Source organism: Pyrgilauda ruficollis, unplaced genomic scaffold (assembly GCF_017590135.1).
Source record: "Pyrgilauda ruficollis isolate IOZ18807 unplaced genomic scaffold, ASM1759013v1 scaffold14, whole genome shotgun sequence".
Lineage (NCBI taxonomy): Eukaryota > Metazoa > Chordata > Aves > Passeriformes > Passeridae > Pyrgilauda > Pyrgilauda ruficollis.
Genome location: NW_024512543.1, coordinates 11,282,584 through 11,426,762, shown reverse-complemented (window position 1 = coordinate 11,426,762; position 144,179 = coordinate 11,282,584). Strand labels below are relative to the sequence as shown.

Here is a 144,179-nt window from a genome sequence, read left to right as displayed (position 1 = left end):
AGGAGTATGGAGAAGAATTGCATACTGCAGGACATTTATCCCATCATTGTAAGCCTCTTCTGCTGTACCAGGTACACACAGTTCTCTCCTCTCTAGGGCTGAGCTTTGCTTTCTCTTGTAGCTGATAGGATCAAGGAGTGCAGAGCAAGAGCATCCCATTTATCTTGTGCCAGTACATGATGCCTTCGGTGCTGCAGTGTGATGGCTCCTGTCTTGCTTCAAACATTTCCTGGAGCCATCGTGGCAGTAACGAATGAAGTGCTGCTTCTGGCCTGCAGACCAGGGCAAGTTTTGAAGATTCTGCATTGGCTTTCCATCTTCCTAAAGCAGACACCTTTGGAGGCATTTGCAGTACAGCTGATGTCACTGCTGCTATTTAGCCTGGCTACACGGGGACAGGAGGTGGCTAACCTAAGGCTGGGCAGGCAATATTTTCATAAAGGTAAACCTGCAGCCCTCTTTCATAAATGGAAACCTGCTTGGCTGCAGGCATGGGAAAGGGGTGGAGGTGACATGTGAGAGGGCAAAGGGACCAGAGACTGGGGGCAGTGACTCTTGCAGTGACAGACCTTGCCCCGGCTGCACACTCTGCCTGCTGCTACAAACCCTTTCCTCTGGCTCCCGGGGCACCTGTTTGAGGAGTGCACACTCAGCCTGCTCTGGGAAGGTGCAGAACAGAGTGTTCTGTGGCCATCTCTGCTGCTGCTGTTGTGTGCTCGGGTCCCCTGTGACAAAGCCATCCCTCAGGGACAGTTTGCTTTGCAGGGCTCTGGGTCCCGAAGGGCTCCCACGCTCCCTGGCTTTGCCATGCCATTGCAAGTCCCGGTGCAGCTGCTGAGCAGGGGCAGCTGTCTGAGCGTACGTGCTGCAGCCCAGGACGAGCAGATCAACTTACTGTCTGTCATCACAGGCTAAGCTGAATTTCATTTGCCTTGCAATAGTCCTGGCTCATCCTGTGTGCGTGGCTGGTTACTCATGGTAACTCATGTCACCCTAACCCAGCTCTGAGTCCCAGCTCTGGCAATTTGACTGTAAATCTTATGCTAGTTCAGGATTTTTTCTCACTGTCTTGGCTTCTGGAAGCCTCTGGTCTGGCAAATATCTCTCCTTTTGCTTCTATAACACTTTCCACACTTCCTGTTATGGAAAGAAAGAGCATTAAAAAGGGATTCCAGTATTCTTGGTAGGCTGGGAAGAGAGAGGGGAAATGCATCAGCTGTTAAAAAATAATCATGACTTTCCAGCAGTTTCATAGCAGAGGGAGACAAAGAGGTTTAGAAACAACCTGTTCTGTTTATTCCTTTTATGAACCATGGCTCTTTGTAAATTTATTCCTGTTAATTAAAAGGCAACAGAAAACTAATGTAATTTTACCTTTCTTAGTCTTTATACAGGGGTTAATGTGGGATTTCTAAGCAGGAAGACTGGAAGAATCCTAGTAGATCAGTCAGTGGAGCAGAGTGTTGTGAACCCCAGTGCAAAGACCCACAAGCTGCAAATCTATACCAAAAGGAAGACTGTGCACAGAATCATGTCAGCAAATAAGTGGAGGAGGAAGGTAAGGATTGTGAAGATGTGTGAAACAGACAGCTAAGTTCTTACATGTTCCTTACAGTTACCCATGATGCTTTTAAGGGAAAATACATTAATTTATGATTCATTATATAAACAGGATTAATTTTCTATTTTCTTATTTGTAATTAACTAATAAATATGTAAAGCACAAGTATTTCAATGCAAAAATACATTCACATGGAGGCAGGAGGCTATTGTTATTAAGCAGCAGTAAGCTTGGCACCTTGGGTGGAATATTCAGCTATAACTGAATTTTTTTTCATGGCTTGATGAATACCAAAATATCAACTAGGAGAAGAAAAGGCTGGTAATGTAGGCTTACTACAGACTCCTGCAGCCTAGGAAGAGTCTGGAGCCTGTGGAAAATGGGGAAAGACAGCAAAGCCGTTGAGTCATAGTGTACCTTAAAGAAGACTTGCCATTGAGTGGGGTACCCTGATGTCTGGAAGGGCACAACTAGAATTTCCTGCCTGACTTCTGCATCCCTCCCAGCCCAGATCACTGAGCACTCCCTGTACACAGTGCATTCATTGCAAACTAATGCAGTGAATTCAGACTATAGCATAGAGAATGAAACCTGCAACAACTTTGAGTTGCTGCGGGAACAGGACATGAATGATTAAGAGCAAACCTGGTGTCCTAGGTCCTGGTTGTCATAGGGGTACAAAACTCTGGGATTATTCTAAGAGGCAGACTGTATCACACCTCACCATGAAGCCAAAATATGTTGCTCTGCCTGTGACCTGTGAGGTCTGATGAGGCACACTGACCCCCAGGAGGCTGGGAAGAAGAAACAAGCAGTTTGTTGACACTGAAATGAGCATCTGGTCTGCTGGCAAGGGGGGCCTCATGGTGCTGAGGAGGTGGGCATGCAGACCAACCAGCTAATCAGATGGAGATAGGATCCCCATCTTCCTCTGTTTGGTCATGTCTGGGATTTGGTAGGGTTATCCCTCCTGAGAAGTATTAATTTGGAGAGCTGAGCTGCGACAGCTAACTCTGGAAACAGCAAAAGCTCCTGAATTTGTGGTGGATATTAGGCCAAGAGACTCACTCTGCTCCCAGTGTAGTGATGGCAAAGCTCCCACCACTGTCAGCTACTGTCTTACAGCAGTGGGATGAGCTTTTGGAAATCCTGACCAGCTTGTCTTCTAAGACCAAAGGCTCAATTTCATTTTTTGCTGTGCACCAGTCTTCTCACAGCATCAGATCATCTCTTCCTCCCAGTTTGACCATTTAATTGTATATGGTTATTTAGTGATTAAAATGTAATGGGAAATTGGCACTTTCCTTCTGTTAACCCTTAAAACTTCTCCCTTCAAACTTCCGCACTTATCTCACTTCCAGATAGCCGTGAAGAGAATATTTGGATATCCACAAGATTAAAAGCAGGATCAGGCAGGCAAAAAAGATGGCCAGTGCCTAATTCCTGATGTATCACCATTTTGTAGTAAATGGAGAATTCATGCTGTGTGGTGGACACAATGGTCAAAGCTCAGATTCCCTGTGTCCATGTCATGGGGAGAGGAATGGATGAAGAAGCAGAGGAGACTGGAATTTGAATTTTGGCCATGGCCTGTTTGCTGCTCCCATCGACAGTGCCCCAAGTGCTAATTATAATTTCCTTATTCTTTATATTTGGCCAGGGCAAATGACAAAGTGGGGTGAAAGCCAAAAATAAACAGCCCTCAGAATATCCCTCTAGACATCTTCCTGCTAATGGCATCTCTGAAGAAGACTGCTTGTTCCCCTTCAGACAAGTTTTCAGAGACTATTTTAATCCATTTTTAGTTGCAAATAGCATTTATCAGAAAAAGTGTGGGCTGGTTGCCAGCTCCTTCAGATCTTTGACAGCCTGGAGGGGCAAGTCTCTGAAAAATAGACTGAGTGTGCTTCTACTGCATGTTCCCCTGCCCAGGGGATTTTGGGAACATAATAAGGAAACGTTCATCTGATGGAACAGAGCCCAGGAACCAGTGCTTTACTAAACCAGCGATTCCTCTGTCATCAACACTTGTTCCCAGGAATCAGAGCTCTTGTTCCTGTCATCAGTGGGGTTGCTTCAGATTCCATTTAGCAATCATTAGGAGGCAAAGAAGCAAGGCTGGCAAAAAGGTTAGAGAGTCACTCATTTCTGAGTCACTGCTTAGAATGTGACCCTGGCTAATTGTGTTCAAAAATCCTTGCTGACAGTCATCTCATGGCCACTCCGTGGTCTCCGGTGAGTTCACCATCTTTGCAGAGTTCATAAACTGTTCAAAGTTACATTTTAGAAAGTGCCATATTGAACATTAATTGGCATTACCAGGGAAGAAAACCTGGAGCAGGCTGAAGCTTGAATGATTAATTATTTAAAAGATTAAATGCCCCCTTTCCCTGGAGAAATTTTGATACCAGGCAGTACCTGGGCAGCTTGCCTTAGTGCTCTGTCCTGGACTCTGGGGCTGTCACCTTTCATCAATTCTAAATCAATTTTAACATGTCTTAGGAATAATGACCTACTGCCTGACTTCCCTGGGAAAGGAAAAAGCCCTGACAGAGGGCTGGGGGGTAAATGAGAGATCTTGGAGTCTGATAGAGGTGGCCATAGGAGAAATTTAGGAAAATATTGCTACATTAATGGTGCATTGCTGTCCTCCAGCATTTGTCATAGTGACTTTGAAGACCACTTGATCTGGCCTTGATCTATTTATATCTCTTATATTCAAAAGCAGGCATCTGAAATGCAGATCAGAAGGGGTTCATGAACAGTACTATGCAGAAAGCCTGTTGAGTCTGTGATACCTGAGACAGTTTTGGACGCATGATCCTGGCCCTGCGTCAGCATAATAATAATAAATTCTTTGCTGTGATGGGGGGAATTGTTGCATTTAATCAAGAATGCAATGGTACAGGTTCACTTTTCTCTCTCTCCTGACCTGAGACCCAGTTATAAGTTTTACAATGTGCAAAATATGTGTTCTTATGTTTTGACAGTCACAATAAACATTTCAGGATGATATGGGAATTTTCACAATGTTGCTAGGTTCTTGTTTCTTTATTATTTAAGAGGGTAAAGCCTGGTAGCAACAGAACCCATCAGACATGTTAATGTGTAGATGCAAACAAGCCTTCAAGGAATATTAGCCAATATTTTTCTCCCTATTTTATTTCACTGTTTGTGAGAGGAAAGAAGACTTGGCCGGCGGTGAGCAGGCAGATCATATTTCTAATTATGTCAAGTTTGAAGGCTGACTAGACAATCCTTGTGGCTACTGTTGACCCCTATCCATGCACTGTCAGGGTCTCCTGACCTGTCATTTGTTGCCTGGAAAATGCCAATAAACCTGACTTACCGGCTGTGTGTCATCCTCTCGACACCAGAGGGGCAGTTAAAATTTTCCTATTAAATACTACTCCTTTAACTTGGTTGTATAAGAGTTGCAGCAAAAACCAAATGGCAGCCCTTACCTACAAGCTCATGTCAATTCTGTTTCACTGTTTCCACAGATGCATTTGGCTGTTGAGCAGGGCAGTCTTTAAACAGTGGAAAGAGTAGGGATGACTCACTGCTGCAGCAAGCTGAGGATGCTTCTGCTTGCTGCCTCCAGACTAATTAATTTATCATGAAAGTGGAGGAGTTTTGCTGAATGTCACCATGCTTGTTTTCCCTGCCTGGGCTTCCCCCATTATTTCTAGGTAGATCTTTAATGGAAAAATTGGGTCTGCCATCTGTAAGTGCACCCATGGGAAACCCTGCAGCATTTTTGCTTGCACGACTCCAGGCCCTGCACCACGACAGCAACAGCGTGCCCAGGACATGTCAAGACCACTCTGCTGAGAGTGGGGATAGCACCTGAAGTCCCATGGAGAAGGCAGCTGCTCCTGGCTCACTGCCCCACATTCTTGGCTGCTTCCTGCCTTGGTGCCTTACTTGTTGTGCCAGCTGGAGCCTTGGGGGAGCTGCTGCTGATTTAATCGCTCAGTACATTCCCCTGTGCAAATACAGATGAAGGCATCCCCCTCTCAGGGAGGGCTGGTGCCAGGAGTGTCAGACAGCAGTCCAAATAGTTGCATGGAAAGCTGGAAAGAACATTTTATGATCTTACCAACAGGTTTGAGCCACAGATGTCCTTCCACTCATGCATGCTTGAATTCAGAGCCTGAAGTGCCAACTGCCTTGTCACAGCTATTCCTACTCATGGCAAAGATGGGTTTACCCTGATGCAGACTTTTCATGGAAGTCACCTTTGATATATGTGTTATGCAGTAAAGCTTGGGCATCCTCATGACTACTAAAAGTTCTACGATGCTTCCAACTGGGGAATAAACCCACCTTTTTCATCTTGGCTCAGCTGAATTCTCTCCCCTGCATTTTCAGGGATAAGTGCTGCTCCTCACCTAGTGAGGGGGCATTCAAGGGGGCATTGAATTTAGGTAGAGGGTTTAGCACTTAGAATGAAAAGAAAGTTTGCATCTCCTAGCATCTAAAAGTGGTAGCTGATGAAATAAAACTGAATACTTGTGGGGAAATCTTTACAGGCCAAATGAGAAGGGATGAGCTCTGACAGTCCATATTTGACTACACCATCTGCAGAAGGTTACAGTTGAGGAAATGCTGTTTGCCGTTTTGTGTTGAAGAAATGCTGAGGGTAGACTGTGAGAAGGAAAGAGGAAGCAAGCAGGGGCTTAAGGAATAAAAGAAGAGGAAAACAGAAATAACACTTGAAGGCAGGAGACTGGTGGAGAATGTCAACTCCTTACAGTCACAGTGTTGCAGAAACAAAGGAGAGATCTTACCTGAGCAATGAGGGGAGCAAGGTCTGTATATCTGGTGGTTGTATTTGCTTAGGTTTTTTTGAAAATGCACTCAATGTCTGGCTTTGTCTTTGGATAATCATATAAACACAGGGGTAGAACTTATCATAAAAGGCTTTCACTGCAGTCTGGTAAGCAAAGATTCCTCCTCAGTTCCCAGAGTTCCCTTAAAGTCAGCTCCCAGGGCAGAGGCAGTACACAGGGTAATACAGAAATGAGTAAGCAAGGGGCTGCCTCTTGCTTTGAGTTCAGAGCACTCGGACATGCTGTCCTGGTGGCAGGCACACACCAGAGACGGGGCAAAGCTTGCTCTTTTCCCGACAGGCCAGAGCTGTCTTTAGCATCTGAGATCCCGCCCTGTTCTCCACTGCCCTCTCGTAAAGGACACTTGGACAGAACACTGTTTTGGATGGGCTTCCAGAGACCTTTTAAGGCTGTGGGGTTTTTCTTTTGTAGCTGCAATTTACTGGTAAAACTTGTCTGAATTATGCAGGCTTTTTACGGTGAAACGGGTTCAAGAACCTCTATTTTTAGTCCAGCTCTAAACAAGCACAAGAATTACTGCCTGCTAGTCTTGTGTTCCTCTGTGGCCCTTTCCCTCACCAGGGCTGTCAGCTTTCTGTGCCAGGTAGCTGCAAGGTGGCAGGAACAGTCAGAGAAACTGGACTATTTGGTCTGAAAGAAATCATAAGCTGCTTTTCCAGGACCACAGAAAGCCAATCAATCCTCTTGATATGTCCCAACAAGCTGATGTGACATAACTAGCAAGTCCAGGCTGTCCTCCAAACCTGAAAAGTGTTCTGGCTTTTGGAAGATTGTTGATCAGGAGAGAGCATGAGGCAAATGTAAGCATGCAGCTCTGGAGCACTGAGCGTGCATGTGCCCTGTTGACATAGCGATGTGTCTGTGTGCGATGTGTTACAGACACTTCACACGCACATTCCTTGACGGGAAGAGCTGCACTTGAAAAGCCATTTGCAATCATAACAAGGACTCGGGTTGACCTGCAGAAATGTTAACTGTGGCAGAGTTCCTTACTCCAATATCCGTTTATATAAAGCATGTATGTGCTGTCCCCTTGTTTTATATACAAACTGACACGGAGTCCATCCCAGGCAGCTTATGATCTAGGCTTAGCACTAAAGACTGTGGCATGGATGGGAATGGCTGGAAAACACAGAGAATCCCACCCTCAGAAGAGATGCTGATTGCCACGAACCTGCTGTGTTAATCCTCCCCTCCCCCCCCCCAATATTTCTTCTCATTTGACCCCAGCTCCAGCAGGTATCAAATAACCTTGCAGCACACCTGCAGCCAGCTGCCCCAGGAAGAGCCCTGGGCTAGACCATTCTGAGGTTGCCTCTGCAGCTCACACATGTGTGTCCTGTCCCAGCATCAACCCAACCTGTTGCCTCCTCCTCAAGGCTCAGCTTGAACTAATCCACCAGTAATTCCTTATATACATCTCCTTGGAGGGAGGATTTTGTAGGCTCTGTAGCTCCAGCCTCCTGCTCCCCTTCTTGGCACAGGGGTGGTCTTTGGAAGTGCAGGAAATGTGCAGCCACCTTGCAAAGCCAATTCCCTGCCTACTGGACTCCCACTGCTGGATTTATGGCTGAAGCTGCCCAGATTGCTGCTGCTCTATCAGGTACACCCCTATGGCTGAGGATGCGGTGGTGGTGTGAGAGATGGAAAGCCCTAGGCTGGGGGCTTGACTTTGGATGGCTGGACTGTGTCCCAGGGCTCCTGTGTGTCACTTGATGCAACTTGAATCCTTGTGGTCAAACAGTTTAGCAGACCAAGCAGAGAGGCTCTCAGAGCCTGTGTGGAGCTGGTTTCAAGGGGCTTTCTCGCACAGAGTAAGGTGCACATGGAGGGACGTGAAAAGCTTCCTGAAAGGCTGTGGCGCTCAGCTCTTTTTCCTTGCATCTAAGTACTGAAAAACCATGGGGACTTCAGTAGGTAAAACCTGTAACTGGCAGATCATCTTTGCTTTCTGTTGCCAAAAGACCATTGAGAGCTCAGGACAGGCCCTGTCCTCCCTCCTGGGGACACCTGTGAAAGTCTTGCCTTGTCTGTCCCAGCTCTCTTCTTGTCCCTCCCTCCACACTTCCCCAGCTCACGAACAGTTCTGAGGATGTGAAGGGAAAGGACAGACTTTATTCCAGCTCCCAGAGCACAGCCATGTCTCGTGATGCCCCAGAGGGATGCACCTAGGGCTGGAAGAGCAACAGGAGTAGGCATTGGCAGGATGCAGCTCTCAGGCTATGGGCCAGCTTGTCATCGCACAGCCTCCTGGGTTGTAAATCCCAGGGGTGAATTCCATGCGGATAATTGCCTCTCTGCTTCCTGCAGAGCAGCACCGAGGCATCTGTTGCTGCTTTTCTGCTCAAAATCTATTCATCTGCAGACTGAAATGAGAACCAGCTGGTGGTTGTTGGGATTTATTTTAGAAAAAAAAAATCTTCCATAAAGCATTATTCTGCTTTGAGTTCCTGTTTCCTTTCCCATCTGCCCAAGGAGCTGGGTTTGTAGGTCTCCCACTGTCTGCATGTCCTCGCTCACGGCATGGCTCCTGTGTGCTGGGTCCCAGTGTGGCTCCAGTGGGAAAGGCCAGGGTTACATTTCTCCCCAGACTGTGCACAGGGGAGCTTGTGCAAACTCTGTTTGTTAGTTGGGTATGTTTTCATCTGCTTATGGTTTCCCTCCTCCCGAGTTTCCTGGATTTGAGCAAACCCAGAAATCTCAAAGCAAAACACCACTGAAACACCATCTGGTTTCACATCAAAACAGCACTTCCCAGGCAATCCTCTGCCAGAGCTTCAGTCTCCCTTGCAGCCTGCAGCTGCGCATTGTCACTGGCACCAGCACACAGTGGCTGGTTTGGTGGTATTCTGCACCCACAAAGCCTCTGCAAATATACAAAAACACAAGGCACAAGGCTAGCTTTCAAAAACTGGGCAGAGAAAGCTTGACAACATTGAGCAATCTCTGGACTGTAATTTTTACACCTTCCTTTGTTTCCTGTGTTTGATTTTATGAGAGTACAAAGCTCTGCCCTTTTTTGTTTAAAATGATAGGCCAGGTGTTGCTCTAAGTGGCACCAAAATTAATCTATATTTACATTCAGGTTTTGTAGAAAATACTTCTGTGACCTCTTTTTTGTTTTCTACAGATGTCCTTCCTCTTTCTTCGGTTGTTGGCAGCTATGTGAAGGATTTCCTCACTGGATTTTTAATATTTATTAAAGAAATTGTGGCTTTCAAAAAGATTTCATGTTCTTTTGCAACCTTTAATAGTAATTAAAATCTCTTTCATAACACAGTACAATTTGTTCAGATGTATTTCAGTGCTTTCAGAGGTATTTTTCTGTTCTTCCTGGGCACTTTTCATATTTTTAAGACCAGAGGGACCTTTAATGATTATCTGTTCTGACAATAAATCTCACCCAATAATTTCTGCTCCAACATTTCTTGAGATACAATGCATCTTTGAAAAAAGGCTGTTTTGTCTCCAGTTCAAGGTCTCAAACTGTGGAAGCTTATCCCATTCCTGCATAAATGGTTCTAATACTTAATGGCTATTATTAAGCAGTGCTCCTATAGTTCCTCTGAATTTGCTTGGCTTCTAACCACTGCATCAAATTATATTCCTGTTTTTTTCTCTACCTGATTAAAAAACCTTTTTTATTATAATTTCTTCTGGTGCTGGTAATTACAAATTATCTTTTGACCTTCTGTTGGGTAAACTTGTGTTGACCTTCTCAAGATTCTTGCTAGAAGTATGTTTTCCAGATGCTGTATCTTTCTTGAAGCTCTTCCCTGAACTCTTGACCATTCCTGTATTGTTTTTAAACTGTGAATGCTGACATAAAACTACACATTCTCTTTCGATGCAGCAGAGTGGTTTCCGCTGCTGTTTCAACAGCAATGTGTACTAAGATAATGCCACATCTCTGCTATTGCAGGACAATTTTGTGCTTTTATGTCCAAGAATCACATTTGTTCTAGCAATAGGATCGTGTTTTACTATGTACCATGACCCTTGGGTAGTCAGATTTTAGCCATCCCTTATGGACATGCTGTTTTGTGAGGGACTGTCTTCCACTGTATCCTCACCATCCTTTATTACCATATGACTGATCCAAATCTGGATGCATTAGCTACCATAATGTACAACTTAATTTGTCATGTTGCACAGGCTTTTAGGTGGGCCTGTAGATCTGAGCATGTTCCTTGTCTTTCCAAGCTCACCATTTTTGCATCATAGCTAAAGCTACCTGCTTTCCATGAGCAATGCTATAGCTGTGGATTGCTGTTTTCTTATGGCAATGTCAAGCGAGGCTGTGAAATGACTCCTGGCATAAACGTACTGATAGAGTTATCTACAGAAAATAAACTAGTGATGTCACCAAATATGGGACTGTGTTTTAAAAAGACCTGATACCATAAAAGGATAAGCACCTTTCCTGGAGAGAAAGTGGAATTTTTGACTCTGCAGATACTAAAACTGAAACAGACAAGTCCCTGAACAACCTCACCACCTAATCACCTGTTTGTGCAGAAGCTTGGATGAGGTGACTTCCAGAAGTCCCTCCTAACTTCAATTTGTCTGTAATTATATAATTGTGACTAATTAGGTCACTACTTTTAATAACTCTCACTGTTCTCTACAATCACCTTTCTGCATTTTGCCCTGTACCAAAGACAGGTTAACTGGAATAGGCCCTTCAGATTTAAGTATCTATTGTATCAAATCTACTTAAAGAACTGTGTTTATGGATGAAGTAGAGAGCATTTCATTACCAGGTAATCCTGATCATGCCAGATACAAAACAGAGGTGCTTTCCAAAGATGCATTTCTCTGCAGGCTGACAATGTTATGGTGGGTGCCTACTGTAAGTGTGCCTTGGGGGCTGATGCTGGGGTGCTGCAGAGATTTGTCAGGGGCCTCTTTCTTGCACTCCGGCCAAACAGAGGCAACCATAGCCTGTGCTGGGCTCCTGTTGTCCCTGGAGCTGGGGCTGGCAGTCTCCAGGAGAGGTCACTCCTGCCTGCCAGAACCTGTGGGCACTGCCCCTTCCTAGGGCGGATCCGTACTCTCACCTCTGCAATCTGCAAAGCACGGTGGGCAGGAATGACATCTCTTGGAGGTGGAGAAAGGTGCTTCTCCTTTTCTCTTCAGTCTGGCTTTCCCGTTCTGGATGCATCCAGCAGTATCAGGAATGTCAGGCGTATGACTGGCCTGTGATTTCAATAAAACCTATTTGATCAAGTTCATTTTAACAGAATATTTCCAAATCATTCTGCATTTGATTTGTCCCCCTGATTATAGTTCTTTTCCTAAGTACTGTGAATAGCCATTCTCAAGCTCCTGTTTTATTCCAATTCTTAACACGGTTGCTTTTGATCAAACAACATTGTTTTAATTTGGACTGGAAGAGATCTCTGAAGATTACCTGGTCCTTCCATCCACTCAAAGCAAGACCAACTGCAAAGTGACTCAGGGTCACGTTTGACTGATTGCTGAATATCTTCAATAATGGTGAATTCACAGCTTCTCCAGAAGCCTCTTGCACTGCTTGACCAGCTTCATCAGGGTTTGTTTTGTGTCTTAATACCCAAGGAAAATTCCCTTGCTCTGTCCTTTGTTGAGTCTATGTAATCCTATTGTTGTGCTCTTTAGTGAGATATTCTGAAGTATTTCCCTATCAGCTTTCCCTTCCGTTTCCCATTTTAGTCTTGCTGCCCTTCCTGAAGTATCTGAACTAACAGGGGCCAAGCATGCACTTACTGTACTTGGGGAAGTCTGGGGCACTACAGCTCTGCAAGTGTGTTTCATATTGAGAAATATGCTCTGGTGCTAGAGAAGCATGCTAGAGCAGGAGGCAGCTGGAATCCCTGGCAGCTCCAGAGGGGCCTCTGGGGTGACACGGGGCACCACATGCCCAGGGCTGTGTTTGTGCAGCCGTTTGCCCACCTCTGTGATACAGCTGCTGCTTGGCTGCTGCTGCCTGAGCCAGGCATTGTGCTCTGGCTGCCTTCCCTGTTTGTTTTCTTCCTTGTGGGTTCAGTTGTTTTGCATCTGTAAGGCTGAGTGGGTGGTATGTAGTTTCTGTACACTCTGTTCTTTTAGTGGGTTTGGTTTAGTCTGTGTTTTTAAATGCAGGTAGTGCTTCTCAGAAGGAACATTACTGTCATGGAATGGCATCATCCATCTAAATACCTGGTTTAGATTTTACACCAGAAAATCTGATGAGATACAAGCTGACATCTTCTTTTCTTCATCTGCTTACAGGAAGTCACGATGTTTTTTCAGGGAAATCTTTATTCAAAGATCTCAAAATATATAAACAAGTAGATACTTCCTCTGCTTTCTTTTGTCAGGCTGTCAGAATTTTCCCAGGCCACACTGCTTTGTGTTTTTCACTTGTTATTCCTTCTTTTAGATGGCAACAGAGAAATGAGTTGACAGGCAGTGGTATCTGAGGCAGAGACTTGCTCTGGGGAGACAAGCGCTCAGCTTCAAAGAAAATTTTGCTGTACTTTTGGCAAGGCTGGACCAGTGACCCTGCCACAGAGCAATGATGACTTTTGTCCAAGGGTATTCATATTGCTAAAATATACAAAATGCCTGAAAGAGCTGGTCCCCGGGACTGTCCTTTGTGGATGGGAAGGTGTGCATGGCTTTTTTCCAAGGGATATAGGCTAGGCTCAAACCTGAAAACATAAGCATAGGCTGACTTATAAAGCCAATCTCCTGCCAACAATACAAATAGTATGTTGCTTTCCAGACTCCTGAGTGTAGGTCCTTACCTTTCTTCTGCTCTCACTTACACTTTTATTTCAGCAATATAAAGTGCTGAACCAGTAAAAGGGCAGGCTCAATCTATAGGCTTCTCATCAGTTTTTGTTTGGACCTAGTCAGGAATTTGAAGGCTGAGTGCAGGGAAATGACTGGGACAGCTGAGGTCTCTCTGGTCTGAGACTTTCAGGATCAGACCTTAGCAAATCACAGCATCTGACTCTTGTTAGATGGGAGCAGGAAGGTATGCCTCCAGCTTGCATGGTTATACTGTGTTGGTTTGAGCTTAAAACAGCAAAGGATGGGGAGCAGTGGCTGGTAGGGATCGTGCTAGTGTGCAACATCTCTGTGTCCTGGAGACAGCAGGGAGAGGAGAGCTTTAGCCATGAGATGGAAAGGCCTTGACTCAGGTGTAATGAGTCCTGTGTTTCAGAAGCCCATGTGATGAGTTGGAAGAGTTATAGGCTGTGAAAAGAGAGAAGGGTGAGGAGTAGAATATGAGGGCAGAGAAACGGAGATGGGAAAGAAGGAAGGGAAAAGCTGGAGTGGTACAGATCCCTTGAAAAGGGAGTGGTCAGGCAGGTGAAAGATTTTCTGTGTTTGATGAAATTTGTGATGGCATCCAAGTTCTAAATATTGTGCAGCCAGACACAAGTGACATGCAAGGAAGCTCAGGTCTAAGGGTCCACTTGCCTTGTCTCTTCTACTTGTTCTTCCTTCATCTATCAGCCTCACACTATGGCTGAACAAAGCTGGAGGTTTCCAACCTTCTGCACATGAGTCTTCTGTAGAGAGCGGGGCCTGCTGCCTCCCCTCCTTGTTCCAGGGAAGGACTCATCATTGCTGTGGGGCACACTGGAGCATGTCAGGCATCTTCTGAGCCAGGCAACATCCAATCAATTATGGCCACTAGAAACTAGTGACCAACAAAGGGTGGGGGAGTTATGAGGATGAACATGAAGAGTGTGGAGAGGGAGGATGCACTGTGCGGCTTTGGTTGCTTGAGGTAGTCAGGGAAGTACCCAGCAAGGTGCTCTGTACACTGCCTTGCCAAAATCCACAACAGATGTCAGTGTTGCCTGGGGATCATAGGCATGGCCTAATCCTCTGTTAACCTTCAGCATCCCTTATGGGACTACATGTCGGAGGGAATAAAAGCCAAAGGCACACATGTTCTCCCACAGTGGGTGTGAAGCCACAGAAAAATTTTCTGCAGCCTCATACAAAGGTTACTTGGCAGCTGTCTGACAGAATTTTGTTCCTATTAGAGGTGGGTGTTGTGTTGAAAAGTCAGAGCAGAGTAATGCAACTCCCCAGAGAGCTGCCTTGCCTGTTCTGGAGGTCCTGGGTGTGTTCTGCTGAGCCCATGCTCATGGTGTGGGGAGTCAAATGTGCCATGCCTCATGTCCTCTGGAGCCTGTACTGAGGGCACAGAGCTGGACCACAGGTGTAGCAGCAGATGTCTGGCAGAGGGTCCAGGGCAGGGGCACCTCTGCTCCCTGGGGCCCACCACTGAACAGCAGTGTCTTCCTGTAATGCCCAGGTCAATCTTGCATGGGCTTTATTATTTGCAGGCATGAAGAGACACCTTCCTGATGTGGACTCACAGCCGGCTGTGGTTCATGGCATGCATCAGCCTGTTATTGTTATGACACTGATCATGTATTTCCTTCTCTCACCCACTGCCTGTCCAAGAGGAAGCTGTGATAATGACAGGTCTACTTGTTCTTTGTCACAGAAATTGGGTATAATTGCTCCATTTTGGCGGCTTTAAGATGTGCAGCAAGGGAACAGGCAGGGTTTTTTCTTAAGACATCAGTCATCTGAAGCATTTGGTAGATGGCACATCAGAGCTGGGAAATGACTCAACCATCTTTGTTAAAAGCAATCGTTCAGCTCTGGGAATAAAATTAGAGGAAGAGAGCTGAGGGAGGTGCAGGAGGGGAAAGGACACTTGACAACAAAAACAGAGATGCTGCATTCTGTGTCGCTGTCATAGCTCAAGAGTTTGTTCTTGCTAGAGCTGTATCTGAATCATCCCTTCAGTCAAGGAGCTGTTTATCAGCCAGCCTACCCAAAGCAAAAAAGGGCAAGGTGTCCCAGAGGGCAGAGGAGGTTGGTAGGTGCAGCTGGGCTCAGCACAGCCACGCTGCTTCTGTCAGCAGCATGAGGATGCGGGGCTGAAGCTCCTTCATCAGTGACTGCAATAGTGTAATTTCTGTGAGGACATTGGGGTGAGCTCAAACCTCTCTCCTAAACCTCTGGGATCCCTTAGAGAGGTGCGTGGAAGTGAGTGCTCTGATGTCTGCCTAGATCTTATATACCTCTTGTTTTCAACTTAGTGTTGAGATCTCAGCAGACGAACCCCAGCTTCCCAGCACTGTCTGAGCCAAGACGGGCTGTTATTAGTGGAAAACCTCTTTAAGGGAAATGAGGATTGCCAGGGAATTACATGGTCTGATTAAACTGGCTTCCTGTTATTGACTGACATGGTGTATTGGAATCAGGGTAGCCTCCAGGTTAGCCCTCTGCCCAGGGAGCCTCTAGCTGGTGGTGTGCTGCTGAGTACCTGCATGGGCTGCAGCTTTGCCCTCCTGTCACAACATTTGAAACATCCTAACTGGGTGCCATTCCTCCTCCTGTCTGGGCTCACAGAAGCCTAGATGGGTTGCTCTTTCCTGCCAGTGAGTCTTTGCAGATCTTGTGTGACAAACTGTTTCATGGCAAAACAAGCTGCTTCTCAGTGGGCGTAGCAGGGACTGGCTTTGTTTGTTTTTCCTGCTGCCAAGGCCTTGCTTATCTAACCTCCATTTCAGTTCTGTTCTGAGTGGAAATATTCTTATTTATGCAGCTGGGGCAGAGGTCCTTTTTGTTTTAACTCTTCTGAGTTTGAACTGGTGAAAGAGAAAATCTCTCACTGTGGCTCTGTCTTCTTCTGGATGAAATGTGGTGCCTGATACATGGGTTGTACAGATGAGCACTGGTCTGTAATGAGCCACAGTATTTTCTTCAGTGCATTTACACATCTACTTAATTGCATCTAGCAGAAATTAATTTGGGCCTTCTTGGTCCGAGTCATCCCCGTCAGTAGCATCCAGAGGCTTCAAACCCGACACAAGTTATACATAGGAAACAATCCCTGCTCCAAAGAGAACTCAGAGCTCAGAACTCAGGTAATGACACCGTAGCTGAGAGACTCCTTGAAGAGCACCCTGATGTCATTTCAGTGTGGGTTTGGAGCCCATCTCCTGGGATGTCCTTGCTTGGGCACATCTATTTAGGCTATTCTGCAGCTGGGCTGGGAGCTGCTCGTGAGGAGGCAGGTCACTGAGCACACTGTGCTTGTAGCCACCCATCCCATATGAGAAGCTGTAACCATATATCTAGGAGACCCTATCACTTTGTCCCAGTGCCTCTGTCTTTACTCTGGGTACCTGCATCCCTGACAGCCAACAGTGACTTGGCAAGGACAGTGTTGTGACAGTGGGGACCTGATGGTCTTCGCACTCTGATGGGCCTCTTTGATTGCGGGAACCGAAGTGACTGGGTTTTCTGTTATACAGAAGGAACTCTCTATTCTTTCTAATAGAGAATTCAGTAATTTGCAGAGTATCTGATGCCTCCTACATGGCCTGCTACAGTGTGAGAACTCCACAGCCCCAGTATTGGGGCTGTACCCACTACTGTGCATTCCTTGGTGATACTGTGAAAACATGCAGAAACGTGATTTCTTATATATTGCTTCCTTTTATAATCTCTCAGTGCACTACTTTGTGTTTTTGTTTAAATACTCCAAGCTCTAGGTTTGCTTTGTTCAGCACAGTCTGTTCAACACAAAGGAAAGTCAGTCATTAGTGATTAATTGGAGCATGCTTTCCTTTCTTAGCTGGGCTTTTATGGACCATGCAGGTGCCTATTTCCAAAACAAAGTTTGTATCTGTGGCTCCGCTCTGTAAAGCCCCTACCTGTGCTAGGTTATGATTCCACAGTAATTAATGAAGGGTTGCAGAGCTGGTCATTGCTGTCTATTTAGTGTGGGCCCGTGTGTTTCCAAGTACTGTGACAAATTGGTTCAGGGAGCACATGTACATGATTTGCTACAGCTGATGAATGACAGTAACAGAATTACCCTGTCCATCTGCATGCCCAAAGGATCTTGATAAGGCCCTAATGACAGCTCTCCTGTTGCTTGTATGAGAAGAAATTGTAATTTTGGGAGCAAGCAGAACTGAGTGGAGCTTGTTTCTGCAAGCTGAGTAGGAACCGAGTAGGAATGTTCCAATAAAGCTGATGCAGTTAGAAAACGTATATGTGCTGAAGTAGAAATGTTTCATGTGGTTTGACAAATTTTACTTGTCAGTCTCATGTTGGATAACTTGACTGTTGTATCACATGTTTGATCTGGGAACTGCACAGAAAAAAAGCTGCTGAGGTCTGCCCAGGAATTGCTGCCTTGTAGTCAGTCCTGCATCCTCTGGCTGGCTGAAGTGGGACTTCTTTTGCTCCTTAGAACCTGGAAATTTGATTCTTGTGTGAGGCTGATATGCCTCTTCAGTTTTGTTGTTGCTCACTCCCAAATACATTTGTCATCCTTAATCAGTGCTGAGCAGCCATGATATTGGAAAAACACCCAGATATGGTCATTTTACTCAACAGCTGCTGAAGTCCTTGCCTGCATCTAATATTTTGTATATATTAGCATTTCTGAAATAACATCTTACAGGATTTCAGCTTTATAGGAAACTTGCAAACTTTTTAATGCCTATTTGAAATTACATTTCAAGCTATTGAAAATGTCTACAGAAAGGAAACCCTATTAGTCAGCTAGCTTGAGACCTGACTTCCACCTTATTGTTGCTGAAATTTTGAGCAGATATGCCTGGAGGTGTTGTGACAACCAGTATACTCTTAGATAGCAGTTGCTTTTATTGCTGTTTAAAGTATAATTTACACTGAGGTTTACTTGCACACAGGCTCCAGAGGCTCATCCAGTGGAGATTAAGGGCAGAACAAGTTTGGCCATTTCTAAAATTCTTTGCAAGACAGAAAATTGTTTTACAGGTTCTCATAAGATATTGGTCTGTTCTGTCTCTACAGAATGAGTTTGAAACTCAACAGAATCAACAAAAAATAGTGCTATTATTTTCTGTATTCAGGAGATGCTCCTTTCTTGGCAATTTGGTCACAGGTATATTTAGGGCTTGGATAAAACCCCACCCCAGAGAATCAAAACCTCTTGGGAAGTTTAATTTTTGGCTGAAGAGATCCTATGACCCAATTCTATGTAGTCTTATCAAACATAATATTTTATGCTTCTAAAGCCTTGGCATGCCTACTGCTTCGTTTCCAAGTGGCTTCACAGGATATTGACATTGTACTACCTGTGGGATGCTTGAGTTTCTCTGTGTGCAATTTTGCTGCCCATAAGTAAACAGAGACTAAGATCTTAATGAAGTAAATTCCAAGAACTGCAGTCCTCTAAGAAAAATGAAAAACTTACCCACACTATCAGTATTTACCTTCTGGATCAAGTGTCAGGTCAGGCTTGGAGTAAGGTGTTAAGAATTAAAGTCCTGACCTAGGGACGGGACAACTGGTTTTGAGTCAGCTGCTCTGTCATCAGTTTTATGCGAAAATTTGGGCAAACAGTTACATTTCACCTATTCTTGGCTCCTCATTTCCAAAGTGGGGGCAGTAATATCTTTCTGTCTCACAGGCGTGGGAACATAGTACAGCTTGTGAGGCTTGGTCATTACTGGTTTGGAAGTAGGACAAATCCACCTGTTCTCCTGATTTTACAGATGGCAACGGCAATGTGGGGAGCTGGCTTTGTCGGAGGCTGTGCTAGAAATGATGGACTAATCAGTGTAGTCTGGGAATAGCATGTTCTGATGCCAGATCCCTGCTTTGGCCATCCTGTTGCTCTCTCTGCTATGCTTGGCATTGCATCTGGGGTACAGAGGAGTTTCACCTGGGGGAGTAAATGGATGTAAAAGCCTCTCGTTCTCTCCTTTACCAGATGCATTATTTTTCCTGGAACAGTTAAAGATTAGCTCAGTCATTAGACTCTCTAATTCCTTTAAAAACGATTTGTTTTTGCTTTCGCATGCTGACAACATGCTGATGCTTGTCACTTGACTTGGCTGCGTAGCACTTCCCATGACCCCAGTGAGATATTTTGGAAAGGACATTAAAACAAGCATAAATTGGCCCTGAAGAAGAGCATGTTCAGTAAGTGTGTGTTGCAAGCACTTACGTCAAGGAAGCTAGAAATCTGTGCAGAACTTTTCTGTCCCTGAAAACCTTGTCATGAGGTAATTTTCTGAGGTGCTGACTGCTGACACAAAAAGACCTTGATGCTGTTTATGGAAAATCTGTTTGTCTTTCCTTCTAGTATTTACAGCACCCTCTTGGATCCCAAATAGCCTGGTTGATCCCACATATCAGTGGAATATAGGAGGCTTTGCTCACATATCTCTCAGAGCATTGCACATCTGCCTGGTACCACACAACTTTGGGCTCTGCCACATAGTTGGTTTGCCTATTCAAACGTTACTGACAAAGATGCATGTGGTCAAAAAAAGTGTGTCCATTTTCATCATTGACAAAAGTCAGTGAAAGAATAGTTAATGCAAAGCTATGAGAAAAATTAAATCCAGAAATATGTGCATATTACACTTTTTTGCTCCACCTTACCAGATTTTGTTTTAATTTTGCCAAAGACTGCAGTAGCCAATTGCTCAAAATGATTGACTAGTTTATGTAAAAATAACCAGATTGTTTTGTCTATCTATGGCTGAATGTAGACTGATCCATTTTTTGATGTTTCTGTAACAGGATGTTTCATGTTTTGCAGACTGGGTTCCTGTGCAGAACTGGCTAGCAGTTACTGCTGGGTTTCCTAGTCCACCCACTAGGGCAGAAGATACTTGGTGAGAGACACCAAGACCACATCCAAGCCTCCTTTGGCAAAGGCTGATGCCCAAGTGCTTCAGTCACCAGGGGGTCTACATTAGGTTTTGTTGTAGAAATGAGGGAAGGCTTCAGAAGAAGTCTGAAATACACAGGGAGCATATCTGATGGTTTCTTGTTTGGGACCCTCTGAGAGGAAGGGTACTTAGGGCAGATAGAAGTCCATGAACCTGGGATTCTCTCCGACATGATGAGCAACCACTGCTGGGGCTACTCTGCCTTCTGTTTCTGCTGAAGCTGCTCCTCTTCATTTCCAATAACTTCTAAGGTCAAGTGGGTTCCACGGCCAGGTGCTTAGTTCAGCCCAAGTGGTACCACCTCTCTTCTGCAGCCAAGGAACAGTTTCTGTTCTTTTGGGAATCCAGCCATTCTGTCTGATTCTTTAGGCTTTTGTAGAAAATGCCTCCCAAGGGAAATTACTTGATTTCCGCCTAATAAAACATTTCACTTAATCTGAAGCCAAATGTTTTCAATTTGCCAGATATTCCAAAAGGAGTAATTCTCGGGGGACCCACAACACTTCCCTTTTTTTCACTCCTGTTCCATGACAGAACAGAATTAACTAGTGCCTCACCTCCTCTCATGCTAAAGGTGAGCTGGCAAAAATGGCAGCACTGTCTGCCCTTGCCTTGCAAAATGTGCTCAGGCTGAGGGAACCTCTGGGGGCAGTGATAAGGGGGAACTCTCCAACCCTGAGGTCGAGCTCATATTTGAACGAGTCACACCTGCCTGTTTGCTTCCCAGTGAAAAAGCAGCCCTGCAATAAGAGAGGTGAGTGGTTCAGAGGTTCAGGACTGTCCTCTGACAAACAGATAAGTTTCTCAACTCCATCTGTCCTTTGGGCACCATTATCTCTACCCACTGACAGCTGAACTGCTCCTTTCACATGCCCTGGGGCCACTGAAGTGCTCCTTCTTTCCAGTTGTCTGTCTTGCTTGAACAGTACGGAGGACCAAAGTTCCTGCTGTGGTGACAGAGACCTTCCTCCAGGCACCACAGCAAGTGTCCAAGGAAGGATTGTGAGCTCAGTTACATTCCTCCCCTGCAGCTGCTGCCTCTGGCTTTCTTGTTTCGAAGCAACTCTGCCTGCAGGCATGATGCCTGTCTGTGTTATGGGGATACCTTCACCTCAGCCTCCAATGTCAAATCTGTGATTTCGCTCATCAGTCTTTTCTCTCCTGATCTGTCATTTGGGCCATGATAACACCCCTATGTTCCTCAGGAGGGCTAAATGAGGGAGAGGAGGGACAAACTGTCTTCCAGCAAAGAGGAACATAAAGCTGGAGCTGCAATTGCAGTTAGAGAGCACATAAAAGCCATCATTTCTTTGCCAGTGCACAGCCCAGAGACAAAGCCTCTGCAAAGCCCTGCTGGCAACCATCCCAGACAGAGACATCTGTGTGGCACATCCCCACAGGGGTGCAGAGCAGAGGGGATGATATGTCTCTACTCTGCAATTAAGGCTCTCATTTTGTCACTTTTATTCCCTTCTTGTGGAAGTCAGTACAAGGCTCTGCTTTTCCCAGCTCCCACCCTCAGTGCAGAGCTTTATGGTGCTTGGGTGCTCCCTCCCCGCTCCACAGAGCCGCTGCCACCACATCTCCCTGTCCCCACTACCCTGGCTGGGTGACCTGCCACTCTGCCTGCCTTCAGCTGCGTGATGGACTTCCAATGTTTCTGAGCACTGCTGCAAGGCACTGACCAGCACAGGACCCTGCTTCTGGGAAACCACTGCATGCAGCCTTGTTCTGAGGCACACTGAAAAGGCTTTAATTATGTGTGTTTTCCTTTTGGGGCTGTCCAGCCTTTCCCCATTTCTTGTTATTTTTTTAGAGAATTTTTTGGATGAATCCTCTATGTCTGTGATTTAAAGCACTCTGCAGGCACCATGCTATAACCACTTACTTGTCCAGCTCTCCTGTTCCATCTGATGCTGTGCTGCCAGGGCACACCGAAGTGCTAAACTCTGAGTAGATGGGCTGCACTGATCAGCTGTTCAGATACACAACAGCTGCTTCTGGGATGTTATTGATCTGTTGTGATCCTGTGATTTGACAGAGACTGAAATCTGGACAGACTCTGGGAAGGAGTCAGGTCTGCTGCACTTCATTGTCCCATTACACCAACACGTGTTGCAGGTTTTCTCTCATCTGCAAGATGATGTTGTACATCCTTTATCCTTCCTCTTTGTATCCTCACATACAAAGATCATCTCCAAGCAGAGCTGTGTTTCTCAGAATCCTAAATGAGGAGTCACCAGGCAGAACGAATCACTGGTGCAATTTTCCATAGCTTAATCTAAACTTTTAGGGCCTGTTTTCATTATTATTGCTTACTTTAAGTGGTTTCTTCCTTCATGCTGAAATCAGCAGGATTTTTTTTCACTTGGGTGGAAGATTTTTAAAAAACATACAGGTTCTTTCAGGTCAAGGTTCAGTTAGGGGTGTGAAGAACAGGAAGAAATGCTGGGCAGGTAAACAGCTGGAGATGAAAGCTGACTTCAGGTAACCTTCCCTCTGCTGCCTGTTCTTTTGTGTTACTTAAACACTTGAGTGATTTAGTAACTTCTTTGAGCTCCAGGCTGATGGGCTGGCATGCAGTAGGGTGGAGAGGTGACATTCAGTGCACAGCTAAGAAATGTCATGTCTCTTGTGGAAATGTGAAGATTTTGGAGAGCAGGGAGTTAGATGCAGTGCTGTTCTTCACATTTCCTTTTCCAATAAATCCTCACTCGGGAAATGGAATAACTTCACCAGACCATCAGAGCTGAGTACTCCAGAAAAAGCTGGAGTACTTTGAAAGAACCCAAGGACCTGATACCCTTTTCTCACACATCACAAAATGGATCTCTGTGATTTCTCAGGAAGTGTACAAGGATGCCATTATGTCATGTAGAAAGAAAACTAGAAAAGCAAAAGCTCAGCTAGAACTCCATCTGACCACTGCTATGAAAGATAATAATTAAAAGTGTTTTTATAAGTACATTGGATGGAAGGTGGGAGGAAACAGTATCACCGAGGATGAGGAAGAAGCCCAGGTACTTAATGCCTTCTGTGCCTTTAAGGGTGGTAATCCTCAGGGCAACTGGTTCCCTGAGCTGGTAGACAGTGACAGGCAGCAGAATAGACCTCCTGAGATGCTCACAAGTCTTTGGGACTGAATGTGCTTCATCCAAGGGTACTGAGGGGGCAGCAGAAGGGCTCGCTAAGCCACTCTGCATCATTTATTAACTGTCCTGGCTGACTGGGAGGGGCCCATGTTACTGGAGGTTGGCCAGTGCGATGCCCATCCACAAGATGGGCCAGAAGGAGGATCCAGGGAACTACAGGCCTGTTAGCCTCACCTTGGTGCATAAGCAGGTTATGGAACAGATCATTTTGAGTGTGATCACACAGCATACTTAGGAAAACCAATGGATCAGGCCCATCCAGTGTGGGTTTGAGAAAGGCAGTCCTGCCTGATCAACCTGATTGACTTTAATGACCAGGTGACCTGCCCAGTGAATGAGGGAAAGGCTTTGGGTGCAACTGGCAACCAGACAAGAGGACAGAGTCTCAAGCTGCTCCAGGGAAAGTTCAAATTGAACATCAGGAGGAGTTTCTTCAGAGAAATTGGAATGGACTGCCCAAGGAGGTGGTGCAGTCACTGTCCCTGCAGGTGTTCAAGACAAGACTGGATGTGACACTTAGTGCCATGACCTAGTTGAGAAGGTGGTGATCGGTAAAAGGTTACTCAATGATCTAAGAGGTCTTTTTCAACCTAATTTATTCTGATTTCCCATCATCACAGATCATTACTTTTCCCTTCTCTCCTTTCTGCTAAAATACCAGTCCCTCTGCAGGATTTCTTAGTATCACAGCCAGTCTGACTTGAAAAATACTCTAGAATTGAATCTTTCAGACCTACTGTATTGCATTACCTTTTCCCTCCTCACATCTTTCTTTTTTTTTCAGGTTAAGTTCTTTTCACATGCATTAAAAAAATCTTCTCCTTATTTTTGCCATATTTGTTGACTTAGGAGCATATCTGGTTTTTTTTTTCTCAGCCAAATGGCAGATAGAGCTCAATTCTGAGAGTCTGGCTAGAGTTTGTTTCTCCTCTCTGAATTGGCACTTTCATAATGTCTTACTGGCAATGTGCTACACACTACTAAGTGAAAGTATCCCAGAGAACATCACCCACAGATCCTACCCAGAAGGATTGTCCCTTCTGTCCTTCAGGGCAGGATATATTTTCTCAGATTCTGTCAAGAAAACTTTTGCAGAATAGCTTTCCCCTGACTACCACAGACAGACTTGACTTTTTCAGGTTTAGCTGAGGAAGGCTTTGACCCTGCCAGATCTAGGGCAAGAGACCCCTGGGGATACCAAATCAGGTCGTGGACCCCCACTGCACTTGTGCCAGAGTACTGGTGAGTCAGTTTGGTTACTGTGTTCCCCAGTGAGCTCCGTCCTACTTTCTTTCCTTCCTTTATCCCTTTTTCTCTGTTCCTTTTCTCATGGCAGAAGAAGTTCAGCCCCTCTTTCTTCAGTTAGTAACTTTTTTTTTTTTTTAATTCAGTTCAATCTTCCCACACTGCAGAGATTTTTTTTCATGCTGGCTGTGATATCATTCTGTATGTAGACCCTTCTATTTCTGTAACCCTTGAAAGTGTGGGTGAAAATGGTAGAGTATATTCAAATATTTTGAGAAAGTGTATAATAATAAAAAGCTAACAAATGATTAGCAGAAAATTCAATGTTCTAACACTCAAAATGATTAGATAATAGAGTAGGTCAAAAATATGCCTGCCTTGCCCCACCTTTTTTTCCTTTTTTTTTTTTCCTTATGTCCTATTTCTGTAGCTTTTAATCCTTATAATAGCTAATCCTTTGGGAGTAAGGATGAATCCCTTGAAACTAGTGGACTTGGAAGGCCTGTAGCTTTTCCCTTTCCTGAAGCAAATACTAACTTTACCAAACTGCATAATCTCTGAGACTATTCTCTCTGGCAGCCTATATAACCCATAGGATCTTCCAGGTTGTTATTTGCAGTATAAATTTTTGAGTGCAAAGGCTGTGCCTGTGTTTCAGATGGAATGAGCGCTGGTTTTTAAGCTGAGGCACATGGGTGATGAGTAAGAATTGCTCTTGTACATTATCCCAGGAAAGTGCATGCACTCTTAGATATTTTTTGTGAGGGAGTAGCATCTCTGTCCTAGTTTTGGCCATGACACAGATGTTAGTCTACACCACCTCACATGGTTGTTGAGGGCGGAGGAAAGGGACTCTCTGGCTTAATAAAAGAAGGATGTAGCTTCTGGCCAAAAAAATGTGGTGGGTAGGAGGGGAGGGTAAGCTGTCACCATTCTTTATTGTCTTGGGTTCTGTGGTGAGCATTTTTGCATGTGAATCACCCTCTCTTTTGTGTACTTTTGTAGTAAACATTGTCGCTGTTACTGTTTTTTTCTTATATCATTGCTGCTTCCAGTAAGTTGTTCTTATCTCATCCCATGATCTTCATCTTTTGTGTCTCAATTCTCCACTCCATCCCACCAGAGCAGGAACAGGGAGGAGAAGGGGAAGCAGGAGAGTGGCATGTGATTTGAGAGAGTCTCAGCAGGGGCACTGAACTGGGGAGTAGCATTCTTAAACCATGACAAACATAGGTGAAATCCAAACCAAAGGAGAAGGGGAGTAGAAGTCAGGCAGAAGGAGGCTGGTTTATGAAGAATAGTGTAGAAAAGTGAAAACTTCCCACCCAGTTTAGCAAAAAGTAAAAGAGCTGAGCTCTTCCCAGGTTTGCAGGTGTACCTGGGAGTCTGGCAGGACCCCATAGGACAGCAGCTTCCTCTTTGGCTTTGTGTAGACTCACAGCTGGAAAAGTCTCATGGGCTACTGAGGCTCCATCTGCTCCCTGTTTGTACTGTGATATGCTCCGTGGGGCCATTCGTGCAATGGACCTGTTGAAACACAGAGTCTCTGCAGATAAAACATCGGTGCCTTGTGCTATACAGACCAGGCATAAATCTGCTCCCTCTTGCCAAAAACCTCCACAGGCTCAGATCTCTTCTGGAATACAAAATGCTCAGGTGTTTGTTTGTTACAGCTGTAGGTTTAAAAAATACTACTTCTTCTCAGTGTGTGTTGTCTTTAGGGATCTGACACAGAGGTGTGAGTCTGTATGTGATGTACCACCAATATTTACCAGGATCTAGAAAGCTAAAAGTCTTAGAGGAAAAGTTATCCTTTCAGAGAGACTACCCCAGACCAAGCAGCTCTCAGAGATGGGGCTGAACTTGCCAAGTTCAAACTCTCATACAGGTCTTTGTTATTGCTCCAACACAGTTGTATCTGGAAGGGGGCTTTGGGCAAGTTCTGCTTGCTCATTCTTATTGAGATCAAAATTTTCACATGCCTGTCCAAATTGTGGCCTGAAATTCCAGCTCAGAGCCTGGCTCACAACCCAGCCCACCCAGGGAAATGGGAGTGAAATTCCCAGCAACTGTGGCTGCCCTGAGCTGCCTGGATATTTACTGAGCTCTCACACACAAAGCAGGTTCACCCTAAAAAAACCCCCAAACAAAAACCCGCTCTTGATCTCTGCACACTGCACATTTTTTCCTCCCAAAACAGTCAGATGTGATTAAAGCATGACCCGGTTTGTCAAAGCGTTTGTGAACTTGAGCAGACCTGGCCTTCACTGCAGCTTGCAAGGAAACCCTGGAGCAGGAGCTCATAGGCTGCTTCCAGCCTGGGTTTCACTCACCAGCTGGGATCAATGCAGTTGGGTTTAATTGCTGCAGACGCCATACGCTGCACAGTGGGATACAAAGAGGAAAACAGGCTTTCAACCCCTTGTGTTCTCAACAGACAAACACGAAAGGGGACCATGGCTTCAAAGGGCAGAGGGTTTGGATGGGAGTCCCAGGGAATTTGCAGGGGGAATTCTGGTGGAGCTAGGTTTTTGTAGGGGCCAAGAGCATTCCTGGTGCAACACTGCTGACGTCAGCGCCTCATGCGTTCAGTGTCGGATCCTCATCTGTATTTCCTCCTGAACTCACAGGGCCTGGCATCTAGTTTGTGCTTTTGTTACAGCAGCTGTTACTGCTCTGGCTGCCTCAGTAATTTCCCCAGTGCCTGGAAAACCCACCCATGAGCCCATCTCTAGAGCTCTGTGATTGCTCTCTTAAGCACACGATTCCCAGACTGACTCCCTCTCCACAGACTTATTCATCTGACTAATTATCCTGTTCTTGGTGCTAGCTTGTTTTGAATGCAGAGATTTGGTCATTTCAATTTGGTTCTGTTCTTTAAAATTCTAAAGTCATTGAACAACAATGACTGGAAAAAGCCTTAATTCAAATTCAGCAGGAAACAGAGGCAGCCTCTCTGACTGACCTGGCATGCGAGGCTGTCTTTTCTGAAAAAGTGAGGCTGTGGCCCCAGAAATTCAGCTGCTTCAGAGAAGTCAGGCAGGAGGCTCCCCTTGTCTGGTTCTGCAGCAAGCACTGCTTGCAGGCACTTTCTTGAGCAATATGCAGGTAAATTATTGGGAGATTTTTTTCAGTGCAAGAAATGAAGCAAAACCACTGACTCCTAGAAAGAAAAAAATGGATTTCCCTTAGTGGAAGTAGATTAGAACAAGAAATATATATCAGCACCTTATCAGTGCAGCACTCTAGCACAGGAATTGCCACAGTGGCTTAGACAAAAGGTTTGAGATTGAGCCCATCTTTTATTGCTTCAGAGGACAGCACAAAACACCATTAAAATAATTGGGTAGCACCATGTAAATAACCATGTTTGACTATGCAGAGTACTTCTGCTGTTTCCATAAATCTCTGCTGGATACTTTTGCATTCCTGTGAGCACTATTTCTCAAGCAAGATCTCAAGACAAGGGCTGTGTCTTTCAAATTCCTGTGGAGCTATGTTTTAATTTGAGGTCATTAGGGATGCCTAAATGATCTCTTATATGGGTATGCTTATGCCTGCCCTCTTCTATTCCTGCTCATCTGCTTTCTTTTGCTTATAAACGAACCTTTTCTCTAGATCCCTCTCTATTTTTACACGGATTTTCAAATTTTTCTAGTTGCCTCTTTATAAATTTCAATTTTATTTTGATATTTCTTCTGAAAAAAGATAATGAAAACTTCTATTTCAGTGTAAGTGGTTAATTTTGTTCTTAAAACACCAGCAAAGGCAGCTTACTCAGTTGTCTTAAGTTAGGACCTTCTGAAACTCTTACCTTTTCTTAATGCCAGGGGTAAATTATGTGCTTCCTAGTTCAGACCTCTAAGCCAAAAATGACTTCTTACACCAGATTTCCACCTGCTGCATTTTTGCTTAAATTAGTATTTTGAAATTATCTGGATGAGCATTCTTATCCCAATATCACTTACTTTTAGGGAAACCTGTTTCTGTCTCTCTGAGAGTAACTCAGACATTCCTGCTTTCTAGAAGGACTATGACTACAATGATGTTTTGATTTCATGAAAAGTAAGTTAAAGCTAAAATTCCCTGAAGGAGCACAACAGATTGACTCAAAGTCCATGAAAACCTTGTTATCTTAAGGCAGCCTTGGAATGAAGGATGATCTTTTTGCTTCTGTCACCTTCTTGACTCTTTCTTGAGGTCATAGCAATCAGGCTCTCACCTGGTGCTGTTTAGTGGCATGTCTCAATCATGTTCCCTGGGGCAGTTCTGTTCCAGACAGCAACCACCACAGCTCTGTCTCATAGATCACATCAGAAAGTGAAGTTTGAGGGAGAGATGGAGTTCATTGCCTTCTGATCTGTAGATGAAAGACTGCATCACTTTCCACTTACCTTAAACATGCTGGTTTAAAAGAGATTGTTTTATTATTAATGTAAATTATTCGCTCAGGAGGTTGCCTTGGTAGGTCTCTCTTAGGTTTCTTCTCCAAAACTCTGTGAGATCCAACGTGACTTGTACACAAAATATTTGTGTAGTTAACTGTAGAGAGGACATGTGAATCCAGAATCAGAAAAAGGTGGGGAAAAAGAGCAGTGAGACATGGTCATGGAAAAATGAAGAGAATTCCTATGAATGGAAGACTTCGTATGAAAGGCCATACAGTATTACCTGCTTATCCCCATTTGTCTCCCTGGAAAGTTTTAGATTGTGCTGGAATACAACTTTTTCACATTCTTTCTGTCTATCAAGTTATCCTCTTCCTCTGTTCCCTTTCCCCCATCTCTAATATTTGTATTTGAGTTAAAGCTGGACACAGTGGGAGGGATATTTGGGTTCCCCACTCCTCTTCCCCCATGATCTCTTATTTATTTGAGTAAATGTTTTGTTTTATTGATGCACATTTGCCAGAGAAATGCTGGGCTTAGCTCCAGGCAGTCTCATTTCCCTCTTCCATTTTGAGATATTCCAGACCTAAACAGCATAAACTTGCACAGCTAAATATTTTGGAGAAAGCAACAAATCTGTGTCACCAAAAAGCTCTAAATATCCCTCATAATTTAGTATGTGCAGAAGAAGAAATATCACACCATTTCTATGGAAAGTCTTGGATCAGATTAGGAAAGGTTTATACTTAAACCATGAATCATTGTAATCAGCATAGCATCTCACTTAAGTCTGACATCAGAGGTAAAACATCACCATACTCAACTCACTTCCAACCCCAGGGCACTGAAATGCCAGTGTGCTGGTGACTTCTGAATTCTGTAGGATGCCAGACCCCTCCTAGCACAGATCAGCCTCTTTCACTGAAGATCAGCATCTTTATGCTGTTTCCTGTTATTCCTCTTTTAACCTTTCAGTACCTTCTGTGATCATGGAGAGGAATTATGGACAAGCATACTTTGTTTGGGGCACAGGCACTGTACTGCTGTTCTTTGTTGAGACAAACATCACCTACTGCTATGAGTGCTGAACCTGACACCAGCGACTTTGTCTGCAAAGGTTTCTGAAATTTCCATACTTCTCATAGAAGTTGGTGCAGAAGTTTGCCCTAGGTTACCACGACCCATAGGAGTGGTGAAGTTCAGCAGAAAAGTAAATACTGATGGGACTGTCTGCCTTGCTTGTACTGTTGCACCTAATTTTGACAGAGGCTGTGAACCAGAGCACAAAGTCTGAAAAAAGTACCACAAGTCTGGAGTATCTTCTTTGGACTTTAGTTCTTGTATGAATCAAGCCTTCAGACAGGACATGTCCTGGACTGCCACATGGCCTGGATGTGAAGGCAGTAGAGGAAATGGAAAGCAAATGAGATTCTGGAGAAAGAGGTCCAATTTATCCTTAGTAATCCAAAATGGAGGATCCTTCATGTCCAAATGCATGAGAGAGACAGTGACTGGCTGCCTGGCTGTACTTGCTCTGTCTGGTAGTGACTGGAGCATGCTGCATCCTCCAGTTGTCTCCTGCCCATGGCAAACATTTTTAGAGCTTCTCTTATTGAGTAAGAGCAACACCTTATTTAATCAGTTTCCTGTCAGCTGGCACAAGGCCTTGAAGTGGTTTGGGAGAGGGAATGCAAACACTGCATAGCTGTTTCCAGCCTCTGCCCAAGATGCACTCAATCACACCAGTGCTACCACTGGGTTTGTTTCTGGGCTACAACCAAGTGTTGAGACAGGGCTACAGCTTACACAGATGTGCAGTATCTTTGCATCCACCCCGGCACAGCAATGCCCTCAGTTTAGCTCCTCAGTTCATGGGAAGCATCTGAAGCCCAGTCACATGCAAATAAATATTCCCAGTGGATAAGAGGGAGGAAAAAGAGAGAGAGATAGAAGAGCTAAGGCAAAGGCTTGCCTGGCTGCAAATGGCAGAAGTAGTGAACCAGCACTGCATTGTCTGGATTTTTCTATCAATCTTGTGGTTGCTTTTGCTTTCCTTAATGCTTCAGCTTTATGAAGATCAGTGTTTATTTATTACTGTTTAAATAACTTTTGAATATTTTCTAACTCAATATTTTGGTGGAAAATAGATGCTGGTTTAATTTCTAATTTTATTTATTGGAAGAGGGATACAAAAACATTGAGAAATTACAGATTGTTGTGCCCATTAATATATATATTTTTCTTTTAGCTGAGCACCTGATGGAGGAAAAAAACCAAACTATGAAAAATGTAAATAAAAGTTCTTTTCTTCGTCCCTTCTTGCAAATTGTTCTGTCAATAACTGTGATTGGTTTTAGACTGGAGGTCAGACCTTGACCACTTAATCAGTGGATCAGCTGTGCCTTTTCCCCAGCATCACTTGTGAGCATCTGGCATATTCTCTACGTGGGACAGGCATGTGGCTTGCACCTGGGTTTGGAAGTGAGACAGCAATAATCTTGCTCTTCCCCCAGTGGTTTGGAGCATGAGAGCCTGGTGAAACAACACGGCTAAGGTGACTCCTGCTTGGGCATCCGAGGTCTTCCATGCCTTCCGCTCCTGGAGATATGTAAGTGACAGACAACACTGCCTCTGGGGTACCAGATGACCAGTGCCATGTAGCAAAGTCCCTGTGTCAATGGTCAGTAATGCAGATGAAATGTGGAATGGCTTAAAACTAGCTGCTGTTATTAAAGGAGATTAATATTAGCTTAAACAGATGCTGGTGCTTTCTGAAAGAGATGTCCTTCTGTTTGCAGACAACAGAGTTCAAAGTATGCTAATGAGGGGAGCTGGTTTGGAAATTTGTGACATCTTTCTGAACATAACTATACTCTGATTTCTCTCATTTTGTATATTTGAATTGAGTGAAGTTTAAGGAGTTTCATGAAGATAGAATAAATCAAATCCCATCAAACTGAAGCAGCCTGGGTACAGACAGAACACATTTCAATGTATTTGGCTGCCTTTGCTAGCCAAAATATTTCTTTCTCCTAATTGGAAAAAGGCAAGTTCCCTTGTAGGACAAACAACCTGCTTGAGTCATGACCTCTGGGACAAAAACAGACTTAATGGTTTTTCTGTTAGCTATTCATAATTCCTAAATAACTGACTCTAAGTGCAACTAATTTCCTTCATAAAGGTCTCTGTAATTTTGGTCACTTCTGAATGAAAGCAGCTTCACTCAAACTGAAAAACAGGAAAGCAGAAAGAAGAAAGATGGCAAAGAAAGTTGCACATATTTCAAATTGAAAGTTAATGTGTGTATTTCTTCATAGTTCCTTCCTATTCAGCTGAAGTGGAGCCAAAACTGCAGAGGAGAAGGGGCGAACTAAATGTGATCAGTAAGAGAACTTTAGGATAGACTCAAGTTTGGGTTCAGTCAAAACAAAATCTCTTTAGGGTGAGGATACTCAAGGAGTGTACAGTCAGATGACAGGACAGACTGAAAGGCTGAGAAATTGGGAAAATGATGAGAAGACTCTTCTTTGTAAGTCTTTGACAATACAGTAGGTATGATCATGTTTCCTCTCTCCCACCTGTTCTTGATTTACAAAGGGTGAAGGCTGCCACTACAGTCTTGGTTATAGGCATCTGACTCAAATTCAAGCCAAGCAGCTCACATCTTTAATATTGGTGAACTCTATTTCCTTCTGTCTGTCAGCAAGGCTGGTGATGGTCCTGGACATGTTCCAGCAGTCTGGAGGGGAGATTTAGGTGGAACTGGCCCCTGCTCAGTTTTCACTGCACAACTCCCATGACACAAAAGCAGTTTCCTTTCTGAAGTCTTGCCAGATGCATTGAAGGCTTAAATAGAAAAAATTTCTTTTATCTCTTGCAGTCACCCACCAGTTTTAAACTGTGCAATGGTGGCAAGTCACATAGGGAGATCTTCCTTTGTTGGCTGAACATGACATGCCCTTTCTGCCTGCACTCAGGATATCAGTACCCTGACTCAGTTCACTGCCACTGCACTTACCTACTATTTTAAGAAACAGCTTACTAAACCAGAGGAAATTCTTTTGCTCCCACAGTGTATCACATTTGGAAAGTGACCTCAACATGTGAGCAGCAGAGACTCGGTAAGCTTGAGACACACACCTGCAAAGGGTGCTGGGCCTCAGCTTGACAGAGCTTTATTAGCTTTGCAAAGAGGGGTTCCAAGTATTCCCTCAGGCTCTGGGGCAGGGATTTGCTGTGACAGTCTTGGGTTAGGAGATGATCTCTGCAGAAACCCTCTTTGAAATTTTGAAGTTAAAGGCTGAAAACCAGTAAGCATTGGCATTCTTCAAGGCACCAATCTCTGATAGTTATTGACATCTCAACAAGTGAGTAGATGAACACCTGTCATTTGTAGACCTAGAAGTACTTTCTCACATGTTTCTAGAACCTTTTATGGAGTTTCCTAGAATTAATCAGTTTAAAAACTGCTTAGTAAACACTACAGAGTTAAAATGATTTGAACACAGCACAGTTCAAACTAAGACTGAGTTTTCAAAGACAAGGTTTGCCAGAAACTGCAAAACAAACTTTTCTTTTCCCTAATGTAATAAAACACCAGTCAGCCTCCAAAAAAAACAGATTTTCAGAAGTTTGTAGCAATAGCTGTGAATTCTGAATGTTCCCTTCCACCCTAGGAGACATACACCTGATGATTGATAACTTGCACACATTCTGCTCTTTAAGTACTGCAAGGAAACCACGTGACTCAAACCAAGGGCACAAGGACATGGCCTCTGATTGGCAAAACCATCCAAGGGGGGGTGTGATTCTCACACATGCTTTTCTGGGAGCTCCTTGATGCAATCTGTTGAACGTACCTGACAAAGTCAACAAACATCAAAGAGCATTTCCTCAGCCTTTTTCCAGAGTTATAACTGCACCTGTACCCAGGATCATAAGACAAAATCTGACTGTCAGTCCATTTCATCTTCCAGTAAAGTCTACAGGTAAGAGCAATTACTATCTTACTGCAGTTGTGTTTTGCTTCAACTGTAAGGTATGGATAATTATTTTTGTTTGCTTTAGACAATGGGTATAGTTAATTTCTGGGACATTCTAGTTCTGGGTATATGAAACTGTTGTTACCATGAGGCACTGAACTCTGAGAAGATATCCAGCATCTTTGGTTAGTACTTTTCTGCAAGAAGAATCTTTGGTTAGTATTTCTTTTGACCTGTGACAAGTCACTGAATTGCCCTGTGCCTCTCTTTCCAAAGTGAAAACAAACTGTATGACTCTGTTGTAATGTCGCAGTTATAAACACATAAGGCATTTGCCTATTCTATAGTAGACAATGAGATTGGGGTGATCACAAACTATATTTTTAAGAGTAATTATTTCCATCTGCTAACCTTTTTAGAACTTGACCACTGTAGCGGGATTCATGTTGGTCAATGCACCATTGTTTGGCTGGTAGGGAAGAATATGCTATTTATTGGGATGGAGGTGCTGCATGTTGGACCAAACCAGACTCAGGACCTGCAGATCTAAGTAGTTTTGTGGCAGTCTCCTGGGTGGGTCTGCACCCCTGTAATGTGCACTAGTGAGAAGAAACAGTGGGGTCTGGCAGAGATAAGGAGGGCAGACTCAACATGCACGCATGCGGTTGTTGTGCTTTGAGGACTGGGTTGGCTCATGATCAGTGTCAGAGGGAATGGGCCCCTAAGAGACTGCAGCTGGCTTTGTGTAGTTCCACTCAACCCTAGGATTGTTTAGGCACTGCTCAGATACACGTCTTCATGCACCCTTGATGAAGTCCAGCATTAAGGGAACTGGCTGAGAAATATTAGGAAATATTTCTGAGCTATCACAGGAAAGGGATGAGATTCCTAAGTGTAAGATAAGAGTGCATGTAGTGATAGATTTGAAGAAGGGAGAAAAGGAAGGGGAACAAACTAGGTAGTAGTCACCACAGTTGTAATTTCTGGAAAAAGTGGGAAGAATGAGCTGTGCAGAAGCCTATAAAAGATAACAAAGTGGTAAGTTGCAGGCACACATGCCTGTCAAGAAGAAATCCTATCAGAGCCACCTGCCCTCTGTTTTTTGACAGAGGAACCAACCAGGGAAGAAAAAGGAGATGTCCTATATTCTGACTTGGCTAAAGTTTTCCATGGTCCTTCACATGATACTCATAAGGTAGATATGGACTCAGATCCCATGTGAAACTCCAGGAATTTCAGTCACAATCCCATGGAAAAGCTTATTCACTGAACATTCCTTGGAGCTTAGCATGAAATGGGAAGGAGCAATGGGAAGACTCTTGTCTTTAATGGCTTCATAGGTGCAGCAAAGGTAATGATTATCAGATGTGATGGTGGTGTCACGCTGATGGGCATACAAGCACATGGGAGAAGAGGGTCAGAATTCAAAGGGGTCTTCAAGCGCTGGAGGACCAAATGAAATAATATTCAATATGGAGAGATACATAGAGAGATAATAGTAATTAACAATCCACTGCACAAATACAAGATGGGTGACAACTTGCAGGACAGCAAGAAGGTTTGAGTGATTTTAAGTGATCACAAAATGAATGTTTCCAAGTGGTTTGCTACTGTTAAGAGACCATTCTTATCCTGAGACAAACAGACATGAATATAGTCTCTGAAACAGCCTCCTTTCTCTGATTTGCACGGTGGGTTTTTGGATTGAGTGTTATGTGTAACTGTGGATTGCAGGTTTCACAAAAGCCATAGATTAGTTTAAGAGAATTGAGACAAGGAAAAAAAAAATCAGATGTCTAGAGAAGTTTTTCTCTACATTTTTTCAATTTGTTGACAAGGCTGTACACTAACCTCTCAGCTTGTTGTGAAAGAAGAAAAACAATTTTCTGAGTCAGTGCTAGATAGGATAAAAGCTCTCCCTTATAACTTATATTGTAGCAGGAGAGGTAAGTGTTAGCCTTTAGCAAGCCCTTCTCATTCCAAACGTAGATGAGCATTGACTAAGTTGCATAGGAGAGTTTGGAAGTCTTTTAAGTGAAATTTCAAAAACTTCATCTTCCAGGAATTGTCATGGTAGTGCTGCCACAGGTAGAGATGTAAATAACAAAAGAACAAGAGGGAATCCAGACAGGATAGCTGTGCAAACCCGACAAGCCTTTGGGCAAACAAGTTTCTTTTCCAGTCTTGAGCTATTGGTAATTTTACTGTGGAACAGACCAGACAGAGTCCCTGCCAGTCTGGGTCAAGGGTAGGAGAAATCACTCAGTAAGAAAAGAGGTGTTTGTCAGCCTGTTTAGAAACAAAGTTAACAGCACCACCTGTGCCCTACTATTGAGTATTTCTGTCTTGTTTTAGTCTGCAAATACTAATGACAGGTTGTACAGCTGTTGGAACAAGGAGGATCTTCTCCCCAGCTTCAGTTTAAGTGTCTGGGGGCCACTGGTTTTAAAGGAATTTCAAGTTCTGGTTCTGGATCCATGTGAGAAATTTCCAGTCTTGGGAGACTTGACTTCCTTCCCAACCACTTCCACATTTCTTTTTCTGACCAATTTTTTTTTATCCATGCACTACTTTGAAGGGATGATAGACTCTTAGAAGCATTGGCAAATATCTACTTACAGCTATCAAAACCTTGTGCTAATCCCACTTCTGGTTATCTCTTCTTTCCAGTCAGAAATCAATCCAGTGTGGTTATTTTAATTTAAATATTAGCATAAAATTTCTGCCAGCCTTACTTAAAAATTTATTTCAGGCAGCTCAAAAACCTCCCTCTCATTCATTCTCTTGCACAGCTGGACAGTGGTGGTTCCCCCAGCCGGCTCCCAAGAAGTTTGCATTAAAATAATATTTAAAAACAGGACTTTATTTTTGGTCCCACATCAAGTTCAGATAATGATAGCATAGCTGGATGAGACACCAAAGAGTTGTGCAGATCAGGCAGTTGCCATTACACCAGGCAGTGTTGACCCCCAGGGTCTCAGGCTGTTTCCTGAGATGCTGCTAATTACACAAGGACAATAATATTCCTGGGAGCAACTGCTGACTTTTTAAGAGCATCATCACTGAAGCTCTTGCACAAGATAGGGAGAATGAGGGAAGGAGAATAGAAAGGTCTCTATCTCTCATTAACTACTGCAAAGAAAAGCTTAAAAAGACAAAAAAGAATTAAAGAGTATTTAGTAAGAGTTGCTAAGAAAGCATGATGATATGTGAGGGGACCATTCCTTTTTGGGGATTATATTTGGCTCAGGAAAGCAGGAGCTGAGCTGTCTTTGTAGCTCTCCGATCAAGGCAAGCAGTTACAAGTTTTGTGGCTCAGCCTCAGACACAAGGCTACCAGTAACTGTTATCACCATTTGTTATTCTCAGGCCTGGCAGAGCAGAAAAGAAGGCCAGGGTGAGGAGGATGTTCTGCTGTCAGTGCAGTGAGGCTAGAGCAGAAAAGCTGTGGGGCTCCAGCAGGATTGAGTTGCACTGGCTGAGCCCTGTGAAAACCAAGGACACCGGTAGCAGTGGCTGGCCTCAAAAAACTGCACTGATACCATCAACCCTCCCTCGAAAAGGCTCTGTGTGAATGAACACGTCCTTTTTGGGGGACATTAGAAGTATCCTGCTTGGCTCTTAATTGTGCTACAGGAAACAAGATCCCAGTTTCAGCTCATGTAGTTAACTCAGGTAAAAGCAGCATAAGTTCCTTACTATTATAAATTAAAATACAGAAGAATTCTCCCCCATGGTTTTATATAGAAACTGAATTCCAACTGTTTATTGTATAAGACCAAACATGGAGGTCTCTGTGTCTATCTTTAGCATCAGATAAGGGCAGTTAGCCTGCTCTTCCTTGAGTCTGGCTTTTCTCTTTTAAGGCAAATACGACAGATCCTGAATATGCCTTACATAAAACTAGAGAGACAAAAAAAAAATCATGGCAACTGAAGGGCACAGGGGAGAGAAATGGGTTGACACCTGATTTTGTTGTGTTGTTACTTAAGGAATTTTATCTCTTGTATTTACCTTAGTGATCAGTGAATCTGAGTTTGGAGGCCACAAAAAGGACTGAGAGGTTTTTGGCTTGGTATCTGTGGGTTCTGAAATAACCCACGTTGTCTTCTGGCAGCAGAGAGGGAGAAAACATTTGCAAAGAACTCCCAGACCAGAGTCAGCCCAAGAAGCAGCAATGGCCAAAAAAGAAAGAAACCAGACAAAAATGCATGCCTGACTAATATGAACAACATGTTAAGAGGGAAGCAACTTCTAGTGCCCATTTTCTAGCTAGAACCAGTAGCTCTTCTTTACCTCTACTCCCTTGAGCATGGTTTTCCCTTGCAGTCCTCTTTCCCTATCAGTGACTATGAAGAAACTACAAACAGATGTCACTTTGTCAGGCGCCACACCATGTCCTTCATGGTGAAGCCTCTCAGGGTTTTTTTCTCTAGGGCAATGCAAAATTTCTGTTGTTTAGAAAAGGACGATTTCAGTGAGCCCTGCAAGGAACTTAAATGTACGTGTGAATCTGCAAGTGCTGAGTTGCATTTGTTTGCCTTGGCCTTGAGTGCCTGGCAAGCCTTAGTGGTGAGCATGAAGCACTGCAAGAGCTTTCTCTGCATATAGAATGACAAATGTCAGTGTCATATGGAAAGTTAAATTTATTTGCCCTAACAGATACATTTGGTTTGATTTCTTGCCTGTGGCATCAGTCAGGGTTACTTCACCCTGAAGAAGAAAAGGCCCTGTCACTCCCTAGTGGCGTGCTTATAAGTTTAGCAGAAGTGCAATCTGCTCCTGCCCTGAAATTTGCCACCATTTAATCTGTAATATAAACACCTATTCAGTCACAACATATTATGGCAGCTAAATTCACAGAAATTTAGATATATTGAAGAAGAGAATGGTTTATAGGAATCTGGATAAATTTCTTCTCTTGAATCCCTCTAAAAATTAATTTAGACACTTAGATTCCCTTTATCTCTGTTTGGTTTTAGTCACAAGGTTAGCCAATACTTGAAACACCCCCAGTCCAACCACCACTTCCTGCTCCAGGGAATACCATTAAATATTTGCATGGGATGAGTAAGCAGACTTGGCTCTTATCAAAGTAATTTCCACAGAAAGTGTATAAATCACAATTCTTTAATTGTTTGTGTAGCTGTTACAGTGACTTTTCACTTCAAAAAACTCAGCACTTCAATAGCTCCCTATGCCTGCAGAGGGACAGGTCCCGTGGGTCTGCTCAGAATTTCACTGGAAATGCAATACGCTATTTAATTTGTGTTCAGAACTGACACTTGGGAAAAAAAAGAAGAATCAGTCCCCATAAAGTCTAGGAGCTGAACAGCAAAACTCTTCTTCTGCAGTTTTCTTTGTCCAGCTCCACTTTACAAAGTATTTTTGAAGACTGTCCTACTGCCCTCTGTGGGCTTTACTGCGAAGTACCTTAAATAACCCTGCGGGCATGCGTTGGGATATGACTCCTGCAGAAACTTTTGCTTCTCTTCTCTCATGCCCATGTGCTGCAGCTGCTTTTTAAAGTGATGCCTTAATTTAGCAAAGCCAATTGTATACTCCCCACCCTTTCATGTGCCTGCCAATGCAATAAGAAGCCGAAGAGAAGGCATCTGTAATGGCTGTTTGGTCTTGTTGGTTCTGAAAGCCAGTGAGATATAATAAACTTGTCTCCAAGTAAACATACAGAAATAGAAGAATTAGAAATAAGTTTAGAAGCAAGGTCTTGGTACGTATGAGATCCTGCTTTAGTTTTGGTTGAGGTGCTTTGTTTCAGTCAGCATTTTGTGGTTTTCAGAGGCTGGCCTGAGGGGTTTTGCAGGAAATTGAGTAGATAATGAATATTATTAATAAGCTTTACATCTAGGAAGTCTGTGAAGCAGAAAGGGTGTTTTCCATTTCTTTACAATAGTCAGTTTTTAAAGAATGTAAAAATAAAGGCTGCTTTGGCTTCAGCTGTTTAGTGCCTCTTGGCAATCTGGGGAATCAGATGCAAAACAGAGAGTGCCTGGGGGTGCTCTTCTGCGCCATCACTGGCCAGAGCAGTAGCTCAGATCCAGAGGAACTAGCAGAATTAAGAGAGTTTTAACTTGTTCCCATTTGTTTGATAACATGGCAAAATATTATATTTATTTATTTAAACTATTTACCACACTAGGGAGATGCATGATGTTTTTTGTCTCAACGGTTGATTTGGACTTTCATTTGTAAACTGCAATTGTGGTAATTAATTTTTATTAGAGTCACCTCTTAGGAAATAGACCTCAGTCTGCTCAACTTGTCTGGTTCCAAGGCAGTATGTAAATAGGCATCAGGTGGTTGTGGTTTTGTGCTTCTGGGCTTTATTTAAGTGCTGCCAGCAGCCACTACACATCCTGGGGAGGTAACCTTCCTCTGATCTAGAGCTAACCCACATGCTGCTTGGTATGAGCCATCCTCTTTGCAGCATGAAGACATTAATGGTTCTTAAAAAATACAAACTACTCTCTCTGGTCATAATTTATTAAGAAAGGTAGTGATTTTTAAAGCTAAGTTGTTTCGGTATTTTTGAGTCTTTTTTCCTCTTTTTTTTTTATTGTCCCCCACCCCCAAGACAGTATTCAAAGTATTGAATGAAATTTAGCAAAGATCAAGTTTTGTGTTTCCATTTCACAGACTGAGAAATGGAATCATAGAGGATGCAAATGACTTATTAAAATCCAGAATTAAGGTAATAACAGTTGGATAAGAAATTTAGTGCCAAAATGAAGTAGATCTTTTAGTCTAAGAGTAGTCTAACTTGCTATGTGCTTCACCACCTGTACGATGGCCACAGGTGAATCAGAATATGGACACACTATGTGTCATTCTGGTTTCCTCATTAATTACTGGTTTATGTTTGTACTTGGTGCCTTAGGGCTCGGTCCTTATCCCCAGACTGGGGACTGGACTGAGATTTCCGCACCGATGTGGCACGGTGCTGCTAGCTGTGTCCTGCAGCGTGGCTTCAGGCCACCTGCACGGCTTGTGCGGCAGGACAGCTCTGTGAAGTCGAGTTCCGCAATCACAGATCTCTGCAGGGAATTCGAGCTGGTGTGGCGTGGAGGAAAAGGAAGAAATCTTGCATTCACTCTCTACAGTCCTTCAGCCCAGTTAGAGATGTGGCAGAGGACGGATTTGAATCACGCAGCTCGCTGATGCTGGCGAGTAAACAAAGGAACGAGCTGCTGTAATGCCTGGTCGCTCAGGACGGCCAGGCTGGAGGCACAAATCCTCCGCTGGTGTCCAGGAGCGGCGGGCAGTGCCCTGTCCCCGTGCGCGAACCCGAGCGCTGCTGTCCCCGAGGGACACGGGTCACCGGGGACAGCGGCTGTCAGGGGCTGCCGCTGTCAGGGGACAGCCGCTGCACCCCCGCAGGTCTCGCCAGGCCAGGCCCGCCCCCGGCAAAAGCGCCGCCAGTGACCCGGGCCCGGGGCGCGGTGCGAGCGGGGCCGGCCGCTCCACCGGCGGCATTCGGCGGCACCGCTGCCGGGGTCTCCGCCTTGCGGGGGCCGGAGCCGGGGGTGATGCGGGAGAAGCCGTGCCGGGCCGTGCCTGGCAGCGCCAGGCGGGGCGGGGCCGCGGTGCCGAGCGCTGTGAGGGGAGGCGCGGCTGCGGCGCGGCCGTGGCTCGGCACGGCCCGGCACGGGGTGATGCGGCACGGCACGGTCGGTGCTGCCTCCTCCCGGGCCGGGGCTTGCGGAGGGACGGACGGCAGGAGGCAGGAAGGGAGGAAAAGAGGCAGGGTGGGAGGGACCCCACGGCGCCGCTCGGAGCCCAGCCCGGCCCCGGGAGCGCGACAAGCGCCTGGCACGGGATAAAGTTATCCCGGAATAAGGCTGCACGCATGTGCGTCACCCCGGATGTGAACATGCCGGCCCGGCTCCCCGCTAGCTCGCTCCGCCTGGCTCCAACGGATGGGCTGAGCCGTGCCGTGCCGAGCCGAGCCGTGCCGAGCCGTGCCCGAGGCCCTGCAGCCCGGTAGGGGCTGGGGGAGGCCGGGCCGCCCGGGCGCCCTCGAGGGCCGAGGTGCGAAAGCCCCTCCCGGCGGGGCAGGGGCAGGGGCGCAGCCCGGGGCGAGGCCGAGCCGAGCCGTGCCGAGCCGTGCCCGAGGCCCTGCAGCCCGGTAGGGGCTGGGGGAGGCCGGGCCGCCCGGGCGCCCTCGAGGGCCGAGGTGCGAAAGCCCCTCCCGGCGGGGCAGGGGCAGGTGCGCAGCCCGGGGCGAGCGGCGGGCGGCGCCCCGGGAGCGATGGATTTTCGTGGGAAGAAGTACGAGCGCGGCAGTAACTGGTCGGACCCCGAGGTGGTGGAGCTGCTGCAGCTCTGGGCCGACGAGTCGGTGCAGATAGAGCTGGAGAGCTGCTTGCGCAACCAGCACGTCTTCAACCGCATCGCCGAGGTGCTGCGGGAGAAGGGCATCCACCGGACGGGAGACCAGTGCCGGGAGAAGATCAAGAAGATGAAGCTGGAGTACCGGCGGATCAAGGACAATAGCAAGGCCCCGCGGGGCGGGCGGACATGGAAGTTCTACGAGGTGATGGACCGGGTGCTGACCAGCCGGCCCGCCCTGGCCTATGGCTCCCTGAGCGGCAGCATGATGGCTCAGCAGGTGCTGCAGGGCAGCATGGTGGAGAGCTACCACCACCAGTTCACCTCCTCTGCCCTGCCCTTTGGACACTCCCAGCACCCTGAGCTGATGGAAATCAAATGTGAGGAGGTGAACTCTGATGACCACAGCTTGACCCCAGAGCCCCCACAAGCCATGTCTTACCAGCAGGGCTCCCCTGAAGAACAGGAGATGGAGAGAGCCTTCTTGGAGAGGGCCCAAAATGACTCTCCCATCTCCAGGGTGGAGATTCCCATTGAAACCAGTGTTTCACCTTCAGGTAGGGATAGCCTTTTACATTCCAGCATAAGGTTTCTGCCCATTTTCCCAGAAACAGAAGATTATTTTCTGGTGCAGTGATAGACACCTGATTTTCTCAATGACATTTGGATCCTTGTTTTTCCACATCCCAGAAAGCTTTAAAGTAGAAGGCTGATATCTGAATTTCTGGTGTTTTGGCCATTCTCAAAATGCAGGTATCTCACTGCAGGTGAATATGATCTAGAATTACTGAGCTAGGCGAAATACTGTGTATGAAATCCAAAGAGCTCCATAAGCTGGGCTAGTTAGATTTCTGCATATAATGCTGACAGTAAAAAAACCATTTGCATGCTTATTTGATATCACTTGAACATAACCAGAGCTGTCTGCTGTCCTCATGCTGAATTGTATCATGACACCCTCTTCTGCCATGGTTGCACTGTAAACCTGCAGGTAAACTGTCCTTGCATAGTTTTAACATATATTCCAGATACAATATTTTAGCCCACTCAACAGTGAAGAATACGTAGGAATAATCATTGCCTGACTTTCTAAGTTCTTCAGTGGGACTTGCAAAGAAGTTGTTTTTGGAAGTGCCTGGCAGAAACGGTGTATTTGTTTACAGGAGTTGAGATTCCTGCACTGAAAATGCAGTTGGCATTGCTTAACTACCAAGAAGGGTACAGTCCTGGTAGCTGGGGATTCCAGATACAGTCCCTGGAATTCTGGGGATTTCAAACCAGTCTAGGACAGGCTGATGGAAGACCATTAGTTGTTGGAGAAAAAGAGATGATAACAAATGTGAGGTCAGGAAGAAATGGTGTGTCCTCTTGGCTGTGGTGCTTGCACAGTTAGCCTAGTGGAGGGAACTGATGATTATTCAGGTTAATACAGAGACCGTGTAAGGGGCTGGGGCTGGCGGCATCAAGGTGTGCCCAATGTGTGATGTTAAAATCAAACTTAAAAAACTGTTTGCAAACCTCAGGATGTACCTGACAGGTTTCACTTTGTTTTTTTCTATAAACTCTATGGTAGATAAAAGGTTGTTCTCATGACAGGCAGGAGAAGGAAGCAAGGCATGTCCATGCCACTTTGCTTGCTGCACTTTTTCTTTGCTTTTGTGTATTCACAGGTTTCAGTGAGCCAAACATGGCAAACTCATCACGGATCCAGAACGTTGTTCCCCGGCCTGGCTTCTCTGCCTTGCATCGGCTGAGAAAAAAACGGAAAGGCCAGCGTCTGAGGGACCCACTGGATGATCTGCTGCTGAAGACTCTGACATCTCAGCGGGCCATGGAGGAGCGCTTTTTGCAGATGGAAGAGCGACGCTTTCAGCGAGATTTGGATGTGGAGGAGCGTCGGATGCAACTGGAGCAGCGCCGGTTTGAACTGGAGCGGGAACATGAGTTTCGCATGTTCAATGTCTTTGCTCAAATGCTCAGCATCCTAAAGCAGAGCCATAGTGGCTCCTCCTCCACTGTTGCCATGCCTCAGGGTTTAGACTTCAGCCAGGCACTGTCCGAAATTGAGGGAATGGGAGGAAGAGGGAGCAACCAGCAAGAGATGAGAGTTCGGTCGCTTGCCAAGAGGAGGATTGACATGCACAGCTTCTGTAACCCCAGTGGCTTCCAGAGAAGCCCCTACCTCTCTGCTCGTGGCAACTTTGCCAACGTTTTTCAGGGCTCCACTGAGGAAGGGTACAAAGCCTACCATGCTGACAAGTATGATGAAGACAAGAACCCCAATGTGAGTAAGAACCTCAAAGTGGTTTCCTGGCTTCCTTGTTAGGAGAAAAAAGTTTCTTAGAAGTTTGCTGGCAGATGTGCTAAAAGAAAGGGTTTATTTTTGATCTCAGTAATACAAGGTGAGTAAAACTGCTTTAAAAATAGTTTTGTGGATCATCTAGATATCAAGGATGAGTGCTATGTTCAGCTCAGGTTTGCACGTTCTGATTTTTTAATCAGGATTGTAATAGCAGTAGCAGACCTTGAAAGATGTAAGAAATCTGCAGGAACAGAGCACATGTTCCTCCTTCCATCTTACGACCTCTGTTGCCCACTGAGAACTGTCTCTGATTATCTGATTATATCTGATTATTGCAGGTGATGGGTGCAGGAAGTAGAACTACTAAGTAGTAGCCTTTTTTTTTTTTAATTACTGTTAAAAACACTCAGCACTTTTGCTGCCCATTTACACTCAGCTGCTCGGTTTTAAGTAGCTCGTCATAGCCCTCTTGTGGCACAAAGGTTGTGTTAATAGTTCAGGCAAACTATTACTGAGTAACAAATATAGTATATATAAATAATTTATATGTGGATTACTTTTAATTGCATCCTTCATTCACATACTGAACTAACTACTTGAAACTTTAAAAATATTTTATTACTAGCCCTGACTTTAGTTGCCCTGTGTTGCGGGGGTGAAAACTAGATTGTTAAACTAGAAACACACAGGGAAGTTTTTGTTACAAGGTGTATTATGAGGTACAGGCTTCTGCTTCTACAGGCTGTTGTCTATGGAGGAGGTAGGTTTTTTAAACAAATAGCTAAAATTAGACTTGTACTTTAATAACATCAGAAGTGTATAGTTGTTTCAATTTCTTTTCACATTTTAAAATTTTATTTACCCAAGCTCTTCTAATAATGAGAATGTACTAGTAGATTTGAACTCTTCACGATCTAATGACATACTATATATGGCCAAATCATAAACCTGGAACTGTAGGGTCATCTCTCCAGAGGGGAAAATTCAGTATTTTAACTACTTATCATGACTACATGTTTATATGTTTTTTGAGCAAATCAGTAGAGTGGAATAGTAATTAATGGTAATGCTTTTAAGATAAACAAACATATCCAAAACCTTATTTAAAACTGCTGTTGAAGGATAAACATTGTTTTTTCAGAGTTATTTTAGGGTTTCTTTTTTAGTTACATAAGTGAGTGAATTCAAGATTAAGTTAAACATGTTCTGTAAAGGACTATAAACTATTAGTGCATGTTCATTTATAGGCAGTTTATTATTATTGACTAAGAACCCGAGTGCTTGGGATATATATGGAAAAGTACACACGTAGATGCATGTCTTGAGTTATATATGGTGAAGTTTATGTGAACTGTGTTTTGACTTTTCCGTGGTAAGCTTTTTGGAGCAGTTTAGTGAAGTGATAGCTAAGGTGATGTACTCACGTATTTTATGTGTCTATAAACAATACTGTTTCTTTTTCTAGGGTATAATAAACTTTGGCACCAGTGAGAACAAGCTCTGCTTTGACCTGATGTCCAAGCGGGTAAGCTCTATTCCAAAATAAAACACAAAAATGAATTTGCTGTGCGGTTTCTCTTCAAAGCTTGCACTTTCCTAGAGTTACTGCTGTTACTCAGGTTTCTCTGGTAAAGTTTTTCCTTGTGGATTTTACATTTGTTGGAAGTCACTTTTGAATACAACTACTTGTACATTCATTTATTTTATTTTTCCAGGAGGATAGGAACATGAGTGTTTTCTTCTTCATGATGGGTTTCCCTCTGGGGATGTACTTATTTCAGAAAACTAGATGAAAATAGGATTAATTTTATTTTCCCCAGCTTACAGTAGATGATTTAATACAGATGTTTTGAAATTAGTTTTGAACTCTATTTAATTTTGAGTATATTTACACCTGTCCATTATAATGTCACACAACTTGAACAGCCGGTTCTGAACTCACCTGAAACGTGCAAGTGTGGCAGTGAAATCTCTCAAAATCAGAGTGGGTCAGCTGCTATCTGCTGGCTTTGCACCAGGCAGAGGAGTGGAACACATAGCAGAACTGAAAAAGTAGAAAAAGTCAAAAGGAAACAAGAGAACCATGCTGTAGAGGAATGCTTCTAGATCTCCATTAAAATCACTGCCCAGGTGATTTTGAGGTGGGCAGGTAGCAGTTTTTCCTACCTGCGGTTGTGTGCAGGGAGGGAAGGTGCCTCAGGGTGGGACAGTCAGTCCCTGCAGTTTGAAGTTCATGGTTGCTCCCATTCCACCACTTCCTACCTTCAAAATGTTCCCTGTTTTATTTCTGCCTGCTACTCCACTGGCTCGGGGGATGCTACCCCACTACTCTGCCTTCCAGCTAAAAGAACAGGTAAGGCAGAGCTTCTGCCTGCATAGAAAGGTGTCTTCCAGGCTGCATAGGTGGTGCCTTCGCTGTACTTTCCCCTTTAAACTAACCCCATGCCTGCAGTAAGTAGTGCAGAGGGAGACAGTAGTCAGCTGCATCTTAATTAGCCCTTCTATGAAAGGGCTTCTATGAGTGAGACTTTGTCAGGTATGGTGTTCATGCTTGTGGCAACAAGCAGAACAAAGATGTTGTTGCCAGCTTCTCAGTCCTCACAGCCTTGAGTAACGCTGGATTCACTGCACGCAGCATCAGCTGGGATTGTAGGCAAATATTTTTTTGCTATTTGGGATTAAAAAAACTTACTGCTGCCAGTGAATAATGTATCCACTTTCTGTTTGCAATTTCTGACCCTTAAATTAGACATCACTTAACACATAACTTTTAGGGGTCCTCCTCTTATTAATTCACAGACATTTTTGACCAAGTCTGCTGGTATGATTGGTGTTTCATTCTCCTCTTATTAATTCACAGACATTTTTGACCAAGTCTGCTGGTATGATTGGTGTTTCATTCTCTAGATAAATTTAGGGGAGAGATGTAAGGAGGCACAGTTCTTGGAGCTACGTATACTCCAAGAACATCTACAGCTGATGAAGGAACTTTTATCCTATATTATCAGGTTGTAATTCTGCATGGGATAAGGGCATTGTCTTTAAACTCCAGAGCTTGGCACCAGTTATTAAAACACCTATAGAAAATGTTATGGTTTTGTTAGCACGTGGGAAATTTTCACACTGCATGTGGAATTTCCCTCCTCCTTTGCACTATTACATACTTGTGTCACCCACACCTTTACTTTTTCTAGTATTAACTCACAGATTTGGTTGTCATTAAATATTTGGAAGGGGCATTGTATATAATACTTGTTTATTGCATTTTTGTTTATCTAAAATGTTCTCAGCCTGCATCAATGCTGTGTTTTCCCTTGCAACTTCACAGAAGTGGATTATGTGAAACCCTGATACTTACAACCTTGAAAATATCTAGGCAAAAGCAGTGTGCACACTTTATCTAATTATAAATATTAAAAAGGACCTCCACAGTTCAGGTCAATCTGTCTTTGAGATCAGAATGAGGAGTTCTTCTTCTCATAAGGAACAAGGTGCCTTATAAGGCACTGTATACCCTGGGGAATAATTTTGAGGAAGATAAATTCAATTTTCTCATATCTTTTGAAAGGTCCTGTTACACTTCAACATTTACCATACTGATCAGAAATATAAATCTGAAGAAGCTGCCATAACTTTGAAATGAGACATAAATGTAAGCTGTAATTCATATAAAAATTAATGGATTGAAAGTTAATTAAGGAAAATGCATATCTGACTCTGATTCAAATTCCTTTCTAACTCTTTCTTACAGTCTGGACCTGAGCTTTCACAACTGGCACTTATTTTTCCAGCCAAAAGCTGTTGTCCTCAGAGCTTGGGCAAAACACTTGGGTTTGCTTCATTTGCTGAGAAAGTCTTTTGCAGATGCCTGGGTTATGAGCATTGTATGTTGCCTGTTCTGCATCCTTTTTGTAGATTTCTGTGCAGTGAAGTTTTGGCTGCAACAACTTAGCAGAAGCCTGTAGTTGATACAACCTGAAGGTATCCCAGGTCAGTTTGCTGGTTCTTGCTTCTCCAAGCTGCATTAATGTTGATGGTCAATAGCTTTCCCAATCCAGTTCTACAGCTGTTGATGTTGCACAAGTGACTGTGCAGGTGTGTGCCTGTGCAAGGATCCTGTCTATCTCCATATTTTCCTTATCAGTAACTGGGCTTTTAATGAGTCTTCTCATTTTTCTCAGCTGACACAGGCTGATATGAATCTGATGGACCCTTCACTGCTTCAGTATCCTGACTGGAAAGGACATCTGTTGTAAGTCTTTTCTGTAACACTTCTCTTTTTGACTACTTGTTTAATAAACAGAATGGATGAATACAAACCTCTTCTGCTACGTTCTCTAGTTAAAACATTTCTAGGTCACTTAAATAATCTTTTTCTTTGCAAAACTTTACATTAGCTGTCCTACCAGCTCATCCAGTTAAAAATCCTTTTATGTGAGGGAAGACGCAAGTTTTCTAAAGCAGAGTTTTAAAAGCACTTGTGTACATTAACAAATTGGGTAACTCCAAACAATTATTTGAAACATAGTGAACACTTGGGGTTGTTAATCCTTCTTTTCTGCACCAGATTAAAGCTCATCAGAAATACATGCACCATTATAGACATTATCCGCGGCACCTCTGCTGGGTGTAAAAATCATGTCTGTTCCATAGGCCAGAGCTATCCTGTTTTCTGGCTATTTTCACCAGACTGTAGTGTCCTTGACTTGACTTTCCTAAGATGTGAACCTGGTTTGGAAGCCCAGCCTCTTGGAGAATATTTGAGTCAGTATTTGCTTTCATGTATTTTTCAGTTTACGGGAAGAAGTGGCTCGATTTTTGACCTATTACTGCAAGGCCCCTGCACCTCTCAAAGCAGAGAATGTAGGTAACCCAGTGTCCATTGGTCTGTGTTCTAATGTATTGCCATTTGTTGGGAAAAAGTTTCAAATTCTGTTTATTTTAAACAAATTATTTGGTAAGAATGCAAGCTGTTATCATGTAAATGAGATTGATTCTTCATTTCAATAGCTTTTGTACACACTTCTGCCAGAACACTTCAGGCCTACTGTATATGCCTCATGTTTCACATCTGTGTGCCAGCTCCAGTACTCCCAATGGGGCTTTACATTTTGATCTCCCTGTTTAGCTCAGGGACCTACTCTGCCTCTATCCCTCAGCCTTGACAAAGGGCGCCCACTGTTTCAGTTGAGTTCTATGTCATCGCATTCCTCTGTTACACCTCAAGACAGAGATTTGTAATTGAACCAAGAGTTAGTTTTAGCCTATAAAATTTGTGGCAGTGTTGCTAGAAAGACATCAGGACTTGAGTCTCTGCAGGACTTGCTGACTTTTGAAAGATACAGCCTGGGCACAGGAGCCTGTGGAGCTCAGGAGATCCTGTCTCTGCTGAGTGCTGAAGGCAGCAGGAGCTGGTGCAGCCATTGCTTTTCTGGCTGCAGTAATGCAACAGAACCCCACACTTCATGTGAACTGAGGTTACCACTGATTTGTTTGCTGATCACTGCCTCTTCAAGGCACCAGATTCTTCCTGATACTTGGAATGAAACTCATAGTACCTGTGAGCATTTGTCCTGTAGAAGAGGGAGTCAAACCTGCTTCTGTACGAGACAGTAGTTTCCACTTTTGCAGAAATTTGGCCGGAGGTCAGAACTGCTGTTACCATGAAGAAATGATAACACATATTAACTGTTGAAAAGTGTTTTGATTTACTAGCATCTCAGAACTGCTCCCCAACTTTTTCCCTACTTTAAGCCTATTATTTTTCTAAATTGCTTATTAGAATGAAAAATGGCACTAGAACAAAGTGTCATGAAAGAACAGGATTAAATTTATTCTGGTAGAAGTGGGATTTCAGCAGGAAAATTCTAATGGAGAATTAGGGATAAAATTTATTTCAGTGATATTGTCAGTGATATTGCTTTATAGTGTTGACTTTCTATGTACGGATTTATCACTAGCATTTCTCTTTTTTCTGTAGGTAATTGTTTTAAATGGTTGTGGCTCTTTATTTTCTGCATTAGCCACAGTCCTTTGTGATCCAGGGGGTAAGTGGATGGTTGGAACAAAGTTTTGTTTTGTTTTGTTTTTTTCTGCTGGGAAATAATGTTACTTTGTTTAAATACTCTTAGACAGAAGTGAAGTAGTAGAGTTGGCATTGGTCTCCTGCAAAGTTCTTGTGTCCTGCAAAGTTGTGCTGTGAAATTCTTCATTTCCGTGGTCTGCAGATGTCATGCACTCACACTCAGTGCCTGCCCTGTCTGCCTTCACTGTTTTTGTGGTGCCCTGTTTTAGTTTGCCAGACTAGATATGGGCTATACTCATGGGTACCTGGGCACTTGCAGAAGATTAAAGAATTCATGTAAAAATAAAGTGAAGAAAGAGGCAGTAGATTTGCAGTGTTTCCAAGGGACACAGCTGTAACAATTTAGCTAAAGCACATTTTCATATTTAGCTAAAGGAGAGAAGACCTGTTGGTAACTAACTTTGTTTTCTTCGTTCCAGAAGCTATTCTGATTGCTACTCCCTGTTATAGTGGTATTGCCCAGAGTATCTTCCTCTATGGTAATGTCAAGCTGGTGTATGCCTATTTAGACAGTAAGGTAAGATCTGAGAGAAGAGAGTAGTAACCTCTGTCGTTAAACTGGAAAGCTGAGCTTTGGGAATCCTTGCAAGCAGTTCTCAGAACAAGGGTACACTACAGCCAGTGGACATTTGCACAGTTTATTGCTGTGAAAATGGACACATGGTTTACAAGAAAGTCACTTGAGACCATGAATCTGGATTCCAGTTTTGTACTTTTCTTGTATCTTACTCACAGTAAAAGTCCTTGAAAGGAAAAAATTTACCATTTTGAGCCTTGGAGAGAGAAGTTATATCATGCCCTACTGAAGGTGGTCCCAGGGTGGAAGAGCAGATAGAGATCTTGTGTTGCTTTATTTCTTCAAGGACAGCAAGAAAATTCTGGCTTTGGCCAACCATGATGGACTTTTCTTTGATTTTACTTATTGATTTATTTATTCTCTCTGTAGTATAAAAGGATAAGAAGATGGTTGCTAGGTCATTATTGCTGGGGGATTATTTTCTTTCAGGGAACATTTCTCAGTGGATTGGCTCAAGGCAGTCTCTATTGAAACAACTTTGCCTTTTTAATCTTTTTTATGTTTTTCAGATTACTGGAACAAGTACTCGGCCTTTTCAGCTTACAGTGGAAAAACTGGAAAAAGCCTTGCAGGATGCCCAGGCAGAGGTGAGTTTAGCTGAGCTTCACATTACTAGCTAGGTTTACAATATATTGGAGATGTCACATCCCAGATGTGGCCTAAAGATCAAAGCATTTTCAAAACCTAGCACCTGGCTTTCTGGTTGTCCTTATAGACTATCTGAGATAACAGCTTGCAAACTCAGGGGCACTTCTAGGGGGAATCCCTCAGTGTTGTGTCTGTCCTGTTTTGCTCACAGCACAAAAGAATAAACCAGATAATTCACAAAGCACTGGAACCCTTTCATATAGCCAAAAATAATGTACTTGGGCATGCACTAAAATTTGGGACTACCCAGGATTTCCCCCTTAGAAAGGCTACCTGAAAACTGATTGCTCTACACAGCAGGGCAGATGAATACACTAAGAATGCTGAGAGTTTTTGCAGGAGGGAACCCTAGAGGATAAAATGCAAGTGAATATCACTTTTCTGAAGAGTTAGTCTTTAAGTTTGGCATTGTCCTAAATCCCATATACGTTTAGCTGCATCTTTGAATTGTTACTAGCTCTGACATCTCCAGCCAAGTGTGCTCTAAACGAGTACACTTTGCATCCACCTAACTCAAATTCTCATCTTTCTTGCCACTTTCATGGGCAGTCTTCAGTAATTTATTATTTCCCAATTACTAATGCAGCTCAGAAAAAATACTTCCATACTGAGAGTGTGTGAGAGTATCTTTCTCATTAATTGGTTGACCAGATGGCAACCAATTACTTGGTGGTGGCAATTCCTTCTTTTCAAAATCATAGATTAATTCTATAATATTTGCTCATTTCACTTTGCAAATGATATAATTGTAAACAAAAAAAAATCTTAATTTGTGGCTGAAAGTTTTCTCGTACAAATTTAACTTTGAGGTGAAAAGTCATGGTGGAAGCTTCAGGGAAATCCTCTGTCACACTCAAATGAGGGTCTGCTCAAGTAGAGGAACTGAAAATTTATCCCATGATGGCCACTCTATTAATACTATAGTGTTTGTATTCTGCAGGGTGTCACCGTAAGGGCCTTAATTCTTTTGAACCCCCAAAATCCCCTTGGGGACATCTACTCCTTGTCAGAGCTACGGGATTACCTGGAATTTGCTAAAAGGTATGTCACTTTGGAAGGCTGAGATATCCTGAGTCAGATACAGCTTTCAGAACCTGGTGGACTACCTGCTGTCCCTGAATTTATCTGTGGATATCTTTTAAGTCAGGCAAATAGTCTATTCTTCACACACATTGGTGGACTTAAGAAAGGAGAGGGGAGTGCTGGGATCATGGACCCTCCAGTCATCTGGGGTGGCAAAGCAACTTGCATCAAGGAATGCAGGTTTTATTTTTCAGTGATCTGAGGAAACACTATGGCACTGTGCTCTCCTGGTAGAAAGTGGAGTTCTTTTCTCTCAATTTCTCTGTATTTGTAAAGACAAAGAAGTATATGAATATGGGTTGCCAGTTTCATCATGGATCATAATACTGTTTGAGATTCAGATTCTAGGAGAAGCTGAGTGGATGGGTAGTACATATAGGAATTAATTTTCACATTGGCAATAATAGGATCTTTGTCTGGTTACATGGTTACAAATGGGTGACACTTAAGTGGATATAACTCAAATAATTTCATTGTACACAAAATAAATCTAAGTTGAGAAAAATTGCTTTATTTCTGCAAAATTTGGCATCCCCTCTTCTTTATAAAGCAAGTATTTGGAGGCCTGAATTAATCTCTGTTAAACCAGAAGCAGTCTTCTTTTGTAATCTCCATTTTGTCCTTTTGCAGGCATGAATTGCATGTGATAGTAGATGAGATCTACATGCTGTCAGTTTTTGACGAATCAGCCACGTTTCACAGTGTCTTAGGCATGGACAGGTAAAAGCAGCTCCTACTTCCCTGGCCATCTTCCAGTGACAGTTCAACATGATGCCTTGCTGAGAACTTGTGACTGGAAGTTAAGTCATGAGCTAGTAAATTCTGAATCCACCTTACATTGATTTATACCCTTTTTCTTTTTTTTTTTTTTTGGTAATTTCTGAATGGCAGATGCATTTTGTCAGATACAATCTAGCAAGTAAAAAATGGTAGCTGGCTATTTATTGTGGTATATTTCTCAATGTGTGTATTGATTCTCAATGTCAGTGTTTGGTTATGACAGTCCCCAAAAAAGAAAACAGATTTTTCTTTTGTTGAAGGTGATGCTCTTCTTCCTATCTCAACATCTTTTTCCCATGTTTCTGTTGATGCTTGTAAAGACTTTCTACTGGTGTTTACTTCCTAATTTTCCATAGAGTAGTTCCAGATCACAGTAGTATTACAGATTGGATAATGGCTTTTATTAGGTATTGTTTTAATGAGATGAAAAACTTTTAAAATCTTTTTTAAAATATGGTGTGTTGTTGAGTTGTTTGGTTTTTTTTTTTTAATTTCTAGTCTTCACCAGTGGTGCTAGCTATCTTGTGCTCAGTTGCAAGGAAATAAAATATACTCAGTTAAGTGTTAGCTCAGTCTTGCTGGGCTTAGATGTACAAGAACATCGCTTTTGATTCTTGACAAAATACATTGGCAGAAGCCTGATTTCTAGCATTAAATGTACGAGCTTCAGGAAATCTGCATGTAAAATGTAGCACTTGTAAACATCTGTGTCTTTGAAATATTTAAAAATTCTGTCTCAAGCTACTTCCAAGGGGTTCCTGGCTTATAAAGTTAGGTCGCATTTGAATTTTCCCTGCTTGATTGCTGTTTGGTGGTCCATTGTCTGTCATTGTGTAATGCTGCCTCTCTGTTTCTGCAATGCTGCACTGGTGATCCAAAAGCTTCAGCACCTATGACACTAACTGCCCATCTGCATCCTTCTACATACAGATTGCCTGATCCACAGCGGACTCACGTGATGTGGGGCATAACCAAGGTGAGTGCTGGTTATTATTGTGCTGTGTCTTTGTGGCTGGTAGGTTTTGGTCTGGGCTTCTCAGGTTCCTCATGCTGGAAAGATCAAGTTAGTAGTAATAGGATTCCAGTTGTTCAGTGTAATAAAGTAGTCTCTCTGTGCCTTCTGCAGGATTTTGCTGTTTCTGGGATTCGTTTTGGTACTTTATATACAGAGAACCAAGATGTTGCTAATGCAGTGGCTTCTTTGTGTTATTTCCATGGGGTTTGTGGACCTGTCCAGCACAAGGTTGCCCAGCTGCTTAGAGACAGAGGTGAGTCAGTAGTTCCATGTACTCCTCTGCCATTTTGTGTGTCTTAGACCTGGAAGATCTTCCCTCCCCTAATGTTCCCTAATGGTCTCCTCTTTGTACACCTTAACTGACAGTCTTCCATTACCCTGAAGCTGCCCATGCAACACAAAGCTGACAGCTCTTTCTGCAGAAAGAGCTCCTGATCAGCAGAGCTGATTTTTCTGCAGAGCTCCTGATCAGCAGAGTTAGAGGAGCAGCTTGGAAGAAGCATGGAGCTATTTGTACAGAAATTGGCAGAGTTACCTAGAACCACATGATCAAAAACAAAGAATACAGGCTTGTAGGACAAGGGAAATGGAAATGGGCTTCACACTTTTCCCTGGGTGGAATGCTAACAGTCCATGATGACTAAAAACTATAAATGTAGGAAAACTTCCTCTGGAAGGTCAGGGAGATACTTTTCTGCACAGACATGAAACTGCAAATTGCTTCTTGGCTGTCTTTCTGTTACATGAGGAAACAGAAAACAAAAGAAGGAGGTGAAGTGTGAAGCAGACACTGAGTGTCTTGGAAGCTTGAACAGATCTGAATGCTTCCTCAGTTTGTGATTCTTTTCTTTATCTTCTTCTTCTGGTCAGACTGGATCAACCAGGTGTACCTGAGGGCCAACCATGCCCGCCTAAAAGCTGCCCATACGTATGTGACAGATGAGCTGAAGACACTTGGGGTTCCTTTTCTCAACCGCAATGCAGGCTTCTTTGTCTGGATTGATTTCCGAAAGGTTGGTAGTTTTAGGAAGCGAGGCTTCTCCTGGGGTGAGGGCAGGCATGTAGTGCAACTGCATCTAGAGGAAAAGTTAATATTGTGAGAAGCATTTTCTTTCAACAAATCTGTCATCTGATGAGGAGAGGGAAGGACTGCCAGATGTTTCAGTCTGTTCTTTTCCTTTCGTCAGTCTGTGAACTTCCCTCCTTGCAGGAATATTACTACTCTCAAGCCACTTGCCTCCCCATTTCTGCCTTTGTATCTCAACTGCTGTACTTCAGAGGTAAAAGGTGTCTCCCTTGGCCTTTGCAGACTTTATGGGAATCACAAATTCATGAGGATCTCAGTGATGTAGACTATATGGTACTAACCTCTGGCCCTTCTGATGACTCTCCTAGTACCTTAAGACAGGCACATTTGAGGAGGAGTTGCTGCTCTGGAAGCGTTTTCTGGATAATAAGGTCCTCCTGTCCTGTGGAAAAGCCTTTGAGTGCAGTGAACCTGGATGGTTCCGCATCATCTTTGCTGACAAGACCCACCGGCTGCAGTTAGGTGAGTAATGTTCTTTTTCCTCCCACCACAATTTCTGCAGCACTGTTCCCGTCTCTTTTTAATCCTAAACTTAGGTTATTATTATCCTCTTGTCTTCTCTGTTTTTTTCTCCCTTTCTCCATTATCCTTTTCTGAATCTTAAACTAATTGTGTCTTAAACTAATCCAGTAGTGTTTCTCCTCCTTGTACCACTGCAGGTATGCAACGGATACGCAAGGTTTTGGAAGAGCGTGAGCAGGAGATACTGGCTGAGGAGAAGGAGCAGCCTTGTCAATCAGATCAGGATGGCAAAGCAGATAGCACAGATGAAGTCATTTTTGTATCTCGCCACCAGGACCCTATCTGTGCCACTAGCTCCAGCCTTGGTGACCTCATTGGCCTCCTGCAGCAACAGATGCGTTCATCTGACTGGCTACAGAAAAACACAGCTGAGCAATTTGCCCAGGAGAAGCCAGAGATCTATGATGTGTTCAGCAAACTGGTGGGGAAGCAATAGGGGTCAGTGGGCTCCAGGGGCATTCCTGAGCAGTGACTGACCCTGGGCTCCTAACAGCTCGGTAGTGACTTCCAGCAAATAATATATTTTCTGTATAGCAAGAAAATTACTTTGTAGGCCCCCTCCTCTCCCCCCTGTTTGAGATCTCTGATTTGTACTATATAGGTGTGTTTCCTTGGATTGGGGTGAGGGTAGGGAAGGGGGGGTGTCTTGTTTGCATGCTGCTCTCTGTTCTGCAGCATCATTGTATTTTATATTTAATTTCTAATGAATATGCTCTTAACTCTCTTATAAGGTCCTGTGGTGTAATTTTTTCTTCTTCTTCACACTTTCCAAAAAGAGACTTTAGATTGTTAAGTTATGTGAAGTTTCCCTTTTCTTAAATGATGATCAGATGTAACCATTTCAGAGCCAACTGTCTCACAGAGGTGTTTTTGGGAGATAGAATCTAGTGTCAGCCCTAACTTAGCCCTGGCTAAGGGTAAATAAACATGTGCATAGATTCATCTTCATGACTGAGGCTCTTAGGACCATAGTCATCTAGACTGAGATCTATAAAACATTTTGTTTTGAGTTGGTTTTCAGCCTGATCTCAATCAGACAGTATCCACCACCCTCTGCTGGTGAAATGCCTGGTTTTGTTTCTATTCTTCTTTTTTATATTCATATAAATAAACTGCATCCATTGGCCTCTTGGCAGAATGTCCAGAAAAAAGCTACAAATGGAGAGGCAATAGAAAGTAGATGTTCTTTTTGCACTTTTCTATTCCTGGAAGTCCATCCCTTGTGGTTAACAGCAACATATATTGGCAAAAGAGTGAAGAGAATGCTTCTGCCACCATGTTAGGTGTACCTGCAGGTACAGCTGCTTCTGTCACCTACCACAGGCATCCAAGGATGCACCTTCCATCATTATCACGATAATGAATGCAATTTTTTTTCTGTGTTTCTCAATTTGCAGAGTAGTTTTTTGGATTAAATGGTATTCTTCTGTCTCCTTCTCTTTCCCATTTTAAGAAACTTTTTTCTATATGTGCTGGTGGTAGTGTATTTCAACTGGAAGGCTTCTTTCACAGGTAAAAAACTATTTAACTTCTGGTACTATGAAATTTAGATATCCTAAAGGAATTGGAGCTGTTTTTCTGCATACGTATTAATCAAGAGTTGAAGGAAATTGTTCATGAAAATTTTGAATAGAAGTGCATCTTTCCTCTCCTCATATATTTTGGTAGATGGGCATGAGTGACAAAAGCATTTCTGCATCATAAACCAAATTACCAAAGCATAGGCAACAAATAATTAATGCAACTACAGATTGCTGTGTGGTGATGGCAGAGAACTGCTTGGACAGTGGGAAGGAAAGTCTGAGAGTGGCTGAAGAGAAGATGGTGGTGCTGGTGACTGCTGTGAGCAGAAACCAGCTCCTCCTTTAGCAATGAGGCAAGGTGGGTGAGATGATGGGTAAGATCAGTGTAAAGAACAGTTATAAACATAGTATTTGCTAACTAGTTCGGCATTTGTCCTTGGACAATATTTCAAAGTCCACAAAGAAAGCTATAGCAGAAGACAGGTGTCATTAAATGGAATGGGAAGTGAGATGCACAGACAAATTACAAATGGACCTCCTGATTTTCCCCCTCTTATTTATGTACCCCAAGGAGGACATGAACAATAAAATTTTAGGGATCAAACTCTTTGAAATCAAACACCAGGTAAGACATTAGTTAAAGTGATATTTTAGGGGAACTCTATAGCAAATTCAACCCAATAATTACTCCTCATTTTCTTTTGTTGTTCTAGTCATTCTTCCTGTTTGAGTATGAATATACAATAGTAACAATTTATATAATATTTTTAACCCATATATATTTACTGCTCAGGAAGCAGGTTAATTGTACTGTCTCTGTGTGGATTCAGCTAGTAAAGCACACCTCTGCAGGAAAGAGGGTATGATGTGCTTTCAGAATCCTCACAGCTAGTACAGTATGGCTGACAGTCACATCTGAACTTGCTGTAATTCAACAGAACACTCACAAACACAGAGTATTTTCTATGGTTTTTTCAAGTCTAACAGCTAACAGCTGCCTGAGGACCTCTCCACTGAGGAATGTTAGCTTGGTCACAGAAAATAAAAATTTAACTGGTAATGAGGCCAGAGAGAAATGTGGTCGTGAGTCTGCTGTTGGAAAAAACTGTGGGTTTTTTTGACTGTGCAAAAATTTTGTAAATGGCCTTAACTGGTTTACAAGAAGTGGTAAACATGTAGAAATTCCTGTGCATATGTATATAGAAGCTAAATCAATTCCTATTTGCTCTAAGATTACCCCTGAGAGGAAAAACACAGGTTCTGCCTGTACAAATTGTTTGTTCTTTCTGCTACCTTCATGTTAGATATTTTCTCCACTTGATGTATCTCATAGTTCTCATTAATGGCCTTTTCTATGAGGCAAATCTCTACAGACAAAAACATAGAGAACAGATTAAGGATGCTGTCCCTGCCCTCACATTTCTTTTGACCTGTTTGTCAAGTGATAGGCAAACAGAGCAGCGCCTCAAACGAAGCCAGTCAGATCTATGTTTTTAAAACTTCTGCATTTCATCTAAAGCAAGAAATGCCATCAAAACTGTGCCTTCATTGCTTGTACTCACTATAATTATACAAGATGATAAAATCCACTTTGCATAACTTTTTTATGTTCCAGTTATCCTTAATTTGAGCACAGAAAGGATCCTGAATGATTTTGTGGTCCTTGTCTTGTTCTAGTCACTCACTCCCCTTCCCTCTCTGTTCCCCTCCTCTGCCCCCCTTCTGTCTCTCTTCTCCAGAGAAGTATTCAATACTTTTAGAGTAGAGGTGGGAATTTCCTATCCAGAATTGCTCTCTGTCATAGAAATTTCCGTAACATACATTTCAGGCGTACACTTGACATTTCATGTTTATGGGAAGGAAAAATCTGTAAATCTCCAAATTATTAACCTGTTTTACATTGCAGTTAAACAGACAACATAAGTGAGGCCCATTCAAGATAAGTGTTTATGAAAAATCATGCATACTTACAGGAGGAATCTGTGAAAATGAGTTTTCTCTTACAGAAATTTAACAGGACCTAAGCAAAATATTTGTAGGGAAAAGTATTCACTGATAACTTAAGAGTTTTCCACCTTAACTGAAGAAGGGCAGTTGCTCAAATGTACTGTATGATAGACTATATTTTTTAAAAAAAATAGATGTTAATCCTTTAATTGTTGTCTTTCTCTCTTGGAACATCCAACAGGTCACACAGCTGGGCTGACTGCTGTGTGTTTCCCCCATCCCCATAATGACCCAGTTTCTTGAAACCCGCCTTGGGGTCAAATTATCATTTATACCGACAATTCCTCTGCAGTCCTCCTCCAGTTACTTGCTTACAGAATCCCTCTGTTGGTCTCATCCTGCTGGCAGAGTGGTGGTTCCATTTCATCAGAGAGACAGTGGCACACAGAGGCTCTGTGCTAAAAAACCTCTCACGGAGGAAGCTATGTGAATTGCACCCCTGAAAATTTCTGCATCTGAAGAATCAGGCATGCAAAACTGCTTTTGCACCTTTAATTACTTATGCAGCTATTTTTGTAAGATTGGCTGACCTAACAAGAAGTTGTTTTGGTTATTTCTGAAGCAATTCAGACCACATCATGAAGAATAGGGCAAGGTAACCTACAAGGATTATATACAAAATGATATGTGTTCCATCCGAGAAAATCAGAGTGGCAAGATAGATTCATTTTCCATTCCAATTAATGCTTTATTTATTACTGACTTACATAAAGCACTGGCAACTGACTGATGACAAGATACTAGATTATTTACAGCCAGCAAATGTACTAAAGAGTCTGAGGAGGTTATAAATACTCTACTTTTTGTCCTCAGTTTGCCGGGATCGGTTATTTTTAGCAAATAGCCAGTCGACCTTATCAAAATGAAGAATCAAAAATAGTCTGGAAAAACACTGCAAGGAAAGGCTATTTTTAGCTCTCTGTCTATTCCCTGCTGCTATCCAGCAAGGTCTGATGGCACAGCTCATGCACGACTGCTTAGTTATTCTAGGCAAGTGCTTGTTATGACCTGTCCTTTCCCTGGATGCCTCTCTGCAGAAGGCATTCAATTGATTAAAGATTAATGCCTCTGCAGACCGTGACAGCTGAAAGCTTTAGGGAGGGGGAAAACACACACTGACAGATTGTTTCTATCTGCATCTTTCTGCCAGATTAATAGTTTCTTTGAAGGGAACTCTCGCCTAACTGAATTTCCTCGTGTCTCATATCCCTCAGTGGGAGTTATTGCAGCACCCCTTCTAAGTATATTTACACTTCTTTTTCCTTTCAGTTCAGGAAGGCAGTAGAGGAAGTAAGAGTTACAGACATAAGTTAAATCACTGTTTTGACCAATGCCCTCCATCACAAACCAGTAGCACTGGGAGTGTGTGATGGACTGGATCAAGAGAGAAAACCATGCAATTGGCTGCTAGATAGTTTATTGATCAGACTAGTTAGAACGTTCATTGATATAAGTGAGGGTACCATTTGGTTGTAAGACTTTAGCCAGAACAGTGAACCAAAGCAAGGACCTGGCTGCTGCAATATCCTTAACTCTCTTATAATAGAAACTCTTTAATTTAGTTCAGTACCAGATGTACTGGCAGTAGCCAATAACAACATTTTCAGAAGAATAAACTGAGTTATGAGTTTTTAGTTGTTATGCCATAGGTAGAAAATAAGGCTGAAAAGATGTCCTCAAACCATTAGATTTCCTCCTCATATTTGTTTTTAAAATTACCTCCTTGTACTCACTGTAATCATACAAGATGGAGGCAGAATGTGCTGCTTCCATCACTGCACAAGGTGCACCATAATCTCACATGCAGCTTCTTTACACGTGGAGACACAGTAGCTAGCAAACGGTTCTCTTCTGTACACTTATCATCCCAGCAGAAAATGCAGGATGCTGTATGCGACAGCAGGCAAATGTATGGTGTCATGGTGAAGCCCTTAAATTCCAAATGATTCCCAAAGAATCACATAGGGCAGGACATAAAAGGGCAAAGCAAAGTGAAATATCTGATTTCTCCTGTGCATTTATAAAAATTGATAGCTGGTTATCCAGATGCTGATGAATATTTTCACAAGCTATAAACGGCAACCTGGAGTCTAAAAATAGATGCTGTGCCGCAGACTTGTCTGGCTTAGCTACATCACTAGAATATAAACAGGCTCCCTGGTGTGGTTTCAGAGAAATCTCTATCAAGACAGCCTACATCCTCCATTTTTCTTGCTACATAGCTGATTCCTCTTGAATTTGTTTAATATAGCTTTTAATAAAATTGCATCGATTTTCAAATTTTCCTACAGGGATGAAAGGATCATCAAGCCTCTGTGAATATTTCAGCTACGATTGATTCGATGCACTTTCTTCTCCCTGGCAGAGCGGGAGGCAGAGGAAGCGCCTGCGGGCACTGCGTGGGCTGGCGCAGGCTGCGCTCGGTGACCCCCTCCCCTCCTCCCCGCCGCTGCACGTGGACCAGCCAGTGTCCCTGTCACGCGACAGGGCTGGGAACCCCTCTCCTTGGCTCAGGCACATCCGAGCACTGCTCATGCTGGTGAATCCCATAACTGCAGAGATCCAGCGCTCATCTGAGCAGCCCCAAGACATGAATGGGGCGCCTTCCAGTTCACAAAAAAACAGACACGGTCCGGCCATCCTCCTGAAGGAGGGTTCCTGCCTCTGATTTATGAATGGGGCAGCTCGCAGCAATTGGAAGCTGATGGGTTACGCCCAGAAACATTAGGTGCTGTAACAAACCCCGTAACTTGTACTTGCGGGGAGGAACGAGCCAGTACCAGAGCTCAGAAAGGTGCTTTGAAATCTGTGAGTGCTGACTGTTGTTGGTTTGAATGTCACAGACAAGATGAAGAAGGTAGCAGTGAGTCTGAGGAGGATGCTACATCACCTGCAATGCCACGTGTGTGAGGAGAAGTTGAAAGAAAGAGGAGAAAGCACTGCAGTGACAGTGTTTTGCCTTTTTTGTGGGAGCACCGAGCTGTCTGTGCGTGCATGTGGATGGCTTTGCAGAAAGCAGTTTTCCCAAGGGCAGGTGAAGTGAAAGAGAACTAATCTGTTGCTGACAGTCAAGGCTGTTTAAGGACGCTGTACTGTGTGTGTGTGACAGAGATTGAGTTTAGAGGCTTAGAGCAGGGATAGGTACAAACCCCCATCCTTTCACAAGCACACATTATAGGGTAGCACACCATCACATCACCATTGTACGTAAGATACAAATCTATAAAAACGGCCACAAGAAAAATTGAAAAGGGGAAAAATGCAAAAGCTGACACTATCATGAGCTACACATGGTAAGAGTCTTTTAAAGCACCGAGGATCAGACAGAAGCAGAGCTGGCCTGCATTGTATCCCAGGGGGCAGAGAGACTGGAAATGCTTCTGGCTCAGAGATCAGGGACTGGAAGGGGCTGCAACAGGAGAACTTTTTGCGGCAGGACATAATTGTTGAAAACTTTATTGGTTAAACTGTAACAATTGAAACAGTTACAGTCCTAACAGCTGAAAATTGTTTACAGGTGAGAGATACAGCCATGGGTCTGCTGTTTCAGCCCAGAGAGCAGAGAAGGATGAAGGACATGGTGTCACAGGCAGGGACACTGCGCTGCTCCTGCTGGAATGTCTCCATTGAGCCATTGCCCTGTGCACGGCTCAGCTGCAGCACTTTGGGATTGTTCAGCTGGAGAAGAGAATGCTCTGGGGGGGATCTTGGAGCAGCCCTTCTGAAGGGAGCCTACAAGAAAGCTGGAAAGGGACTTTTACAAAGGCATGTAGTGATAGGGTAAGGGGGAACGGCTGCAAACTGAGAGGGGGTTTAGAAAAGCTATTGGGAAGAAATTCTACACTGTGAGGGTGGTGAGGCACAGGTGGCCCAGAGAAGCTGGGAATGCACCATCCCTGGAAGTGTTCAAGGCCAGGCTGGAGGGGCTTTGAGCAAACTGGTCTGGTGGAATGCGTCCCTGCCTACAGAAGAGACGTTGGAAATAGATGATCTTTAGGATGGCCTCTTTCAACTCAAACCATTCTATGGTCTTACCTACTTGAGTGGTTTCTGTTTGGTTTGGTTTTGTTGTTGTTTTCTATTTTGCCTTTATTTCGCCTTTTATTTTTGGGTGGGTGTTTTGTTGTTATTGTTGTTTTTGTTTTTTTGGTTTTTTTTTTAATTGTGTTGGGGTGTTTTTTGGGTTTGTTTTGGGTTTTATTTGGCCTACAGACCAAATCAGCTCCCATTTTTGGGAATGAAACCAGTGTTCCTGATTCCCACATGGCTGGAGTTTTGTGCAACAAATTTGTCCTCTATTTTCTGTTAGAAGATAGTTCCAGTTAATCTTATGAAGGGTTTGGGGAAGGTGTAGATTTGGGATAATTCCTTACTGAAGTAGTGTGATCCAGCAGAAAGTGACACACGACCCAAAGATGCTCGGGCAATAAGAAGCCCAGTACAGTTTTGGAAAGGCACACAGGACTGGAGGCAAGCGAGCCAAGAATACAAATGCGCTGGAAACCAGGCTGGCGACGGCTCATCGGTACGAGTTTTGCACACGCAGATGATCGCTGGGGTGCTCCCCGTGCCTGTTCCCGGGAGAAGCTCCGGTCCCTGCCGATCCCGGGAGAAGCTCCCATCCCTGCCGGGGACACCCAGCGCCCCCCCGCTGCACGCCCGCCCTCCCGCCGCGGGGGGGCGCTGGGGGCGGGCGGGGCGCGGCCGGGCGGCCCCGGCGACTGCGGGCGGAGGTGAGTGCGGGCGGAGGTGAGTGCGGGCGGGAGGGAGAGCGAGCAGGGGCTGCGGCAGCCGTAGCGGGGTGGCGGTCCGGCTCCTGCCGGCCAGGTTCCGGGCTGGCTTGGGCCCGTCCCGTCCCTCAGCCCTTGAGCCCCGTCGTGCTGTTGCCGCCTCTCTGTGTGCTGCGTCTTGCTGCCGTTCCTTTGAGCGCTCCAAGTGCGCGTACGCCTTGTGCCGTGCTTGCGGTTGCCCAGGTGGATCGTGTGCTAAGAGGGAATGTTTGCGTGAATGGACAGGTACCTTCCATTGAAGGTGCTTCCAGCCGCGCTCAGGGCTGGACAGAGCTGCCGAGTGACTGAAGCGCTCGCTGCAGAGTGTCATCACCTAGCTGGCTCTGGTGCTGTGTCAGGAAGGAGAAATAAAGGACGTGGTTAACAGTCGGAAGCATATGGGAAGGTTTCAGTTATAAAGCTGATTGTAATGTAGCATTCTGGCTTCTGTCCTGATAACAGCATCACACATGTATTGCCTTGTACAGGAGATTTTAGAAGCTTCCTCCAGAGTCAGATTGTGGACATAAAGTGATGGGAAGAGCCATTAAAAGTGGAATGTGTTTTAGCATCTGAGATTATTTTAGTGCTACTGTGTGTAAGTACAGTCAAGTCATGCATTAACCACCCCATCCTAACAGTCTTTTGTTAAGAACACAAAATAAACATAATTCAATTTGTTGCACCATTTGATTAATAATTAAATTAATGCTTCTTTTGTTCACTTATACTTATTTTATTCATATTTGTTGTCTACTGTACAGTTGACATGCCTGAGTTTCTTTCTAGCTCACAAAGCAAGAAAACATACTATTTTTCGAAAAGAAAAACACATAATTATACTGTTCACATTCTTTTTCTGGAAAACATGCTTACTACTCTTAAAAAGCTCTCATTATGGAGAGTACAGGTTGAATTTACTTATTATGAAAGTTTTAGTTGAAAACCTAAGCAAGTTGTTGCTTGCCGATTTTTCAGTCTGTAGTTAATGTAAGTTGTCTTTTGCAGAAACCACAATTCTTTGTGTAGGACATTGTAAGAAATGTCAAAGGTGACAGTAGTTTGTGGTACTTTATATTATGTCATGTTTTTCATTTCACCTGTAGTTCAGGCTGTAGTGAACTGTTTAAATGCTTTTCTCAATGGGGCTGCAATGGCAGCTCATAGAACACTTTTATTCCCCACAAGGCACATTTATAAAGATGACAAATTAATTAGTTTTTCTTGCCAGAAGTAGTTTGCCATCATTCTAATCAGATATGGTGGGGCTCCTATGAAATTCAGTTTAGAAGCACCTTTACCTCAGAAACAGTATCATGGTCCTAAGTGTTGTCTGATGCCCTGTTATAAGCCCTGCAGGTTTCCAGGTTGTTTCTCTTCTCCTGTAGATAAGCGTTTTGTTTTTTTATTAGCGTTCCCTCTGAATATGCTTTGTTGTAGGTGTAGTGGGGCCTATGAGGCCTCACCCCTTCTGCAGTGTCTGAGATTTCCTCTCCCTCTCTCTGTGCCTTTTTCTGGCTTGTGGTTGTTAATTGGCCCACATCATTTCATTACAGCCAGGCCCAGCAGATCAGCTCAGTTGGTGCCTGCCGAGTGGCAGACCCGATTGGCATCCTGCTTTCCTGTGGGACTCATGAGCATCTAAGAAAGCCTACTTCAATCTGCTGAGGCAAAGACCCTTCCCTGAAAGGACTAATTGCATGTTTCTCTTCGTTGTGATAACTGTGTATCTCTTGTGGAGTTCATCCTGAAACCTCTCTCTCTCTATTTTGTAGCGACAAGAGATAATTGGTGCCATTATGTGTGCCTCGACCAAATATAACACCCGGGGTCCAGCCCTCATCCCAAGGATGAAAACCAAGCATCGCATCTATTACATCACTCTCTTTTCTATAGTTCTGCTTGGCCTAATTGCCACAGGAATGTTCCAGTTCTGGCCTCACTCCATTGAATCATCCAGCGACTGGACGGTTGAAAAGCGCAGCGTCCATGATGTGCCTGTGGTCAAGCTTCCTGCTGATAGCCCCATTCCTGAGCGGGGAGACCTCAGCTGCAGGATGCACACCTGCTTCGATGTCTATAGATGTGGCTTCAATCCCAAGAACAAAATCAAAGTGTACATCTATTCACTGAAAAAGTATGTGGATGAATATGGGACGTTGGTGAGCAACACCATTTCCAGGGAGTACAATGAGCTGCTGACGGCCATCTCTGACAGTGAATTCTACACAGATGATGTCAACCGGGCCTGCCTTTTTGTGCCGTCCATAGATGTCCTCAATCAGAACGCCCTCCGTATCAAAGAGACAGCTCAGGCTTTGGCACAGTTATCCAGGTATGTGCTGGAACTTCAGTGTGTGAATGTAAAGAGCACAAAGTGAAAAAAGTGAGTCTAATGCAGGAGGGGAGAACGCAGTGAGTTAATGCCAGCACTAGGCTTTGATGGAACTTGTCTCTATGTAGAGAACACCTTCCTAATTGCAGTTTGTTTCTTCTTTTGCTGTAGGTGGGATCGAGGCACAAATCATTTGCTCTTCAATATGCTGCCTGGAGGGCCACCAGATTATAACACTGCCCTGGATGTTCCTAGAGATAGGTATGTGTTTTGCTGTCTGATGGACAGATCTGGGTTTAAGCGCCACTGAAGAAGCAACAAGCTCAGAAGGGCAATTGGTAGCAAAGGATGTGCTCCTTAAACTTTGCAAAGATAGACTATGCCTTGCTTGCTTCTCAAAAAAGGAAAGTAAAGCGTATAGAAGAGGCATTTACTTTTGAAATTTGACAGTTTAGCCCCATCCTTAAATTTATAAGGGATGTGGCTGATAGTTTGCTTTTAACTCTTGGACTTGCTGTAAGGGTGGAGAATCTTGATCTGGTGTATAACCGATTATGAATGCTTTACAGAATGTCCCATTTGATGCAAATTGGAAATTCAAAGATGATTGTAGCAGCAGCTTTTTAATAGAAGTCACTTCTATTAGTGCTTCAAGGACATTTTAAAGCAGCTATTCTGCTTGACAAAACTATGCTGAATTTCATTGGTTTTTGTTATCTTCAAATTAGACTGTATTAGTAATTGGACAAATGCTCTTAATTATTCTCTGACAAGTGTGCTTTAAAATATTTGCCAGGAACTTAAAAGGCATACATTCTGATCTCAATTTTCACTTGCAGGATAGTTTAGTTTTGGAAGAGGAAAGGAGGTTGTAATGCAAAGAGAATTGGAATAAGAGGAAGGTGATACTGTTGGTGAAGATGTTTCTAATATGTCAGCCTGTGTGTGCTTAGTTCTGCTGAGTTAGGTCCATTGTAACCAGTGCTTTTTCTGAAGGTCAAAGTTAACTTTCTTCTGCCAAATGTTCAAATCTTGCCTGAGACTTTTGAGATCTTTGCTAAGGTCGTTGTCTGTGAAGTTATCTTGATTTCTTTTCAGCAAAGACAATTTAAAACATCCTCCAGTACCAGAACAGATTTTTTTTTCTGCACATGCTTAAAGAGTGAATTTGCTCATTATAATTACATCACTGTGAAATAAGGCTTTAGTTTTTTCCTTCTCTGTATGAAAAATGTTTTATGTATGGATTAGCCTGGAGAGGGCAGTCAAGCATCAGTCTCAAGTAAACAAGTCTGTTAATCTGTCAGTAAATACTTGCATTTGTTATCTTAGATTTATACTTAAGGAGAATTTTCATTTGACAGTGGAATGGACTGCATGTTTGTGGATACATGTGTCTATCAAAGAATTGAATTTATTAGCTGAAAGTAGTAGATATGCTGCAGAACTTTTTATTTTTACTTTTTGATCTCAAATCTCCCTTTACATTTGGCCTTGCATGCCTTGGCTTAGCAGGCAGGAAACCTCTTATTTTGGTAGGTGTTTCTCCTAAGTATTTGTCATGCTAACATGGGAAACTGAGTAATTTAAGTAAAAAACGAAAGTGTTTTTTGGCATTCAGCTGTTGTAGTTTGCCAATCTGACTCAGTCCACAGCTGTATCATCATGAGCTATAATACATAAGAGGGGCAGTAACAGTGCTTGGGATGGAAGTAAAATGGACATTGCTTTTTGTAGGCAGTCAGCAGTTGGACTGTCTGATGTACAGAGCCTATTCTACAGGTCTCAGGTGCGAAGACAAGGGGCCTGTGAAAGAAGCTGGGAGTGTGAACCTAGTCCTGGAGAGGCCTGAGTGATGCAGTATGAGCTTTCAGTATGATTTTGGAGACCTTTGGAGTTCTTAGTTCATGTCTAAGGGAACAAGCAACATGGGTGTGTTTTCTTAATTTGAGAATATCTAAAGGTGTTAGGAATGGTAGTTAACCCAGCGTGAAAGACAGTTGTTTGTAGCATCACAGGGTGAGAATCTGCTGGCCAAAATAAAGGCATGCTGGCAGAGTTCAGTTGGTTTTGAATGACTTATCTGAACTGTACCGTGACAACTCCAGAAGAACTTCATTTGTGGGAATTTGTGGATCACTTGTGAAATCCACAGGTAATATTTGTGAAATTTGCAGAGGAGTGTGGCCTGCCTTCTCATCAACATGTTTGAGACATCATACACAGTTGAACTGTAGTGGATCATGAAGTTTAATAGACTTGTGTTCCATTAATTTGCTGCAGACTATTGATCCAGATAGAGTAAGACCTTATACACAGGGGGCAGTTCACTTATATAATAATTTTACATCTGGAAAAGTTCTTGGCTAAGGTACTTCACTAAGGGGTTGTTTGTTTATTAAATCTTTAAATCAAATTTCCAAAGACAGTGTAGAAGTGCTTTACTTCATAGTTTCAAAGGTGAAAGTTTGCCTTGTGGGCATGGAGTTTATGGTGCTAGAATTAGCTGCCTTAACATATATAATCTCTTGCCATAAAACTTAAAAGATAAGCTCTATATTGTCTGTTAATTAGTGCTGTTGGATTCAGTACAATGATGAGGTTGAAAGGATTTCTTTTGAAAAGAAATTCTGGTGCTGTAGAATTGAATTTATGAACTAAGATACTTTTTATTTATTTCTGTTTCAGTCCGTGAATTGGGTTCAGTGACTTGTGAAGTTTGGCAGAAAGCTACTGCAGATGGCAGTTGGACAGAAACATTTAGAGTACAGGCCAGCTGGAGCACTTCATGGGGAGAAAGAAGGATCAATATTTGAAAAGTGGTGAAAAGTTGCTCAGGGACAGTCATTCCTTGCTGATCAGTGCAATTTAAAGATTATTTGTTTTGAGTACGTTAGGAGTTAATATCCCTACTCTCTTAATGCACTGTACAATGAAAGTCCAAGTGGAGTTACTTAACTGGTGTTGGTTCCTTGTGGATTTATTTAGGTAAAAGTCTGCATGACACACACCTGCTTTCTCAAGGCTGATGAGGTGCTGTCGTGTTTTCACTGGATCCTATTAAAACAATCTGGTTCTGGTTTCCCAGTTTGGGGGGAGGGGTCTTAAAAAAGAGAAGGGAGATATAAAGTGCAAGAACAGTAACACTTAAGCCAATTTTTTTCTCTCTTCTTGTAACTGAATTAATATGGATAAGACACAGAACATGCAGCTTCAACTGTGAGATCTAGTCATAGCAGTGTTGTACATGTCACCAAAAGCAGGGGGATGGGTGACATTGGAAAGGAATTAGAAATTATTTGGAATGTAAACTCAGCATGTACTTAATTTATCATCTGGTTCTCAAGCTGATTTTTGTTCCTATCATAGTTTGTGCTCTGAATGAAGAGTCACATTTATGGCAAAGTATGATTATGGTGTTTGAACACTGAACAATTGTGCTGCAGGTCAGAGCAGGAAGTGAAGTATCCTGTGGGGCATCTGATGCGGATTAGAACAGGTACAACATACTGAGTGTTGTTCTGATGGGAAAAAACCTTGGGTGATAATTTGGTATAATGGTTATCTCTTGTCTAACATTTGTGGAAAACTGCTCCAAACACCTTACCAAGGATTTCATTCAGTGATATCTGAAAAGAAGAATATTAGCTAACGGATTGTTGGTGCCTCTTCCAGTCTCATGTTGACTTTTTGTTCCTGTGTGTGTCCTGATTACCGAGCCCTGTGCCTGCTCTGACCTGAACTGTGACAGTAAGGCTTCTCACTGTAATCATAGCTGCAACAATGGGTACAACTCCTCAAGATCCTTTCTTTACTGCCTTGTCTAGTAATGTATTTGTGTCCTTCTCCTTTCCACAGAGAAGGAGCCCAACTGGAATTGAGAAATATGGTACCTTAAGCAGAACCAGTATCCCAGAAGCAGCTAAAAGTATAGCACACCCTCCTGTTGAGTGATGAAGGACTGAAAGTTTGATAAGCTCTTTGAGAAGTCTCACAAAAGAAGCTGAATCTGAGCTTCATTGGGAACTAGGTTTATGTGTTTCTGATGCCACCTGGTCAATGGACGTGAAATGGCAACAGAAAAACTGTTGTCCTCTACTAGCATATTTCAAAGAGGCTTGGTTTGTGATAGGAGATAGTAGCAAACCTTTTTTTCTTCTGGAATTGTATGTAATATACTACTTTCTTCTATACACATTGTTCTCTTCTCTTTCTTAAAGCACTTCTGTGTGACAAAAAGTTGTCCCATGTAGAAAAAGGCACAATGCGGGTCATCCTGTTGGAAGGTTGAATTGCATTTTAATTTATCAGGTCCTTGATTATTCCCATGCTGTATAGCATATAGTGTCACAAGCAACCTCTACTGTTGGAACTTAGTGTCATAACATACGGATTTCTTGTTTTCATGTTTTCTGTTGATAGAATTTTTGTGTAATATAAAAATGAAATAAATTTCACTAGTATGATAACTTTGAAAATATAGTTGCAAATAATTTCATTTTGTTTTCCATCCTGAGACATCCAAAGTCACTGTAAGATGGTAAAATACTGTTACTATACTGTGATTTGTATCTGAAATAAAGCTTTGAAAGTTGTGCTATACCCAATTTTAGTACAGGCATCAAGGAATATCTTAACTAGTATAAATAATTCAAAATGTAATTCTTCAGATTAAAATTGTCTTAGGATATGTAAGCTTGCAAATTGCAACAGTGACAGCAATATATTAGATTTCCCTATATTAATGCAAAAATGGTCCATTCCTCAATGATCATGCACAATTGTAAGCACTGTGTTGGTGACTAGATCCAATTTAGCAGTAAACAGGGATGACAACAACTAAACCTAAAACCAGCATGAAAACATGCCGCTGACAAATGCTGAGGGAAAAGCTTATCTCAGAACATGTACCTTCTTCTTCTGGTAATGACAAGCAGTGAATCACTGGAGTTTCAATGCTATACATTCTCAGTTTAAACTTACTTTCTTGTATTTTCCAGAGCTCTGTTGGCTGGTGGAGGCTTCTCCACTTGGACTTACCGGCAAGGCTACGATGTCAGTATTCCTGTTTACAGCCCACTGTCAGGAGAAGTAGATCTGCCAGAAAGAGGACCAGGGTAAAGTAATTCCCATGAATTGGGCAAAGTATATTTTTTATCATATTTTGTATTGATGATTATGAAAAACAAATATAGCTACTAACTTTATGGTGACCTTGGGCAATTTTGTAAAAGTTGTTTTTAACAGCTCTTGCTATTAAAGTAGATGATGCTTTCAGTGCTAGTGGTTCCAGTGGTGATGGTCTTGGTTCAATTGCCAACTGCTCCCTCTAATAGTGTTATACTTTTCTGATATTGTGGTGCCCAAAACTGCAGAGGACTCAGAGAGGGACAATCCCCTCGTTTGACCAACTTCCCTATGCACCCCAGGACACGGCTGGCCCTCCTGGCTGCCAGGGCACTGCTGACTCATTCAGCTTGCCATCAACCCGGACCCCCAGGACACGGCTGGCCCTCCTGGCTGCCAGGGCACTGCTGACTCATATTCAGCTTGCCATCAACCCGGACTCCCAGGTCTCTTTCCACAGGGCTGCTCTCCAGCCTCTTGTTTCCCAGTCTGTCCATACAGCCAGGTTTGGCCTGTCCCAGGTACAGCCTGGCACTTGTCTTTGGTAAACTTCATGCTGTTGGTGGTTGCCCAGCCCTTTGATTTGTGGAGATCTCTCTGCAGGGCTTCTCTGCCTTCAAGGGAGCCAACAGCTTCTCACAGTTTTTTGATGTTGACAAACTTACTTAGTATCCCTTCCAGTCCTGTGTCCAAGTTGTTTATGAAGACCTGGAAGAGCTCAGGCCCTAAGCTGGAGCCCTGAGGAACCTCACTGTGACAGATCGCCAGCCTGATGTAACACCCACCATTTGCCCATGACCTGTCATTAAGCTCATAAAAAAGAAGGATAAAAACTTGTATGTGTGATTATGGGAATACATACATCTGGAGCTTAGAATACTGGTTTTATTTGTTTCTTTTTTTTTTAAAGTAATGGAGTAAGATATAAACAAGACAGCCCTCCCCTCCCTGAATCTTGTAGTTGGAAGTAAAGCAAGACAGTTGGAAAATAAAGCACTGATTTTCTCAGAGCATGAATTAACCATTGAAATGAACTACCCTGGCAATGGTGGCTTCTCTAATCTGTTCTTGTCTTCAGAACAAGAGAAGGTGGAAGTCTGGAAGACATGTTTTAACTGATTATGGAAGGTTGTTCTTTTTATATTTCATAAATCTTCTAATTACACAGCTGAAAAAGTTTAACTGTAACAAGGTCTTACCTCTGTTACAGCTTAAAAGATGGGCAGACAGAGGCAATGGGGATCAATGGTCTGTCTGCTCATTGTGAACATCAAGTTTACAAATGCAGAAAGGTCCTTCTTAGGTCCTTCTTACAGCGTTCTGTAGAGAATATGAATTTTCAAAATTGAAAACTGATTGAAATGGTGCAGTCTCTGTTGGACACAAAAGTTATCAGTCTTTGGGTTCAGTTGTCTTTTCTGGTAAGGGCAGTGCTCTTGCTGTTGCTCTTGGCTGCTGCAAGTACAGTAATGCAGTCAATTAGGACAAACTTGTGCAGCAGTGTTTACTTTGCTCACACCCTTTGTGTCCCTGCTTGTGATGCCCTTGGCCCTGGACAGGAGGTGGCATCTGGTTGTATCGCAGTTGATTGTTTGTAGGTCTCAAGTGTTACTACCTTGTGACAGAGTGAAAGCATGCCTTGTGTTTCTGTCTGGAGAGCAGGAATGTGATGATAGGCTCCAGCATGTATAGAACCAGTTGTAAAGAGAGAAGCAGTTATATTGTTCATGTCCATGTAGTCAGATAAACTCTGTGTCTGGTTTTGGGTCGAATAAGAGAAGTAAGTCTTGTGTTCAGTAAAGAAATTATGTTTCTCAAAGCCTTTTTTAATTTTTTTTTAAATTGTGTCGGGCAGCCTGCTGTCCGGAGTGCCATCCAGCGGCCAGTCAGCGTTACTGGTGAGACGAGTTCCCAGCCTCAACTGCTCTTTGCAGGAGGGGTGGGACGTGGACACACCACCCAGAATCCAGGCTTGCTTGGGATAAATAATTTCATCACATTATGTTTGTGTGTTATTTCTTGGAAGATGGCATGTTCTTTCTTTTGTAGCAATGTTTGATAAGCTAGATTTTGAGTGTCAGAGTGATAACAGTTTCAAGGCAAAATTTGCTTTAAAATGTGTACACAAACAAACCTACATTTTTTTTAGCTGGTTGTATGCATTTATTATCACTCATCTGTATCATTCTTTCCTTTTTTAAGGCCTCTTACAGAGCTCAACTGAGGGGGTTTGATTTATTTGCCTTTTTAATTGGATTGCTTAAAATCCACTTCTGCTGGTAGCAAGTTGGTAGCAGCTGGAAACTTGTGAGAAAGAATGTTTTAAAAAAATACTATGCATCTGTTAATTGGAGCAACTAAAGTGACCAGCATGAAAATGAGTAGAAGAGGTGAGAAGAGCAGCAGGAGAGGTCTGACTTTATAAAGTGTGTGTGTTTGTGTGTTTTCAGAGCTGTAAATTAAAGATAGCATCACGTGGAGTAGAACTGGAATCCTAAGTACAGGGCTCGTGCTTCCTGTGTTCTTTTGGCAGCATGAGGGCACTCACTCACTATGTGTGTTCCTTTCACTGGGGAGTGGTTGGAGCAGTCTGACTTTAGCTGACCTGTTTTAAAAGGAAACTCAAGTAGATGGGTATAACAATTATATGCCATGCTATTTTCCAGTATTAGTATAACTTTTTTAAGCAGCAAGCACCTAATTTGAGCTTGTATTCCTGTATGGTTTACCTCTAGTGTTAATTAGTGTTTTTAAACATGTCAGTATTTAAAATGTTCAGCACATTTTAAATATTTACGGTTTTGGAGCATGGTAGGAGTTGAGAGTGTATGGGACAACATACATCATGACCTTCAACTTTTCCTTGGAAATGTTGCCTCTATATTGCCCCAAGGGACAGAACTGAATCACAGTTAAAATGATGAGCTTGTGCTATTGCTGCTGTCACCATATCAAGACTAAATAAGCTAAATACTGAGTTGTCAGTTCAACATCTTTTCTCAATTAAAATTCATGAGAACATATATGGGAGGAGAAACTAGAAGCACTCAGTGTCCTATCTACTTTGTTTTAGTACACAACCACTGAACAAAAGTAAAATCCTGGCATCAGTAGCACGCTGATTTAAAATGCAGCTAAATAATGTTTCTTTAAGTTTATAACAGAAGTTATAATGCAAGTGCCTATTCTAATGTAATAAGCACTCTTACCAAGTACAAATTTAGTCAGAATTGTAGATAATGTTGAGCCACTTACTATCCCAGACTTAATTATGTTTCATCTTTACACTTTCCAGTGCTGCCTGAAAATATGGTCTTGGTAGCATGTCCACATTTAGTTAATGCTCTGCTTCTCCAGAATGAAAGGAAATGTGTTCTTAGCATCTTGGAAGTAAAGTTGCCATGCTGTCAGGTGACCTGGCTGTGTTTTTCAGCCCTCGCAGGTATTTCATTCTGTCATCTCAGATGGCTCTGCACCCAGAATACCGCTTGGAACTGGAGGCTCTTCAGGCTGAGAATGGGGAGTCAGTGCTGGTCCTGGACAAATGCTCAAACCTGTCAGATGGGGTCCCTGCTGTTCGCAAACGCTGCTACAAGAATCAAGTCTTTGATTATCCTCAGGTGCTTCAGGTAAGGCTGTCTCTCCTGCAGACTCCTCTTCCCAGCGGTGTCTGTCTTAGCTGGGATTCTGCTCCTCTTTAGCAGTGGTAGGGTACTTCCTTGTATTTAATTAATGTGCTGGATGTTTTAAAACTGCATAATTTTTTATGTTACCTTGAGTATTATATCCTAACTTCATCCTTATTTTTAAGAGGGCCAAAAACTATGTACTCAAACTTATATGCAGACTATGTTTATATGAGACTTGTCATGCTGGTTTAGTAACACAAGACAGTGTCATGTAAACTTAAAAAAATTACACTGAAGATACTGCAAAATCCAGCAGCAATGAGATGCTAAAATGGAGGAACGGGAGGAAAAACTTTAGGAGGCAGATAAAGTTGCTCACTTCAAAACTGGAGAGGAACATTGGAATTTACACCTTCCAAAATAGCTGGCAAAAGGGCTTTCAGCAGGCATGAATTTGGAATTAATTTCTCAGCTATGACAATCCAGGCCTTGCTAGATGAAGCTTGGAGCTGAAGATGGCTTTGTCAATTGGATAGAAGATTAAAATGAACTTTAAACAGCAAGAGTGTTACATTTAAGTCGAGTTAGTCAGATTACATTTTTTGTATGCAACTTAGTAGTTAAATTGTACAAAACTATTTGTGTAGATATGACAGACTGAGCTAGAAGGCTTGTCAGCATGCAGCTATGAAAACATCTAGGTGAAATGTGTTTCATGGCCTTGGCCCAATTTCCAGAGGCCTTTTGATGTGTCAGTGAAGATCGAGCTAGATAGTGTTCTCAGACCCCTGTGTCTCTTGGCAATTCACTAACAGAGGTGCTTTGGCATGCAGTGTGGTGAAGTGAGTTATGCCATAGGCCACTGTGCTCTGTCTGTGGCCACCAGCATATAATCTGTCTTTGAACTTCAGCAAATGATGGTAAAATAACAAACAAGCTGAGGAAAGGCAAAGTTTCCACCCCTCCTGTTATGTTTCGTAGGAAATATGTTTAAAATTCCCTGTGGAGGAGTAGGAGAGGGAGGGAAGGGTCACTGTGAGTCCTCAACTTTGAATAAAAAAAAAAAAACTTTTTTGCTTTATTTCTTTAAATACAGACTGAATTGCTAAAGGATGGCAAGTCAGGGAATCTGTATCTATATGTTGCTATATATGATTTTATAACTCTGAAGAGAGCTGGCACATGCCGAGATTGTTAAAATACTTTCCCCTGCATTTCCCTTTGGAATGTCTGGCTGATAACAGTGGTGATGTGAGGAGATGTATTTATAGTAACCTTTGTCTAGACAGGAAGAATGGTTATCTGGGCAGATGAGCATGTGTGTCCACATCTGGGCTTTTTTTTCCTTCCTTTTTTGTCTCTCCCAGACCTTACTAGTCTTTTCCACCTGCTGCTGTGTGATCTAGTGAGTCAGTGGTTAAAATGTGTGTTCATTTTCTCAGCTCCTTCCATTCCCCACATCCTTCTTTTCCTTCTCTTCCTGTCTTAAGAGTGGGGGAAGGAGGACTTGGATCACAGTTCATCCTTTCCAGGACTGCCTTTACAGACATCTTACTAGCAGACTCTTGGACTTCTGGGTTGTTAATGCTTCCTGTTTGCAGGAAGCTTCTCTTGGATGAGGTTTTCAAGGCTCTTAGTACACTATGGATATGAACACAGATCTTATGATTGCATCAGGAAACAAGTGAAGAGCCAGCAAAACCCCTTGTATTTCCTAGTTCCATCTTGATGTTTTGCTGCCCTGCTGAGCATTCTGGCTCCTTTTCTTCAGGCCATGGAAAACAAGCTGGAAAAATGTTTTCTTATCTGTGGGAATCCCTATATCAACTTCATAATTTTTCTTTCTTAAACTTAGGGATAATACTGACTTGGGATTTTCCCTGTTGTGTAGCTGAACTCTACTAGCATTTATTTTGAGATCTTGAATCTGTAGCAAGATTCCTCAGTGGCAGTGAGAACCAAAATCCCTAAATACAGGGTGAGTGTAGCATAGTCAAGAAGTCCTCTCTGCTGGAGGCTGAGCTCATGGCATTTTGCCTTGGGTGTTGTGGACATGAGTAAATGGGTTATACTCTTCTCTGTGACAGCTTTTTTTATCTTTGAAGCTCCCTTCCTCCTGCCCTCATTCCTACAGAATAAGTACCATTGATAGAGTCAATCCTTCCTTGTAGATTGTACTGTCAAGGTAAGTAATCATCCCTTACTTACCACTGGAAGTGCATTGCCCAAGACTGAACCCTGCTCTGTCTGAGGTCTTTTGTTACGGTGAAGAGTCAGTGAATCCTTCAGATTTCTTCAATTTTATGTCTTTTTGGACTGTAATATTACCTGTGGGTGGAGTGATTTGTTTTATCAACAGTACCACATTTCTGTCCCATGAATATTTTTCTTTGCCTGTTCTTTTGTAGGGAGCTCCCTCTTCTGCAAAGTGCAAATCTTAGCCAGTTACTTCATGCTTTGTATTTGTGCAGTTTGCTATTTTTCTCTAAGTGTTGAATTCTATATGTATCCGTATTTCTTAGTTGATTTATGCATATGATGTCAAAGTCTAATCCTGGTATCCATTATACCTGCTAATCCTACAAAATCATAGCTATTGTGAGGTCTAATAAGTATGGTCTTGATTCTGCTACTCAGTTAACTGAGGGACACATTGAATGCTGTTGCACTTAGGAAAGATTACTTGGTCCATCCCTGCTTTACTTGTGAGCTACTGCTAACTACTTTATACTTGGAGTTCTGTAACTGGAGTTTCTGTAACTGTGGAGCCTATAAGGGCTTTATCTAGCTCCTGATTTCTTAATTTGCATGTGAAAATGCTTCCAAACATGTCAAGTGACTTGAGATACGAAATCTGATACTTCCCTGCTATCCATAGAGCTGCACTGCCTTATAACAGAAGAAAATTAAGTTGGCTCCATACAGTTTATACTCAAATAGGTTTATCTTAATTGTTGCTCATCTTGTTGTGCCAAACCTTTGAAATGTTTTAAACTTATTTTTATCCTTGAGTTTTCTCAACTGAATTCTAAAATTTGGCCATTAAAATAAAGCTCAGAATTGTCCTACCAGTCCATTTCTCATTCCTCCACTTATGATATTTTTCTTAGCCTCTGGAAGATAAAGTTGTAAAATTATTTTGAATTAGCTAATTATTCAGAATATGCTGATTGCACAGAGCAACTCGGTTTTCCTTTTGACCTGTTTTTTGGGGTGTTTTTTTTTTTTTTTTTTTTATATAATGCATATATACATACACACAATGCAAATATAACATTTCCTTTTTTTCCTCATCTGTGTGTTGGATACCATTTGTTGACAGGAATCTACGTTCTGTGTTGTTCTACGTGGAGCTCGCCTGGGACAGGCTGTGCTGAGTGATGTTCTTCAAGCTGGCTGTGTCCCAGTCATCATTGCTGACTCCTACATTTTACCTTTCTCTGAGGTTCTGGACTGGAAGAGGTCTGTACCCTCACTGTTGTACATTGAGCCACTGCCTGAGATACTTCACTGCCTTAGTGATTTGAATCAAATCTGTGTGATAAGTTGAGTGTACTGTGGGTTACAGGAAATGAAATACAGAGTAAGATGCACACTGTCTTTGCCCTTGGTCTATTATGTGTCAGAAAGAGAAGAGGAAAATAAATGAGACAAATATGACAGAGCATTTGATTATCCTGTAGCCAATTGCTTTTTCTTCTAAAAGAGATTTGCTGTATAATCTTGTGCTTGAATTCAGTGAGGACTGGTCTCCATTCAGGCTCTTTTAAGGAAAATACATACTAAATATTGCATCACAGAAATGCTAATTCTCTGTATTGCACCATGATTCCCAAGTTTATCTGAGATGGAAAGATAACATTACTTTGTAACTGAGTACACTGTTAGGAGTTTAGATTATTTTTCTATGCACTCTGCCCAGTTACATGATCTTGGGATAGGGATAATATGTACAAAAATTATTTGTTTTATGTGTAACACTGTATATGCTATTACTGTTTGTTTATTCCAAAAATCTCTGCTGACAGCAAGTCAGTGGCAATCCAGAGATGAGAATTCAGGATTTCTGAATCTCTGTCCTTTCCATAGTTATTTGATTGTCTGGACAGATTAGTCTAGAGACTTTGGTGGCATTATCGATGGGCAGACTGGCTGGTGTTGGGAAGGAGCTTCTGTGGAGTATTTTGTTACACTGAAAGACTGCTTCTTTTTGTTTATGTCTTTTGAATATGTCTTGTTAAAATAGGACAAGATTCTGGGTGGAAAAGCAGTCTTTTAATGAAAACCTCTTTTGGAAAACTTCTTTGAGTGTAGAATTTCTTTCTTCTCACCTTGCCATACGTTTTCTTTTCTTTGCTTTAGGGCTTCTGTTGTCATCCCTGAAGAGAAGATGCCTGAAATGTACAGTATTCTGCAAAGTATCCCCCAGCGACAGATTGAAGAGATGCAAAGACAGGTAAAGCAATGTACCATGGTCAAATTATTTTCCTTGCTCTACAGTTGGAGAGTAGGTTCATACATCTGCCTTGCTCTGAAAGCTGGTGGAATGAAGAAATATCCACTGTACTCTCATGTTAATATTTTTATTATTTGACCCTGTTCTTTCTTTATGCTAAACATCTGCATTTGCCATCACTTTTCAGTGGGATGGAAGCTCTTCTTGAGTGTATTGCCTACTGACCTCTATTAAGATATTTCTGATGAAATCACGGCGTATATTTGTTTAATTCTTCTACATGGTATTTAAATTGTAATAAAAAAGTTCAAGAGTCTGTGTTTATTTCAAAGGAAACTTTGGTTTGTAGTAAAATTTTAGTCACTTAAAACGTGAAGGAAGCATTAAGTCCAAAATATTTAAATATTTTATCTACATTGACAATTCCTCAGAGAGAGAGATTTTTCTTATTTGGTGACTGCAAGAGCTGAGACCATGAACTGTCAGGCCAGCAAAGAGGATATTAACATGTAATGTACACTTGTATCTAGGATATTTCATCCTTGACATCTTATTGTACCTGAGCATATATTGTTACAAGGTAAGATGGTACTCTTATCACTGCCTCAGTTCCTCATCAGGAAAATCATAGAGGAAGTAAGAGCTAGGTATTTAAGAAAAAAGTTAACTATCTGATTTCAAGTGACTTTTCCTTCAAGTGACTTTTCAAGATGCATGGAATTTCTGTAGTCAAATTTCTGCAAGAATTGTGAAGTCACGTGTCTGAAATTCCCTTACACAACCTTAGTGACAAAGTGGTCCTTTGCGTGGCCTTTGTAAAAACTGACCCAAGACATTTTTTTAGAATGTAACTCTAGTTATTTCTACTTAGGCAGTGCTGAAAGCTGCACAGTGTATAATAATACTGATATATGGGGAGAAAATAGACTCAAATTTAGATGTAAATATCTTTCACACGTGATTTGCCCGCTTCACTTCACTCTGTTCTGAGTCTGCAAATACCACAGCAGCCATCAGGGGTCTCCTTTCTCTTTAGTGCCTTCACACAAATGAACCATTTTGATGGGGCCTGCTGGCAGCACCAATGTGCCACCAAAACCAGGCGGTGAGAAAGTAACCTTGGTGTTACAACTCCTAGAGATGTGATTTTTGGTTTAGAGATGTCAACACTAGGGAGTTGTGCCTAATAAAACTTTCAAACTGATAATAATAGTCTGTCAAAGTGTGCAATAACTTTTTTGTTGACTATTTCACTGATAATGTAAAATAATCATTTCAGTGTTCTCCAGCTATGGACAATGCATATGACATTATGGACATGTTAAACACTAAAGTATGAAATCAGGCAACTCATCTGTAAAAAAAAAAAAAAGCCAACAAAATAAAGACAAAGGAGCAAACCCCCTAAACATTCAGAACCAAACAAATCAACCCCCTTAATTTGGATGGTATATACATTATCTACATTACATGTGACTCTATAAAATTAGCTTAGATTATATTTTAGTGCTCATAACACAGATATGGTCTCTGTTCAGGGTGAATTTTGTTGGATTACACATGGTTTGCAATAGTCATTGGGTTAAAACATCACTGAACATCATTGGAAAATGTGATTCTATTGACTGAAGGTGTGCTGTGTTTTTCTAAAGCTTCTTCTCACATCTTGTTGCTTTTACTGTGTTTTGATTGGGAAAGTAACGGGATGAACTCATGAGGTCGGTCTTTCATCTTTGTGAATTATTTCTGTTTCTGTATTGAGGATACTTAAACATGTTATCCATGCATTTCATGTCCTGTCAGCCTTATTTACAAGGCAAAATCCCTGTGTAAGTGTCTCTGAAATTCCCTTGCTGATAGGTGTTTTGTGTTTTAGCCATCTAGTACAGTGAAAAGTACTTAATGACTGGAACTGTGTGGACTACCAGTAACCTGACATATATGGTTGAGATCATCTTTTTCTAGGTAAATACAACAAATCCTTGCTCTGAGTTTCTCCTTGCTGAAGCATGCATTTATCAGACTTTTTGGGTCTGATAACCTTTGTGGGATTGGAGCCTTGCTGTCCAACTGCATTGGTTTCAGTGGTTGTCTTATGATATAAATCTTATCCTTATTTGGAAAACATCAAAAGTAAAACAAAGATTACTGTAAATGTTAGCTTGCCAGTTTTCTTTTTTGATTATTTTGGAATTTTTTGCAATGTTTTATCACAGGAGATTCTCTGGAGATCACACATAAAGCTCAAAATGTTGACATAAACATATAAGCACACACCTACATATACCTGTATATAATTTTTTTCAGATTGTCTGCTTTTAATGAGTAAAATTTTCTCCATGCATATAAAGATTCATTAGTTTAAGCAAAGCTTTAGTGTGGGAAATCAAAATTAATTCTGCTGTCCTACATCATCCCTGATTGGACTGAGATCTCTGGAGATCAGCTATATTGACTTACGCTTTTATTGTTCAAACTTGCAGAACAGTTTGCTCTCTGCAATTGCCAGTTCCTGTCTGTTCTCACAAAAGGGAATGCTTGCCCTGCTTGTAGCCAGGTCTACACAGTTGCAAAAAATTGATACATATTTTCAATACTGCAGCTACAGCCTATGTCCCTGAAAACCAGATTCTTGCATAATATAATAATAAATAATAGATATTATAATAATAGCTCTTATAAACGGTAACATTTTGACCATCAAAACCAGCCCCTGCTGATTGAGCTGCTAAAATGAATAGCAGTCTGGATGAAACTTACGTATCTCTGGGACTGCTGTCTTGTCTGTTTTCTACAGTAATGTTGTCATTCTCATTTTCTTTGAAGCTTCCTTGATCCATCCCCCTCTCACAAACAGTTCCATATGGAGTCTGAAACACTGGCAGAAGTGCCCAGAGGCAAGTTGATAAGCAGCTTAGCTGCACAGACTTGATGCTGCATCCTAGGCTTTCATTTTATTTGCACCTCTAACTAGCACCCATGTAATAGCAAAATTCTAGAAGTGGAGGGGAAGAAGTAGATGTAGTAGGGCCTGTATGATACAGAGCAAATTTCAAATTTTGTCTTGCTCCTGCAGAGTGAAATAGATAAAACAAAATAAAACTTTGGTGGTATCACCTTGTCTCATGCCTTGTATAGTTTCCCTTGCAACAAGTTTTTTGGGGTTTTTTTGAAGGTTTTGTTCTGCAAGCCTGTTAGTTTCTGGAAACATGTTTCAGCACTGTAGTTGATATATAAGTGTCTTTAACTAGTCTGAAAGTTTTCCTCAGCTTATATCTCAGCTGCTGTGCTTTTTTCACCCTCTTTTTGTGAGGTGAACCCGTCTATATGAATATACAGGCATCTTGTAAGTATTTATCTTCACTTAATACCAACATAGTTAGAACTCTTTTAACTTTTTTAGAACATAGATAGACTCATTAAGGCATAGAATCAGAATACAGAAGTACTATGTAGTGGGAATAGAAGACTTATTCTTCTGTTTATTTAGGTATTCTTTCTCCCTGAAGAGATTTTAGGTAAGGAGTTTATTTTCAAAAGGTGGCTTTGTTTGACTTTATAACACTCCCCATCTCCCAGAAATAAAACTTCTGAATTCTGTTCTGGAAGACTGGATGACTTTGTGTGCTCTGATGACACAAGGATGATGAGTGTTCTTAAGTGTAGGAATTCTTTTCATCCTGGTTTTGTAAGGAAGTGTGTATGATCACGTACAATGTGCATGCTGATTTCTCTTCTGATTTCTGTTAGTGCCCAGTTTCAGCCAAACTTACAGAGAAGTGGAGAGGTTGGAGATAAGAAATTCCCTGAAGCTGGGCACCTGTGTAGGAGTTAAGTACCCCAGAATAACATGGCCTTTTATGAGAAGCTTTGCAGCTTTGCAGCTAACAGTCATAGAAAGCCACTTGCATTTATCCATTATGAATTATCTGCTTTGGAAAAGGTTTTATTTGGAACTGACACACCTTAGGCCACAGAAATTCAGGTAGAAAATGGCCAAATGATAAGGTGATAAATTAAATTCAGTGTACAAAGGGGTATATATGCAATTTAAAACAGTCTTCTCGTAGGCATTTTTGGCGTCTCAACTAGCTGCAGTCTCTTGGGAAAGAATTCTTAACAGCTGTAATAAGTAGTTATGTGCAAGTATAAATTCCATAGTCAGTTATGTTAAAAAAATACAAAGAATTTCTAGAAAAGAGATAGAGAATGAGATGGAAAATACTGTGCCACTATGTAAATCTGTTGTATGTCTGCACCATGAATGCAGTGTGGTTCTCCCATCTTGAAAATTATGTGATAGAACAAATGTGAACAAAAGTTTCAAGAGAATACTGATGAAATAGTGTAGCACTCTTCATGTTGAAAATGAATGATTGGTGATGATGAAACAGGAATATAATACAGAACTAAAAAATAAGAAGGTAATAAAAAAGTGAATGGATGTGGCTGTACATTGTTGGATACAATTTCATTTGATGTCTCACAGTACTTTTATTATTTGGAATCTGGTCTAAAAAAAAGGAGATGATCTCACAGAACTAAGAGGTAGCCTGTGAGAATCACTGCTTCATAATTTTGTGTGAGTGAAGGAGTTTTATTGACATAAAAGGCAGAATGAAGACATCCAGAGAAGGAAAATCTGTCAGAGATGAATGCAAAGATATACCCTCTGGCTTAAAAGTTCCTGCATTGCAGACTTCTGGAAGCTGGAGAGTACTTTGAGGAAGTGGTGGCTTATGCCTGCTGTGTCTGTGGGAGGGGGTTCCTAAGGTACCTGCTGTGGAGCTCTGTCAGAGGGAGAATATGGGAACAGAAGGCCATTTGGTCAGACCTGGCAGCTTCAGGACTCATGTTTGCAAAAGACTTTAGTATTATATTGCCTTGTGTAATAACGCTGTCAGATAATCAGTGGTTTTTAAAATGCATCTTGACTTCACTGGCTGCCAAACACTTCAGTGGGAGACTCTTGAAAGTGGTGTATAGTTTCCTTCTTTGGGTGAATGTGTAATTCACTTCACTGAAGCCCCAGAAGGTACCCTCTCAAATAGTGGCCATGTACCATTCTTGCTTTTCATTAATTGAAGTTTTAGACGATCACAACTTCTTGTGGTTTTTAGCCTGAATGGACAATTAAAGGCTAAAACAGGATGTAAATTCAGGGTAAAAAATTGTGGATAGAAAACATGTAGTTTGCAGTGTTTGTTCCCACAGCTGGAATACCTGGACAAGCTGTTGCGGTTTTTCTTGGGCACATCCCATGTGCCTCAGCCCTGAACTGAAGAGAAGTTCAGACTCCAGGTCAAACAGAGCTGAAGACACAAGCATAAATCAATGACTTGTTTTAGTGCCACGTTAAAACAACATGAGTGGCTGGCTTTTCTGACCCTCCTCCCTTTCATTTAATGTGCTTCTTTGGCTCTTCTTTAAAGAGGGCTCTGTAGAGTAATTTCAACTCTTATCAGCTTGCTGACAGCTATATGAGCCTTTCTGCTGGCTCCAGGCAATCACTGCCAGCGTGTGAAACATCCCATTCTTGCAGTGAAATGGTCTTGGATAGAGTTAAAGCAAATGGGTGGTGGAGTTTTCCTGTGGGTGGTGCAGCTGACATGAAAGAGATGGGATTTAGTTCTTGTTAACCAATTAAACAGAAATTCATTTCAATATCTGGACACTAGATGCTCTTTGAGCATACTTAGGCTTTTACAAGTCCTTTTAATGAGAATATTAAATGTACAGCTGCAGTTCTTTCCCTGACAGGGGACAGCTTCTGTCTCTGGGTTCTGTAGAATCATCATTATCAAATTTAAGAAAACTTTCATCTGTCTGCCATTTGTAGCGTTTTAAGGAGTGCGACTGCAGAGCCTAACCCTGCTTTAATCCTCCCAGAGTGCTTCAGTGAAGCTCTGGGTCCCCCATAAATGTCAGGCCTGGACAATTTGCCATCTTATCAGATGCAGTGAAGTTAGTTCCAGCCCTCTCACCCCTCCCCCAGAGGAAAGATTTGTTGCTGCAAACAGCAAAGGAAAGAAAAAAACTTTTTCCTGGCTTACTGCCAGGATCACCATGGGAGTTGTAGAATCCTTGGCATTTATATATGAGACCTTCATTGCTCCCCTCTCCCTTCAGTTGTTGCAGAGAGTATCCTTATCCTAGATTTTTTTTCTTCTTGCCTGTCCTGCCTTGTTGTTTTTCAGAATGAAGAAAACTGTCTTCGTGGCATCTCTGAGAAAGAGCTCAGAAATTTAAGACCAATCAGCACCTCTATGTATAATTTTTATAGGATGCATTTGGGCTGCTTTTGTATCTACATTGGCAGCTTCTAAACAGTAAAAGGTTAAACTTAACTATAAGAGGAAAATAATGCTATTCTGAGACAATTTTGTTTTGTTTTTCAGATTAGATTTTAAGAATCTGTGTTTTAAGAGTCTTTATCATGTTGCACAGTGGATTTTTGGATACCCTTTGCAGATTGCTGTACACAACTTGAATAGACTACAGATAAACCAGATGATCCAGAAACTGGAAAGGCATGTACTTTTAGAAAGAATATTTGAAAATATCCTGTCATGCACATGAAGCAGTTAGCTGCAGACAGATGGATGATTAAGCATATCTCCTGGTGTTGCACTCTTTCTTTGTTACTGTGTGCTTCCCTCTGCTGCTGCATAGTCTGTAGCACATCACATTCTTTATCAAAGCTGCTTGCTTTGTTTACCCTCTTTAATTATTGAAAGTATTACAACTTCAGAATTTATCTATGTAGCATAAATAAACTGCGCTGCTGTAGTAGTTTGCATGTGAGTATTCTATTCTATTGTATTAAATAGAATAGTAAGTACACCTTGGTTTTGTATCCATTTTACTGATGAGTAGATAGATATGTAAATAACTTGTATAAGGTCAAATCATAATACCAGTAATGGAATTCAGAAATCTAGATCCGTTTTAATGACTGTATCAAATGTACCTTACAGTAGGAACATCTGGCTTTTAAATTAGAAAGGTCTTACGTTTTCTATAGAAACAATTTGCTGCTAGATAATCTTCAGCCAGATTTTCCTTTGATCTTTGTCTGTAAATTATGCAGATATATTGAATAGTTTCTTAGATGCCTGGAGGCAGGAAAATTATGCTTTTTTTTGCAACCTGAATAGTGGGCTGTTTTAGGAATATACTGTTGTGTCCCTTGGCTTTCAAATGCTTTACTTTGTATCTGGAGTTTGGCTTCTTCCTTTTCCCTTTTTTTTTTTTTAATCAGCTACAATTTTGAATGCTCTATAGAAATCAAAATGGCAGCTGGCATTAGTTGTCATTGAATTCTGGTGACTTGGTTCTGTAGAGATGCTATGGGCAGAAGGATTGTAGAGGGTGTGCATATTCCAGGATGATAATGTTGGAGTAGGGAATCATAGAGAGAAGTTTGGCTTCATACAGTAAAGAATAGCATGCTATTCCAGATGTTTACCAAGAAGTAATAAATAACTCTTGTTGATGTCTTTCAGTGATTCTTTTTCATGTAAATTTGTTTTCCATCCTGTTTCATTGTGGTGTGGATACCAGATAATATTATCACAACCTTCAGTTAATATTCACCTTCCCCATTTCATCAGATAGCCATGATGTGCAGTTTGAGCCATGAAGGATGGGGTATTTTTATATAGCTCAAGCTAAGATCAGTTATTTTTAAGATGTGGAGGAAGAAAGCAGTGCCATGTCCTAAATGGAATTTTTCCAGTAGATACGGAAAAAACCTCATGACTGCCATGGTTCAGCTTTTATCCTCAGAGAAGTCAGTAAGATGTATTTGTATTCAAGCAGCGCTGGCAGTTGTGTCTGTGGTTAAAGTTGTCCAGTGTTGAGAACTGTGTGTATGGGGGTATGTGTGCTATGTTTGTGCTTATATAAAACAGAACTGTATAGCTTACAGGAAACTGAGCAAAGCATGCCTTCATCAAAAGGGCAAGTTCTTCCTGGTATAGAGCTTAAGCTCTGAAACTGAGGTATGTGCTGATTTTTGACAGCTATAATATGGTGGTAACCTTACCTAGATTTTTTTTTCATCCTTCAAAAAGCTGTCCTTTCATGTGTGTGATTGGCACTGGGCTTGCCTTGTGTTTAGCTTCTCTAATCAAGGGAATTTAAGCTTCTATTCTCCCAGCATTAGTACAGCAGTCATGGGAAATCTCAAACAAGCCAGATCTTATTGCAGCAGTTGACACAAATAAAAGCAGTTGTGCTTTTATTTATTTATTTTTGATGCTGGATGCTGATTAAAAGTTTCCAAGCATCCTTTAGCTATGCTATAAAGCCAACCAGCAGAGAGCAGGGCAGCTGCCAAGGAAGGGAGATGCTGGTGGACACAGGACAAGATCACAGTGGGGAAGCATCAGTGTGTGTAACTCAGAAAGCTGGGAAAGGTGTAAACAGATCCCCAATTTATCTATAGGGTGGGCTCTCCAAACACTGTTTTATTGGCCAGTGGCTCCTGCTTTACTAACCTCTAACCTCAGCAGTACTCAGAGGTGCTGCCCACCAGCCAGCCTTGTCTTTGAACCTCCCTTGGCTCCTGCCACCTCAAAGACTTGCAGTCAGATTCCTGTGTTTTGCTTGGGACCTCACCTCTCAGCAGGATGCCTGCAGCAGGGAAAACTGATCTACCCTGAGAACATAGACATATTTGAAGGCAATACCCCTAGGACTAGAAACCTACTGCTTTCAGTTTCAGGAGCTGTCCATCACTTGTCAAGAAATGTGGATAAAACATCTTCCCACCCCCAATCTTCTGGGCGTGCAGTAGTTGAATGTTCCCTGCAATTACATACATATATATTTGTTTTCTGTTATTTTCCTGACTGCTGTTGAATCAGTGATAGCACAGTTCTAGCTCACTGTAGGTCTGGTTTTATGTTGAGTGTGTTGAGAACAAACATCATAATAAGGATGATACAGGTTCAAGTATTTTGACTATTCCCCAGGTTAGGTGTGCCTGCCACTTCCTTTACAGTAATGGCCTGGTGAAATTTGGGTAATTAGAGAGCCATGCAAAATCCTGGAAACTGAAGGGAAGAGAGTGGGCTATTTTTTGTGTCTTTACATCATTATTGATGACTATATAGAGATAATGGCTTATCTGGAAGCTAGAGTAGTATTTATTTCTCTTTTTCATCTGTGTTATTTCTATGGTGTCAACACATGCCATTTGCTTGTAAATAGGAAGGCAAACTGAAAGCTCTTTGGGAGCAAAGGGAATTCAGACAATGATAATAATATTTTAATATCACATGTTTTAAAAGCTGTAAATGCTGCAGGAAACTTTGGGGTTTTGTTTGGTTGTGGGGTTTTTTTAGGTTTTGTTGTTTTTTCCTCGTATCCTGCTGGTTTCTTTGCTGGCTCTGTCTCCATATTTTGTAACAGTATTCCCAGCCACAGCTGAGAATGGGGAGGGTTCCTTGCTGCTCATAGTGCTGGTATCTGTTTGTTGGCTCCATGACTGAAAAGTATTTTGACCGTGGATTTGTAGGGTGCCAGGACAGTAAGTCAGGTTTCCTGGCTGGTGCAATGTTGCCTTCTGCAACAGAGTTGTTAAGTTGATATATTCATTAATCAAAGAAGCAAGTTTGAGGTGCAGAAATATATGGAGGAAAGGGAGAGCGCCAGTGCTAAGTGATATTTTTATCTATTCAAGTCTTGTGTTCTTGCTATTTTTAGAATTAAGTTGCTATTACTAGGACAAGGAATAGTGGAAATCTGTATTTTAAGGGTAAAGGTAATGCAGGATTTCAAAACTATAAAAAAATTTGCCATTTAATGAGAGAGAATGAGAACTCTTTTATTGAAAGTACCTTCTTTTGTGTCATGTATATAAGCAGAAGAATGCTCTTCAGGACACGATGAAAACCTTAGAAACACCAAAGCAAGAAAACCTCCAAAACCCGCCACCCCTAAAACAAATCAAAAACTCTCTCAAACTCCCAAAGTTATGTGAAAGTGTGGAAGCAAGGGTGAAAATGTTAACGTTAACAGATAAGCTTCTAAGAACCATTCTTGTATATGCACAGTATGTATTGTATGTGTGGATTACTGCAATTTATGTGATTCTTTTCAAAGCACCGAAGAGGAGCATCTGAGGAGGGCTGCAGTGCAAGAGGCTAAGTTTTAATATCTGAGCTTGCACTAACATTTTCTTTTAACTTTTCTAAGAGTCAGCAAGTAGTCTCCAGCAATAAAACTGAGAGTGAGTAGAAGTGAGTTATTCCCAAGTGGCTGCTATCTGAAGGGTAAGATTAGCATTTCGAACTCTGACCTCTGTCCCCTTATGAATTGGCAGCTTCAAAAAGAAAAAGGAAAAAAAGAAATTTGGATAATGGAAAGATTCAGTTTTCACTCTCTGTTGTATCTGAAGGAGGCAAATGTACTTGTTTCATAGCTGAAATTACTGCAGCAGAGAATATTGAGACAAAGAATTAAATCAACTTACTGCTTCACTTTTGAAGATACTGTTTTTGAAGCTGAATTACAATAAAAACCAGCACCATCAAATGTCTGTCTAGAATCTCTTTCTTAAAATATTTGACTGTAGTGATACAAATTATTGTTTTGTTTGCTCATACTGCTGAAGTGTCTTATAATTAAGGAATATTCCTCTATAGGCCACTCATATAATTTGTATAAGTTAAATAGATTAATTGAGTACTCTCAGGGCTTTTCTTGAGAATTGTGCATAACTCAGTAACATGGAATGAAAGTTCAGAAATAATGTTAAAATAATGATGTCAGATTACATTAGGAGCACACCTTAGTTAACTGGAAACAACAGTGCGTGCCCTGCATTGGTCTACTGCTCATTCCTCTTTTTTCCTTTCCAGAGGTACCTCTGGTTTGAGGTTCAGATCACTCCCATGCTGAATTATGGATTAGTCTTTATTTGAAGTGATCATGGGCCTCCAAAACTTCAATTCCTTGCTTATCTCCATTTTCTAGCTTTAGAGGTGACATGCTGTTACTCTGAGCGCTCTTTATGTACTGCCTGCACTACTGCATTTTTTGGATAGGTCTGCAGTGAGAAACAGATGCAACAGCCAGTTTAGATTGAATTTGAAAGATGCTTTTAATCTGATATTCTATAAAAACATAAAAATCAGAAAACTTTTCAGGTTTAGGCAAGTTAGCATGATTTTGCCAGTATTTAATTGCTTTGAAGGATTAGCTTTTAAAATTTCTTCATAGTCTATGTATGGGGTCAAGAAACTAATTTTTGCTTTCAGACTGCAATTTCTAAAGAGTTTACCTCCAGTTTCAGGTAATTGTACTGGCACCCCAAAAGAGAGAAAACTTTTCAGAGCACAGTTCTCTTACTGTTATTCATAGGCTGAAACACATGAGTTGTTTTTGAAAAATGTAACCTAGATTTGTGAAGCCTAGATTTGCATTTCAAATCTTCATGCCTCTCTGGGAAAAATGAGACTACTTCAGGTCACTATTGAAAGCAGAGCTTTAAGGGGAAGAAGGACCATGACCTACAGCTAGTCACTTATTTTATCCTCTCATGATCCATTATTAAGAGAAGAATGGATTTATTGGAAGTTATTTTAAGGTACCAGAGGTCCAAATTTGTGTCTGAATCACCCTATTTTTTCCTCTACTGATTACAGAGAGAGTGGGCCAGCCAGCCTTAGGTGTGTTGAATGCGATTGAGTGATATCACCAAGGGTCCTAAACCAATCAAGCATTCTTTTTTAATCCTAAAATCTTACCATTTTCTAAAAACAACAAAATACTGTTTAGTTCTTAATAGTATAAAGTTTTCTGAGGCTTTCTTGTAAGCCTGTGTAAAAAACCTAAACATGTCACTGGTTTTAGCTGACACAAGCTAGTACCATCTTTGCTGGAGAACTGCATACTAAAAGTAGTATGTGTGATCAGCAAGGAAGTTGTTAGAACAGGGAACCAGATGCAGGAATAATGAAACAGTACAGAAAGAGGGTGCAGATTACAATTTATAAGCAGAAAAATGTGGGAATTTGGGGCTATAAGTTCCTCAGTCTAAACCCCAAATTTATCTTGGGAAACGTTTTCTAAAATACATATTGCTCCGAAAGAGTAACTTACCTTCTCTTCAGTCCCCTTTTACCAGGGGAGGTCAGTAGTAGAGCTCTTGAGAGCTCAGGTTTGCTATCTGACTATTATATAACATCAGCTACATTCATATGCATCTTGAGTACAGGGCAAACCTACAAAAATTCAATTTATCTTGAACCTCAGTAGCCCATTTAATCCTGTTGCCCAATGGCAATAGTTTGGGGGGAGGAGAGGTTGTCTGGGACCCATCTGAGTAGTTTCAATGGGAAATAATGTGCTGTGTCTCAGTAACTTTGAAAATGTTTGATTATATTACAGTAGGGCATATAACTTGAGCAGGCCTTGTGGATGCACTTCCATGTCCAGAGCTATCAGATGCACAGCTGAGCTGTAGATATTTACTGTAATATCTTTTGTATCCCTGTTGAAGGTACATTTTAGGAAAGAGTTACTGCAGTCAGTTGCTTCAGTTACTTAGCTAAATATTTTATTAAAGTTTTTATTTGCAAATGAAAAGATAAAGTTATTGGGATTTTTTTCTATTCTTCTATCCATCCCAAAATTTGAAATGTTTAGAATGGTTAAGTCTCACAACATCTCTTTGAGGTCAATATTACACATACTGCTGAGAGGCTGAAGTAAAAGCAAGAAATCTAACAAATGTCTAACTTTTATTTATAAATAAGTGACAGAACCAGGATTAAAAGTAAGATCTCCAAGTTTCCAGGCCAGTGCTGTTGCAGCAGGTAGGCCACACTCTTTTGCTTGCATAGACTTCTCTAATCCAGCTGGGAGTAAAAACCAGGAACGCCAAGAGCCATTAAGAAGGGAAAGCATTTAAGTAGAGTCACCATAGGTGGTGTGAAAATGGTTGTATTTCAAGGTCTTGTAAACTCTTTCAAGGCATTTTGGAAACACTCAACTGCTGCAGTGGGGCAGAATCTCACAGCATCATGGCGCCTGACCTAAAAGTTGAGAAAAGTTCTGGTTTATGGGCAGTTAAATTTTACTACTCTTTTGCGAATTTTTTTTTCCCCTCTTGCTACTTTTACGGACTGCCACCAAATCGTGGGCTGTGAAAAGACAGAAGGCTAGAAAGTTCCTTTCATGGACTGTTTTCCCCTTGATCTAAATGTTAAAGAAGGTAGTCCTTACCTTGTGCCCAGTGGGTTTTCTTGTCACAAACCAGTCGAAAGATTTACATTGATCTGTCTTGCACTCCACAGCAGAGCACCATTAATGGCATTAACGCTAGAACTTATAAACATTATATGAATGGACTCTGTAACCTGATGCAGTGTTGGCTTGTAAAGAGTGTATAAAGAGATGCTAGGCCCCCAAGTGTGTTTATTTCTAAGGAAAATAACACCTTACCTAAATAAATGTTGCTTTCTATGAGTAGGCTGCCCTGTTGCTGCATGCTGCTGCCTGTTGTCTGGAACGAAAATAAGTGCAAATGCTCCCTTCCCAAGCTCTTGCCTGTGCTGGTATGTACTGAATATTGTCAGTTTAGTTTCTTTGTGGTCCAACTGAACTAAATCCTGGACCTGAAATCAAGTGGAATTGAACTTTGGCTTGGATGCTTTCTTGCTTGGTTTAAGGAACATCTGTCTTGCAGATATTGCTAGTCTTTCTCAAGGTGTGCATGTATATTTGTAGAGATAAACTGATAACACTGCATTATGTTAAGAAATTTTGGCCTTCACAGAGAGTGGTGGGTTTTCATGGCTGGTCTAATGAGGGTGCAGCAGTTGGAAGTGGGGCAGGAGGAAGGAAGAAAGGAAGGGCTACAACTTAGAACTACTTACTGGCATGCCCATGTTTGTGAACTCAGTCTGCAGTGCTCACTGCTTGGTGAGAGGAGAGAATTTGGTCTCCAATTCCTTCAGTCTTTGGCTTCCATAATGAAGTTGTCATGGCTTTGTTAAATTTACTGCAGAAATTGAATTCAGATGAACTAATTTCGTGGGCAATCTATTGTGTAATGAGAACTTCCAGTCACTTCCAACCCATTGGGCAACCCAATAATATAATGTATTTCTCATTGTCAGTCAAGTTATACAGTATGCTAGATTTGACTCTTCAGAGCATTGGTAAAACTTTTCCAAAGTAATGCTTTCCTTTTGGATCTATCCTAGATTTTCTATTTATCCAGAAATTTAGAAGGAGAAGAGAAATTGTATTTCTTCTTTCTGTTTTCAGTTCCTTGTAAGCCATACAGGTTAATGTACATTGATCTGTGTTGTCTTGGCAAACAAAGTACAAAGTAGATGTTTGATCTCTGTTAACCACGTAGGTTGCCCATGGCCTAAGCAATATTTAGGTGTATACAAAGTTAGCTTTCTCTGCAACTCTGTGGTCTACATACTGTGTTTCCTTAGAAAACTCTGGAAACCTCATCAAGCAGGCTTCTAGAGTACTAGAAGCTAATTTCAGTTCAAGTTGAAAGGAGGAGTCTGACTTCATCATAGTTGTAGTCTGTGTATAATCAATTCTATGTGAAAGCCAAGGTCTGGACTTAAGGATTGTTTATTTCAAGATCCTGAAAGGTGTTCAGGTAGCTCTAATTAGTGCACTACAATTACCATGCCTTAAAAACATTGCTTAGTGTATTAAAGTTACTCTTGAGTTTCCTGGATTTATAGATATGGAAAAGAAGAACAGAGAGCTCATTAAAGCTACATAAGAGTAATAAGAAAGTTGGCATAGGAGTCTGGAACAGAAACCTTTTCCTTTTGTTGTTGTTACTCTTTCCTGTATCATAAATGTATTAATGGGATTTCTCTCCTCTCTGTATCTTACATTCCAACATAAGCTTTTCAACCTCACCGAGCAGAGTAGAAAATATATTTCAAATGGAATCAACGTACATCTTCCCAGTAGAAAACTTTCCCAAAATATTTAGTAACTCAGCATGTGGAGCAGCAGACACTAGCAACCCATGTTAATCAGTTCTGCTTTATAAAAGCAAACAAGGTGGGGAGGAAGTAATGAGACCCTGAAACATCTGTTTGGGGACTTCAAATCCCCTTAGAAGGTTTTGAGTTTTGCCTTAAAGAAACACAACTCCAAAAATATTACAACCAACTGTGGGAACATTTTATGGCTCTTTACAAAAAATTAATTACATAAATATTAGTCTAGAAAACATAAATTCCCTCTGCCCTCTTCTCCAGATTTGCTTCTGGTATAAAGGTGTTATCTTCCCTGATATTACAAGCATTCTTTAAGCAAAGAGAAACTAGATCAGATATATCCTAGTTTTGCTGAAGGAAGAAAACCATCTTTGATTTTTATGAAGCTAGATAATAATAGATATTACGGTATTAATAAGCAGTCTTAGAACATTGTAGGAATGCTGTCATTTAATGACAATGGAATACATAATCCTCTATTTCACACTGTTAATAGTTACTTAATTGCTTATAAAGTTGTATGTTAAAAGGCTACATAAAACAGTTTCTCCTTCCCACTTAGTGTTGCTTACAGCAATTGTTCTAAACTGTTGTCTATCATGAAAATAAAATTTGGAATCCTTTCTATTTAGCATACTTGAACAGAGAAGTTAGCTGTTGTGGTCTATTTTAATTCTTAACCTGCTTCTGGTTTTCTTTTTAGATAGTTTGCTGTTTTGATAATATATTTTTCTTAAGAAATAGGACATGGGGAAAGAAATACTAACGCTTTTGCTTAGTATGTGGTGTTTGCTTTATTGTCTTTTTATTTATTCTTACCCGTTTATGTAATTCTTCTGCTTTTACACTTGAATGTGGTAGTAATTTTGTTCTGTGTTCTTGGTAATCAGCCTGTTATCCAGCTGTTAAGTCCTATCAGGAGGAGAAATAAGGAGAGGGAAGTGGTTCCATTCTAAACTGAAGTTGGTTTGCACTCTCTCTGGGTGACAAGCCCCAGAGTAGTGTCATTTTGGGCATACCCATCACTCTGCAGTAAAATTTTGAAATAGCCTGAAATAGTCACAGTTACAGCTGTTTGCACAGTAAATGTAGCACTTCAGAGAGCAAGGATCTCTTTCCTAGTTTGCTTTTTAAATTGTAACATGGATTTTGTATATAAATAAATTTTGTAACAAATATTCTGCAGAATCTTTTACAGATTTTTTTTTTTTTCTCGCAGAGTTTTAGGGCTGGTGGTTCAGCAACAAGGCTGTAGTTCTAAACCCCATAGCTTACACTCAGGGTAAAGTACAGGGTAGCATAAACATGAAAATCAGCAAGTCTGTGCTTATAATCATTCCTCTATACTGTTATTTAGTCTAGGAATATCAAAAGGAAGTGTAAATGCAGGAATCACTGTGTGTCTTCTGTTAAAAAGTACTGACCTTCAGAGTTACTTTTGGTTCATCCTAAGATCTGTACCTCCAGTAACTTGGTATTCCTTCAGTAATTAAATAAGGTAAATAATACAGTAACTAGATAAGGTAAATAATATTATTTAGTATTTTCATAGCATGTTATTTAAATTCTCTAGAGCCTTTTTGCTGTTTAAGAATTCTGTATCAAGAGTAAAATAGCATTTGTCCAAATTTGTGTATTGTCTTCAGCTGTATCCTGACTCTGAAAACTTCTAAAGCTTCCAATTAATGACAAAGTGCATTTGTTTTAATTGGTCTACCTCCTAGAAGCAAACACATACTCTTATAGCTGATAATTAACCATAGGGAGATTGCAAATAAAATTAATTTCTGGAAAGTTCAATGTGCTGCTGTTTCCTGAAGAAAAGTAAGGTTGAAAAAAATCATATCTTTTGGGCCAGAACTCTTGAACTACATGGTTTGGTTAAGCGTGTTTCCTTTTGGGTTGGATAGGGACCTACAGGATCATTTGATAGTTCTAGGGATTGAAAAAGTATGTTTATATCTCTTAAAAGAGAGCCAGACAAGTCAGCATTTTCATTTCCAAACCCCTGCTTTTCTTCTGTAATTTCTGTCTTACACAGAAACTGGGACAAGATGAAAACTTGCATGGGATCTTAGTTTTGGAACAACTTATCTGAGAAATTCAGAGCACCTGTGTATAACAATCTCATGCTTCATTTCAGCAGTTTTACACTGTGCTGGAAATTGGCCTGGATTAACGACTGTAATAAATTGACATGTACTTCTGTGTGAAAATCATAATCCTTTACTTGTATAAATAATATTAGGTTTCTTGTAAGCTGTTAGTCTGGTAGGGTTTGTGAATACTGAAATTCTCTGTCTGATTAAGTGTCTCTAATATTGATGTTAAAATGTGATTTTTAAGTTCTAGCTTTCAGGCAGAATGCTTTTATTTGACTATTTAACTGCACTGTGATTTCCTTTGCCTTAGAAAAAATTGAGTATAACAGTAATTTATTTTGTTCTATAGTCAAACAGCTTTTTACATTTTTCAGGATGAAAACATATGATCTAAGTGTGAAAATACTTGATTCCTTCAAATATTTTCATTCTGTTTAATCTCTTGCAAAATAGTGCTGCTGCTTCTTTTTGTTGGCTGTGAGTCCTTTTAAGGGGTGGAGTTGAGTTTGAAGCCTTGAGGCTTTATGGAAATACTCTATCTACAATAAACATGCCTCCTAATTTAATTTCCACCTGACATGTAGACTGTGTGGAACAGATTGTGCATGGCAAGCCAAAATTGGTTATTAAGCGCTGGATCTGTGCAGTGTGAAAATGAATTTTATTCTCTTTACAGGCAAGGTGGTTCTGGGAAGCATATTTTCGATCGATGAAAGCAATTGCTCTCGCTACTCTTCAGATTATCAATGATAGAATTTACCCATATGCTGCCATTTCTTATGAAGAATGGAATGATCCCCCAGCTGTGGTGAGTAAATTTGTTTGATTTACTCATAAAACAAATTGTGGTTTTGGGTTGTTTGGTTTTTTTCCTTGTATAAAAGGTATGTGCTATGAAACTTGGTAATAATTCTGTGTCTGAATTTGTGTGTATATGGTTTGTGCTGGTAACTTGCACAGATGAAGGTAATATATTTTATGGCAACTGGCAAAATAACTAGCAGTTTGTTTTATGTCCCGGCACTAAGATGAGAACTTTTAACTTTTGCTATTGCACACATTAAATTGCTTCCTTGTTTGTATATTTATTTATTTCTTTTTCCTTGATGCACATACACACATACATTTTTCTTTATTTCTATTTAATTCAGGGAGAGTTTGAAGCACTGCATAGATTTGGACACAGTCTATATGATGCAAGGAAAATAGTGGAAATTCTGAAGATCTCAAAAAATCTGCAGGGATCATTCATATAATTCTGTTGAAATAGCTAATTATTCTTATGCCTACAATTTTCTCTATGTTATTTCTTAGCAATTTCTCTTACACAGAAACTGATGATCAAAGTTCTACTGGATTTTTTTTTGCCTGTTCTTGGTTTAATTTAAAGTTTCACTGGTTGAACTCACTTCTGTTAAGAAAAAGTGCAGTATTAATTAACCTCCTGCACCAAGCAGCTGGTTCTGATTTTTTACTATATAAAAGCCTGTAGATGGTTTTCACTCATAATCAGTTAATTTTCTCTGTGTCAAAATATAAAAAATAGTTTTGTTTTACTAATAAAACCAAACTTGTTAACTGTCTTGCTTTATGATAGTGTAGAGAAAGAAAGCTGGGTAGGAGTACTGGGTAGGAGTAAAGCGGGTTTTACTTTAAACTCTTCAGACCCATGGAGTGTGAACAGTTGCTGATGAAGAGTCAGAAGCTCATTGCTGTGCTTCAGAAGTTCTGTTTCCATTGCTGAGCCAAAGGCATTAATAATCTCCTCTTCTCGGGGAGGAAATGTGGCCCTGGTCAGTATTTAAGGAAGAAATTAATCTGCACAAGCGTGCACTCCACAAGAAGGGAATTGGAATATCTTAACACCTTTACAATTATGGTAGCAGAGCCAAGCACCTTTAAACACGCTTAGTGAAATGAAGAAAATGCTCTAAGGATTACTCAGTCTTTAAAAGGAACTTAAAAACATCTCCTGGATTTTCTCCTATACGTTTTTTTTTTAATGCACTAGTCAGAGTTTCGAAGTTGTCTGCTTGCTAAGCAGTAATAATCTGCTTGAGCCTGTGTCTCATCTAGGTCCTGCCTAATATCCACTCTTAGCACTGTTACAATTTCTAGTCAGCCTGGATGAAACATTATAGTCCGAAAGACTTAAATATGTACATTTGAGGTAGCAGAAAATGGCAACTGTATCCTTTAACTTTGATGAGAAGGCAAAGTAACTAATGTCCTTTTTGTTTACAAGAAAATTGCTGTATTCTTCTCTAAATAAACTCCTTGACTGAATCTTTTAAAGACAATTAGTGCAGGTGAGTCTCGGGACTAGGATATAGCTAATTGTTAAAACAAGTACCTGTGAGTTAACATTAATACCACAGTGAAAATTGTGAGTAATTGTCATAAATTCTTATGTTACTGGCCAGAACTAACCTCCAGAACTTGCCATGTGTATTCTGCCTTCAAGCTCAGCTGAATGCAGCCAGTTCCTTTAGCTCTGCTTGTTGTTCCATGTGGTGTTGTGGTCAGTAGGGATTAAGTGCAATGCTCTTCTGAACTCTTTTGTTTCCGTTGTGTGGTTTCAGTAGGAAAACAAAGGTGCAGAAAATGTGTAGAAGATGTAGGCACGTTAACAAGAGGTGCAGAGGTGCAGTCATTGTTTTAAGGGCTTACTGAAATTAGCCCTTAAATTAATTAATTTCTAGTAATTAGAAATTACTTTAATTAGTACAAGGTGGTTCATATAGCTGAGATTGCTGTGCTATGAATAGTGAGATTTTGAAAATGAGAGCACAGACTTGCCTGTGGAACATCTATACAGGAAAATGCCAGCTTTAAGGGATTTGTGAATTTACTTGGTAGGACAATTTTACCTATCTAACAGAAAGAACAGCTGCTGTGCAAGATCATTATGCAGAGAAGGATACTTAGAAAGAACTCTTGGCCATGGTTTCTTACCTGCCCTCTTCTTTGGTTTAAGGTGGGGGGTTTTTTGTGTGTGCTTATAGTGATTGATTTTGCTTAGTAGGTTACAGAATCCTGGGAAGTAAGAGAAAAAGTGTGGTAAAATGTCCTGGTTACTAATTGTTGGGCTGTTCAATTGTTACAACTGCTTCAGGTGTTAGACAAAGCAGTTATAGCCATTATTTCTACTTTGACAATTAGAATGGCTTGTAACTCTCCAAGGTGCACATTACACGTTGCATTTTGTTGAAGTATTGTAGCTTCATGTGTTTGCTTCCAGAATTAGATTCCTACCCAAAGAAGCAATCCTGCACTCTTCTACCGTTGGGTCACAGTTTCCTCTTTCATGTGCAGCCTTTTTTTTGATATTTCTATTTCACTTGTCGTGAATTAGCCAAAATAATGTTCCTTATATAAAACTTAGCAGGCAAGAGAAAAAAAGAAAGAGTGGGGGTGTGGGCAAGGGAGGGACTGGGTGGCTTGAAGGCTGCTTTTCTTGGCATTTGTTTGACTTATATTGGCTCAAAATATTAGTAAGACTGTTGTCTGAGTATCTTCACCTGAGTGTTGATCCAGCAGTGGTACAGGAGGGTGTTTTTCCAGGAGGGAGTATACAGAAGTAAGTATGCAGGGAGTATGCAGAAGATAAGTGCATACACAGTTAACTCCATGCTTAGTGCATTGCACAGGGGAAGTGATCCAAGCAGTTTTATGTGTTTTTTGTGGGTTGACTGAAGACTGTTGGCCTTTCTCAAGCAAAAAAAAAAGTAATAAAGTGGATTATTTTTCTACTTATTCACTGTCCTATTGAGGAAATGGAAGACTAGTAGCATATAACATGCTAATATGTTACGGAATAATATTTTGAATAAAAATGCATTATGACATATTTCCTCCTTTTAATGAAGAGGAGCAAATTATACTTTTGGGGCCTGAAATTCATTGCTGGACTACTTGAGACCTTTATGTCTCAGACAGTCTTTTGATGCAGGCATGGAAGTTTAATATCTTGTATTTTTTGGCCCAACAATTATCCATTAGGCAGAGGCAATCAGTTACGTCCAAGTAAGCCAGAAAATGAGTGATTCTTTGGTGTGCATTCTGATGGGTACCAGTTTGGGCTGGATTAGAAAGAATGACTTGGGCTTGAGATGTGATCTGTTACCTTCAATTAAGTACTTTGTTATGCTCTAATAGAGGAAAATTACTTCCTCACTTATGCTTCATTGTAGATTGTTTAAATTCTCCTCTTTGCCTTATACCTCATTAATATGTATGGTTTCTGAAAAATGAGTAAGACAGTTTTTTTTCAGAATTCTTCAGCTGCTTTTGTTGAAATTCTTTCAAGCCTGTTTATAATGTAGACCTATGAAACATTAGATGGTTTTTTTTTGTCAGGGGCTGCTTTTGAGCTCTGACCTTGGATGATACAGACCAGAGCTTAATAATCACTTGAGAATATCAGTATGTGAACAATAAACATACCAGATTTCATTTCTTCCAGTGAGGCAGAAAACAGCACCATCATTTGGTGTAAGCTAAAATAGCAGAATTGTCTTAGTGCCCAGAATGCCATTCATTTAGCAAAGCCTAATACATAAGAATACTTTGTGGGTCCTGCTGGTTACTAGGAACTTGACACTTATTAAAAAATTAAACTATTCCTAACTTCTTTGACTAATATTTTATAGTCCCCAGTCTACAGATAATGCTATTGTTATAACTGTGCTTTCCTCCTAGTACCATTTGTCTTCTCCAAAATATTAAGCAAATATTAGCATACGCTTTTTTATCTACCTGTAAATGAGAACAAGCTAGCACTTTTCTGGGCAGTGCATATCTGGTATTTTTTTTCATTGGACAATATTAGATTTCTGTGTCTGTTGTATTTTCCAGCTACTTGTGTGATGGTTTCAATCAGCTGGATCACATCTTGCTTTATTTATTATATTAGAAGACAGGTTTTTTTAAAATATTAAATAAATTTCAGTTTATTGATTTTTTTTTTGATGTTGGTATTATGGACATATATATGGGTTGAATATCCCACATGTATTCAGATGGAAACATTGGTATTTTTATGTGAGTGTGAAACATGATTTAACAGTTGGTTCTTTAATTTACCTGCCCAGAGTTAGGATACTTTTCTTACACAGTGGATTATTCTCCTCTAGATAGAAGTTTCTGTCTGTCTTGTGACTAATTTTTTATGTGAGGAGGGTTTAAGATCTTCATTAAAACATGAAATGATGGCCACTGCATCTTCGTTTGTAATTCTATTGAGTGTAAGCACTTTGGTTGGCTCTGGACAAGTAGGGAGGGTTAATTCCTTTGGGTTTGCCCTGTGACCACTTGAGGATGGGAAGCATGATGAAATACTTTCTCAAAGTATTGAATAGAAACTTACCATAAATAATTGGAGAAAAATAGAATAAATCAAGGCTTTTTTTTGGTCTGGTAATTCATAATTGAAACCATGTTGAGGTTAGATTGATTTTAAGAACAACCCAGCTGAAAAAGCCTTAATCACAGTGGCAGGGGATATATCTCTGTTTTGCTTAGATGTATAGGACTGCTCAGCTACTAAGTTCAGCACACTGCTGTCCTTACCTCTGCGTTTTTAAAAGACAGTGAATTGTTGTTCAGACCATGTGGTTTCAGTAATAGATAGTTTACAACAAGCAGGCTAAGTGTTGAAAATAAAATAGATGGGAATGCTAACTGTCTTGTTCATGGGAGCAGTGAAATTTTATTTTTCTTAAGTGCTGTTGCTGAGTTTTCCCACTAAATGATACCTGGGAAATTCTTGATTCTTATTTGATACGGAACATCTTACACAGCCTTGTTTTCCCAGAGACCATTCTGTGATGTAGTTTATAATGTGTCTACTGTACCTTTCTTCAAGTCTCTTTCAATAGTGAACAACCAGTTAAGAAGTTTTGGGACAGGACCGAGTCTTCATTACCTCTGATGCTTTACCAGTATCTTTGAGGCTCCATAGAACTTAAATATTGAGATTGTCCATTTCTCAGTCCAGTTGTGTGTGTTCATTGATGTCGTGAAGCTCCCACCTATCTCCCTTCTGCACCCTGCTAAGAAAGGTCTGTTATAAACTTCCCTGTTAAGTTGAACCTGAAGACTCTACATCAAATCCAGCCTGAAGCCTCCCACATAATGAGAATTCAGTTCCCTTGATGCATCATCCTTAATGTATTTATTTTTCCTAAAGTAACATCAAGTTGTTTTTGATGACCAAAAGGGAGGAAAACATTTGATTGAGCTATAGTAAAAGAAGGTGCCTTGTTTCTAAGGCATTATCACACATGCACACTTGAAGAAAGCAAGCACAGGACAGCTGCAGCAGTCTGAATCTTATGCATATACAGAACCATTCCTGACTTCTCCCCTCTTCCAGCTTCAGGCTATTCCCAAGCTCTCACTGTCACTCAAATTCCAGTACTTTGGATTTTCATATGAACTGCAAAGAGCTGTCAGACAACTGAGACTGTGAGACTTAAGTGACATGAAATTACTCTTAGGAAACTAACATTTCAATTTGATCCTTTTTGCCCATAAAAATGATTCACAGCAAGTAACCTATTAATCTTGGATTAATTATCCTGGCTCTTCTAATGATATTAGCTGGGAGGGTGATAGTGAAGGGCTGTCTTATCTATAGCTGAGTGTCAGCACTTTGTCAAAGAAAGGTGATGGATGATCAATCTACTGTTGCTGTTTTTCTCCTCTCTGAGAGTGAAAGTTCCTGTGAATTTCCGTCAAGAATGTTAATAAAGATGGGAATAGAGCAAATGTGCCTTCATCACTTGGTTGCTTGAGCAGTGACTGGGAGAACCCATCCCTATGTCATTAGCCATTTCATGCTTTGCTGCCATAATGGAGATTTAATTAGCTTGCTGTTGTATTAATTGCCTGTATGGTTTGCTTTTCTCAAGCAGAAATCTGGAAGACTTTAGCAAATTATGGACGCTTGAATTTGCCTGATTTCCTGCAGAAAGTGGGGTCAATAGGTCTCAGACTGTAGACACACTCTTCAGGCAGGCAGCAGGGGGTTGGCTCTTAATGGCACTTGAGAGATGCTTAATTGCCTTTTTGAAATGTTTTTCTCAAATGAGAGGCATGGTTCTCCCATCCATTAGTGTGTGTCTACAGGCTTTTCCCTCCCGCCATCATCCTTTAGTATGTGCAGAAGCAAAGCCTACTTTAAAGTTGCCTTATTTTCCTAAGTTATGAACAGCAGGGGAGAATTCTCATGCCTTTCTGAAAGTAGTAGAAGTTGGGATTTAAGGAATGTACCTAAAGCGTAAGTTTATAAGAGAAGTTCATGACCAGTTTAGGTACGTATGCATGTGCTTGCACACATGTGCATATTTCTTTCTGTAAGTAACTAAAATAGTCTTAGATTATGGAAAAGGAATAATTCTTTTCAAAATATATTAGAGCAAGCAGTTTGTTAGGAAGTGCTGTGGACAGAGAGAAAATGTGTCTAGAAAAACTTCAAATGGGAGCCATCAATCTAGGTAAGCAATTCTCACCCGTAAATAATAAATAGAACATTGTCTGCAGATGGCTCTACCAGTTATTTCTTCTTGTAGGACAGAAACATAATATTTTCTTGACAGTCTGATTATGATGTTAAACCTCTGTTTCAAGTATTAATGAAAAGAGGTTTCTGAGAGTTGTGTTAAGAAGCTGCTTGACATTACTGGGGTCATTCAGATAATAACAGTCTTGGGTTGGGGGTTGTGTGGAAACAAGTCTGTAGTAATGCTTTAATAAGTTGGACTGTGCTCTGGTAACATTTAGATTGTGATTTGCTGTAGGAATTATTGAAGCTACAGCAAAATCAGAGGGCTGTCCCCATCTGCCACTAGTCATCTTGTACAACTAGCAAAGTATGTACAAAAGCTTTAATTTTAGAAAATATAATAATCTGAAAGCAGATTTTTCTCTGCACATATCAGTTGCTGAAGTAATGGATGTATATTTTCTGAATTACTGAGTGTGCTTTCACAGGTAGCCATGTCCCTTTCAAGAACCAAAGTTCCATATTGTACTGTTACTGTTTCTACATTATCCTATTATTCCTCTTGGGTAAAAACTAGAACTTTGTGTTTTCCATTAGGATCCTCACAAACAATTTAAGATGAATGCTGCTTTTACCAGGCCTGATAAAGTGTGTGTAGCTGAAGGCCAGTCTGTCTTTTCAAAACATCCTACTCCTACTGACTGGTCCTTGCCTGGAACATACTCTTAGACCATCCTGGAAGAAAGAGTGTGCCAATGCTCTGCTTAACTTTTCTGCCTCACATATTTATCCCCTCTTCAGTTTTGATTTGTTCATAGAAGGAAATCATATTCACATCATATTTTTTTCTCCTTTACCAAAATGTTGTGATGTGAACAGTAAACAGGCTCTTTATCCTCCTCATCCTTGAAGTCATTGTAGTTAGAGATGTCTAACCATTAAACACTAGGAATGTGATTGTTGGGTGTATAAAGTTAACCAAAGACTAAATAGAGGAACAGAAAATTTTAAAGTTTACTTCCTACAAATATGACCTTGTAACTCTGAGTCTGTAAAACTTGCTTTACTCCTGATACAAGCAGGCCTATGGTATGAGTTTTGCTGCAGAATTTCACAGTATTTCTGTAAACTGCTGGCAGTTGCTAACCTCTTATGAGTCTTCATAGTTTTTATGGGCTAGGATTCAAAACTTCCTTGCAAAACAGCATCACTCAGTTTCTGCTTTCCCAACTCCCCTTTTCACCTTGTCCCAAAGGGTTTGGTTTTTCCCTTTGCTTCTCTGTCCGACTCCTGCTTGGAACGTCAGTTGGAATGGAAAATTTGAGACTAAAATGCTGGTGTTTTCATTCTTGTCAAATGGTCCCTTCACTGCTTCCTCCCCCATGTTCTCAGCTCCAAAGGGGGCTGGCACATTCAATGGGAATGTGGTTGTCTGTCTTGTCTCTTGCCATCTGGGCTGGCTTCCCTATGCTGTGTATTGAAGTAAGAGCTTTAAAGTCTTAAAAGGGATGCCCTAGTTAAAATTCACAAGGAGCAGATAACTCTGAAATTCATCTTTGTATCTCATGTCTTTTAAATTTTTTTTTTTAATGTAATAGGTGGGATTTTTCCACCATTGACCAAACTTTGTGGAAGCTTGTACGTTGCTCCTCTTTGCACCTGTTTTTTCCCTTTTTGCTTGGGTGCACATTTTATGCCAAGTCTATGTTCCTTGGTTTTTGTTGTTGTTAACACTTTTTCACTCTGAAATTGTAGTGCTGATTAAGTTTCTTTTTGTTTATTGAGTCCTGACTATAAATATAAATGTCTTGAAATAATGATTAGTAAATGAGTATTGAACCATGCTAGCTGGGCTCAATTCACCTTGGTTTTCCTTCTCCACAAATCTGTCTGCCTCTTCCACTTTAGTTTTTACCTTAATCACTATCTGGTTGCAACATTACTGCTAGACATAAATGAAAATTGAAATAAGAAAGAGATTGGAATAAAGGTTTTGAGAAATTGCCAGAGTCAGAATTGGAGAGTCAGCCTGCCTGATCTGAGCAAATTACAAATCTGATGTTTAGGGCCTGGCTATACGAATTAGTCCCTACTGTGATAATTTACCTTAAACATAATCCTTTGCTGTTTTCTTGTTTTCCTTCACAGAAATGGAGCAGTGTGAGCAACCCACTCTTCCTTCCACTGATCCCACCTCAGTCCCAAGGTTTCACAGCCGTGGTTCTGACCTATGACCGAGTGGAGAGCCTTTTCCGAGTTATCACGGAGGTGTCGAAAGTGCCCAGTCTATCCAAATTGTTGGTAGTCTGGAACAACCAGAATAAGAATCCACCAGAAGGTAAAAACCCGTGGGAGGGGTGGTGGAGGAAGGTGAAACTGGGCATAGCATGTCTATTGACACCTGTTAGAGAACGACCTCTCTTCTACATAATTTATATTCAAGAAGTCTTTAATGGCTCTTTCAAAATAATCAGTTTAGATTTTTTGTGACAAAGTGTTTGAAAGTGAAATAAGAGAAGCCAAAGCAGATAACAAGAACAAAAGCATACCAGTGGTTGTGCTGCTAACTTCTGAATCAAAAGTTATAAATACAGTATTGCAGAAACATTTCTGTCCTTAACATTTTTGGAGGGAGTAGTAAGGAGAAGCCTATTTTTGACCTGTCAGTACTTGCTTTTATTTCTTTGTAGACAGACTTTCATCACAGGGTATATACTGCTGCTACATGACTGTTTCTAGAGCAAATGTGGTTCAAAGCAGCAAAGTAGTTTGAATGCTTGGAGCTATAAAATAAGTGAATATTTTGATGGATTGGTGAAATGAAAATTTGGGACATTTCAGGTGTCCAGAATGGAGTCTCCATACTTCTAGAATATCTTGTGAAAATGCTAATGCTTGCCCAGTAAGACAATACATAAGTGTCTGCTTTAAAATATTTCTCTTTCCAACACATATGGTATACTGTGCTGCTCTTTGTATTATGTGAGTGAGTCTGGTGTCATCTGCATGGTTTTAAAAGTGTTTTTTATTATGTGGTTATTTTAAAATGAGGACTCATTCACAGGCATTTTCCCAAGTTATTTATATGTGTAGATTTTTGGAACGAGGTTTGGTTTCAAAGGTATATTAATTACTCCAGTGTGAATTCAGTGCTGTAAATCTCTCAATTATTTCATTTTCAGTAGCTGTGGTGTGCTTTGCCATCCTGGCATAATGCTGTACTGTATCCCCTTGTGCCAGGACCTCAGTCTCAGTCTGCCCAGTCCTCACAGCTTGCTGCCTACCTTTTCAAACCAATGATCCCTATCCCATGGGTTTCTGTCTCCTTCTATGCAATGTCATTGTACACTCCATGGGCTGCTCTGTGTCCAACAAACTCCCTTTTTTCCCATCCCCAGGCTGCCTGCCTCATGAGACCATGCTGCTCCTAATCTGGTCCTCAGCTGGAAACACGTCCTGACATTAGTGAATGCCGTTAGGAAATCAGCATAGAATAAATGGGAGGTCTTGCCCCATGTAAGGGAAGCTGGCTAGGCTTGGCCTTTGGTAATCCTCTCCAGTGCTAGACAGACTCTCCAACACTGCTCATTTTATTTCAACTGTTCCCTAGGGTGACTTTCTTCAAGGTCTGACCACCAGTACTAAAATCCTGAGCATTGTGCTGGGCAAGTAAAGCCTCCTCATTCTGGATTAAATACTGCAGCTATAGTAGCTGTATATGAGCCTGGTTCCTATGTGCTGTACTTATGGATCTGTCATTCTCATCTGAAAATGTGGTGATTTTGTGGGAAAAGAAATGTTTCCTTCTAGGAATATGTGTGCCAAAAAAAAAAAAAAAAAAAAAAAAAATCTGTATTCTTCTGTCTTCTGTAGCGAAAAAAAAAAAAAAAAAAAAAAAAAAAAAAAAAAAAAAAAAAAAATCCGTATTCTTCTGTCTTCTGTAGCGCATTCTGTTGTTAGGACTCCTCACTTTATAATTCTTTTTCCAGAGGCTTCAACTGCTGTTCTGTTCTACTCTTCAAGGTTAGTTATTCTGCATAGCAGCAAGATACAATGTAGAAATTAATCCCTGAGCACTTGTCTAATTTACCATCTCCTAAGAGCTTCTTAGAGCCCAGCTATTGCTGCCATTCACTTGGCTCATTTGCCATTTTGGCAACTTGCTGCAGTTTGAAGCAGAGTAACTTTATTGCTTGCTTTTAAAAGTGTTCTTTATTACTTCTGGGCTAAATACCTCAAGTTTAGTAATATTTTAAATGTTTTGCAGCCCTTTAGAGTAAAAATTGTTGTGTATAAATTGGTAGCAACAGGAATTTCTGCAGTGAGCAGTTATTTTCTAAAGGCAAAAAAGCATAGTGATATATGCAGTTATGTGATCACTGAACCCAAATGAATTGTTTCCACATTTCCTTCAAGTGACTCTGAGGTACAGGAGAGTTGAAGCAAGAAGATCTTTAAAATGACCTTTTATTTTTAATCATCGTATTAATCTTGAAAATCCAAGTGTGTTTAATTCTTTTCTGCCTCTACTACCCCTAAGTCATAAACTAGGTAAAAAAAAGCCCAACCTGTAGGCTTAAAATCGTGGACTTCAGAGCACAGTTGAAAGCATAAGCAGTTTTGTCCTTGCATTAGCCTAAGCATTGCATTGAAGCGAATAACTATTTGTTTGTAGTGTCCCTTGTCCCTTTATTGCTGTTACAGTCATTGTAATCTCTTGGCCCATGGCTAGAGAGAGGTCAGTTTGATTAAATGAACTTGTTTTATTCCAGATCCATGCAGGACATTCCACTTGGCTCTTCAGCCAGTCTCTCGTTCAGTCTGTCTATTAGTGATCCTAATCCTCAGACTTCAAAGCTTCTGCTGTTTATAGCCTGTTAAAGCCAGGAAGTTTCTGATGGATTAGAACGAGGAATGAGTTTGAAGTTTGTAATGTGCACCACTGTCACTGATAAAGTCTAGTTTATTACCCTACAGTAGTATCTGCACTTTTATGGCTATTCATTTTTAATTGGTTGTAGTAAAGCAGAGGTGCTTAACCTTCTAGAGCATCAAGTGCTTTATTTCTTGGTCTTTTCCACATAAGGGACATGTTTCAGTACAGAAGCAGAACTTGGCTTTTGTCATTGCAGCTCTTCATGTCTTTGTTTTGTTTTGCATGGGTGAGTGGGAGGGCTGGGTGAAGAACATCCAAATTGCCATCCTTAGTGAGTATGTGTGCGAAATTGAGAATTGGGCTTAGGTTTTCTGGGATGCAGCTGGCCAAGTGCCACACAAGTGACATGTGGCCTTTCCTTTCTTTCCTCCGTCAACACCACAAAATTATTATAACTGAAAATATCATTATTATCAAAACAATATGCGAAGCATTTGCAATAGTGTCTTTATGTAATGACGCTCACGACTTAGGAGAAAAACAAAATGAAAATTAAATACCCTAAAAATTGCACAAAATGTAAGATCATGGAGTCACAGGTGGTCACTGCCATCAGTAGTGCTGAGCATCCCAGCTAAGAGGCTGTAGCTGATTTCAACTGCTGTGCAGTGGTAACAAGTGTGGGGGGTGTGCAAGGTGTCTGGAAATGAACTCTTTTCAAACCTAAACCTCTCAGGCAGATGCAGCTCTGATACAACAGAAATTTTCTGTTATGTTGGCTGATAAAAAGGTAAGCAGGTAAGACGGCAATGGATTAATTAAGCACTTGACTGGAAAGTTTTCAACCAAATAGTGTGTAAAAATATAAAATTGGAGAATTACATGTGTGTACATGGGTTAGATATCAGTAGTAATTTTAAGATTGTTTTTTCCTTAGCCTTAAGAGTTTGTAAGGATCATTTTTTTAACTTAATGTCTGAGAGTTATCTGTGGAAGTCTGAACTCATGGTTCTGTGTTTTCTTTAGAATCAGTAAAAAGAAACAAGATGAATCTATGAGAAACACAGATGTCTTGTGCAAAGACAAAAAGTTTGAAGTTTACACAATGTTTTTGATGGTAAAAATATAGACTCTTAAATGTGAAATAGCAGAAAGAAAATATCGCATACAGTGATGATTCTACTCTGGAACCTTAAAACATTATAGAATCAGCTTGTTATCTTAAGTACTCAATGAGTTTAGGGACATGATCTCTGCTCTGTGTCTTTGGCTGAGTTTTGCTTGTTTTCTGTGCCATGCATTGTATGCAAGAAGCCCATCAATGCAGCAGTAATGACAGTAGGCCCATAACTGTGTGTATAACATTAATAAAAATAGTAAAAGCCTTGAAATATTACAGGAAAAAAATCAGCTTTTTCCTCCTCACTCTGGATCAATTAAAATAAACATTGTGGTCTAAGTGCCTGCTTCTGGGAATATTTTGTAGAAATCATGATTTTTTTCCATCAGGCAAATATTTTTTTTCATTTCATTTGTGTTTTTCTAAATTGCTAGTTCTGAAATTCAAGAAAATAGTCTGTGATAGAAATTTCCACCACCCTTTGTTTCAGACAAGTGAAGAAACCACTTTGTCTACCACATAAATCATATTACAATGTATAAATTCATTACTGTTAGGAAATATGCAACAAGCTACAAATCATGTGTGGTAGATTGATTCCATAAGTTGTTTTATAAAAATGAAAAGTGTATTTTAAGGAATGTGTATTTTTTGTTTAGTTGTGGATCCTGAAGCTAAGTTGCTATAAACTTCTTATGGTGCTACTGAAATAATAATCTTTGTATTTCTATTTAATGCTGTTAATGGACAGCATTGATATAAACTGTTGGGGCTAATGAAAGTGAGTATCCCTTGGATTGCTGTCCCTTAAGAAAGTGTTATCTTAAAAAAAAATTAATAAAAACAGCTTCAGTGACAGGTCTGGTTTTTTTTTCCATACTGTGCCTTTGGTAGTCAGCACTGGTAGGAATGGTTTTTTAAACTTCTCTCTAAGTTTTGAATTAATTTGGCTTCTTGATGATGGACTTAATGCCATTTTCCTTGATTAGCTAGAGAACTAATTCATGGTGATTTTAGTTTTCCATAAGGCATATTACAAACATTTTGCAATATTACTTCCTAGGAAATCTGGAAATTTAGCCTATCAAACCCATCTTAACAAACTGGGCCCTTGTGTCCTAAAACCAAATGTTCTGTTTTGTTATATACAAGAGGAATTCTGTGGAACAATATAAACACATTAATGTGGGTAGAAACCACTTGTTTTGAACTCTGAACAGATTTTTTCTCTCAGCCATAATGGAAGGAATTCTGATAATAAGTAGATGTAATATGCCTGATGTTGTTTCTGACAGTTTTTTTAAACTTCAGACTCCAGCTAAATTCTGCCATTCATTATTAGAAACAGAAAAAGTATTAATTAGGTTTCATTAGCAATGTTCAATTAGCTGCATTCATGCAAACTACTATAGACCAGCTAGAAAAAGCATCAGATGAGAGCTTGTACAGAAGTTCAGGTATGAGAATTGAGTATGCTCTATGGGATTCTGTGCAACTGCAGGTACCAACAGAGCGTGTTTAGACATGCTTTCTGCCAGTTTTTTGTCAGTCTTTGTTTACCTTGCAAAACTTCTGGAAAAAATTTTTCCTTTTTATATTTCCAAATGGACTCCATAGAAGTTTTGGGAAGTTAGAGCATTATATGGCTTAATATTCTGGACCCAGATTATCACTAGTCATGAGATATTCTTAGTTGTTGTTATTGAGGCAGTAAAACAGAGAAAGAATGTTTGTACAAATGGCTTTTTATGAGTCATCAAAATGCTGTGATTTTAGCCAATAAGTGGATTTTAGAAAATTTGTCATATTGGTTTTAATACTGACAAGCATTCAGTTCTTGCTGTCAGGAGTGTATTCTGTATTTCCAGCTCCTCATTATCCTTACCTGCTGCTTCCAATTGCAAATGCAACAAGCCATCTGCATTCAAGTATTACTTGCTATTTTTTGAACTTGATACTACTTAGAAGTGGTGTGCCAAGAATATTGGTTAGCTCTGTACAGCTGCTGTACTGATTCCCATTTACCCTACGCTGAGTGTTGAAACTGGGAATGGATGATTAGCACGCAGAGAAAGTAATTCCCTTTGTAAATACACTTCTGTCTGCTGACAAAATCAACAATAATGTTTGTGCTGCAAAAGGACTTCTTGAGATGTTATTAGCTTCCCAGTTTCTCAGAAGCAAAGATACAGAGAAAGGTGCTATTTAACAACACGATGGTGTGTCCTGGTTCCAGCTGGGAGAGGGTTAATTTTTGCAGGCTGTACCACCCTACTATTCTGTACTACCTCACTCACTTCGAGGGAAAGGGAGTCTCTTCTAAGGAGAAAGGCTTCCTTCTGGTAGGAAAAACTTGGTGGAAGGAGCTGTCTGATATTGTCTATTGTTGGGTTTTTTTCCATGTGAATAGTTTATTTTCTTGTACCCTGTTGTTAGTATGTTGCCACTACTGCTCATTTTATCTCACTGCTGTTTGCAGTAAGTTGTTTTTACCTCAACTTGTGATCTTTGCCTTTTGTGCCTCCAATTCTCCTCCTCTCCATCCTCCTGCAGCAGGCAGGGGAAAGGGAAAGAGTGAGAGAGAGCAAGAGAGGTGTGTGGTTTGGAGAGTCTTGGTGGGGCACTGAACTGGGGAGTACCATTCCCAAACCATGGCACAGTGCCATTTCTCTTTGAAAAGAAATAATACATTCCATGGAAATATTGTGCTCTATTATTTTTAATGATCCCCCTTTTATGTATGGTGTAACAGTTCATTCAGTACTGAGGAACAGGGCTAGATTACAGACTAAGAAATCATTTTTTATATATGAACAGTGTGCAATTTCAGTTACATTTTCATTACAAACATCTGATCACAAGCCTAGGGAGGTGTGGAAAGTGAGAGACGTTTTTTGTGTGAGAGGGTATTCCTTTAGGTTATAATGAAGTTGCCTCTTTCTCATGACTGTCCTCCCTTCTCTTATCTACATGTCTCATGTGATTCACTGGCAGTTGTAGCTGAGAAACACATAATTAGAGGATGGGATGTTTTGCTTCTCTTTTATATGTGAGTGTTTTAATTGGGAATGTAACTATGACACCTTTTTATCCTACAGTTTAAATCATCTTGAAATCATGGTTAAACATTTTGCTGTGAGATTTGGACTTGCAGGACTTAATGGTGGAATTGTGGGCTGGCCAGTATCACAGCCATGTGTGCGTTGTTGGGGTCTGTAAGCCTATTAGAAGAGGGAGCTGCACTGGGCAAAGTGGGGAAACTGGTGATTTTGTGTTTGGAGGACCACACACTGTTTTCTATGGGCTTCTCCAGCAATCAGTGCATCAGTAGTCCTAAATAGCACATAATTCCAATCGTGACCTGAGTCATTACCAGAGAGCAAGTATAAGTGTTATTCACTCTCCTCTCGTGATTATTTCAGTATGACACACAATAGGAGGTGCCTGTCATTCTCTTCATAATCCTTACATACATACATAGACTTGTATTCACTTCAGAGAGCTTTATTTCCATAATTTGCTTCAGTTTTCTGCTGCATCACAGAGTCTTCACTTATTTTTTTAAAAGTAAGAGTCGTCCCCAGTCCAAATGTGAATTTTTACTTTTGCACACCTAAAGGATCTTGTGCCATGATGTATGATCCTTAAGCTTCTTTTGTGTTTGCCATACTCTATTAAAGGTCTGTCTTACTGTAAGAATAAAGTCTGTGCTTTTACCTTGGTTATAACAAAATCTTGTAAACTGAGAATTTCCTCCATATATGTTTTGCTAGTGCTGAAGTTTCTCAGAACTTTCCAAGCAGTATCTGAAAATTCAAAGTCTGATACTACAGAAGTGGCAAACCTTGTTTCTGACTGCTCTTTAAATACAAATACTTTTCTTTTGTGGTCCTTTAAAATAAATATAGGCAATTTTAACCTTCCTGATGGATTCTAAAACTTTGACTTCTGAAGTGACTATTGTCTTTTTTATATATGTATTTCTTTTGGACTTCCTGTGGCAGAGCTGATTTGTAATACTTGGATCTCTCAGTGGAGCCTGCTGTCCTTTATGATAGTCAATTTTGCCTGGGTTGCCAGTTGTTACCCAGGTGTCATTGTGTCATAACAGCTCCCATGTTCTTCCATCTCTGCAGAGGCAGCAAGCTCCAGTATCAAGTCAGCCTTGAGGCAGCAAGTAGCCTTGTGCATTTTGCATGCTGCAAATGCACCCTAATGTCTTATTCAAAGTTTCTCCAAAATGCTTATATTTTCTTTTCATTAATCTAAGGCTAAATTCAGAAACTTTATATTATGTTTCTCAAAGCACAAATATTTGACAGTAACATACCCATTGCTGAGAACTGGTCATTTTGAGAGACTTTCTGAGGCCTTAGTAAATCATGTGGATTTAAGAGGATTTGCTGACATCTGAGATGTGTGCTGATTATAATTAGATTACATCTTCATTTTTCATACACTTTTCATTACTTTTTCTACTATAACCATTTTTTATGCAAGTGGCATGTCTGTTAGTAAGCTATCAAATAGTTGATTTTTCAGAAGAGCTGGAAGTTTAATGCTTATATGCATGCTTGTTTTTCCAAATTATTATTTTTCGATCCTAGTGATTTTTCAGTTTCCATTTCTGTTTCAATATATTCCTGCACTTTGTTGCAATTTGGTTGTCATTTTTTTCAAAATGTAGCAGACATAAAAAGAAGAAAAGGCTGAATAAAAGAATGCTTAACATGTATCAAATGTAAACTTTGATGCTACCTATAAATAAAAATTTACAAATGCATGCATACCTGTGGCTATTCTGATTGCAACTGAAACACCTGTAACAGTATTTTTGGGACCTATCAGGCTGCTTAAAGTTATTTTATACCAATTCTGGGGTTACATTTGGATAATTGTAGACTATTATCTAAAGGTCTTTAAGAAGCTTGCAAACATTACAGAGTGTAGTCTTTATGAGGCAATGACATCTGTCTTTGTGAGGTACCTATAAGTGTCTGTTACCATTTATTAAATGGCACTTGCACATTATATGGTAAGGCAGTGAGTGAAATCAAGAGTACTAATTTGCAATAAACAGTTCCAGTCATTTAATGTTACTGCCTCCTAAGGTTGCAAAGACTAGGAAGCTGAAAATTTTGCAATTTCAGTGGTCTCCTACTGGAATCAGCATTTCAGATTATGATTCATGCAGGTCTTTTGAAGACCTTACGATGCTGAGAATAAAATGAGCTCATAGTGCTATAAATGGAATCATTGCTCCATTTCTGTAGTGGCCCCAAGGAGCTTGCTGTATCTCCCCAGCTGGTGGCTGACTGTGACTCCCTTGGAGTCCATCAGTAATGGGATTGAATCCTCCCAGCTGACTACTGCTCAATATCACAAGCCACTCAGATGTGCTAGGGCTAATGCCTTATGCCTTCTAGTAGAAGGACAAGGGGTGAGTAAAACAGGACAAGAATGTGCATACATGTCCAATAAAGGCCATGGTCTACAAGACCACACAGATAAAAGTAGATTTTACAGACACGTTTTCAACCTTACAGGAAAATCCTTGGGGCAGGAAACAAAATACTGAATACAAATTTTGACAGTAAATATCAGTCTGTGTTTCCTCTTTTTTTAAATTTTTTCTTTTTTTTTTTTTTTTTTTTTTTCAGCCACCCATGCCTGCCAATCCTCCTTGCTAAAATACAGCTCCAAGAAAAACTGACTTTTGAAGACTTTCTGTGGTTTGGAAATACTGCTTTATTTTCCCTTGTGAAGTAGTGTTCAGACTCTGGTGTCTTTTAGCAATGTGCAGATTTGAGGGTTGTGTGAGCTGTTAAGTGTGAGAGGCCCAGTGGCAATGGGGATGGACACATCTTGCTGGGAGCAAATTTTACTTGTACATGTGGGAATGAAGCAGCTTCTCCTCTTCTCTGGTACTGTCTTCCTAGTGCAACAGACTGACAGTGGAAGGAGTGCAGAACTGTCTTGGAGGCAGACCTGATTCAAGGTTTTAATGGAAGTGTGTGCACATAATTGTATCCCATTCTTTTTGGTGTTGTCTGTCAGCCAGCATTCTTCAGATCCTTCTGCCGAGAATAATTCCAGAATATGATCATATGTTATTGTTTAAGAACTTAAACCATTTTCTTTGGTTAGAACTTCTCTTAGTTTTGTCCTTACAGTGGCTTTTTTTCATTGACACCTGTTTAACTTCCACTTTTCATGCCCAAAACACAGAAACAAGAATCTTATTTTCTTACGCTCTTTTCTGAATGTCTGTATTTGCTCCCCATGTCCTAGTAGTTTTATTCAAACTTCCTATTCTTATCCTGGTGGCAGTCAACAATCTTACTGTTCATGGAATTTGAGGCAGAAGGTGCATTAAGACCATCTGGGTTGACCTGTGTGTCATAAGTCACCACATTGCCTTTCTTTTCAGTCCAGTGACTTCAAACTTGACTGCATCTTCTATAATAATACCCAGTCTTGTTGAAAGACAAGATGTACAGAACCAACTGCTGTCCTTTTAAACTTTTGCCAGAGGTTAACCACTGTTACTATTAAAAATGTCTGCCTTATTTATACTTTGAATTTGCCTGGCTTTAGATTCCAGTCATTGTTTTTTGTTATGTCTTTCTCCAGTTTGTTGAAGATGCATGTCATTTTTCTTATTGTGTAGGTGCCTGTACGTGTTAAGCAAATCTACTTTTAGTTCCTTCTTTTAATAAACTAAACAGATTGATCTCCACATTCTACCAAAAGGCATTTTCTTCTGACGTCAAATAACTCATGATTCTTTCTACATCATTTTCAGTGTTTTAACATGGTTGAAAATATAAAAACACCAGAATGAAACATTATTTTAGCACCTGCCTGTGTCTGCATACAGGTAAAATTGTCCTGCCCTCAGCCCCGATTTCTTACTACATACCCATCTATATATACAAAAATTGTATTAATCCGTTCTGCCACAGCAGCATGCTGAGAATTAATACCTATTCTGTCCCTTTAATCCTTTTCAGAAGTGGCTTTTAGGGAAAAAGTTGCCGTGATCCCAGTGTTTAACTGTGTCTCCAGTATGTTGGTGTGTTTTTTGTTCAAATGCACATAGTTTACTAAGCAGTCCAGTTGTATAGAGTTTAGTAAGCTCTGTATGACTCTATTGTGATCACTGTTTTTCATGTCTCCAGGCTTTGTGTCACTTGCAAATTGCACTGGAAGTTTATATGTATTTCAGACATGAAAATTCCAGTGCCTTCAGGCGCAGTAAATTCCACTTAGCACAGAATCAGAGAATGGCTAAGCTTGGAAAGGACTTCTGGAGATCAGCTGTCCAACCCCCCTCTCAAGCAGGAACATCTCCAGATGGCTTTCAATATTTTCAAGAGCAAAATTTGACTACATCATCGGGCAACCTGTGTTAGTGCTCACTCTGAAAAAGTCTCTCCTGATGTTTGGAGGGAACCTCCAGTGTTTCAGTTTGTACCTTTGCCTCTGGTCCTTTCACTGGCCACCAGAGAAGGCAGCCTAGTTCTCTCTTCTTTGCACCTTCCCTTCAGGTGTTTGTACATATTGGTGAGACCTTCCTTGAGCCTTCTCTAGGCTAAATAGCCACAGCACTCTCAGCCTTTCTTTGTAGAGGAGATGCTCCAGTGCCATCATTACCTTCATGGTTCTTTCCTGAACTCTCTCCAGTTTGCCCATGTCTCTCTTGCTTTTAACTAAAATACATTTTCATTAATAATTGCTTTTGGGATGCATCATACTGTAATAATGACTACTGTTAACCTTTGTGCATGAAACTGTGCATGCTTATATGCATTTAGAATGAATGTTTAATATTCAGCCCTTCCTTCCATTTCCTTTATCTTGGTGCTCTACATTTACACCTATAGTTATTCTTTTGTAGGAATACAATAAGGTTTTGAAATTTTTGAATATATGCAGAAGCTGTTAATGTGACACTTAAGGTGCTACATGTTAAACACATAGGAAAAAATGAAAATTAATGCCATGGTAGAGTAAATTTGATCCAGTTTTGTATCTCTGTGGGGTTTTGTTTCTATTTAAGTTCTCATTTGACTTGTGAATTTTAATGTTTGTGTACTCCAGTGCTCTATTCTACTTGGAAGAATGCTGTAGGGCACAAGTTGGAATCCATTTGTATTTATCTAGTTTTAAATTATCACTGTAACTTAGGACTTTGAAGATGAAAGAAATTGCTGAGACACAGAATCTACTCCTTAGCAATAGTCAATAGTGCTAAACATTTAATTGATATAATTTTTTTTGTTTTGCTCAGCCCTTGATAGAACTAACATTCTTGATCAAATTCTTTATGGCCCTAGACATGCAGTCAGTAATTGTAGACTGCTGCTTCAAATTATTTTAGTTGCAGTTGAGTGAAGTATCTTTCCATGCTGTGCGTCCTAAACCAGTATGTATTATCCCTACACTTACTCTGTGAGTGTTGCAAGTTGCTGGTTTGGGCAAACTATCCTCTGTGTAGCTGCCCATGAAGCTCTTTTTTGCAAGATACAGAGGGAAATGTGGCTGAACTTCCGTCTCTTGCCTTCATTGCTCTCGTGTTTGCCCAACTGAAACTGCTGTAAATTCACCACTAAGAAGCGTTTGTTTAGATGCGAAGAAGAGTAAAAAGCAGCTAAGATGGATATGCAGATTCAGAAGTATAACATTGAATTCTATTTCTTTTAACTTTTCTCTCTAGATTCCCTCTGGCCAAAGATTCGTGTTCCCCTGAAAGTTGTTAGGACTGCAGAAAACAAACTTAGCAACCGCTTCTTTCCTTATGATGAGATTGAAACGGAAGCAGTGCTGGCTATTGATGATGATATCATTATGCTAACCTCAGATGAACTCCAGTTTGGCTATGAGGTAAGAGAATTGGTTTTTCCCTGTCTCCTAGGCCATCCACTTCAACATTGTATATAAAGTGGAGGAAGCACTGCGCAGTGTGTTGAGTCAGATTATTGCATCTCTCTTTACTATAATAGTTCAGTGCTGACTGAAACAGTTTTTCAGATAGTAATTTCTTTATTGAAAAACCTGCCAGCTAAGAGGTTTTCAGTAACTGGCACAGGAGTGCCAAGAGACTCCAGAAAATGTTGTAGTGGAATAAGTGTAGGGGAAGCGGTCTGAAGACTGAGCTGCATTCTTCTTAACTTCAGATAAATCAGAAATGCTAGCCAAGGGAACATGTCTTGATGGGCAAAACGAGTTTCAGAGATTAAGTACTGGGAGCAGAGGAGACCTCTTGGGGACATGCCGAAGTAAGGTGGAGTGCAGTGAAAGGAAGAACTGAAGAATTTCAAGGAGGGGACACACGGATCATGTGCTTGAAATGGCAAAGCTTCGACAGCTGCTCTTGTGATGAGGGTATTGACAAAATAGAGCTTGTCCAAATCAGTTAGCCATGGCAGTACAAAGAAGTGACAGTCTTCATAGGTACTTGAATTGTTTGTTAAAAGTACACTTGAAGCAGCAGGGTTGTCTTCCTTCCAAAATTATGTTTTGAATTAGGTAATTTTTTGTCTTCCATTTGTATTTGAGTGTATAACAGGCTATAGTCTAAGCCCACAGTCCATAATCACTACTCTTATATGTGCATATTTAAGACAAAGATGCTGTATTTGTAAACAAATCAGAAACATTACAAAACGTAATACCATATTTTAAGAAAGCTTTGAATTATTTAGTCACACTCACTGGGCTTCCTAAGTGAGAGCTAGAACATGAAACTGTTACCTAAGTTGAATGAAATTATGAAAACTGCTTCTCTAATGTGGAGAAAGCCATCAAAATGTGATAACTGAGCTGTCAAATTTTTAGCAATCTTAAGTGCAGTTAATACAGGATGATATTAAAAAAAAATACGTTGGACGTATTTCTTTAATGTATGTACATGTGAGGTGAAATATTGCTCTTTCTCCCTCTCGAGTAAAAGAGACTGTTAGCAAGTAACAAGCTTTTGGACTCCAGAAATGTCTTGTGATGATGTAGGTATGCTGAAGTAATAACAACAATGTTAAATAGTGGAGACAGAGGTTTCATCTATCATGTGTGTCTCCAGAAAGGAAATACTTTCCTTGCTAGGTTAAGAGTAGTGAGTTAATACATGAAGTGTGAAAGATGGAAGGAAGAGAAGACAACTGAAGGAAGGGGATTTTGGCTACATAGACCTTCTCTATACTTTGTTGTCTACACTGAATGTTTTAAGCAACGTACTGCAACAGCAGAGCAATCAAGCGCTGGCAGTTCTGCAAGCTGACTTACTTTTGCCTGTGTTGGTGCTTATTACTACTAGTTTTGAGAGTGATCTGATGGGATGAACGACAGCAGATCCATAATGTGCATGCTGCATAAATTCCTTCTCCATTTGCATTTTGACTTCCATTTTCATAAAGCTGTCTCAAAGTGACTAAGAGTAAGGAGTGATTTACCAAAGTCACCTAAGTGACTGTGTAGGTAGTTCTGCTATTGGCAAAGCAGGCTTGAAGGGCTTTGAAGCAAAGATTCAGACTGCAGCAGAGTTCCAGCTGTGTCAGCCAGAAGTCATGTAAAGCAGAACCTTGGTTTTTGTGTGTCTGAACTGTTAATTTTAACACCCTCAGTGGACAATATTTGTAACATCACATGTATTGAGTCTGGTCACTCACACAGAAAGGAGTTGTCCTCATGAAAAACAAAAATAAGGCAAAGAAAATTTGATGTGAATTCTCCTGTAGTCAGTGCAACTAGGGGATAATCAGGACCTGCAACTGTTCATCTCCTAGGATTAAGTCCAACAGGTCTAGCAGTTCAGTAGTGCTGGCTCATTTATTGGCCTTATGGCCATGTGCTTTGGTTGTAGGGACTATCTGAGTAACAGTCCTTATCTTCTGTGTGTGAATGTAACTGTTTGGACATGAGATTGTTTACTTTGGCAGACTGGAAACTATTTCATTTGCAGTTTTTTGCATTTTATTATAAATCCTATTCTTTTTTAATTCTGGGAAGTCAGCTTACTGCACAGTAACATTGATGGAAAATTAAATTGCTGTGTTGAGAAGACAGTTGAGACAAACCTATGAGTAATTTGAATACTTGTATTTTGAGTTTGGCTTCACCAGCCCCACTCCCTCAGTAAATTAAATGAATAGAAATGTCTTTGAATACAGAAGCAGAGCAAATTATTCTAGAAATACACAGTTCTCCTCGTATAGGGAGTGGGTGATGTAACTCCTACTCTCTGGCACAGAAATCAGGGGCTGAAGATTGATCTTTCCTGTCCTTGAGTGTCTGTGAGTTGCTTGACAGGCCTGAGCTGGCTCCCAGATGTTTAAATTGTCCTCAGCCTGTGATAATTTATTTATCTGTTTATGTGTGTTACCAGAAAAGTATCTCTCAAACTCTTGACTCATTTGCAGGGGAATCCAGAGGGAACAGTAGCAGCATATAAGGTTACTAGAAAGTTTTCTTTTAAAAGTAGGTCTGCTTCTGCTTTGGTCATATGAAGGGCTGGAAACGTGACATTCAGCAATTTTCTTTTCTCTCTGGACATCCTTGAGATTTTGCATTTAAACATGTGGCAAAACCCCCTCTGTCACACACTTTTCTGAATGTATAGAGCAAGCCTAAAAAAAACCCAAAAACCCAGAACACTTTGATCTCTGTACACTATCAGCCATAAAAAAATATAGTAACACTCAAAGTGTCAGACATTTTTTACTTGTTAAAAGTGAACTATTATGGTACAGTGATTTATGACCTTCCATAAATCTATTGGAGCAAGGAGAAAAATAGTCCCTGTGTGCTGCTGTATTAAGGTAGCAGAAGAACACTCATGACATTCTGACTTAGAAAAAAGTAGTTCTGTTAAGTTACATGACTTGGGACACTGGAAAAAAACTGTTATGTCTAGATAATTTTTTTTCCCACTTACTGAACTTTGTTGTTCGCAGAGAGATTATCAAGAGAGACCCAAGAAATGGAACAAGTATTTAGATTATCATAATCTTGAAAAGTTAAAGCAGAACCATTGGCCACCTCTGAAGTGTTTGGTGTTTGAATACAAGACTGAAATCAAGCATTGTAGCATTCCCACCTGTGTGTCTCAGCTGGCCTCGAGGCAGATATCATAGCATTAAGTAATTTCTTATCCCATACTTGTGCAGCACTTTGTCCTTACAGAGACAAAATATTTTTATTAGAGCAATAATAGAAATAGTCTAAATGGGGATTATTGTTCTGAGCCTACGTTTTTCGTTCATAAAATATACAGTTTGGTGCATTGCTAAATTTGCATTTATTCTGTTGAAAACTTTTGGCCTTCTGTTGGTAGATGATCTTATTCTGTCTCAGAATTGTTTTTCAGTGCTTCATGTCTCTGGCACTCTTTAAAAAAAATCTATTCTCTGTTGAATTGCATATTTTGCTAGGCTGAAATTTTCATAAAGTTGGAATGCCTTCTTCAGAGGAATTCTTCCTTGTTCATTTAGACTTTAAAAGTTTAGTTTTCAGCATTCCTTTGTAGGACGAGTACTATAACTCTGCTTAACAAAAAAATTCTTCACTGCTGGCCACATTCAAAGCTCTTCTTCAAACTGATATTTTACAAAATGTGTGTGTGCAAAGCATCATACATCTTTTAAATGGACTCTGTGTTTACATTTTACTTTATTTTTTTAATAGTAGCACAAGCCATTTCTTTGAGGACTGGGAAGTAATTAAGAGTGGATATGGCTCTGGAAGGCAGAAGGAGTATGATGGATTGAGTTTGTTTTCATTTGTAGAGAATAATCAGTGTTTCATTTTTAAAACGTTGTCATGGTAGCTTTGAAAATGCTGTCTATTTTCTGTTCATTAAATTGCTGAAATTAATGTGACTTAATGTAATCTACTGAATTTAATACATAAATGTTTTAGAACGTTTTGTAGAAGGAAATGCTTCCCTGTCCTTCTGGCTGCATGGAGAGTTTGCTGTTCTGATGGCACAGCAAATTGCACAGAATAGTTGAGGCTGTCAGGCAGAAAGAGCTCTGGAGAGATGAGGCTGGAGGGTGTTTTAGCTATACTGTTTATATCACTTGGGAACTTGACTTGGAAACAAAATTACTATCATTTCCTTTTGGTTTTCCTTACAAGACTTTTAGTTAAACTACTAAGTCAGAACTTCTATTTGACATTTCATATGGGAGATGCTTCATCCAAGAATATTTATCTTCAGGGTTGACTACCAGAGTCTTTGGAATGACTTGTCTGCAAATAAGCATACCTCCTCTTCACTTGGCAATATGTTTTTCCTTGGATGTGTCCCTTACCAGTATTAAAGCAGGCCATCCTGCTTAGTCTGAGAAAGCTAATAAGATCACTGGCTAAAATGAAATGTACTCCTAACAGACTAATAAATTATAGGCAACCATCAAACAAGAAAATGGACAGTAATACGAAATAGAGAGTAGTATTAGAATCATTACCACTATTTTTATTCTGAAAGCTTCCTTATATGCAGTAGCTGTATATATTAATTTTGGCACAAAGCATATGTATGGATTTGGGCAATGAGCTGGATGGAGTCACTGGGAGCCTTTCCAGAATCACCATTGAATGAGCTAGTGGTGAATATTATGAAAAAGCCAAGCTTTTCCACTGACTTCAAAAGCATTGCTTTTAAAGGGAATCTTTGTTCAAAACACCAAAGTTACTTTTTAGATCGAACTGACAATTTTCAGAGGCCAGGACAATTTTTTACAGGGTAGAGTTGATATTTAGAGTGACACAACAACATCTGTATGAGTAATGTGCATTATAGTTGGCTTTTATTTTATGTCATTTAGACTCTTGAAGATGACACCAAGGGCAAAAACTATAAGGGGTATGAATCCAGGGTTCTGTGTTGAGAAGGCACTGCACTCCCGTGGGAAGCAGTAGCTGACTTTAATCTTTCTTTCAGCTGCTGTTAATATGCATGCCGTTTCCTCTACAAGAATTCTTAGCCCAGTACGGTGCAGATCTGTAGTGTTCCATTAAATCCTTTGTTGAGCCTCAGTAGCTTATGTGGTGGTGCCTTCCGACAGCTGGGAGATAGACATTTTAATATTCAGGTTTAAAACTAAATCATTAAATTTTTGAGTCCTGGAGAGTAAGGAATAAATTTTTAAGTGTTGTACATTTAGTTTTGTGTTCTTTATTAGGGTTTTCTACATCATGTCAAAATAGATATCTCAAGCCCTCACTGGCTTGCCTGCCAGAAGTCTGTATTGTTTTAATTAGCTTATGGCACCAACTTGTAAGTGTCCTCTGAATTCTCTTCCTTCAGTTCCAAAATATCTCTGCTTTCAAGAACCCTCTGTGTTGGAGCGTTGTCATATCTAAATACTATCCCAGTACTTGTGCCCTAGAACTGTCTAGAAAGATTGATTTCTGGATAAAATAGTAGTTGAGGAGTCAGAAGATCTGGTTCCCATTCTTGTTTCCTGTATGATTTTTGGCAAGTTCCCTCACCTGGACATTTGAAATAATAACTGCCCTCATCATGGGATTCTGAAGCTGTATTAACTGACAGCAATAAAATGTGTTGAGATGTATAGATGAAAAGGTATATAGTAATGAAAAATCACAGAAATGTAGATGCAGAAGCAGTAACTTAAAACTGATTGTTTTATCATATTTACTGTGACAAAATACTTGCACAGAGTCTTTATAGTCCAGGCTTCCCAACTGAAATGCACTGACACATAAGAAGTGGCCAAAGTGAACTGCTGATGGGGTGACATTAGCAGGATGGTGGAATTCCAGATAACACTTCCTTTACTGTACATTCAACTGTAGGGCTCCCTTGTCTGTTGTACAGATGAAAGAATTTGTGAAGGGATGCTTGGGGATTTTTGAGGTACTTTGTTCTTGTTGTTGATCTTGCATACAAAAATTTCATTATAGATGCATTTGTTTGTTTATACATTACCAACCTAGACCAGAAACTCTTGTAACCTAACTGTATGTTAGAGAGTGAAGACTCATTCTTCCAACAAGCCTAGCAGTTATTGGGATTAAGGGACAAATTTTGAATAATTTGTCTGCAAATAATGCAGACAAATTGTATCTAGCAAACAAATAGCATTCAGACCCCTCTAAATAATTATAATCCTTCCTCCCTTTTTCTCTAATGCAAAAATTGTCCATTATTTAATGTGGCCAGCAGTGTGGAGAACTGGGGTTGCGTTAATGATGCCCTTCTCCTTGTTCTTGTCTACTGTATTTGATCCTGTAGTCAGCTATAAAATAATGTATGGAGTGACAAGGCTGGTATCTTGATTGTATCCAGCTGTCTGGAACAAGTCAAGGGCAAAGCAGCCTTCCATGTAGCCAAGCACCCACTAAAGAATACCAGAAATATTAAAATTTAAGCCAGTTCCTGACAAAGGAAGCAGGTTGGTTAGATCCAAAGCCAGCTGTGAAAGTAGTTAGGTTGTAGTCATATCTCCTGAAGTTAACATCAAAAGTTTCATTTTAATCATGCTTGGGTTTAGTTAGAGTTAAAATCTTTTTGAATAGTCATTTGTGTTTTTCTATAACAATTATTTTAGTAGTCCATTAGTGGCCTTTTGCTCTGGGACATGGCTTCTCTGAATTGTAGGGTCCTTCCACAGCAAAGCTTACTGTTTTTTGTACTTCTTCTTGTTGGAACTTTTTGTTCGAAGAATTTGGACTTAGAAGAATTTAAGTGATCTTTGCCCCACTGAAACTCTACCCTTCCAGATGTGTTGCATTTGCTACCCTTCCAGAAAGCAGATGTGTTTGCTTTTTGTGCAGGGCTGGTTAACAGCATGTCACATTTTTTTTTCTCTTCAGGTCTGGCGTGAGTTCCCTGACAGGTTGGTTGGATATCCAGGTCGCCTGCATCTTTGGGACCATGAGATGAACAAATGGAAATATGAATCAGAATGGACCAATGAAGTCTCAATGGTGCTCACTGGGGCAGCCTTTTATCACAAGGTGATACACAACTTGCACTGCACTAATGTAGAGTGTGTACATTAAAAAAGATCTCTTTGTGCTTCTGTCATTGTTCCATCAGTTTTTGTGGTGCTATGATTATGTTCTTTAAAACAGTTGGAGAACTGATTGCAAACTTTACCTAGACCTCTTTCAGTTGCTGTGAAAACCATTGATTTGTCTCTGCCAGTGAAATAAAACCATTACTTACCTTTATGAACTTACAAAACTGCCAGTTTGCATGACCTGAAAGTACCTAGCAGATTTTGCAGGGAATGTAGCTTTGTAGCTGGCAGGTTCAGAAAAGAGAACCAATTTTAATGAAATTTTTGTGGTGGTCAGGAAAAGAATAATATGCAGTTTAGCACCCAAAAATTCTTTCTATCTGCTGAAGTAGTTCTTGTCTGAAGGCACTATCACTTAGCTGCCTGCTGTTCCATGACTGAAATATTTAGTCTTGTAGTTACTGTATCTATATTTAAAATTATCTTCTTTTTCTCACTTTATTCTCTGCAGTATTTCAACTATCTTTACACCTATAAGATGCCTGGAGACATCAAGAATTGGGTGGATGCTCATATGAATTGTGAAGATATTGCCATGAATTTTCTAGTAGCAAATGTCACTGGCAAATCAGTCATTAAGGTGGGGCTTTTCTGCTGTTTATCTTTACAAAATTAAAAAATATGAGATACTTATTTAAATTTATTCAGTTGGGTTCAATATGTTACTTAATCCTCCTTTTTCTCTCATTTTTCCCCAGTATGGTATCTTGGTCTCCTTCCATGATAGAAAAGCCCTTCTGGTAAAATTTTTATGTTAACTGAGAACAGAATTATTTTTTACCAGTTGTTTCTGGTGGTTATTTTAGCCATCTAGATGAGCTATAAAAAAGATAATTTAAATGACAGCTGTACATATGTGTGTGTATATGTACATGCCCACAGACATATATTTTAACTATTTGAGATCGCTAGAGGAAAGAAATTGCCAACTGTCCACAGCTCGCTCTGTCGTGGCCTGACAACAGCTGATTTATAGGAATGTTAATTGCAAGAACATTAATTGCAAGATCAGCTTTAAATGAACTTTTTATCCCCGACTTAATTTCCTGACATGTTTCGACACGTTTTCAGGTCTAGACATTCACTCCGTACATTCATTTCCAAGTGTGTCAACTTGGAATGAGATTTAGAGGCCACCAGGCATTACTTCAATTAGCAGGGTCCATTCTCCCTTCTGTCCATCATCATTTACTGGGACTGGTGGCTGCATTTCCTAGAAAAGTCTTTAGAAGATAAAGTGTGTGCTTTTGCCGAAAAAGTTTCTGAGCTGTATGAGGGCAGAGCAGAGTAATTTGGCACCTCTGTGCGATTCGGAGAGCCTTGCAGGGCTTGCCAGTCAGCTCTTAACTGGAGAGAGCAAAAGAGCGCCTGTTGGATTAACGTTATGGTGAAGTATGGGAAGCTATATTTCATCGCTGTTATGGCTGCAAGAACAAATGGTGTTTATACAGGGACCTTGGCAGTGAGAAAACAGTCATTAAACAGGAATTAAGGAGCTTGTCATCGCCACTTCTTTTCGGTTACAGAAGGAAAAAACCCTCCAAGCCGTTTTTATTGGGCCCCTGTGAATTTTGCAGTCAGCCGGGCCAGATGGAGCTGAATGGAGGAATAGAGTGGCTTTTTTTTTTGTACACCCCCTCTTTTTGAGACAGCTCAGCTTACACTGCAGGCATGTTCAGAGGTATTGCACTGCTCTCTGTGCAAGGAGATTAATGTCCCTTCTGTTGATATTTGATAATATCTGGCATGCCTTTCTGCAGGTGACCCCACGAAAGAAGTTCAAATGTCCAGAATGCACAGCAATTGATGGGTTATCACTGGACCAGACACACATGGTGGAAAGGTGAGTGACCACTCTCTGTTTCTCTGATTGCCTTGTTCTGATCCCTAGAAGAATCTTATCCTGTGTCTCATTAAGTTAGGATCAAAAATGATAGTGTTTTTATAAATTACTGATTTTGAAAGAATGTTACATGGATTTGATCAGCATAAGTCATTCCTACAATGGGTGATGTGTCATTGAAAAGCAGACTACTACAAAAAAGGACTTTAGAAGGGTACACTTTTCATCAGCTTTACTGTAAAGATTATAGGACATATATGAAGTTCAGGTTCTTGGTTGGCAGTACTGTCAGTAATACCACATTTCTGTTTGCTGTGGAATATCAACTGTAATAAGTATGAACTCTTTTTTTAAACAAGGCAGTTTGTAGCTTACCAAAGAGCAGAACAGATATAAATTATAAATTATTAATAAAATAATTTGAAGTGATATTTGTACATCGTCTTCTTTCTAAGGATTGTCAAGCACATTGCTTCCACTAGTGAAGGGCATTTGCTGCACAATTCCATGTTGCATTTTTTAACAATGGCAGCATTATTATGTTTTTTTCTAAAAATTTAGTTTTGAAATGAAGTATGCATTTGGAAAGGCATTGAATGCTTAGAGTGAAATACTGAAAGTTTATAAGTGTAATATTTGCATCCCCTGCTTTACAGTAAAGGGCTTTCCAGCCTTGACCAAGACACTAGGCTTCTCTCTGCCTTGGCTTCTGAATTTGTGAAATCAGGAGAAGTTTCTTCATTTTTCAAAGCTGTTCAATACCCATGTGTGAAATAGGCTATCTGACAATAAATGTACATACCAGTTATTAGGTGGAATTAACCTGAAATTTAGGACCAATAAAAGCATCTCACTTTAGGCTTCTTGGGCTGTTGCATCTCTCCTGCAAACTTTGGGAAAAATTATTTCCTTCAGTAGAACTGATGAGGTAGGTAAGCAGGGGGAAGAAGTCACCAGAAGATACAGACAGTTGGACTTGATGATCTTAAAGGTCTCTTCCAACATTTTTGATTCTAAGAGGTGACAAAAAAAAATAAAATCTGACCTTCATTTAAAACAGGCCATTTCAGATTTGCATGAGGAGGTACAACATGGTTATCTTACTAGTCATTAGTAAGACACTTATCATTTTAACAGTGAACTTATTTCTGTCCTTCTCTGCAGAAATCACAAAATTTTAAGTATTGTATGGGCTTTAGTAAGACTGGATTAAAAAAGTGTGCAACTCAGAAGTAAAACATACCCCATTAAGATGGTAAAAATTACTCTGCAGGAAAATACTTGATCAAGGGATGGGAAATTTTGTAGACCTTAAATGTTAGCTAAAAGGGAAGCACAAAAGGTCCCCCCATATCTAACAATTCTGACCTGGCTTACAGAATGGACTACCTAAGCCGGTTAAGCTTTCCTGTGGTCGTAGCAGTAGTGCTACAACAACACTTGGGAATTTTAGTTATGAATTAGGTTCTCATTAAGGTAAATGCCGTAAAAACAGAAGATGAAAAAATTGCTCTTTGCCTTGAGGTGCATTATGATGCTGGGTAAAGGTCATGTTTCCATGTCTATAGCAGTTCTTGCATCCTCAGAGTAAAGTGTCATTGACAGTTTATTGAGAACATGTTTAAACTGTTGTTTTGCTTGTCTGTAATTTTGAAAAGTGGGGAATACTGGGCTGTGGGAAGTGTTAGATGGACTGCAAATCCACATACTTTTATTTGCCTAGCCAAAGAAGTACATGCTGAGATAGAATCTGAGTGCAGGGGAATCTGGAGAGATATACAGTTTAGGTACATTCAAACTTGATTTTGAAAATCCTTAATATCATACTGAAACTGCTTGCTACACCTAATGCCTTCTTGCCCTGTGTTATCATCTACCTAAATATAAGGGAGCTATTTGAGAATCTAAAAGGGTTTACTTTTTGAATCTTTTATGCTAGATATTCATTTAAAGTGGATAATAAATGGTAACAACTCCTAGAGCAAATTTTCCTAACTTAGCAGTGAGTAAGGCTCTCATATCTATCTATCTATCTATCTATCCATCCATCCATCCATCCATCCATCCATCCATCCATCCATCCATCCACTATTTTCAGGGTCAGGAGAGAAGCTGAATGGAAATAAATGCATGCATCAGGGTATCCTTGCCATTATAAAAGAATAACTTTGTACTGATAACTTTACAGTGACAATAACTGAGGTGTCAGGCACAGAGACCTTATCAGCTTCCCCAAGTGCCTGACTTGCTTTTTAGCATTCAGAGATAACAAGCAGGTAGTCTGAGCTAATTACTTGCCTGGATATCCAGGGATCAACCTACTGTTTGTGAAACAGTTTATCAGGGCTGTCATGTACACGCACAACATTTAGCGTTAGGTTTCTGGTTCGGAAATAGCAGAGGGATCCCCAGCAACTGCCTGTTGGTTTTTGTAAAGGGAAAAGATTTGAGAAGTCAGTTGTGGAGATCTGTCCAGGAAAGATACATAACTAACTGGTTTTGTTGGGCATTTTGACTTGTTCAGCGGAGACAAAGGAAGATGGTATAGTTGAACTCTGTCTCTTATTATTAAGAAATTTTATTATTTTAGCGATACACTAAATCATGGGAAAGCCAACTTTGGTATTCTTCCTGCTGTCTAATTTATTTTAGAGAAATAGAAGACTTTAGTCCCCAGGGTTATCAAACTCCATCATTAAAATACATTCACTGAAGAAAACTTTGAACCAAGAATTCCTCTCTTGCCCTAGGTTAGCCTTTACATCAGGTCACAGAAGAAACTGCAGGGAGGTCTCATAATCCCTGTATTTACAGGTGTTTAAATAGCAACAAGTTTACTGCCTGTAGCATCTTTGCATCTGGCTCTCAAAAATGGACAGTTCTTTAAAATGCAATCTAGAGGGCAAGTGCCAGTACAGTAAATATAGCAAAGGTGCTTCTGCAGCCACAATAACAGCAGTGTTTCATTTAGGACATGTAAGTATTTGTCAGAGTCAAAATAGGAAGCCATTTCCTTAAGAGGCAAACTGCCCAGGTCACAGTTGGCCAAAGGTTGCAGGTACAGGGCTACCCTACCAAAAAGTTAGTTGAATTATAGCAGTGAGGAACCTGATTAAGAGAGACCTTAACAAACACCAAGTTCATCCAGGGGCAATGGGGCTTGCAGTTTCTGAGTTCACACAATCTTAATGTCTTATTAAGCTGAGTACAACTGTATGTTGTCAGCAAAGCAAGGGAAAAAATAATACTTGGAAGCAAACATGCCTCTGTTACTTTGAATTTGAAAAACTATTGATACAACTAAGAGAAACACCTTCCCTCCATATTGAGATGACATTACATTCTCTTGGCTACCTAGCTTTCAGTGTTTAATGTTCTAGATATCCTTTCTGGTTTATATTGTCCATAAGTGGCAAGGACTTCGGAATTCAAGTGATTTAGTTCAGTGCTAGAGATGAAATTTTTGGAAAGAAGTGTATTTCTTTCAAACACACTTTGTGGCTTGTGCATGATATTTCTTTCCTTTTAAAAAGCCTTTTTCTGATCTTTGAATTTGATATTTATTTGTGGAGGGCTAACTTCTGCTTCAGCCAGAGTGTTTAGAACATACTAATTTTTCCATTTTTAATTTTTGCCATTTCTTTAACAATGAAATGGTTTCCTGATGGTTAAAGATATTGTACTGGCAGGGTTTAATGGACTTGCCACCAAAATAAGTTCAGCTGTAGAAGGATCCCATCATGATATTTTGTCATAAGACCTCACTTTTGATTTGGGAGTATAGCCTCTGGAGGGAAGAGGTCAATTTTGTCTGCTCTATCCATTTAGTTTTGTCTTTTGCTCTGAGGGTGCCACTTAGTTCCGGTTGTGACAATGGCTGCTCTGATGTGGACACCTGCCTACCAGGCAGTAGGCTGAGATAACTAATTCATTTCACACCAGCCACCAAGCAGCTGTTACATTACAATGTCTTTCAGTCATTACTGGCAAAGGCAGGATTTGAACCAGTAGACTAAAAGTATTCTTGTATTCCAGAAACCAATGAAGGCCAGCAGCTGTGCAAACCTCTCACATGCACATCTCCCAGGGCATCTACCTCCTTGGCTGTGAAGTTTGTGGGTTTCCTGCCATGAGGCTTCTCCAATACGCATCATGGATTAGTTAACCACATTTCTTACAAGTAACAGATTATTTGAAAGTCTGACTTTATCTAAAAATCAGATGTGTTTAAGATGTCTCATAGTGGGCATCCTGTGGAAGCAACAGAAACTGCTTAATGTTCCTGGAGAAAACACTTAGATCCTGCTGTCTGCAGGAACTACTGCAGTGAACCTTTCAGTGCCTGTGGTCCAAATCTCATTCTCTTGATGGTTCACCTTGTTATTGCAGATATTGAACAGCTGCCTGGGTCTTCACTTCAGTCCTTACTGGTGGCTCCTTTGCTCTTTCACATCTCTGCTACACTGGAGGAGATAGTGCTTGTCACAGGAGTAGAGATTGTGTCCCACTGTACATGGTTTTCTCTTACACTCTGAATTCCTTTTCTTTTCTTTTCTTTGTGGTCCCAATGATTTGAATCTGAAGATAGGAAGGTATGAGGTAGGACGAAGTATGAGAGGATGGGAAGATAGCAAAAAGTGAAGCATCTGCATTTACCTGTATTAATATTTTATTCAAGTATCACTTCATATGAAGTAGTTTTTTGACACTTTTCTCAGGGCAGAAAATGGTCTGAATTATGACCATTATAGCCTGAAACAGCTATGTGTTTGAGGAAATAATTTTGAAAACTGCTCTTGCTGTCCCGTCTACTTCAAAAGAGTGTTTGGGGCAGTGTTGGGCAGTCCTCATCACAGAACTGTCACACTCAGTTGGTGTGATTGACCAGGTCCTGATGAGGAAAATTATCCTGGAGCCATAGTGACCCCCTAACCCTTCAAAGGGGTCGGGAGAGGGTGCAGTGGTTGGAGAGTGAGAGACCTGCTCTGCCACGGCCTGCAGCACTTCAGACTCTGTAGCTGAGTCAAAGTGCTCACTTCTTTGTTTGTTTGGCAAAAGAAATGTCACCTGTTTTCTTGACGCTCTCTGTTATGTGCAGGGAACTGTTGTCATGATCCTCAGTATCTGAATTCCTTAAAAGCTGTTTTATGTAGCAGGCAGCTCATGTTAGCTGAGCCTTAGCTGAGGTGAGATGAACCAGGTTTTCTCTGCCTTGCTTCCACAGGTAGTGCCCTTCAATGAAAAAGTTAAAGGAGCAATGTAGCGGTTAAATATCTGTTTGCTTGTTTTTTGAAGAACAATGGCTGTTCCTTTCCACATTACTGACACCTGGGATTATTAAAATTGAAAGAGTCATCAATGGTCCAGTTTTTTGTGCTAATATGATGGTCTCATTGCTCAATATGTCTTTATTTAGACAAGGAAAAGAAACTAGTTAGTTTGTATCATTTTATAGTTTTAATTCAGCTTCACCTTTAAGTTACATTACAATCAGCTCTGCCTATTCTCTGAGGCATGTTTATTTTTTTGTGGGAAAAGATAGAGCTTCTGAAGAAGCCTGAAGAAAGACAGACTTTTTTTTTTTTAGAACTCTGTTTTCACAAAGCCTTGGTTTTTGCAAAACCTTCGTTATAAACGAAACTGACCCAACAGTGGCCCTTTAAGAGACATGTTGGCAGTTAATCTGTTCTGGTTTACAGCATGTACATTGCTTTAAGAATGACTGGAATTCTAGGGGGAGGGAGAAGGGAAGCTTTGACCTCCATGTGCACATGTGCTGCTGCCAGCATCCCCTTGCTCGTCTCTGTGATTAAACGGATAAATCAAAGAACACCAGCTTCTTTTCTGTTCTCTCTGCAGTGAGGCTCTCTTTTTATTTATTAGTAGCCAGCATGGCTGAAATACTTCCAAGTGCAAGAGGGAAGGTTTCTACCAGTTATTTTGGTGTGGGAGTTGGTAGCCAGCCCAGTTGTTGGGAGTTCTTAATTATACTGCTTTCCTTTTCCCCAGATCTGAATGCATCAATAAGTTTGCCTCTGTCTTTGGGACCATGCCTCTCAAAGTGGTGGAGCATCGTGCTGACCCCGTCCTGTACAAAGATGACTTTCCTGAGAAACTGAAGAGCTTTCCCAATATCGGCAGCTTGTAAAGAGTGAGACAAACCTCCGTGAGGAAAACTACAGCTGAAAAGGTGCTATGAGGACTATAAGGCCCTGAAGACAAAACTTGCTAGAGAGTGGGTTGCATCTGAGGGAGATGGGAATTCATGTTGTTGTCTTCCTTTTACATTGCACAAAGTTGTAATTGAAATCTGAACTGCTCCTCTGTTGCTCAGAGAGAGTTGAATCTATTTGCGGGTTCTCCAAAAAATGTCAAACACATGCTTTTGTCCAGAGGAGGGTATGCACCTGGAAGAATAAAACAGAATCTTGCTCTCTGTGGCCTGACTGGCATGACTGACCTCTTCTGTCAAATGTGCTGCAGGCTCTCTGGTTAGTGAGCATCCATCCATTCAAACAACTGTCTGCCATGTAGAGCTGTTCTCTTTTGGGAGGAGTTTATTTCCTGTGTGGCTGGTGGGCCTCTGTCTTTTGAGCTTTAACTGTTGTCTTAAGTAACTGTGTTACAAATATTTTCATCTCTAATATGAGACAAATGTTTATTTTTTTACAACATCACAAACAAAAATCTGTCTGTTTTCATCTAGTTTAAAGAGCAAAGCAAAATTTGTGTTACTTAAATTATTTTGATGGAGATAGAAACACAGCATCTCACAGGACACTGTCCTTCAAAGCAGAGACCTGCAGGACAGAACTGCAATTGCTGCACTTCCTGCGTAAATCTCAGGTTTTCTGCTGCCCTCATGCAAAAGACTCTGACTCTCTATCAGAACTAGTTGTATAATACAGAAAATTATTTGTCTTTAGTCTTCTTATATTTTTTATCTTCATTATAAAACCAGCAATCAGGTTACTCTTTTACATTGTAGCCATCCATAGGGATGAAGTGTGAAATAAGTTTTTCATGTCTGAATCCTCTTCAACAAGCAGTGTACTAATTTTTAAAATACCTATATCTGCAGAAATTCCTAGTTCCAGCTTCAATGTACAGGCACGTGTATGTGTAAGACACTGTTAACGCACACTTACAAACTCCTGTAAGTTACCATTGTTGGCAAAACTATTGTGTCTTTGGTTGTAATTTAAGGAACCCATTGCCACAGGGTGAAACATACAGCTTAGGAAGTCTTTTGGAGAAGATTTACATTTCTTGGGAGCATTTGAATTGTTTCTCCATACTGAAATTAATCTGAATGAGAAAGAGAAATGCAAGAAAATTAGAAATACAGCTGCCTGGACTGTTACTCTTGCCCTTCAGTATTAATGAGGGTCCTAAGTTGGGCTGAGAATGCAATCTCTTTTCTACTCCACTGATAAAATGCTTGTTACTAGATAAGTGTGATTTCACTGTCTTTTGAAACCTCTGTTGCTGCTGGTTACAGACACATCCTACTTGATGGGCTGTTTTTCTGTTACAGTGCAAGCAACCTTATTCCTCAGATTTGCCAAACCCCAAACAATAGGACAAGTGTTAGACATCATGGTTCACCCCCTCTCCTAAACTGGATACGCAGCAATGACAGAAACCAAATGAAAGTCAGGCTAGAAACAGGAAACATCTGCTCCTATTTGTCTCACCCCCACTAAGACTTATCTTATTGCCCAATGCAGTGGATGTGCTGTGAATAAAAATCATATTGGAACAATAGCTTTGAGGGGATGCTTCACTTCATAACCTCCTTGGGATGTGCCTGTAAACTGTATCATCTGACTCTCTGGGAGTGTTTAATTACTAGTAAGTGTTTTTTTGCTGCACTCTTTGTTTCTTTCCTGAGTTGCTATGGGAGCTAAAAGGGTAGCTGTTGCAGTGACAACTGCTGTCTGCACAGTGGCTATCACAAGAGAGAGGAAGGTTTGTTACTCATTATATCTCCTTTGCAGCCTTTCAGGTTTATTGACATGAAGCTTCTTTTTGAATCTTCCTGTTGATTTATGTGCTGGTGCTTGAGCATCAGCATATTTCCCTGGAGAAGTTTGCTTTAAAAGGGTAGCTGTAACAGTGCAGTAGTCAGTTTTAGCTGTCCTTTTGGAGCTGATCTCAGCTTGGCAGGCCTAGCAGTTTAACTGAGTTATAACACCTTCCTTACAGAGTTGTGAAGCTGCTGTGATTTTTTGATTTTTTTCTCAGTAAGCCAGTAAAGGTTCATTTTGCACAGAGTCATAAAAGACACTGAGGACTTGAAATACTTGGTTGAATATTTTTAGATGTAGACAGCCAAACCAGTCCTGCTAAACTGAGGTATTATCTCCAGTCAGTAAAAAGGTAACGTGTCCTCGTGTCTGCATCCAGGAGCATCTGAGTAGTTTCCCCTTGCACAAAATGTCCAGTGACCCCTAACTATTATGTTTATCCTTTGGCCTTTTACAGTTGCTTTTATAGGGCTAGCTCATTTACAACCCCATTTGTCTCTGTTTAGTGCCATGGGGAAAATTGGGCAATTGACCATAAAGAAAAATTGTAAAATTGCCTACTTACTTGCTCTCTGCATTTATTATTGTGATGCTCTTGATGCAAATTCTGTAAAGGTAAGATGTAATTGTATGTCTGATTTACAATGGGAGTTTTGTCAATCTTTAAATTAAGATAATTTTTAACTTTTCATTGTATATATGATATCCAAAAAAGCTTGATAATTGTATATTAAAAATTAAATCACATGAGTGTTTATTGTATTTCACTTCTGGAGTGGCACAAGAAAACATGAATTAATTCAGAAGGAAGAATTTCAGTGACAAGCTCTTTTACTACATAAATCTGTGTTAAACTTGAATATTCACAATGCACTTCAGGAAGACCTGTCAATATTTTGTCTTTCCCATAACTGATGGCTGTCTTGAAAACAGAAGTTTGGTCTGCATCCCAGTCACCTTTTGGGGAGAGTAGTTGTTACTCTGATTTTCTGCCAAGATTTGACAATTGCATTTATCTTGGAGAAATACGGAACTTTTTTTTTTTTTTTTTTTTTTTTTGCAAAGAGATACAGCAGATGTTAAATAACTGTGCAAGGGGGAATGTGCTGCAGGGGCTGCTCTGCCAGTCGTGGGGAGTGCTAAGTATGCATTTTTAGCATCACTAACTCTTCCTAAAATGCAAGAGTTTTTCCTTCCTCACACCTCCACCATCTTTATTACAGGATGTGAAGATTCAGGCCCTCATGTTCTGAATGACTCTGTCCTTCCATCTCTAGCTCCTGCTCTGCAACCTCCTACCATCCATCATGCTTCCACTGGTGTGGTTCAAATATGCTTTACTCCAGCAACAAGTTTATCCCCCTTAATTATCCATTCAGGGCCTTTTAAACTCAAGGACCTTGGAGACACAGATGTAAAAATAATTGTGAGGTGGGATTTAAGTGATGCTCAGTACTTCTGATTAATTTTGCTTTTAGGCTGTATTGGTGAGTGTTAAGCATTCTAAAAAGATGCTATACTAAGACACATGAAAATGGATTTACAAGGGCAATTTTAATGTTAAAATATACCTCCAAGATTTGATATGAATGCCCTCCGTAACGAATGTCTGATACGTTGGATACTTCTCACAGGTAGAGCAGCTTTTGATCAGGAAAGATCTCAGAATGGTTAATGGGTACTGCATAAATCTGTCCAGCCTCTTACGTGGAAGCTGCTCTCACAACCAAAGCATGATACATGGAAGAAAAACTAAAATAGGTGGTGCTGATGAGAAAATGGGATCAGACAGTGAGTATGATTTTTTTTTTTTCTCTTTGAAGATTTGCATACTTAAATTTTACTATGACTGCTGCAAAACATGTTCTTTTGTAAACTAAAATGTAAATAATGTGTAGTTCTTGTCATCGGGGGTAGTCTGATCCATGTACTTAAATCATGAAAAAAAAATTCTGCAAACTTATGTTTGTTTAAATCTGTGCTAGAAAATTAGCAATTTCCCAATTCCAGTTGCTAACTTCAGTCTGATCCTAAAGAGCTGAGAAGAGCAGAGCAAATCCTGGCAAGTATTTCTCCTGTACTGCCTTTTCATTTCAATTTCTAGACTGAAAATAATTTCTGTCAAAACCTGCCGGAAAATACCAAACCCAATACTCCACAGGATCTGCAAGTTATCCCATAAGCAGGTCACTTCAAAGCTCTTGCTAACATTGGCATGTGACAGAGGTAGGATTTGCTTAGCAGAAAATTCAGGTAGAACATGTTTGTTTTACTATTGAGTCATAGGTCCTTAAGTTGTATCTCATGCTGTTGGGAGTGCCTGTAGGACAATGTAAGTTCTTTTTATGATGCCTGCCACTGCTGTATCTAAGTGCAAGAAATTGAGCTTCATGGTCCTCCTGCATGGGTAAGATCAGCCTCTTCCTTGTAGCTGCAGATGAGGAAACACAGGGAGGCAGTCGGATTCCCTTTGGAGATGTGTGGGTAAAAACAGGATTGAACACCAGTATCCCAAGCCTGGGATTTAGCAGAACAGCTACACTTTTGTCTGAATTTTTGTTTGTTTGGAGTTCTGGGTTCCTCACTACCAAGGCAGAGGACTGTTAGCCTTGACTTTAAGAATCAGCAGGCTTCAGCGGGCCCTGGCTTGAAGCCATTTAGAGACATTCCTGGTGCTCTCTGTGTAATTTCAGCCTGATGGAAATGGCTGTAATGCAGTCCCACCTCTGCTGATCTTCAGGATTCCCCTGTCTGCAGCTTCTTGTGGTTGCTTTGAAAGTGAGTTATGTTTCCCATTAAAGGATAACAGGGACAATTGAGGCAATTACGTGGACTGGCTTGGAGCTAGCAGCACGAAGGGAGTTTTCCGACTGAAAACAGTGCTGCTCAAAGGTTCTTCCTGCAAGGTTGCCTGTTTGCTGTCTCCATTTGTCTGGAAAAGGATCCTGTAATTGTCCTTCAAATTTCCTTTAGTCATGCTAAATGCCTGTTTACTTGCATAAACAGGAAGTGCTCCCACTCCAGACAAGCATACCAACTCCGTAGTGACCATGGACAGAGATCAGTGCAACTTGGTTATGATTTTATTAGGTCTATAAACTTGTGTCAGTGCTCAGTACCAGACTGTGCAGGGGGGATGTTGTGAACTAGACGCTGTGCAGGGGGGATGTTGTGACTAAGAAAATACCAGCATAATTATTAAGTCATATCTATTAGATTTTTAACCTAAATTTCAGTTGAGGGGGGCTGGACAAAGGTCAAAGCTGGACCATTTGACCAGTGAAGGCATGAAGAACTTGGGATATGCAGACCCACATGAGGTTTTCCATGTGTCAGTATGAAGTGTGGTTTCTGTTGCATCCTGTGCTTTTAAGGATGAAGCTATCTCTTTTAGCCCCTCCCCTCCTTTCTGTGCAGTGATGGGAACCCATAAAACTAAAAAGCTTGGGACTGACTGAACAAAGTGCCACTTACAGATATCCAGGTGCCCAGTGTGAATACCTCGTGCTCATCCAGGAGATAAGCCCATAATGCCTTGGAAAGATACCTGAGCTTTTCAAGCCACTGGCTGTGCTCCCTCCCATGTGCCCATGTGTATATGTGCCATACACTCAAGAAAACCATTGCTTCTCACCTGCTTGGCTGGCTGTAAACTTACAGGTCCTTCTTTTGTGAAACTTTTCTTTGAAGGTGAGGGACAGGTCTCAGCTAGGTGCTGGCCACAGTTAGTGCCGGGTGCCTTCAGTTGCAGACTGATGGGAACAATAACTGCTTTGCCACACTTCATACAAACAGGGAGGGGAAAAGGTTTTAAGGAGAAAGGACCGTAAAATGAGATCCAGGAATTCAGTAAGGCTACAGCAAAAGGAGCAGATTGCTAACTCAGAGCATCTGTCTTTGCCCTGTGAGTAAGTTACGAACTGCAAAGCAAGAGAAAGTGGAAGATCCTTTCACAAATAATAAACACTTGTTTGTCTCAGATTAAATGCAACACCTTTACATGTGGGCTCCAGCTGGCCATAAGTAGATGCACCTTGCATGGCTGTTACCTTCCTTGCCAATGAGAAGATTATTGAACATCCATCTGCTTAAAGGTTAATAACCTGCTTTTAAAAAGAGGAAGAAAAAAAGGCAAATCTGTTTAGTTTACAGGAATAAAAAATTGGTTTTCATTTAAACTGCCCGAACTTTGCCCTGCCTCAAAGTCATATTCTCCAGCAGAGAAGGAACGCGTTAACATAGGAGTTGTAGCCACATCTTCCAGAGAGAAATTTTTCCACGTGTTTTAAATAACTCCTGTAACTCCACTAAGAAGGTGTAGCTTCAAGAACAAAATGCCCATTTCTAATCTGGGTTCTGCCACTATCTAGTTTAGAGAGAGACTCTTTAGTTCTTTGGCATCATTTAGGCCAGGAGCAATTTCTGATGTAAACCCATACAAGCAGGATGTTACTGAAACTGGCTTTAGGCTCTCAACACTCTGAACTCTGCCAACATCTGGAGAATCTGGCTTTGAGTGCTTGGGGAGGGAAGGAATTTTTCTCCTACAAGTGAGAGGAATGGATAAGCTTGCAACAGCACCTGCATTATCCATTTCTTTGTGAGATAGAAAACAGCCATGCACCATCTGAAGCAAGCTGATGCTCCCAGACAACTGATGGAAAGGCCAGTGGGGCTCTGTGGGTCTTGGTGGGTTGCTGGCAGCTGCAGGACACCTTCTCAGCTTTGCCTGAACAAGAAAGGTCCTTTCCAGTCCACCCAGCATCTGGGTACAGGGACTTGAGACCCACCCAGTGCTGTGCAGTCTGAAGGAAACAGTTTTGCAGCTGAGTTTATTGATGGAGTGCAAGCAACAGAAAGGGCCCTCACAGAAGGCAGACTTTCCTGCAGTGGGACAAGAGCTGTGCCCTGTGAACTGGTGGGGCCCAGACAAACCTTTCCCTTTGCGTGGGGACAGGTGAAACCCAGAGGGCTCAGTCTGCCCCAGAGCCCACTGAGTAGCTTGTGGCTGCAGGCAGGCACCTCTGGGAAACCCTGCAGACCTGCAGAGGAGAAGAGGGTGGGTGAGGCTTGGATGCCTCTGCTAAGGTGGAGCTGGGAGGGGAGAGAGTGTGAGGACCTGTGGGAATATGGGAAATGCTGCCAGCCCCAGGTGTCTTCTAGGGCTTCAAGACACCTTGTGCTCGGTGCCCCGAGCATGACTGTGCTGTGTAAAAGGGGTGGTGCCACAGCATGGGAAGCTGAGGGTCCCCAGTTCTGTGGCCTCTTGTTGCCAAGTCAGCTTCTCCCTGTGTCAGCTGCGATTATCGGCTGCCTCAGTAAGGACCGCTTGAGAAGGGCTGGGAGGCCTCCAGGAGCCCTGCGAGGCTGAAGCTCTGCTGAAGCAGCAACTGCAGAGCAGTAAGCCGAGGAGGCCATGGTGCTCTGCAGCCAGGGTGCCCTCTGTGCCGGCCGGTGCGCTGGGGAAGCGCTGCCGCGGCCGCGGGGCCGGCTGGGCCGCAGGGCGCTGCCGTGCCCGCCCGCTGGCTCGCACCCAGCTCTTTGTGCCGGACAGGCAGCAGCCCGTGAGCTGCCACCTGTTGTTAATCTACCCCCGGCTAATCCATTCTGGACTGCGTCAGCAGTTCAAAAGGGCACTGTTAGTATTTTTTGCCAGCTTCAATTAACGTGAGATTTTAGAGGCCCCTCTGATCACATTTCATCTGTCATGAGTCAGGAACAAACCAGCCAGATTGCAGTTGAGAGGAGAGAAGAGAAGGAGTTTATTGCAAACCAAAACAACAACAGCATTTGTGCCCCCTTGGCCCGGGTGGCTGGGAAGCAGGGACCTTCCCACTCCTTTGAAAACCTGGAAAAATAAAAATTGGTGACTGGAAATCCCAGCCCTTCACCTCAAAAAAAAAAAAAAAAAAAAAAAAAAAAAAAAAAAAAAAAAGCTGCAAGTGCAATAACTTACTTCAAAAAGAGTTAAAAAGAGTCAAGCTGCAAGACTGTTTGTTCTTTTTTAATATTCCACTGTAATGAACTGGTAATACATGGTTGCATAGGCAATAACATTGCATGGCACAAACCTCATGTGGCAACATTTTAAATGATTTTTTTTATTCTTTTTTTTCCTGAACATTTTTAAAACTTTTTAAATTTTTTTATATGTTCTACCCCAGGCCGTTAAGCTAAAGAGAGGAGAAAAAAAAAAAAAAAGGTAGCATTTATACAAGGTTACAATATTTTACAACAAAAAAAACCCAATAATATTGATTGAGGTTTGTTTTCTTTCTTTCTCCCAGTCTCTCTTTCAAGCACTGCACACCTAAACCGATATATTATTATACATTGAAAACTGTCCTTCAAAATCAGTAGTATAAAAGTCCTAGCTCTACCTACCTACCTAGCTATGTGGGGGGAGTGGAGAACCATGTTACCAGCAAAGAGTTAAGGGGTGCTCCCTTGCCTCCTCCCGGCTCCCTTTGGGAACCTGCAGAGGGCTGAATGACTTTCCATCCAATTCCACCCCCTTCCCATTTGGGTTTAATTTCTCCCTCGGTCTGTTTGCTTTTTGCTGTGTCAGTCAGAGCAGCAAAATAAACACAGGGCTCTGCCTCTGCTTGATTATTTTTCAATCCTTTTCCAAGAAACTACCTTTTTGCCTTAGTTTGTTTGGAAAGTGTTTTACAATGTGCTGCCTGGTCTGAGTGTACTCTGGGAATCAGGGGAACGCGCCTCCCCATCCCAAAACACTTCCACTGCAGGGGGAAACCAGCAGGCAGCCCTGCTGGGCCGCACTCCTGGACCAGGCTGTGATGTGTCCCCTTGGTGATGGGGCAGGTGAAGCCATGTGTGCTGCAGCTCTGCGACCCCATGTGTGACATATTGTCACTGTGTGTGGCCTTTCCCTAACACCCTGCCCATGCCATGGCTCAGGCCAGGCGTGGTCCAGCAAGGATGTGTCTCCTGGCAGGGATGTGCATTCTGGCAGGGATGGATGCTTGCTCACACCCTGCCACGGGCTTTAGAGGAAAGAGAGGGTGGTTCTCTTTTTATTTTGCTCTTTATTGGTCTTCCTCCCTGTAGGCTCTACCCAGGTAGGTGCTGGGGCAGTGGGACCTGAACTGGGTAGCATATTCTGGAGGGGGCAACTGGAGCCTGGCTGGAGAGCCTGATGGGAGTGCAGGTGGGTGGCACTGCTGGCAGTAGGTGACGTGCCAGGGGGCTGACCTGGCCCTTCTCCACGAGCTTGTTGAGGCACAGCAGCCCTAAGAGTCTGGACCCCGCAGGGCCCAGCAAGCCCAAGCCTAGTTCCCCGCTGGTGTCAATTGCTACCAAAGCACTAACTACTGCTTGTAGGCAAGAAGTGCTTTTGAGTGCTTGGCAGCGAGTGGTACCCAACCACTTGTAAGACAGTGCCAGGAACCCGTGCTGCTCTTGCTATT

General features: G+C 41.1%; 2 protein-coding genes across 4 annotated transcripts; both read left to right on the top strand.

Moving 5' to 3' along the window:
• The first annotated feature begins 42,040 nt into the window (after window positions 1-42,040).
• On the top strand, window positions 42,041-57,249 carry ACCS (1-aminocyclopropane-1-carboxylate synthase homolog (inactive)). Of its 2 annotated transcripts, XM_041460131.1 has the most exons (16): window positions 42,041-42,838; window positions 43,952-44,565; window positions 46,049-46,108; window positions 46,925-46,936; window positions 48,765-48,835; window positions 49,377-49,446; window positions 50,564-50,630; window positions 51,088-51,185; window positions 51,755-51,832; window positions 52,834-52,934; window positions 53,607-53,696; window positions 54,687-54,732; window positions 54,883-55,024; window positions 55,642-55,784; window positions 56,167-56,320; window positions 56,518-57,249. In XM_041460131.1, the coding sequence occupies exons 1-16, from the start codon at window positions 42,202-42,204 to the stop codon at window positions 56,814-56,816; spliced, it is 2,682 nt and encodes an 893-aa protein (XP_041316065.1). In that variant the 5' UTR covers window positions 42,041-42,201; the 3' UTR covers window positions 56,817-57,249. The 2 variants fall into 2 exon arrangements, with proteins under 2 accessions (XP_041316065.1, XP_041316066.1); XM_041460132.1 differs by lacking the exon at window positions 46,925-46,936.
• A 7,338-nt stretch (window positions 57,250-64,587) lies between these two features.
• EXT2 (exostosin glycosyltransferase 2) lies at window positions 64,588-137,487 on the top strand. 2 transcript variants are annotated; one of them, XM_041460034.1, is made up of 15 exons: window positions 64,597-64,643; window positions 65,168-65,277; window positions 66,455-67,014; window positions 67,186-67,275; window positions 72,015-72,131; window positions 75,575-75,770; window positions 79,093-79,232; window positions 80,133-80,226; window positions 98,001-98,132; window positions 106,980-107,169; window positions 119,547-119,713; window positions 126,668-126,811; window positions 127,328-127,456; window positions 128,637-128,719; window positions 134,729-137,487. In XM_041460034.1, exons 3-15 carry the CDS (start codon window positions 66,479-66,481, stop codon window positions 134,865-134,867), a joined length of 2,157 nt encoding a protein of 718 aa, XP_041315968.1. In that variant the 5' UTR covers window positions 64,597-64,643; window positions 65,168-65,277; window positions 66,455-66,478; the 3' UTR covers window positions 134,868-137,487. The 2 variants fall into 2 exon arrangements, with proteins under 2 accessions (XP_041315969.1, XP_041315968.1); XM_041460035.1 differs by lacking the exon at window positions 65,168-65,277 and having other exon boundaries at window positions 64,588-64,643.
• The last annotated feature ends 6,692 nt before the right edge of the window (window positions 137,488-144,179 follow it).

What these genes read in the sequence shown, in the direction of transcription:
- ACCS (XM_041460131.1), top strand. Translation starts at nt 42,202, where the DNA reads ATGGATTTTCGTGGGAAGAAGTACGAGCGCGGCAGTAACTGGTCGGAC. An exon ending in AGTGTCTTAGGCATGGACAG is followed by an intron (nt 53,697 to 54,686) that starts GTAAAAGCAGCT and finishes TTCTACATACAG; the next exon opens with ATTGCCTGATCCACAGCGGA. An exon ending in GACCCACCGGCTGCAGTTAG is followed by an intron (nt 56,321 to 56,517) that starts GTGAGTAATGTT and finishes GTACCACTGCAG; the next exon opens with GTATGCAACGGATACGCAAG.
- EXT2 (XM_041460035.1), top strand. Translation starts at nt 66,479, where the DNA reads ATGTGTGCCTCGACCAAATATAACACCCGGGGTCCAGCCCTCATCCCA. An exon ending in GCTTTGGCACAGTTATCCAG is followed by an intron (nt 67,015 to 67,185) that starts GTATGTGCTGGA and finishes CTTTTGCTGTAG; the next exon opens with GTGGGATCGAGGCACAAATC. An exon ending in GGAATGATCCCCCAGCTGTG is followed by an intron (nt 98,133 to 106,979) that starts GTGAGTAAATTT and finishes TTTCCTTCACAG; the next exon opens with AAATGGAGCAGTGTGAGCAA.